Below are 144,179 nucleotides of genomic sequence, written 5' to 3' on the forward strand. Positions count from 1 at the left end.
AGCAAGGGACTCACATCTGAGTATACACTTCCACGCTTAGGGTGGACAAAATATTTAACAACAAGGGGTGGTGATGGACAGAGTTTCTGAATTAAGCAGAATACTCTCACCCAGTCAAGGAATCAGGGCTAGATCCAACACCGTTTTTTAGCTCACTGCACCATCCTAGTTCAGAACCTGGCTATATGCAAATTAGTCTGTTCCTGTCCCAGTGCATGATGGGAACAGGGCAAACCAAACTACCAAGCCAATTCTTACACTGGGAAGGAAACAAGCTTCCGGGGACCGGTTTCTGGCATTTCAGCCGTCGTCGGCCCGGCTTGCTTGAATCCTGATGGTGCAATGAGCAAGGGACTCACATCTGAGTATACCCTTCCACGCTTAGGGTGGACAAAATATTTAACAACAAGGGGTGGGGATGGACAGAGTTTCTGAATTAAGCAGAATACTCTCACCCAGTCAAGGGATCAGGGCTAGATCCAACACCGTATTTTAGCTCACTGCACCATCCCAGTTCAGAACCTGGCTATATGCAAATTAGTCTGTTCCTGTCCCAGTGCATGATGGGAACAGGGCAAACCAAACTACCACGCCAATTCTTACACTGGGAAGGAAACAAGCTTCCGGGGACCGGTTTCTGGCATTTCAGCCGTCGTCGGCCCGGCTTGCTTGAATCCTGATGGTGCAATGAGCAAGGGACTCACATCTGAGTATACCCTTCCACGCTTAGGGTGGACAAAATATTTAACAACAAGGGGTGGTGATGGACAGAGTTTCTGAATTAAGCAGAATACTCTCACCCAGTCAAGGGATCAGGGCTAGATCCAACACCGTTTTTTAGCTCACTGCACCATCCCAGTTCAGAACCTGGCTATATGCAAATTAGTCTGTTCCTGTCCCAGTGCATGATGGGAACAGGGCAAACCAAACTACCACGCCAATTCTTACACTGGGAAGGAAACAAGCTTCCGGGGACCGGTTTCTGGCATTTCAGCCGTCGTCGGCCCGGCTTGCTTGAATCCTGATGGTGCAATGAGCAAGGGACTCACATCTGAGTATACCCTTCCACGCTTAGGGTGGACAAAATATTTAACAACAATGGGTGGTGATGGACAGAGTTTCTGAATTAAGCAGAATACTCTCACCCAGTCAAGGGATCAGGGCTAGATCCAACACCGTTTTTTAGCTCACTGCACCATCCCAGTTCAGAACCTGGCTATATGCAAATTAGTCTGTTCCTGTCCCAGTGCATGATGGGAACAGGGCAAACCAAACTACCAAGCCAATTCTTACACTGGGAAGGAAACAAGCTTACGGGGACCGGTTTCTGGCATTTCAGCCGTCGTCGTCCCGGCTTGCTTGAATCCTGATGGTGCAATGAGCAAGAGACTCACATCTGAGTATACCCTTCCACGCTTAGGGTGGACAAAATATTTAACAACAAGGGGTGGTGATGGACAGAGTTTCTGAATTAAGCAGAATACTCTCACCCAGTCAAGGGATCAGGGCTAGATCCAACACCGTTTTTTAGCTCACTGCACCATCCCAGTTCAGAACCTGGCTATATGCAAATTAGTCTGTTCCTGTCCCAGTGCATGATGGGAACAGGGCAAACCAAACTACCAAGCCAATTCTTACACTGGGAAGGAAACAAGCTTCCGGGGACCGGTTTCTGGCATTTCAGCCGTCGTCGGCCCGGCTTGCTTGAATCCTGATGGTGCAATGAGCAAGGGACTCACATCTGAGTATACCCTTCCACGCTTAGGGTGGACAAAATATTTAACAACAAGGGGTGGTGATGGACAGAGTTTCTGAATTAAGCAGAATACTCTCACCCAGTCAAGGGATCAGGGCTAGATCCAACACCATTTTTTAGCTCACTGCACCATCCCAGTTCAGAACCTGGCTATATGCAAATTAGTCTGTTCCTGTCCCAGTGCATGATGGGAACAGGGCAAACCAAACTACCAAGCCAATTCTTACACTGGGAAGGAAACAAGCTTCCGGGGACCGGTTTCTGGCATTTCAGCCGTCGTCGGCCCGGCTTTCTTGAATCCTGATGGTGCAATGAGCAAGGGACTCACATCTGAGTATACCCTTCCACGCTTAGGGTGGACAAAAAATTCAACAAGAAGGGGTGGTGATGGACAGAGTTTCTGAATTAAGCAGAATACTCTCACCCAGTCAAGGGATCAGGGCTAGATCCAACACCGTTTTTTAGCTCACTGCACCATCCCAGTTCAGAACCTGGCTATATGCAAATTAGTCTGTTCCTGTCACCGTGCATGATGGGAACAGGGCAAACCAAACTACCAAGCCAATTCTTACACTGGGAAGGAAACAAGCTTCCGGGGACCGGTTTCTGGCATTTCAGCCGTCGTCGGCCCGGCTTGCTTGAATCCTGATGGTGCAATGAGCAAGGGACTCACATCTGAGTATACACTTCCACGCTTAGGGTGGACAAAATATTTAACAACAAGGGGTGGTGATGGACAGAGTTTCTGAATTAAGCAGAATACTCTCACCCAGTCAAGGAATCAGGGCTAGATCCAACACCGTTTTTTAGCTCACTGCACCATCCTAGTTCAGAACCTGGCTATATGCAAATTAGTCTGTTCCTGTCCCAGTGCATGATGGGAACAGGGCAAACCAAACTACCAAGCCAATTCTTACACTGGGAAGGAAACAAGCTTCCGGGGACCGGTTTCTGGCATTTCAGCCATCGTCGGCCCGGCTTGCTTGAATCCTGATGGTGCAATGAGCAAGGGACTCACACTTGAGTATACCCTTCCACGCTTAGGGTGGACAAAATATTTAACAACAAGGGGTGGTGATGGACAGAGTTTCTGAATTAAGCAGAATACTCTCACCCAGTCATGGGATCAGGGCTAGATCCAACACCGTTTTTTAGCTCACTGCCCCATCCCAGTTCAGAACCTGGCTATATGCAAATTAGTCTGTTCCGGTCCCAGTGCATGATGAGAACAGGGCAAACCAAACTACCAAGCCAATTCTTACACTGGGAAGGAAGCAAGCTTCCGGGGACCGGTTTCTGGCATTTCAGCCGTCTTCGGCACGGCTTGCTTGAATCCTGATGGTGCAATGAGCAAGGGACTCACATCTGAGTATACCCTTCCACGCTTAGGGTGGACAAAATATTTAACAACAAGGGGTGGTGATGGACAGAGTTTCTGAATTAAGCAGAATACTCTCACCCAGTCAAGGGATCAGGGCTAGATCCAACACCGTTTTTTAGCTCACTGCACCATCCCAGTTCAGAACCTGGCTATATGCAAATTAGTCTGTTCCTGTCCCAGTGCATGATGGGAACAGGGCAAACCAAACTACCAAGCCAATTCTTACACTGGGAAGGAAACAAGCTTCCGGGGACCGGTTTCTGGCATTTCAGCCGTCGTCGGCCCGGCTTGCTTGAATCCTGATGGTGCAATGAGCAAGGGACTCACATCTGAGTATACCCTTCCACGCTTAGGGTGGACAAAATATTTAACAACAAGGGGTGGTGATGGACAGAGTTTCTGAATTAAGCAGAATACTCTCACCCAGTCAAGGGATCAGGGCTAGATCCAACACCGTTTTTTAGCTCACTGCACCATCCCAGTTCAGAACCTGGCTATATGCAAATTAGTCTGTTCCTGTCCCAGTGCATGATGGGAACAGGGCAAACCAAACTACAGAGCCAATTCTTACACTGGGAAGGAAACAAGCTTCCGGGTACCGGTTTCTGGCATTTTAGCCGTCGTCGGCCCGGCTTGCTTGAATCCTGATGGTGCAATGAGCAAGGGACTCACATCTGAGTATACCCTTCCACGCTTAGGGTGGACAAAATATTTAACAACAAGGGGTGGTGATGGACAGAGTTTCTGAATTAAGCAGAATACTCTCACCCAGTCAAGGGATCAGGGCTAGATCCAACACCGTTTTTTAGCTCACTGCACCATCCCAGTTCAGAACCTGGCTATATGCAAATTAGTCTGTTCCTGTCCCAGTGCATGATGGGAACAGGGCAAACCAAACTACCGAGCCAATTCTTACACTGGGAAGGAAACAAGCTTCCGGGGACCGGTTTCTGGCATTTCAGCCGTCGTCGGCCCGGCTTGCTTGAATCCTGATGGTGCAATGAGCAAGGGACTCACATCTGAGTATACCCTTCCACGCTTAGGGTGGACAAAATATTTAACAACAAGGGGTGGTGATGGACAGAGTTTCTGAATTAAGCAGAATACTCTCACCCAGTCAAGGGATCAGGGCTAGATCCAACACCGTTTTTTAGCTCACTGCACCCTCCCAGTTCAGAACCTGGCTATATGCAAATTAGTCTGTTCCTGTCCCAGTGCATGATGGGAACAGGGCAAACCAAACTACCAAGCCAATTCTTACACTGGGAAGGAAACAAGCTTCCGGGGACCGGTTTCTGGCATTTCAGCCGTCGTCGGCCCGGCTTGCTTGAATCCTGATGGTGCAATGAGCAAGGGACTCACATCTGAGTATACCCTTCCACGCTTAGGGTGGACAAAATATTTAACAACAAGGGGTGGTGATGGACAGAGTTTCTGAATTAAGCAGAATACTCTCACCCAGTCAAGGGATCAGGGCTAGATACAACACCGTTTTTTAGCTCACTGCACCATCCCAGTTCAGAACCTGGCTATATGCAAATTAGTCTGTTCCTGTCCCAGTGCATGATGGGAACAGGGCAAACCAAACTCCCAAGCCAATTCTTACACTGGGAAGGAAACAAGCTTCCGGGGACCGGTTTCTGGCATTTCAGCCGTCGTCGGCCCGGCTTGCTTGAATCCTGATGGTGCAGTGAGCAAGGGACTCACATCTGAGTATACCCTTCCACGCTTAGGGTGGACAAAATATTTAACAACAAGGGGTGGTGATGGACAGAGTTTCTGAATTAAGCAGAATACTCTCACCCAGTCAAGGGATCAGGGCTAGATCAACACCGTTTTTTAGCTCACTGCACCATCCCAGTTCAGAACCTGGCTATATGCAAATTAGTCTGTTCCTGTCCCAGTGCATGATGGGAACAGGGCAAACCAAACTACCAAGCCAATTCTTACACTGGGAAGGAAACAAGCTTCCGGGGACCGGTTTCTGGCATTTCAGCCGTCGTCGGCCCGGCTTGCTTGAATCCTGATGGTGCAATGAGCAAGGGACTCACATCTGAGTATACCCTTCCACGCTTAGGGTGGACAAAATATTTAACAACAAGGGGTGGTGATGGACAGAGTTTCTGAATTAAGCAGAATACTCTCACCCAGTCAAGGGATCAGGGCTATATCCAACACCGTTTTTTAGCTCACTGCACCATCCCAGTTCAGAACCTGGCTATATGCAAATTAGTTTGTTCCTGTCCAAGTGCATGATGGGAACAGGGCAAACCAAACTACCGAGCCAATTCTTACACTGGGAAGGAAACAAGCTTCCGGGTACCGGTTTCTGGCATTTCAGCCGTCGTCGGCCCGGCTTGCTTGAATCCTGATGGTGCAATGAGCAAGGGACTCACATCTGAGTATACCCTTCCACGCTTAGGGTGGACAAAATATTTAACAACAAGGGGTGGTGATGGACAGAGTTTCTGAATTAAGCAGAATACTCTCACCCAGTCAAGGGATCAGGGCTAGATCCAACACCGTTTTTTAGCTCACTGCACCCTCCCAGTTCAGAACCTAGCTATATGCAAATTAGTCTGTTCCTGTCCCAGTGCATGATGAGAACAGGGCAAACCAAACTACCGAGCCAATTCTTACACTGGGAAGGAAACAAGCTTCCGGGGACCGGTTTCTGGCATTTCAGCCGTCGTCGGCCCGGCTTGCTTGAATCCTGATGGTGCAATGAGCAAGGGACTCACTTCTGAGTATACCCTTCCACGCTTAGGGTGGACAAAATATTTAACAACAAGGGGTGGTGATGGACAGAGTTTCTGAATTAAGCAGAATACTCTCACCCAGTCAAGGGATCAGGGCTAGATCCAACACCGTTTTTTAGCTCACTGCACCATCCCAGTTCAGAACCTGGCTATATGCAAATTAGTCTGTTCCTGTCCCAGTGCATGATGGGAACAGGACAAACCAAACTACAGAGCCAATTCTTACACTGGGAAGGAAACAAGCTTCCGGTGACCGGTTTCTGGCATTTCAGCCGTCGTCGGCCCGGCTTGCTTGAATCCTGATGGTGCAATGAGCAAGGGACTCACATCTGAGTATACCCTTCCACGCTTAGGGTGGACAAAATATTTAACAACAAGGGGTGGTGATGGACAGAGTTTCTGAATTAAGCAGAATACTCTCATTCAGTCAAGGGATCAGGGCTAGATCCAACACCGTTTTTTAGCTCACTGCACCCTCCCAGTTCAGAACCTGGCTATATGCAAATTAGTCTGTTCCTGTCCCAGTGCATGATGGGAACAGGGCAAATCAAACTACCAAGCCAATTCTTACACTGGGAAGGAAACAAGCTTCCGGGGACCGGTTTCTGGCATTTCAGCCGTCGTCGGCCTGGCTTGCTTGAATCCTGATGGTGCAATGAGCAAGGGACTCACACTTGAGTATACCCTTCCACGCTTAGGGGGGACAAAATATTTAACAACAAGGGGTGGTGATGGACAGAGTTTCTGAATTAAGCAGAATACTCTCACCCAGTCAAGGGATCAGGGCTAGATCCAACACCGTTTTTTAGCTCACTGCACCATCCCAGTTCAGAACCTGGCTATATGCAAATTAGTCTGTTCCTGTCCCAGTGCATGATGGGAACAGGGCAAACCAAACTACCAAGCCAATTCTTACACTGGGAAGGAAACAAGCTTCCGGGGACCGGTTTCTGGCATTTCAGCCGTCGTCGGCCCGGCTTGCTTGAATCCTGATGGTGCAATGAGCAAGGGACTCACATCTGAGTATACCCTTCCACGCTTAGGGTGGACAAAATATTTAACAACAAGGGGTGGTGATGGACAGAGTTTCTGAATTAAGCAGAATACTCTCACCCAGTCAAGGGATCAGGGCTAGATCAACACCGTTTTTTAGCTCACTGCACCATCCCAGTTCAGAACCTGGCTATATGCAAATTAGTCTGTTCCTGTCCCAGTGCATGATGGGAACAGGGCAAACCAAACTACCAAGCCAATTCTTACACTGGGAAGGAAACAAGCTTCCGGGGACCGGTTTCTGGCATTTCAGCCGTCGTCGGCCCGGCTTGCTTGAATCCTGATGGTGCAATGAGCAAGGGACTCACATCTGAGTATACCCTTCCACGCTTAGGGTGGACAAAATATTTAACAACAAGGGGTGGTGATGGACAGAGTTTCTGAATTAAGCAGAATACTCTCACCCAGTCAAGGGATCAGGGCTATATCCAACACCGTTTTTTAGCTCACTGCACCATCCCAGTTCAGAACCTGGCTATATGCAAATTAGTCTGTTCCTGTCCCAGTGCATGATGGGAACAGGGCAAACCAAACTACCGAGCCAATTCTTACACTGGGAAGGAAACAAGCTTCCGGGTACCGGTTTCTGGCATTTCAGCCGTCGTCGGCCCGGCTTGCTTGAATCCTGATGGTGCAATGAGCAAGGGACTCACATCTGAGTATACCCTTCCACGCTTAGGGTGGACAAAATATTTAACAACAAGGGGTGGTGATGGACAGAGTTTCTGAATTAAGCAGAATACTCTCACCCAGTCAAGGGATCAGGGCTAGATCCAACACCGTTTTTTAGCTCACTGCACCATCCCAGTTCAGAACCTGGCTATATGCAAATTAGTCTGTTCCTGTCCCAGTGCATGATGGGAACAGGGCAAACCAAACTACCGAGCCAATTCTTACACTGGGAAGGAAACAAGCTTCCGGGGACCGGTTTCTGGCATTTCAGCCGTCGTCGGCCCGGCTTGCTTGAATCCTGATGGTGCAATGAGCAAGGGACTCACATCTGAGTATACCCTTCCACGCTTAGGGTGGACAAAATATTTAACAACAAGGGGTGGTGATGGACAGAGTTTCTGAATTAAGCAGAATACTCTCACCCAGTCAAGGGATCAGGGCTAGATCCAACACCGTTTTTTAGCTCACTGCACCCTCCCAGTTCAGAACCTGGCTATATGCAAATTAGTCTGTTCCTGTCCCAGTGCATGATGGGAACAGGGCAAACCAAACTACCAAGCCAATTCTTACACTGGGAAGGAAACAAGCTTCCGGGGACCGGTTTCTGGCATTTCAGCCGTCGTCGGCCCGGCTTGCTTGAATCCTGATGGTGCAATGAGCAAGGGACTCACATCTGAGTATACCCTTCCACGCTTAGGGTGGACAAAATATTTAACAACAAGGGGTGGTGATGGACAGAGTTTCTGAATTAAGCAGAATACTCTCACCCAGTCAAGGGATCAGGGCTAGATACAACACCGTTTTTTAGCTCACTGCACCATCCCAGTTCAGAACCTGGCTATATGCAAATTAGTCTGTTCCTGTCCCAGTGCATGATGGGAACAGGGCAAACCAAACTCCCAAGCCAATTCTTACACTGGGAAGGAAACAAGCTTCCGGGGACCGGTTTCTGGCATTTCAGCCGTCGTCGGCCCGGCTTGCTTGAATCCTGATGGTGCAGTGAGCAAGGGACTCACATCTGAGTATACCCTTCCACGCTTAGGGTGGACAAAATATTTAACAACAAGGGGTGGTGATGGACAGAGTTTCTGAATTAAGCAGAATACTCTCACCCAGTCAAGGGATCAGGGCTAGATCCAACACCGTTTTTTAGCTCACTGCACCATCCCAGTTCAGAACCTAGCTATATGCAAATTAGTCTGTTCCTGTCCCAGTGCATGATGAGAACAGGGCAAACCAAACTACCGAGCCAATTCTTACACTGGGAAGGAAACAAGCTTCCGGGGACCGGTTTCTGGCATTTCAGCCGTCGTCGGCCCGGCTTGCTTGAATCCTGATGGTGCAATGAGCAAGGGACTCACTTCTGAGTATACCCTTCCACGCTTAGGGTGGACAAAATATTTAACAACAAGGGGTGGTGATGGACAGAGTTTCTGAATTAAGCAGAATACTCTCACCCAGTCAAGGGATCAGGGCTAGATCCAACACCGTTTTTTAGCTCACTGCACCATCCCAGTTCAGAACCTGGCTATATGCAAATTAGTCTGTTCCTGTCCCAGTGCATGATGGGAACAGGACAAACCAAACTACAGAGCCAATTCTTACACTGGGAAGGAAACAAGCTTCCGGTGACCGGTTTCTGGCATTTCAGCCGTCGTCGGCCCGGCTTGCTTGAATCCTGATGGTGCAATGAGCAAGGGACTCACATCTGAGTATACCCTTCCACGCTTAGGGTGGACAAAATATTTAACAACAAGGGGTGGTGATGGACAGAGTTTCTGAATTAAGCAGAATACTCTCATTCAGTCAAGGGATCAGGGCTAGATCCAACACCGTTTTTTAGCTCACTGCACCCTCCCAGTTCAGAACCTGGCTATATGCAAATTAGTCTGTTCCTGTCCCAGTGCATGATGGGAACAGGGCAAATCAAACTACCAAGCCAATTCTTACACTGGGAAGGAAACAAGCTTCCGGGGACCGGTTTCTGGCATTTCAGCCGTCGTCGGCCTGGCTTGCTTGAATCCTGATGGTGCAATGAGCAAGGGACTCACACTTGAGTATACCCTTCCACGCTTAGGGGGGACAAAATATTTAACAACAAGGGGTGGTGATGGACAGAGTTTCTGAATTAAGCAGAATACTCTCACCCAGTCAAGGGATCAGGGCTAGATCCAACACCGTTTTTTAGCTCACTGCACCATCCCAGTTCAGAACCTGGCTATATGCAAATTAGTCTGTTCCTGTCCCAGTGCATGATGGGAACAGGGCAAACCAAACTACCAAGCCAATTCTTACACTGGGAAGGAAACAAGCTTCCGGGGACCGGTTTCTGGCATTTCAGCCGTCGTCGGCCCGGCTTGCTTGAATCCTGATGGTGCAATGAGCAAGGGACTCACATCTGAGTATACCCTTCCACGCTTAGGGTGGACAAAATATTTAACAACAAGGGGTGGTGATGGACAGAGTTTCTGAATTAAGCAGAATACTCTCACCCAGTCAAGGGATCAGGGCTAGATCAACACCGTTTTTTAGCTCACTGCACCATCCCAGTTCAGAACCTGGCTATATGCAAATTAGTCTGTTCCTGTCCCAGTGCATGATGGGAACAGGGCAAACCAAACTACCAAGCCAATTCTTACACTGGGAAGGAAACAAGCTTCCGGGGACCGGTTTCTGGCATTTCAGCCGTCGTCGGCCCGGCTTGCTTGAATCCTGATGGTGCAATGAGCAAGGGACTCACATCTGAGTATACCCTTCCACGCTTAGGGTGGACAAAATATTTAACAACAAGGGGTGGTGATGGACAGAGTTTCTGAATTAAGCAGAATACTCTCACCCAGTCAAGGGATCAGGGCTATATCCAACACCGTTTTTTAGCTCACTGCACCATCCCAGTTCAGAACCTGGCTATATGCAAATTAGTTTGTTCCTGTCCCAGTGCATGATGGGAACAGGGCAAACCAAACTACCGAGCCAATTCTTACACTGGGAAGGAAACAAGCTTCCGGGTACCGGTTTCTGGCATTTCAGCCGTCGTCGGCCCGGCTTGCTTGAATCCTGATGGTGCAATGAGCAAGGGACTCACATCTGAGTATACCCTTCCACGCTTAGGGTGGACAAAATATTTAACAACAAGGGGTGGTGATGGACAGAGTTTCTGAATTAAGCAGAATACTCTCACCCAGTCAAGGGATCAGGGCTAGATCCAACACCGTTTTTTAGCTCACTGCACCATCCCAGTTCAGAACCTAGCTATATGCAAATTAGTCTGTTCCTGTCCCAGTGCATGATGGGAACAGGGCAAACCAAACTACCGAGCCAATTCTTACACTGGGAAGGAAACAAGCTTCCGGGGACCGGTTTCTGGCATTTCAGCCGTCGTCGGCCCGGCTTGCTTGAATCCTGATGGTGCAATGAGCAAGGGACTCACTTCTGAGTATACCCTTCCACGCTTAGGGTGGACAAAATATTTAACAACAAGGGGTGGTGATGGACAGAGTTTCTGAATTAAGCAGAATACTCTCACCCAGTCAAGGGATCAGGGCTAGATCCAACACCGTTTTTTAGCTCACTGCACCATCCCAGTTCAGAACCTGGCTATATGCAAATTAGTCTGTTCCTGTCCCAGTGCATAATGGGAACAGGGCAAACCAAACTACCAAGCCAATTCTTACACTGGGAAGGAAACAAGCTTCCGGTGACCGGTTTCTGGCATTTCAGCCGTCGTCGGCCCGGCTTGCTTGAATCCTGATGGTGCAATGAGCAAGGGACTCACATCTGAGTATACCCTTCCACGCTTAGGGTGGACAAAATATTTAACAAGAAGGGGTGGTGATGGACAGAGTTTCTGAATTAAGCAGAATACTCTCACCCAGTCAAGGGATCAGGGCTAGATCCAACACCGTTTTTTAGCTCACTGCACCATCCCAGTTCAGAACCTGGCTATATGCAAATTAGTCTGTTCCTGTCCCAGTGCATGATGGGAACAGGGCAAACCAAACTACCAAGCCAATTCTTACACTGGGAAGGAAACAAGCTTCCGGGGACCGGTTTCTGGCATTTCAGCCGTCGTCGGCCCGGCTTGCTTGAATCCTGATGGTGCAATGAGCAAGGGACTCACATCTGAGTATACCCTTCCACGCTTAGGGGGGACAAAATATTTAACAACAAGGGGTGGTGATGGACAGAGTTTCTGAATTAAGCAGAATACTCTCATTCAGTCAAGGGATCAGGGCTAGATCCAACACCGTTTTTTAGCTCACTGCACCATCCCAGTTCAGAACCTGGCTATATGCAAATTAGTCTGTTCCTGTCCCAGTGCATGATGGGAACAGGGCAAACCAAACTACCAAGCCAATTCTTACACTGGGAAGGAAACAAGCTTCCGGGGACCGGTTTCTGGCATTTCAGCCGTCGTCGGCCCGGCTTGCTTGAATCCTGATGGTGCAATGAGCAAGGGACTCACACTTGAGTATACCCTTCCACGCTTAGGGGGGACAAAATATTTAACAACAAGGGGTGGTGATGGACAGAGTTTCTGAATTAAGCAGAATACTCTCACCCAGTCAAGGGATCAGGGCTAGATCCAACACCGTTTTTTAGCTCACTGCACCATCCCAGTTCAGAACCTGGCTATATGCAAATTAGTCTGTTCCTGTCCCAGTGCATGATGGGAACAGGGCAAACCAAACTACCAAGCCAATTCTTACACTGGGAAGGAAACTAGCTTCCGGGGACCTATTTCTGGCATTTCAGCCGTCTTCGGCACGGCTTGCTTGAATCCTGATGGTGCAATGAGCAAGGGACTCACATCTGAGTATACCCTTCCACGCTTAGGGTGGACAAAATATTTAACAACAAGGGGTGGTGATGGACAGAGTTTCTGAATTAAGCAGAATACTCTCACCCAGTCAAGGGATCAGGGCTAGATCCAACACCGTTTTTTAGCTCACTGCACCATCCCAGTTCAGAACCTGGCTATATGAAAATTAGTCTGTTCCTGTCCCAGTGCATGATGGGAACAGGGCAAACCAAACTACCAAGCCAATTCTTACACTGGGAAGGAAACAAGCTTCCGGGGACCGGTTTCTGGCATTTCAGCCGTCGTCGGCCCGGCTTGCTTGAATCCTGATGGTGCAATGAGCAAGGGACTCACATCTGAGTATACCCTTCCACGCTTAGGGTGGACAAAATATTTAACAACAAGGGGTGGTGATGGACAGAGTTTCTGAATTAAGCAGAATACTCTCACCCAGTCAAGGGATCAGGGCTAGATCCAACACCGTTTTTTAGCTCACTGCACCATCCCTGTTCAGAACCTGGCTATATGCAAATTAGTCTGTTCCTGTCCCAGTGCATGATGGGAACAGGGCAAACCAAACTACCAAGCCATCATCACCCCCTTTTCTGAATCGTTTTTGGCCACTATAGGTGTGGCAGGGTATACTCAGACATGAGTCCCTTGCTCACTGCTCCATCAGGATTCAAGCAAGCCGGGCCGACGAGGCTGAAATGCCAGAAACCGGTCCCCGGTAGCTTGTCTCCTTTCTGGTGAAGAATTGGCTTGGTAGTTTGGTCTGCCCTGTTCCCATGATGCACTGGGCCAGGGACAGACTAATTTGCATATAGCTAGGTTCTGAGCTGGGATGGGGCAGTGAGCTAAATAACGGTGATGGATCAAGCCCTGATCTTTGGACTGGGTAAGAGTGGTCTGCTTAATTCAGACACTCTGTTCATCATCACCCCCTTTTATGAATCGTTTTTGGCCACTATAGGTGTGGCAGGGTATACTCAGACATGAGTCCCTTGCTCACTGCTCCATCAGGATTCAAGCAAGCCGGGCCGACGAGGCTGAAATGCCAGAAACCGGTCCCCGGTAGCTTGTCTCCTTTCTGGTGAAGAATTGGCTTGGTAGTTTGGTCTGCCCTGTTCCCATGATGCACTGGGCCAGGGACAGACTAATTTGCATATAGCCAGGTTCTGAGCTGGGATGGGGCAGTGAGCTAAATAACGGTGATGGATCAAGCCCTGATCTTTGGACTGGGTAAGAGTGGTCTGCTTAATTCAGACACTCTGTTCATCACCACCCCCTTTTCTGAATCGTTTTTGGCCACTATAGGTGTGGCAGGGTATACTCAGACATGAGTCCCTTGCTCACTGCTCCATCAGGATTCAAGCAAGCCGGGCCGACGAGGCTGAAATGCCAGAAACCGGTCCCCGGTAGCTTGTTTACTTTCTGGTGAAGAATTGGCTTGGTAGTTTGGTCTGCCCTGTTCCCATGATGCACTGGGCCAGGGACAGACTAATTTGCATATAGCCAGGTTCTGAGCTGGGATGGGGCAGTGAGCTAAATAACGGTGATGGATCAAGCCCTGATCTTTGGACTGGGTAAGAGTGGTCTGCTTAATTCAGACACTCTGTTCATCACCACCCCCTTTTCTGAATCGTTTTTGGCCACTATAGGTGTGGCAGGGTATACTCGGACATGAGTCCCTTGCTCACTGCTCCATCAGGATTCAAGCAAGCCGGGCCGACGAGGCTGAAATGCCAGAAACCGGTCCCCGGTAGCTTGTCTCCTTTCTGGTGAAGAATTGGCTTGGTAGTTTGGTCTGCCCTGTTCCCATGATGCACTGGGCCAGGGACAGACTAATTTGCATATAGCCAGGTTCTGACCTGGGATGGGGCAGTGAGCTAAATAACGGTGATGGATCAAGCCCTGATCTTTGGACTGGGTAAGAGTGGTCTGCTTAATTCAGACACTCTGTTCATCACCACCCCCTTTTCTGAATCGTTTTTGGCCACTATAGGTGTGGCAGGGTATACTCAGACATGAGTCCCTTGCTCACTGCTCCATCAGGATTCAAGCAAGCCGGGCCGACGAGGCTGAAATGCCAGAAACCGGTCCCCGGTAGCTTGTCTCCTTTCTGGTGAAGAATTGGCTTGGTAGTTTGGTCTGCCCTGTTCCCATGATGCACTGGGCCAGGGACAGACTAATTTGCATATAGCCAGGTTCTGAGCTGGGATGGGGCAGTGAGCTAAATAACGGTGATGGATCAAGCCCTGATCTTTGGACTGGGTAAGAGTGGTCTGCTTAATTCAGACACTCTGTTCATCACCACCCCCTTTTCTGAATCGTTCCTTCTGGTAAGGCTGCAGGGCCTGATCAAATTCCAATTGAATTTTTAAAAACTTTCTGGGATGTAATTAAGCAGGATTTGATCACTACAATGCAGCAGGCACCTGCAGGGGCATCGATTCCGATTACTTGGGCAGGGGCGGACATTGTAATAATTTTAAAAAAAGGCAAACCACCTAAAGAACCTGGCTCATATAGGCCAATAACCCTAATGAACGCAGATACAAAAATGTATTCCAAGGCTCTGCCATTTAGGGTGGCGAAGGTAGTTGATACACTATTGAGTATTAATCAGCACGGCTTTATACCAGGGAGAGGTACCACGCACCATACTCGAAAGGTTATAACCCTTTTCGATGCCTCAGAAGTCACAGGAGATCCGATGGCGATGATGCTATTAGATGCTGAGAAAGCTTTCGATCGGGTCTCCTGGGACTTCGTGTGGTTTATTTTAAAGAGGGCTGGTTTCGGGGGGGATTTTGTGAAAGCTCTGCAAGTATTGTATGCAGCCCCGACTGCCCGTATACGGGTAAACGCAGAATACACGCTGACATTTCAGATAAAGACGGGAACACGTCAGGGGTGTCCATGCTCCCCACTTCTGTTCGCTTTGTATATGGACCCTTTTATACGACGTATGGACTTAAATGATAATATCTGTCCATTAGATACCCATAGGGGGCAGTGTAAAATTCTAGCTTACGCTGATGACGTGGCTGTCGTCACCCCAAATCCCACAGAAGCTATAAGACAGGTTGAGGCAGAAGCACGACAGTTTGGACAGGGCCCGGATATGCCCTGCATGCTTCCATAACTCAGATCATCAAAAATAGTAAAGTGGAATGCTCAGATCTTCGGGTGGTTCAAAGTGGAGTAACAATAACGGCTGAATTGGATAGATTAGTGGAGGCAAACATAACACCAGTAATAAGTAAGGCTAATAAGGACTTAGACAGACTTCATAATATAAATTTTTCTATAGTAGGACGTACCAATATAGTTAAGATGATTTTCCTCCCGAAATTTCTTTATTCATTCAGAGCCATCCCTTTACTGTTTGAGGCGAAGTGGTTCAAGGTGGTAGAACATATGATAAACCGATTTGTGTGGGCGCACGGTAAAACTCGAAGAGCGTTGAGATTTATGGCACTCCCTAGGGAGAGAGGTGGGTGGGCCCTACCTGATTTAAGACTGTACTACTGGGCAGCGGCCCTACAATATATGACTGACTTATTAGGGGGAGCAGAGATTCGAAGGACAGGATGAGATAGGAACTTTAACAATATATACATTGGTGTTAGGGGCAGATGCGGAGAACCTCTTTCTGAAGTTTACTGATCACAGCTATTTTAAAAGGACTAAATTTAAAACGGTGATAGCAGAATAAGATCTGGACGGCGTTTGCGAAAAAAAGTTCGGTCTAGGGAGATACAATGTGTACACCAGATTGAGTAATAATGGTACACTCCCTGGTGATATATTTGCCGAAGCTGTGTTTACAGAATGGGAAAGACAAGGGATAATTAAAATGGGAGACATGATGAGCCCTAAGGGGGTGATGCAATTTAATGGTATTCAGACAATATATGGTTTAGATTCAAGTCATTTAAAAAAAAATTGCAAATTAGAAGCTTTAGGTTGACAAAAAAGGGAGGACCGGTGGGATTTGGGAAGAATTCAATCTTGGTTATTATTCAGGATGGTGGAGATTGCACAATTAAAAGATTCTATGCCGAATTTATAGAACATAAAACAGATGACCTTGAGATGTATGAAGACAAATGGGTACAGAAGATAGGTATAGAAAAGGAATCCTTCCGTATGTCATTGGAGCTGGGGCAGAAAGTTTTGTGCTCGGCACCACTCCAAGAGCAACATTACAAAACACTATATTTACTGTATCACACGCCTTCCAGGATAGCGCAATGGGGTGGGGTAGCTGGTATTACCCCAGGTGCGATAGCTCTGAGTGCGATAGCTCTGAGGCAGATTTGGTGCACATGTTTGCTACATGCACTCATTTACAAGCAACACAAGATGAAATTGAGGTATTTCTTAAAAGATCACTAAGAATAGTGATTAACTTAACGCCGGCAGTAGTCCTGCTTGGAGTAGATGATAACGATAGACAGACTCAATACGGATACTTCATATTTGTAGCCATGGCTGTATTAAGGCTGTGCATCGCCTCAACATGGCTGGACCGTCTACCACCGACATTTCATCAATGGTTAGCTAAACTATTAGAAGCTTATAATCTTGAGAAAGCAATATATGCAAGGAGGGGCCTAAAAGGCAAGAAATTAGGAATACAAATATGGGAACCCATACAAAGGTGGAAGGAGAGAGATCTGGGGTAGTATCAAAATGAAATAAATGTGAGAGAAACATTATGTATGTATAGAAACAGAATTCTCTGTCCAGGGTTTGAAACTGTTTTTCCGTTTTTCACTTGATTTTTTATTTTTTATTTTTTTCCATTGTATATTCTATATTTGTGTATTGTATGCTTTGCTATATTCCTGCTTTTCATTAATGAATTTACTTGCCCTGTACAACAAAAAGGGGGGAAAAACTTTAATAAAAATATTTTTTTTAAATAAAATAAAAAGAGAAATGAAACTTTCCAATTTCACTTTTTTAACCGTAGGCAGTGGTCTCTGGGACCACTGCCTGCTCTTAAAAAACATTTTCCAACATACTCAAAGGGGAAGGGGTCCCCGTTCCTTTTTAGAAGTGCTTTACCCCTACTTGAAGTAGGTGCTAAACTGCGAGTGTTTTGCGGCCAAAAATGCGGTCGCAAAACACTAGTACATAGTGTGTTGACTCGCTATTAGGAAGGGACACCCCTTCCTAATAGCGAGAGTCACAAATGCTATTTTGCGGTCAGGGACTCGCAAAATAGCATTTGTACATGCTATTACCCTTTTTTGCGGCCGCAAACGGGAGGTTCTCCCGTTTGCGGCTGCAAAAAATGGTTGTACATCTGGCCCTCACTCTCCTAGCCAAAACCGAGTGCTACGTACACTATCTAAACACTGTTTAAACCCTAAGAGTAGATTACTGCAGTCTCAGAGCACACTCTGCTTAGCCTCTGAGGAGGAATATGTATTTTTGTTGTTTCTTTTTTTTTATTCTTACTCACTTGCTAAGACAAAACGGAGCGGGTGGGATTGCTTCCGTACAGGTCACAGCACAGATTTGATGAAAAACTAGGAGGGAAATTTAAGCAGTCACTGGCAGGTAAAACAGCAGATTTTAAACTACACGGCCCACAATCCAGCAGGTAAATTTAGGCAGTCACGGGCAGGTAAAACAGCAGTTTATAAGCTGCAAAGCCCACAGAAAAACAAGCAAAATTGAGGCAGTCATGGGTAGGTAAAATAGCAGATTTTGGACTACAAGGTCCACAATCCAACAGGTCTTGTGCAGGTAAAACACCATATTTTAAGGTGCAATGTACACAAACAAAGAATATTAAGGCAGTTGCTGTAATGTAAAACTACAAATGAAGGAGACCTCTATTATGACCTATCCATCTTTACATAGTAGCATTTAAGTCTATTCGCAATATCATATAGGATGCATCAAGGTACATAGAATCATTCACTTAGGTATAGTATTTGTTATTTATCATTTATTCATTTTTGATTCAAAGATATTTTTTCATTTTTTGATAGATATATTGTCATGATTGTGATACATTAACATACTAACATTTATACAATTATATAAAATACAAATCTAAGACATTGTTCAACTGAGAGCCCTGAACAATGTATATGCAAAAAAGAAGAATACTGTCACTCGTGCCTTCATTCATACAAACTCACACTCTCATATCTAATGTGCTGACAAAACTCATACAACATACACAGTGAAACAATAATGTCCTGTATTAGACTCCTCACAATGTAAAGCAACTCGTGATATACATTTTAGCTTTATTTACAAGGGTTTAATTCTATTTTGAATGAGGGTCTACGGTGCGTACGGCCTACGTACGTTTCGGTGGTATCATTTCTTTAGTACACCTTCTTCAGGGCCAACATAAAAACTGGACAAAGAACATATACATACATTCCTTTAAAACCAGGGGGTTCTCTTAATCTGAAACGAGAACATATGTACCAACATTAGTTGCTGAGCATCCTAATTGACAGAACATTTCTTAACCATTTGACACATCATACAATAGTCTATAGCACAGAACAAGTGTCAAATGTACTAAAGAAATGATACCACCGAAACGTACGTAGGCCGTACGCACCGTAGACCCTCATTCAAAATAGAATTAAATCCTGAAGTCAGAAAAGAGAGGAGAGGATGACAAAATACTACCAACCCTTGTAAATAAACATAAAATGTATATCACGAGTTGCTTTACATTGTGAGGAGTCTAATACAGGACATTATTGTTTCACTGTGTATGTTGTATGAGTTTTGTCAGCACATTAGATATGAGAGTGTGAGTTTGTATGAATGAAGGCACGAGTGACAGTATTCTTCTTTTTTGCATATAGATTGTTCAGGGGTCTCAGTTGAACAATGTCTTAGATTTGTATTTTATATAATTGTATAAATGTTAGTATGTTAATGTATCACAATCATGACTATATATCTATCAAAAAATGAAAAAATATCTTTGACACAAAAATGAATAAATGATAAATAACAAATACTATGCCTAAGTGAATGATTCTATGCACCTTGATGCATCCTATATGATATTGCGAATAGACTTAAATGCTACTATGTAAAGATGGATAGGTCATAATAGAGGTCTCCTACATTTGTAGTTCTACTGTCACTCCCCCCTCTAGACCTAAAATTATAGTAGGGAGTACCCTTGTTACCTATTTTTAGTTGCTGTAAGGTAAAACAGCAAATTTGAAACTACAAAGCCCACAATGCAATAGGTAAATTTAGGCAGTCATGGGCAGGTAAAACAGCAGATTTTAAGCTACAAAGCCCACAAACAAACAAACAAATTACATTGAGGCAGTCACGGGTAGAAGTAAATCACTTTTAAAGTTTCAGGGATTACACAGCACAAAGTCTGTCTTCTTACTACCTCCTGGTCCTCAGTTCACTGGGATGCTGAGCACAGGGAAGCTGTGGCTAACAAAAAAAACACACCAAAAAAAGTGTGGCTTAGTAAATCTGACTTAAGGAGTCCGTTGCCCTTGTGCCACCCTGCGTTAAGTAAAAGCAATGCAATCCTTTAATAAATCTGGGTCAGAGTTTTGAAATGCTGACACTTTAATAAATATTGAAATTTGAAAAGAAATAACATTCCTCATCAAAAAGTAATTTGAATATCTAATTATTTTTATTTGCATGCTGGGAATTTGGGTGGTCATGTGGATCATCTGTTTGACAGATGGTATGTTATGTTAATTTGGGATTTATACAGCGCTCGGCTACTCCCAGGAGTGTCCCGGCGCTGACAAAAAAAACACATAACAACCGCAGATCAAGAGAGTATAAAAGGCAGAGACCAGCAGAGAAGATTAGAGTTGGAAAAGCCATGTCTTGAGCTTTTTCCTAAAGGTGAGCAGGTCCTGAACCTGTCTGAGGGCCAAAGGAAGGCCGTTCCATAGACGGGAGGCGACCACCAGAAAAGAACGACCTCCGACCCGAGCAGGTGAAACTTTAGGAACAGGGATCAGGAGTTGAGTACAGGACATCAAAGTACGGTGAGGGATATAATGGGGAAATCTTTGTCTAAGGTAAGGGGCTCCAATCTGATTAAAGGCTTTAAAAACCAGAATAAGAGCCTTAAAGTGAATTTTTTTCTGAACAGGAAGCCGATGCAGGGATGACAGAAGAGGGGACATATGGGTCCTGGGGCCTGCCAGAAAGATGGCCCGAGCCGCCGTATTTTGAATCACCTGCAAACGAGCAATTAAGTGGCTGGGGAGTCCCAAGTACAAAGAGTTGGCATAATCCGATTGCGAGGTTACCAGAGCCTGAGCAAGGGTTTTTCTGTGAGGGACAGAAAGCAGGGGCAAAACGTTCCTCGCCATTCTTAAAATCCCGAAGCAAGTCCCAGCTACAGATTGGATCTGGGATTTCATAGAAAGCGTAGCATCCAATCTGACTCTGAGGTTCTTAACCATGGTCACGGATGTTCTGGGGGGACAAATCCTGCGGCCACCAGGTGTGCCATGTCTCACAGGGACAAAGTATGAAAAAGATAATCTCGGACTTATCAGGATTACATTTCATTTGATTAACCATCAGCCATGAAAAAACTTCTGAGAGGCATGTGTTTAGTGCATGGCCCTCAAACTCAGCACCCTTCTCACAAATGAACAACAGCTGAGTATCGTCTGCATACGATACGATCTTTGCCCCATGTTGTTCAGCGAGAAGGGCAATAGGGGCCATATATAGATTAAACAAAGTTGGGCTCAGAATAGAGCCCTGCGGGACCCCAACATTCATGGGAGGAATAGCAGCAGAAAAGGGGGGTGACAATATAGTTTGGAGACAGTTACTGAGAAATGATCTGATCCAGATCAAGGCAGTGCCACCGACACCGCCCTCCACCAGTCTTTGCACCAGTCTATTATGGGCATGGTGTCGAAAGCAGCGGAGAGGTCCAATAGTACCAAGACCGCATTGCCTCCCCTGTCTAGCGTGGCTTTTATAGTTCCAGCCACTTCTAATAGGGCTGATTCAGTACGAAAGTTTGCCCTAAAACCTGACTAACTAGGGTGCAAAAGATGATTAGTCTTGATGTACTCAGTAATAATGGAATTTACATATTTCTCCAAGACCTTGGCGAAGAAAGGGAGCAAGGATATAGGGCGATAGTTACCAGCTACCTCAGGGTCAGCCGAGGTTTTTTTTAGCAATGGAAGAATTCTGGCATGTTTCCAGCAGGGAGGCATATATCCTTACCTCAAGGCGTTGTTTAAGATCCGATTCACAGTAGGATTAATCACTTCTGCAATAAACGACAGCACCTTGGCTGGACAGGGGTCAGCAGGACAGCCTGATTTCAAGGACTTCATGAGAATGAATGATTGGTCCATAGAGATAACAGGGAACTGCATAAGGGAGAATTCTGAGCTTACAGCAATACTAGGGGAATCTAGATCTGCTGTTGGAACCAAGAGCTACATTTTGAAGGAGTCCTGTATTTTTCGAATTTTATCGTGGAAAAAAGAAGCCATCATCTTAGTCCATTCGCTGTTTGGTGCATACAGGCGTCTAATGGCTGCAGGCGATGAAAAGTTTTTGACAATGTTATAAAGTTCTCTACTTTTATTGCCAGCCTGGTCAATTTTCGTGGAGAAAAAGAGTTTCTTGCCCTCGCAAACTTTCCGGTAATGGTCTCTTAGGGCCGCTTTAAAGATAAATTTGTCATGGGCAATGTAGTTTGCTCACCATGTTTTTTCTAAGTGTTTGCATGCACTTTTATTCTTACTTAGAGCTTCCGTATACCAAGGGGCAGAAGCACGATTCACTTTCGCCATTCTCTGCGTAGGAGTGGCAAGTTCAGAGGTTCAAAAGAGCAGCCATTGCTCCAAGGAGTGCACATTGCTTTCAAGAATCCCACAAGTTGGAATCGGGTGGGATTACAAAGCCCTTTACATTGCCTCAGGAGTGATTAGGTTAAAAGACCTAAAACTACTAGCACGGACCGTTTCCTGAGATCGGGACCTATTAATTTTCCTAAGGACAGTGGTCAGACAAGAGGGTGATGGGCCTCAACTTCTATCAGTTTGGAAGAGGAAATCTGGTCTAATGTATGGCCCTTTTCACGCGTAGGTAGGTGGAAAAAGGGATCAGATCAAGTATGTTGAGGGATTCACGCAGTTTGAGGGCCTCAGGTTCTAAAAGATCATCCATATGTATATTAAAGTCACCGAGGACCAGGCAATGACTATATTTAGTGGCTAAAGGGGAGATAATGTGGCTAATCGCCTCCAGAAACTTCCCGGCAGGCCCAGGCTGGTGGTAGATAACCACCCCAGCTATGGACTGATGGGCTGAGATAGTTAGGAGGAAACTCAAAGATTCAGCCCCCTCAATCTCTGTGAGGACTAATGGTACAGTAGGTTATTGCAATGGCCTATATATTAACATCCAATCCACTCTCCTTAAAGAATTGCAAACAGTACAAAATGCCGCTGCAAGAATCGTACTGGATTTACCCAAATATCAGTCAGTTAGAACTGGGATTCAGTACCTTCACTGGCTGCCTGTCGGCCAGAGGGTAAGATGTAAGGCATTGTGTATAGCCCACAAAGCTCTCCATAAAGAAGGTCCAACATTTTTATCGGACCTTTTTAAATGGTATTTCCCCAACAGGCCCCTGAGATCTGCAAACACCCATCTGATGCCTATGGTCAGAATAAAAAAAAGTGAGCTGGGGTGGGAGAAGCTTCAGCTACAATAATTCAAAGGAGTGGAACTCTCTCCCACTATATCGGAGAAAAATTCCTACTCTCCTTGAGTTCAGAAAGCAATTGAAGGATTAGAATTATTGGTCTGAAACACAGTATGGAGAACTGGAAGCGCCAAGACACACAAGGGTATACGCGCGCTATACAAATTACAATAACATAATGTACACAGCTGAAGGGGATTTTATAAATTAGGGCCACTCCCCCGCCCCTCCCTTCGCATCGATCTTTCCTCAGAATCTGGTAACCTCAGGGGATCGCACTGGAAATGGTGGGGCTAGAAGCCACGGTCAACCATGTTCCTGTTAAAACATCATGTCAGGGCTAAAATCCACTAATAGTTCCTGAAGTTGGAGCTCGTGTTTTTTGACTGATCGTGTATTACGCAATAACGCTAGTAAATGCATGCCACACCCTCCCTGTTGGAATTTGTTAGTCACTGGAGTCAGTGTCCCACTATAGACCCCTATGGCATGGGAAACCTGCCACTTACAATCTTTGCAGGGGAGAACCTTCTCACTCAACGGCATAGGAATGTGGGGCCTGCAACTCATGCACCTACTAATACTGAGTAAGTCTTCCCTCTCGTATGTGATATGTGTAGGCCGCTCAGAAGATAAACCGACAGCGTCTCTAGTGCTAGCCGCCTCTGGGACGCTGACGGACGCTAACAGACGCAGACTGGCTTGCCTTAGGCGCGCCTTCGGCACACCAGCGACACGCTCATGAAGCGTTCCATTTAGTAGCCAGGATTAGGAAACAACTAGACCGCGTCCGTCCCAAAGATGGTGGTGTCCGTAAAAATGTTAAAAAGATCAGGGTTCAATTCCCCCACCCACTCCAGCAGCAATGATCAGTTTAAAAAGCACCCCCAAATTCGGCAAAATACACAATACAAAATGACACTGTTTAAAATTTCGAATCAAGATTTAAGATTTCCAAATTAAAAAAGAATAACGGGAGAGCAGTGAAAAGTAGCAGCAGGTGAGTCAGAGGGACAGAGTGTCTGTTCAGTTCGGTAGACATCTACCAAAAAAATGGCAACTAGCATATAACACTGCACTGCAACCTCACATATGCAAAGCCGCTTACTATCTATCAGTAATCCAAAAACGATGGTAAAGAACTGTAGCTAGGTTACTAGCATAATTCACCTAAAAAAACCTGCTGAGACTCTTATATGACATTCAAAGTGTGTTTTTTTTTTGGGGGGGGGGGTTGTAGATATTTCTTTTTTTATGGGTTATTGGCATACGGCTGTTTTTTTATATAACAAAATAAATGTAAATCAAAATGTCATTACTCTTTTGTGTTAGATTATTCTAGTGACGTTTTCACTGATTATCACAATCACTGAGTCATGGGTGAGAATCAAAAGAAGCAATCTCGACAAATCCCATTTTGGACTAGCGGTTTTGGCCTGACCCCCACACCCGGAGTAAGATAAAAGGTGGAGAGGCTGGGGGAGATGCAAAACGTAGGGGGGGTGTGGTTGGGTGCTCATGTGAGGTTTTCCCTTCACAGGAACATCTGCCATAGAGTAGTGAAGGGATTGGCTGTCCTAAAGAGTAGAAAGGAGGGCAGGTGCCCTGCTGTGTCTACAGTAATAACTGGTGGGGCACCCGAGGTTGTCGATAAGGCTGTGGCAGTTTATCAAGTAAGGCTGGTCACCTGTCATACCTGTAGTTTCAGGCTCTCCTGATGCTGAACAAACAACTGCATTATCTAGTCAGTGATGGTGGTGGTGGTGGTCTTGGGCTGCATGGGAGTTTCAAGGCTGTGGTGCACAGGGAAGGTCGGCATTGTGGCGCAGGTGGTCAAGCCCAACCTTGTGCGTCTAAAGGCATCCCAGTGGATGGGGTGGAGAAGCCATAAACACAAAAATAAGAATTGTCTTCAGTGTGAGGCCAGGAAGGCCAGAGGCAGTGCAGCGGATAACAATAGTGAACAAAGTTCACTGCCAGCAGATGACTCGGAATGTCGTGTGATGGAACCTCGCATGCGATGATATCGCATTTAGTAACAACGTGGTGTTTTCTGCGACAGTGCCTTTACCACACATGCCTTTACAATCAATTATCACGCATGCCTTCACAATTAATTTCTTTATAGTGACGTTAATGATAAAGGCATATGCGCGGTAAAGATTACACCCTAGTCCCCCAACATTAGCCCTAAATCCTCTGCCACAGCCCTGCAAATGGCCCAGCCCCCAGCTGTAAAAACTAGCCAGCCCCCCACCCTTACCCCATAAACTGTCACAGCCCTGAAAACTGCCCAACCCCGCTGCCCTGAGCCCTAAAACCCGTCCCCAGCCCTAAAAACTACCCTGACCCCAACCCTAAAAACACCCAGCCTTGAGCCCTATAACTGAGCCCCAGCCCTATAATCTACCCCGACCCCTCCGCCCTGAGTCCTAAAACCTGACCTCCAGCCCTACTTACCAAGCGGTGTCACGATCCTTCTTGTTCCTTCCATTTTCCCCGCGCATTCACTCTGAATCTACAGCACTGACTGCCTTTACTACACATTTGCGTGGTACAAGTATATGTCTGGTAGTGCTGGTCTGGTAACGGTGCATGTGGTTCCGTCCATGTTGTAAATGCTGTTTCCCGACTGGGGAGTTATGGGAAAGGACATGGATACCTTAGTTGAGACCTAAACACAAGAAGTAGAGAGAGGGCTGGGTGGAGAGAAGGCTAACGGTGTGGGAGCACCTGAAAGTGCAGTGAGTATGAACACTAAGCGCAGGTGGGTATGGATTACAGAAGGCAGAGCAGTACATGGAAAGGGTTAAAGACAGGTAGTAGTAGCTAGATGGGTAGGTTGGAGGAGCAAGGAGGGATAGCTTTGCTGCAGAGGACTGGATCAAACTACGCAAACAAATGATGGTTGGAATGCTGAATGAATCATACATTCACCCCCAGTCAAGAGATCTGGGTTAAATCCATCGTTCTTTTGCTCACAATGCCAACCCAGTTTAGACCCAGCCATATGCAAATCAGTCTTGACCCTGTGCCTCATGGGAACAGTCCAGACCAAACTGCCAAGCCAGGTCCTCCCTGGACCGGAAACAAGCATCCTGGGACCGGTTTCTGGGTATTACCCTTCACCAGCCAGGCTAGCTTGAATCCAGTGGAACAGTGAGCAAGGGACCCACGTCTGGGCATACCCATCCCACTTAGGGTGAAAGTGCTACGCAAACAAATGAGGGACGGAATGCTGAATGAATCATACATTAAACCCCAGTCAAGAGATCTGGGTTAAATCCATTGTTCTTTTGCTCACCATGCCACCACAGTTTAGACCCAGCCATATGCAAATCAGTCTTGACCATGTGCCTCATGTAAACAGTGCAGACCGAACTGCCAAGCCAGGTCCTCCCTGGACCGGAAACAAGCACCCTGGGAACGGTTTCTGGGTATTACCCTTCATCAGCCAGGCTAGCTAGAATTCAGTGGCACAGTGAGCAAGGGACCCATGTATTGGCATATCCATCCCACTTAGGGTGAAAAGTGCTACACAAACAAATGATAGACGTAATGCATTGCTGAATGAATCATACATTCACCTCCAGTCAAGAGATCTGGGTTAAATCCATAGTTCTTTTGCTCACCATGCCACCCCAGTTTAGACCCAGCCATATGCAAAGGACTGGAACATGACTCGGAGAAGTAGTTGTGGCTCACTTATTCCGGATAGAAGATGTGGCTGGATTGTAGATGTTGGTGGACAAGGCGGAAGTACAGAAGGAAAGGATTTGTGTGGCTTCCCTGGTCAACACATCTGCCATATGGTAAGCTCAATTTGGTGATGTGGTGTGAGTAACGGCGAAATACTGAGTACTAGAAGAGCTGAGTGTGCGGTTGTTGAGTTAATTGAGGATGAAGTATGCTGAATTATGAGGATGGGAGAATGAGTTGGAAGAGGGTGAGATTGTGGGGGAAAGGGTGCCTAGAGGTGGGTGTGCCACTGAAAGCTCGAGCCAGGGTAAACCTGAAGTCTGGCTCTGACTCAGCTCGAAGTCCTGTTGGAACCTCGAGCCCATAACAAGCAGAACTTTCCTGTGGGTTCTGCATGCCTCCTTTTCTGTATACCGGATGTGGAGCTAGGACAGAGTTGCTACTTTAAAAACTGAGTTAGCAAGTCTGCTTTGGCTCAACATCCTGTGATTCCTTGGCAAATCACTTACACTCACCATGGCTATAACAAAGAATGTGACCGTGTGTAATGTAACTGGTGCTCATGTAAAGTGCTTCAATGCCTTCGGGTTGAGTTTGTGCTATATAAAAATGCACAAAGTGGTTAAAACAAAGCCTTGACTAAAGGAAGGAGAACTAGATACCTATTTGTACAAAGTGAAACCTGAAAACCTGGATAAATCTTGGTTTCCCTGCATAATTTGTATGATTTTAGGCAAATATTTGATTTCACCCAAACGCTTTTTTTTTATTGTTGTAAATACAGGTACTTTCAAATATGAGTTCAGAATACCAGTCGTACAAAACCAATTGTGTGTGATTTAATAGGCTACATTGTTGCTCTATAATAATCTGAGCCACATATATAGTTTACATGGCAATTGTCTTACCTCTTTAAACATAAACCATTAGTGCACTGTATTTTTAGTAAGGACTTCTTGTCACGCTGCTATAACGTGAGGTATTACTGTTAAAGCCTTACATGTTAAACAAATACACTTTTTGAACTTTGAAGCAACTTTATCATATGTTACTTGATGTTTGTAGTGTGTTTTACATAGCAAAAAAATTCAGGACTATGCTCGTGCAAGCGCTCCAAGATCCAACCCAGACCCTCGCCCACCTCTACGGGTACAATGTGTTTCTGTCCCTGAAGGATGGCATTGGTGGTCGGAAGGCTGAAATCCCAAGAAGGGCATACAGGTAATCAGGCGTGGCCCATGCAGGTATGAGCGGTAGGGTGGGGTGTGCTTGGGGGGTATGTCGCCATACGACGACGAGGATAACTTCAATTTAAAAAAAGTGTTATTTAAGTTTTCCTTGTTGTCAATGTCGAATCCCCCCTCCCCGCCCCACCTCGTTTACCTGCAGGGGCCACTCCTGTGCGTAAGAAGGAGGAAGATTGCATTATTCCAGAAAGGATGGTGTATCTGCATCGAAAAGAGGGCAGAGATTGACAATAAAATGTGATAACAAGCCGGGCAACAGACATCAGCTTGAGACACCATTATTCAAGCTTGTAATTCAGATGTTCAATCAGATGTCAGTGGGCTTGGGGGGGAGAAAGTGCTTGATGTCAAAGGAACTTTACTGTTAAAGAGAGGTATGTGATGGACCAGGGCACAGAGATGGCAGAGAAAGTGAAAATTGTGGGGGACGTTATGCCTAGGGGCAGGAGGAGAGGAAAATGGTTATGAAAAAGGCATACCTGTCAACTTGAAGAACAATCTCACTTTGTAAGGCGGGGGAGGGCCTTGAACAAGGCTATACTCATGCCGAGAAGTACCTAGGAGACACTTATGAACCTCACCCCGAGACCAAGCCCCCCCCCCAAAAAAAAGCTGGCTGATGCGATGTCTTGGGGTGTTTTCACACCCCTTAAGAGGCCTTGGCAGTTCAAAACCTCAGAAAAAGAGCATGAAAACCACTACTTACATGGTTTTCAGCTTGTTTCCCATGCCACTGTGTGATATCGGTCCTCATCGGAAGACCGTGTGATGGGAGCCGATATCGTGTGTCACACAGTGGCATTGTGTAAGTTAGTAAGTATGCAAAAGAGGCAGGTATAAGGGATTATTTCAAAGAGAGTAAGGAGATATAATACTAGAAGTTGGCATAACTGGGCATTACCAAGCATTTGGGGAGCTATAAAGGGCTGGATCAAGAAGCAAGGATAAATGGAGGTGTTCAAATTGTTGCATAGGGAGGACGGAGCTAAAGATTAATCGAAAGAAAAGGAATACATATTATCCAGAAGGCTGAGAAATCCGGTAATGATTTAAAATTAGACAGTGGCTTTCTTAATATACCACAGTGTTTATTGCGAAAGATTTCTGGAGTTATATTTTAAATATATTGATGTTTATGTGTGAAGCCCAGGTGACTCTATGGGTACTAACATGAATCAGCTATGATGAGGACTTTTGGGGTTCTTTGGCAGAGAATGTGGAAGGTAAGTGGGAGGTATTAGATTATGATTTGTGGTTGCAGTTGATGGTTCCCTCACAGCCTGGACCCACCACATTTACAGCTATTGGGCTGTCCCTGATCTACAGATCACTGACAGAATATCGGAATCAAAGATATTGTATGGACAGAACATATTGTCAAAACTATCGAGAACCAAAATATCAAGAAGGTAAGTGCAAATAGGTAAATATGGATTTACTATTTTTCATTCCACATTTAGGTACCTTGAAGATATATATATCATCAAGGTATAGATATATATATATGGAGTTATCTATATCTATACTACTATTATAAAGATAGAACTGTGTCCTTTGAGGCAGGTAAACTCGAAAAGTACTCCACCAATCCAAACACCCAATACATCTTTGAAAACGTCAGGGAAAGCAGATGGACATAGGCTATATAAGAAAAAAATATATATGTTAGAAGGGAAAAGTAATTTTTAAGGAAAAGTAGTCTCTTCGTAGTAGCGCCAGCTAGCGACGTGCGTGCTGACATCACGGGTCGGCGGCCAGGAGCGCGCAAGCCGGAAGCAACACCCTGCGAGGGCCGGAGCGCGGAAGTGACACCCTGCGAGGAGCGGACAGGAGCGCCGAAGCAATACCCTGCAAGGTTCGGAGCGCGGAAGACACACCCTGCGAGGAGCGCCCAGGAGAAAGAAAGCGACACCCTGCAAGGTCCGGAGCGCGTAGGAGCGGCCAGGAGCGCGGGGAGCACCGTCGACATCGACATGCCCAGGGGAGCGCGAGTAAAAGCGGACAGGAGCGTGGGCAGAAGCGGCCAGGAGCAAGAAAACGGGAGCAAGGAAACAACACCCTGCGCATGTGATGCTGGTGAGTACGCTGTGCTGTGAGTACGCTCTGCTGTGACTACGCTATGCTGCTCCCGCTGCTGCGCGTCTCCTGCTGCGGTGCTGCCCCCAGCCCCCTTCTGCCCCGGACAAAGTCAGGACGGGCTGCTAGTAATATAATAAAGAGAGAGCCCAAACCTTTGAGGCGGGTAATCTCAGGAAGCACAGCACTAATCACAACACCCAATACAGCGTTGGAAAGGGCAGTTTCAGCAGAAGGACATAGGCTATGCAGACGCGCACCATATACATTTAAAAGGTACAAGAACTTTGCCAGCAAAGTAGTCCCTTGTGGGCGTGTCTGCCTTGTACTGTGGGCGTGTTCTGGGGGCGTGACAAACGCTGTGGGCGTGTGGTACGTTCCGCCCTTCATGCCATGTCTCATATCGTGTGCTGTGGGGGTGTACTGGGGTCGTGTGCGGGGCGCAGGATTACAGAAAAAAAAGCGAGCTTTGTGCCCAATATTTCATTGTTTTTCTTCCCAGGTTCTGTACATTCCAGCTCCGGGTGTCCACCCTGCTCCCTTAAAAAAAAAACTGCACCCCATAATCATAACCCACCCTTACTCCTTAAAATACCCCAACACCCTTAAACACTAACCCATCTTAACCCTATAAATATACCCTGTACCCCAAAACCCAAACCTATCCCTAAACCCTATAAATACCCCTGTACCCCAAAACCCAAACCTACCTCTGAACCCTAAAAATACCCCTGTACCCCAAAACCCAAACCTAGCCATGAACCCTAAAAATACCCCTGTACCCCAAAACCCAAACCTACCCCTGAACCCTTAAAATACCCCTGTACCCCAAAACCCAAACCTAGCCCTGAACCCTAAAAATACCCCTGTACCCCAAAACCCAAACCTACCCCTGAACCCTAAAATACCCCTGTACCCCAAAACCCAAACCTAGCCCTGAACCCTTAAAATACCCCTGTACCCCAAAACCCAAACCTAGCCCTAAACCATAAAAATGACACTGTACCCCAAAACCCAAACCTACCCCTGAACCCTAAATTACCCCTGTACCCCAAAACCCAAACCTAGCCCTGAACCCTAAAAATACCCCTCTACCCCAAACCCATACCTAGCCCTAAACCTACCCCTGTACCCCATAACCCAAAACTATATCTGAACCCTTAAAATACCCAAACACCCCAAAACATATACCCCTATACCCATACTTATCCAAACATTACAAAAAAAACATGCTTATACCATTCATGCATCAACGAATTTCGTTGTAAATGTATGCGTGGTAAAAGCATATAAAATATAATGCCATGCGTTATAATGGCATTGCGGAGTCATGGTACTTTCCTGATGAAAGTATGCAGAGTGATGGTATGCAGAAAGAAAGTTGCGGAATAATGGGTGTTTACCCTCCCCCGGTAAGTACATTGGTGGCACGGCGGCCCACATCTCCAGCAACATACTCATATTTTTTCACCACCGATTTGAAAAATGCACAGGTCTCTCTCATTGATGGCCAGCACCGACATACACTTTTAGACACACCTCCCGCCACAAGTTCTAGAATTGCGAACTTTAGAGCTGGGGAGCTACGTTCAAATCTCGGCATCAGCTCAACATCCTGTGATTCCAGGCAAATCGCTTTGTCTCCCCGTACCTACCACAAATGAATGTGTTCTTCTGTAATGTAAATTGTGCTCATGCCATGTTGTCGAGTTCGCGCTATATAATATTGCAAGGAAAAAGTAGGGAAACTCAAGTTCACACACTACTAAACGCGCACTCCTAAGTGCATCAGCAGTGCACTGTGAATCGGAGCGTTTCACAGGCCTGTCACAGATAAGAAATGCTATCAAAACGAAATCCTACAAAACAATATACTACTGACCGGCAGCAATTCATACCCGGACAGCGTCGGGACGGGCTGCTAGTATATAGTAAAACTTTACTTCCCTATAAAAACTAACCTTCACAATATTTTTGCCCTCGATATTCTTGACACAATATTTTGATCCACGATATGTTAGTTTCCGTTATTATGTATAAAACCTGATTTACAGCCCCTTTCCCGGAAGGGTTACTGAGAGAGGGGTGGGTGCTGCCAGAAGATGACAAGCAGGTCAAGTTGGAGCATGTCAGGCATTTAACAAAGGCTTCTGCAACTGAAAGTATTACCATTTTAGTCATGACTGCTCCAATGCAGAGCAAAACATTCCCTCATGCAGTGTACCCAACAGTTTGGGAGCAGACTAGGAGGTCAGAGTGGCATGTCGCAGGTTAAGCCCGGGAAAATAAGGACATTTGGGAAAAGGGTCTTACACCAACTTAGATTGACAAACTAGAATATTGGCTTCAATTTTTAAATAAACAGGAAGACGCACAGTTAGTCTCAGATGCTTTTCGGCTAAGTTTTATGCTGAAGTATAATGGCAAGCATGAGAATAGATGTGCTAAAAATGTATATACAGCTAATTAGCATAAAGAGGTGGTGGAAAGCAAACTGTTGAAGTGGAGAACGGCAGTCCATTTACGCAATGGCATTTCAGTTCATTAATCATTTCTCCAATTGAAGGCGTTCCCAAAAAAGAACTGGGTGTGTTTCGACAGATTCACCACCTGTCCTGGCCAGAGGGTGCTCCGGTGAATGATTTCCAAAATGGGAGAGACTTCTGATAAATACACTGCAGAGGATGAAGCAGTGCAGCTTGTGAGGATGAAGAGTATAGGGGTGCTATTGGCTAAGAGAGATATCAAGTCTGTATTTCGTTATTTCATGCACACTTGGATGATTTTGTATAACTAAGCGTGCAGTTTCATATGTAGGTTTTTGTTGACTAAGGGTTGCCTGTGGACTGCTCTGTTCCATGTGCTTTAGTTGAAGTTTTTAGCTCCATCTTGCTTTGCAGTGGTTGTTTACCTCTTTTCTGGAGACGATTCTGTGCTTCACTATTTGGGTGACTTTTTTGCTGAGCTGGCAGATTCTAACAATCGTCTGGTGCAATTTGACATTTTCTGTCAGCTGATGGGGGGCATTGTTTGGACATTTCAAGAAATTGAGATTGATTCTATTACTATGCAGGCACAGATGCAAGATGAGAAGGAGGAAAATGCTGCAGCTACTTCGAGAGATGCTGGATAGGAAGATGGTGAAGGTGGTGAGAGCTCTGCAGACATTTTGTAGACGCCAAGTCTATCTTTTACTGGATTATCATTGATACATCACAGGGTTCGCATGTCTATTGGGGTTAATTAGGATTTGAGGACAACATTCGTAGATGGGCTCAATGGCATCTTCCTAGAAGGCTTGGGGGAGGAAGCAAAAGGGTACATACAGACTTTTTCAGATGCTGCCACAGTTGTGGTTTTGGCTTGTACTGGCAAGGAAGGTTAGTGTGCAGTAACCTAGCATTCTTGGAGCTGGAGTTTAAGCTGGTGTTTTGGGGTAACTTCTTCAAAAACAAAAAGGTAGTGTTCTATGTAGACAATAAGACAGTTATTAACATTGTGAAAAGGCAATCTGCCCGGGATGTACGAGTACTGAGACTATTGAGGGTGTTTGTGTTGGGTTTAAACTACAACAGTTTTCAGGCCAGGCATGTTCCAGGTGAAGTTTGACCCTTCTTTTGAAATCTAAATGACTCTGGTCATTAATTGGACTACAGTTTCAACGCTATAGGAAACCCCTTCCTTTTGCCATTTTTTGTGATGTGATGGATGTTTAGGAGTATGCATGTGGTGCATGTGTGGCTCTTTACCTGGTTCTGCACATTTAAATGATTTTATGTTCTACATGAATTTGAAGAATTAAGGACATATATTCACAACTTTATTGTGTTGTAAAATGTTTTCTTTGTAGCCTTTTGTCAGAATGTATATATATTTTTATAAATTGATGAATCTGAAAAATGTTATAAAAAAGGAGAGAGAAAAAAAAAGAAAAAAAAGACTTTTTTAAACTGCAAAAATGAAATAAAATGAGAAAAAATGTACATTTTGTGTAGATCTTGTTGGTGTATGCCCTATGCTTGAGAGGTAACTCCCATGGTATAAGCAATTATAGGTCAAGAGGGAGCTTTCTCTTTGTTGTTTCCGATTTTCTCCCCTCTACTCCCTGACCTGAAAGTAATCTCCAGAGGGGGTCCCCCTTCCTTACTACCAGGTGTAGTTAATAACATTGCAGGTGTTTCTCGTTCGCAGTGGCAGGGGTTCTGTGGGCTTGCACCAGTAGCATAGTGGAAGACGAGGATCAGTAAAATTGTGGCAGCTAGGTAGTTGAAGATGCTTCAGTTACTAGAAGGCACACCTGCACTATCCACCAGCGGAGCATTTATGCAAGCATGGGCAGAATTCATAGCAGCAGGACCAAGGAACAGGCAGGTTAGCAAAGTGAGTAGTATCAGATGAAAAGAGGATGTGCTTAATTTCTTTATAATGCAAATTGAAAAACTTTTAACTCTGTACACGATTGTGGGGAAGCTGTAAGGGTGGCATATCTGGCTAGTTTGCTGAGGCTATGAGCCTTCAACAGAAGAGTTAGATTGTAGGGTTTTGAAAGACTGGGAAAGGGAGAGAGGAGAGACAAGCTGTAAGGCAGCCAATCACGATGGCTCTGCTGCGGAGGGCTACTCCTGGGGAACACATGTTGTGTGTTAAAGTGAAGGAGGTAGTGTTGTTTTAATTATTTGTTTGGCTGTTTTTTGGAGCATTTTGGATATTGAAATTAGTGGGGATTGCCAGGACTGAAAGTGAAGGCATGATGTTAAGTAGTAAGTTTCAGGTATTGGGGTATATTTGAGAAAATCTAAGACAGACGAGAGGGGAAAGTGTAAGAATGTTCTGTTTTGGGAACACCCTAAAGAAGGTTTGTGTCCAGTTCGGTTGTGAAGACATTTTGTGAGGTTAGGATTAGGGGGAGGAGAGTGGGTTTTCATTCACCAAGGAGAGCAGAAGATGTCAAGTCCTCGGTTATTGTTTGTGCTAGACAAAGTGTTGCGCTGATTACATTTACCAGTTCGTAATTGTGGAACTCATTTCTTTAGGATGGGGTCGTGTATGGAGGCAAGTGGGAGAGGGATTTCTGGAGCGAAATCAAAGCACTAGCGAGTTGGAGGTCTTAACTTTAAGGAGGTATGTGCGCCCTTAGCTGGTATCGATGTGCAGTAGTGTTTAACATGTAGTTGTTTTGTTACAGGTGTATTCGTGGCCAGGCATGCCACAATGTTATGATTTAGATCTGCGGCCACTATTTTATTAAGTTGGCAGATCACCAAGTGAAACAGAGAACTTTTAGCAGACCGCTGCAATTTGACGATATTAAAATTCAAATTAGAAGGTGGGGAAAGGGGGAGATGATATGGGGAAAATTGGTACTGTACTTGGCAAAGTTGTTTAAAAGTAAGAGTTGTCCAGATCCCTTGTTCATTGGCTTGGTGAAAATGATTTTGATGATTAAATTGGAACATACTGACTTACAGTTTGAGGGTCGTCACCTGTTTCGAGTGTCCATATTTCCTTCATGTGGATGAAACTGTACTTGTTGCAGATAAGATACGTTTGCTGTTACTTGGTCTGAGAATATAGTGGGGGCAGTAGATAAACACCTTTAGAAAGGGTTTTTCTAAGTGGCAGGTAGGGTCATTGTTTACAGGCCACAATAAGGTTGGTTACACTGCTGGGCGGGTAAATCAACTCGGGAGTGGGGGACAAGGGTGAGGGGATATTCATTTGTTATGAATTGAGGTGTACAAAATGGAGATTGTTTGAAGCGATTGTGAGATTTGACAAAAAGGTCTGAGCAAGATTTGTTGGAGTTGTCTGACAAATGTTGATGGGAGATCTTTAGGTGCGGTTGATTTATTGCTTAGGATGAAACTGCTTAGTGAGGGAGAGTGGTAGACTTTAAGAGGCATTGACCAAGGGTGGTCTATATTTGCTGTGACGCCTATCTACCTCATTAAGGGGGCCCTTTTCACATATTCCAGTGTAGTGCCGTTTCTGGAGGTGCGTTAACCCGCCTGAATATCTGCTGGCAAAGCATACACACCAAAAAGTCCTGTTCACCTTTCTTTACTGTGATCTAGAGTGCCTCAATGCATGTTGAGGCTAATGACCTGATTTAGAATTTAGTGGACAGGTTACTCCATCACAACGTGGCCGACTTCCCGTCTACCTTAATAGAAGTGCCGTAAAATATATTTTACTTGCATTAAACATACGGCATAGTTGCTATTTTCTGACAGAGTAGCCCGTCTTTCAAACTCTAAATTTGGCTCGATTCCAAGCAGGTGCCACTCCGGTACTGCAGCAATACCTCGTCATATGAAGAAAAAAAAAATTCGCAGGTGAGCTGTGCAAGGTCATATTTAACCCTGGTTGTGAAACATGAAAACATTTTTAAAAAAAGGTTTTATATATTATCGTTCTCAAAAGCTTTTTGTTGCAGCTGAAAGATTATAAAATATGCCCTACTACAGACTATTTTTTCAAAACTGGCTTCCATATTTAACATTTCTTTATTCTGTCACGGTGTGAGTATTTTAACAGACAACAGCATACAATTAAACACATGGTCCAATGCAGTCAACCAAAACAAAAAGTACAAAAAAGACACGCTTTATTTATTTACAAGGCAGTACATCTTATCAAAAGTTAAGTGCAGTTAACGCTGCACTAAATGTTCTCAAGGCAGCGGATTCAGTATAAAATGTTGTATTACAAAGTACAAAATCAGTCTCTTTGCTGTGCCATTAAAGGTTTGGTGAGGCAGTAATATGCAAAAAGAAGTATAAAACAAAGGCACCGAAAGAGTAAGCATACATTAAATTCACGTAGAGAAACCTTTTGAAAACATAACCGGACAACAATAAAACATGGCGCTCTCCCAAACATCTGAAGGTGCAAGACATGCTGTTTGCATTATAAAAATAATTAGAAAAAAGCTCTCCCAAAGAACAGTGTTTAAAAAAACATGTTGCATACAAAAGTTAAAAAAATACAAAGTTATGAAAGGCTAGTGCATAGTCGATTAGCTACCACCACGACTGTTTTTCTTTCTTAAAGCTGTACTGCACCCTGTACACTAAACTGCATGTCTACATGCTAAGTAGTTTCTAGCAGCAACAAAATAAAAAATTGAACATAAAAAATACTCAATATCCATTTGGCATTTTACAAAAATTAAATTACTGAATAAAAATATAATTTGTTCTCATAAAAACTATGTCTTGTACAGTAATCACTTCCAAGCAAGCATGTAAATATTAATTACAAAAAAACAAACACGCACGCATGTATAAAGGTTTCGATTGATATCAAAGTCAAAGAGTACTTCTAATATTGCTGGTATTGATCTCAAGTAGGCCTCTTCTACCCTCTCCCTTTCCACGTAGAAATAGCCTCTCTATAATGCTTTGACTGTATGATAATCTTTGTCTATGGAAAAAACTGGCCAAACATCTGTGCTTCCAAATGCAATACACACCGACTTAGGAAAAAAAATGTACAATACTGGTGAAAAAGTCTGCTTGTTCTCTTATAAAAAAGGAAACATGCCTTCTTTAACTTTTATTTTTTTGTCATAAAAGAAAGTGTGTCAACACTTGTTTGTAATGCATTACCTATCCATTTAGGTAAGTCTGGCATTTGTCCATCCAACCCCATTTTAGTTGGCTGAATTCCAACAAAGAATATACTCAGTAGCCGGGTGTGCTCTGAGGTGCTCCCAAACTGTTGTACCACAACAAAATAAGCTCTTCTCCCAATCATGAAAGCAGTGTTCACGCGAAGGAAGTTTGAATTCCTAGTCCATGTGAAGTGTTCTGAGAATCCTAATGCTTGTCTAGCAGCCCTGGTTCTGCTCACATGACCATTGTCCGCTTCGAGAACACGTTCATGTACTTGAGGAGTTGCTCCGTCGACATCTTCTGGTCTTCCGTCTTCCCACAAGACATGGCTTCCCAAGTGTTGCTGAGCTGCTATGAAAAATAATAACAAACTCAGGGTTACTTTAATTTATTTTATTTTTCTATAGCGCAGGCATTTTGAAAGAAGGGACATCTGTTCAATTCAACAGGTTGCATGTATACGTACAAAGCATTTACAGTACTGAGAGGTGAACTGAAATTGATATGTAATTTTTAAATATGGTATTTAGTGGTGATAAAGGTGCCCAAACACGATCAGCACAGAAGCGAGATAATCAGGTGAAAGGGTCATTGTTGATAATTAAAGTACATATGACTTAAGCTGGTGATAATTATCATTGACCGAAAGATTTATCATCATGAGTAGACTAAACACAAGAGGAAGAGGGAAGGTGAGGAGAATATTAGGGCATCCTGAAAAGAAGGGTTAAGGGTAGGCATGGGCGGAGTACGCAGAACTCCGCGAAGTGACAAAAAAACTCAGCGGAGTTCCGCAAGTGGCGGAGTGCAGATCGAACTGACGTTCGCGCTGATCTTCCTGCCACTCGAGTAGAAAGTCTACCCAAGCGGCACCTTGTGCTCGCCAACTTACTGTTGGCGAGCGCAAGCAAAGATAAAATTCTGCTGCACTATGCGGAGTGGAGTTTTCTGCATTCTGCGAGATACGCGGAGCACACAGTATAGAAAACTCTGCAAACTCAGCAAACGGAGCAGAGTTCACCATCTAGGCCTAGTTAAGGGGTGAGCAGGATTCTTCTTACCTACGTGGACAGCAAGACTCCTGAATCCAGATACTATGTGGAGTGGTGTAGATGGATTTCAGGAATTGTTAAACTCATTTGGGAGGGTGTGGTTTCTCAAAATACATTAAAAAAAATGTGAAAAAGGGCTCCTGCCTTTTCTCAATGTATTTATTATTCCTAGTTTTGTGCAAGTTCTGAGTAGGAGCTGGATAATGTAGAGACTAGAGTGAGGTTTCCTTTGTGAAATTATCGTAATATGAGAGTAGGAAAAGTAACAGTTAATATTTAACATCTCCTATCATCTGACACTGTTGTAAAATGACTTTCTTCATTAATTAGAAGCCTTTTTAAGTTGGCAGGGTAAAGTGGTATTGGGTTGATGTGCCATTTAAATCAATGTAAGGATGGTGGCATCTGGCGCTATTAGGAACAGAAAAAAAACAGTTTTCCTAAGGCGTCTTCTGGGCACATCATTACCAGCTCTCTTTAATGACTCAACAGGCAAGTAACTGAAGTGATCAGAATGACGGGCCTATAATTTACTTCTAGTACGTTCATGATGTTGAAGGGCGCTTGTTGGAAAGGCTTGTTCAAGCTATTATCTTCATTGGATAAAGAGGCATGGAAAAGTGATCTGCTGGTATAATGTAGGTGTCTTTTGTTGGCCTAAAATCAGATTGGCACAATTTTCCACTTGGACAAATTTAGAGGATACTAATGAGCATCTCACGTTTTAGTATACAAGAACAATGTTTGTGGGACACTCTACCACAGAGAAGGTAGCTGTTTTTCAATCATTTAAGGTCACACCTTGATGCATGGTGATTTAAAGGAAGGGATGTTACATATGCATGTTACACAACAATTTTCACTCTGCTTTTAATTCATCCATGGTGATGTCATTATGAGCGATACATAGGCTTGCACAGGGACGCTGCAGTGCTGCACAACTGTGTGCTTCGCCTCCAGCCCTTTTTAATGGTAAGTAAATCGTCTGGGTTACTTTGTAGCACACAGGTGCCTGCATCATTTTTTTTTAATCCCCATGGTGCATAACCTTGATGCTTTCTGTTCACTAACAGCTCTGCTTGTTTGTAACTGAAATTAATACTCCATTCTGCTTATGGTCGTTCATATTTTTTGTCAGAATGAACTAGAATAGTGGGCTTTTAGTGTGTTATACTATTGTAGACATTGTAAACTTTTAGGACGGTTGAGGAGAGTCTGTCTTTGTCTCTTTCCTTAACACTCTCACTTTGCTTTTTTCAGCCTCTCCTGCTTTCTCTCTGAGTAAGCTCACTACTCATGATATGTCCAGACAAAGAGCAGGACAAATGGAGTGAGCGAGCAGGCTACAAACATCTTGTGGCTTGCACGCTCCCTTCTATTAAAATGAGATTCCCACACTGATCTCATAGGGCCACGTGTCAAGTATAGAGAATCTATGGGATTCCACCACAGCACCTCACCTACAAAGAAATTAGAAGCCCCAACCTGCCCCCTAGGATCCTCCCCACCCTGAATGTCATCCCCGACTACCATACTGCCTGTAATGCTGTCTGCTTCGAGCTTTTCCAGTTAAGTCACCTAATCACTTTTCACAGCAGCTGAACTTGGTCCTCAAATGCCCACTGCATCAGTTCCCGGAGCATGTTTCACGCAATCCTGGCACCTGAACAAAATTAGATGCAAACATATCTAGTTGCTTTCCACTAGATCACACTAGACACGCACGTATCCTTCATTTCACCTTGGATTCACAGTGCCCAACAGTCCGCATTGAAAGTGGACCTCTCAGGAAGTGTGCAACAATCCTGATTCTGACTTGGAATACAGATATACAATTTTGCAGGATGGCAATGAAGACAGAGGTGTATTTCTGTAACCACAAATTCTCATCCCATGTCCACGGTGCACCAAAAGGCTTGGGTGGGAAGGGAGGCAAGGATGTAAGAAGACTGCAGACAAATGGAACTGTAGAGTTGTGTCTGAGGTGATTCCTCACTCAGGGCCCGATTCACAGAATGAATTTAAGACTAAATCCTAAACTTACAACTATTTTGGTATTCACAGAATGCACTTTCTACTTTTGGCATTCACAGAATGAACCTAAGACTCAATCCTAAACTTACCACTATTTTGGTATTCACAGAAGTTAGAGGATTTTGTCTTAAGTTTTTCTTAAGACAAATTTAAGACAGACTTAAGTTAGGATTTTGTCTTAAGTCTGTCTTAAGACAAACTTAAGACAAAATCCTATCTTCTGTGAATACCAAAAGTAGTAAATTCATTCTGTGAATGCCAAAAGTAGAAAGTGCATTCTGTGAATACCGAAATAGTAGTACGTTTAGGATTGAGTCTTAAGTTCATTCTGTGAATCGGGCCCTCAATTACTGATGGTATGGCACCTACACAATTCCAACTCATGATATACACTCCTGAAAGCAATTGTAGCCGTGCTCAGCTGCACTGTACATATGAATTTAACCTCATGTGGATAAAATGGAAATTCTGTAGTTTTGCCACCTCTATCAATGCAGTGCAGAAGTGTCTGCGTGCTTGGCGCGTCCCTGCTGTTTCTCGTGCCAAGACTTTGGGCAAAAGACAAGGAAACAAAGAAGTAAAATCATTAAAATGTAATTGCATGTTCAGAAGTTTCCCCATTCCATTCAGTCTGGAGTTTCCTGTTCTTACATTTCTTGTTCTGCATCCTCGCTTGCAGCCTTCGCGTACCTGCCTGATCAAGCGCCCCCAACAGCCGAGCCCTGCACTTTATGCCAAGCTGGGCTATTTGTTTAGCTGGATTGCTATATTGGCGTGTGCATGGGCTTGAATCGTCAACAATGCATGCTTCCAAGAAGGTCGGTCATAATTAGAGCGAGCGTTGTAAATCCAGTTCTGCAGACCTCGGCCCCTCCTCTCGCCAGCCGCCCTCCCCCCTGCCGCCCCCTCTCCCCTCCTCCAGACAGGGCCCTGGTTCCTCTTTGTCTCGGCAGCACCCCAGGCAAATCCTTCTCCTGGCACCGGGGAGCTTTTATTTATCCTGTAACGTGTGCTCCGCTGCCCCGGGGGTCAGGAAGAACTGTAAACAAACAGTCAAGTTCAGACTGGGCTATCCTGTCAAAGCGCTCTTGCTGAATAAATGTCCCCTTTATAGAGGAATATTAAATAATAACAGGTGCGTCGGGGAGATGTCCCCGAGCATGGCCACTGCCAGGAACACCTTATTGCTAGACCTTTTCTGGCCTCGCTGGTATGAAATTCTCATTTAATCAAACAAATGTAGCAGCAGATGTCGGTGTATACCCTAGGTTCCTGTGGGTAGCTGGCCACACCACCGTGCAGTGGAACACTCACTTTTGTACCCCTCCCACCGAAGGTCTCACAGTGAACACAAACCTCCAGGCCTCGTTACACAATCTTGCATCACCAGCAGTGAGCAACAATAGGTATTCCAAGATGGGTCATTGTTAGATGATGTCTGGTTGGGTTTTGAGACCTTTTGACATCTTTCACGGACTGGACCTTTTGAGATCCAAGCAATGGGGAACTACACTTTCAAGTGGTTCGCCCACATTTTGGTGGTGTCCCCACCACTTATGAAGCATAGAAAAGGAAAAAGTGCCACTGGCAACATGGCAGGTTGAGCCCCGAAAAGAGGTTATCAATCCAACTGGAAACAATGGCAAAATGGCCTCGGGCACACATGTGAGAACAGAGAAGGCAACAACACGGTGTGGGTTTAAGATCTGAAAATCGCTTGCTCAAGAGCCAACACACAACTCTGAGTTTTTGAACTCAATGATCGTGTTACATAAACTGAAATTGGAGAAACCAACAGGAAAATCCAATGCGATACTTGTGTCATACGGCGAGAAGCACAAACCTGTCGCCTGTGTCTAAATTACAGAAAAGAGTTTGCATTACAGCTAAAGCGAAAAACATTAAGGCAGAACTGCTGCCAAAACACATGCAACATGCTGTTTTGCTTATAAATCATATTACATGTGTTATAAAGAATTCAACTAACAAATTATAGTCCATAATAAACCTTGTAAAAATACAGCAAACTGATTTGCACTCTTTGGGGAATTTTCGTAAAAAAATGAAACTACTAATTTCACCTCGTATGTAATCTCATAACTCACTTCCGAAAAGGTAATAACATTTTATTCCTTTTCTTAATATAAAAAACAGCAAAAGTAATATTAGATCCGAGTAGTCAATGTTTTGCTCAGTTTTTGCATCAGTGCAAAGTTTTGGTAACATGAGACTTGCTGTAGGAAGACTTGTGGTGTTGTCCTACTCAAACACCTAACTAATGCCTCCAGTGATGGTTCTGTCAGCAAGGAAGAAAAGTCAATAATACACCACCTTTGTGAATTCAAATCCTTTCTATTGGCCAGCCACTGCTACTGAAATATAGGTGCACTCAACTACTAAGTCAGTAAAATGCACCGATTGCAAATGCCCAATTTGTCTTTTTTTACAGATGTCCAGAATCGTATCTACTCCAACTCAGACATTTTGTTTCTGTGATAAGACTGCTGAGACGAAGCCTTGGAATTCCATGGCCTGAATCCAGGACCGTACATACAAGCAAAAATGACTGTCTATTTAATAAATGCAGCCTATTCCGGAGGGTACATTTAAAAAAAAAAAAAACATGAGCTTTTCATCCAATCTCTATAAAGTGTATTTTCCCAGCGATAAAAGTATGGATGATAAAGAAAAAAAAACGTTCCTGTGTTAGCTAAATAATGGTCTAATATCCCATGGGACCTGCCACCCTGCATCAGAGGTTTGAGTAAAAAATAAGCAGTTTCGATTGGACATGCTGCTCTCGCCTTCTTCCTCCATTTGGCGTGCTCTTGAAGGACACATGTGACCACTGCATGCCTTCAAACATTCATGAGAAAGAGCATGCAGTCAGCAAATCCAGTCACATGTCATGGAACAGTAAGGTCTAGCCTACATGGTGAAATATCCTTCTGTGAAGGCACGCTAGTCAAGTTGTTTCAAAGAAAGACTCACTCCCAGGAACTCTTCAGTTTCTATGTGCTTGCTAGTACACCAAATACCCTAAGTCACCTTATACCATAGATGTTAGTATGTAGTCCAGGTTTCTTGAATCGTCTCTCTCCAGATCTTATAAGTCACATCCTTCCAAACTGTAGAAGCTCTAATGTTGGAGGAGGGAGATTTAGAACTAAAACTGTATGCAGTTCTCAGAGTACTTAGCCAGGACTCTGAGGCTGCATATCAGGGGGAATTCCATCAGAGTGGCACTGTGTATTAAGTGAATTCCGCCTCGACACTGCTATGCAAGCCCACGCTAGTCCGACATTTTATGATCGGTCACATAAATCAGCTACTTATGACCATAATATGCCAAGTCCGTGCCAACAAGGCACAGCTGATTTTATGCAGTCAGCCTCTTGGACTCCTAATGATACCTACTTCATGATGGAAGCTGAGCCAGTGGTGAAAAAACTAACCATCTGCCTCTTTGCATCTAAAATCATGGTATCAGTCAGTGGGTCTTAGAAGGAGAATGCTTCCTCCTTCTGCAACCAAAACCCAAAGAGGGAGTGTGAGCTGTTTCCACTTCCCAAGTCTGATGGCTGTTTACACAAAAGAAACAAGCCTTACCAGAGCCAGTGAGATAATGTCAGCTGGGCAAGGCTCTTGTGCTAGGACAGCAACACGCCGCTAAGCGACTTCTCAGCCCACACCAGTGTGATAGGACATCCTGTCCCAGTGAGAAGTCGAAGCACAGGCAGCAAGCAGGTGGGAGGATGACTCAAAAAAGACATATCTCTCAAAACTGCAGGATTGTGCTTCTGGGGTTCCCCTTCGCAGGAATGCAGCTGTGGGGTGCTAAAGAGGGCAGTGCTGCCAAGGCAGCCAGCAGCCGTGTGGCAAGGAATGAAAGTGATACAAAATGTGCAGCAATAATGAAGTGCTGTTTTTCAGTAGGAACAGCAACTGGACCAATAGGTTTACCAGGGGCAGGTCCCTCTTATTTGTGGTCTGCTTCCATCCCTGCCTTGAGCTATGGTCCTGTTACAACCACAACACAGCCTGAAAAAACACACATATAGCAAATCAACTGCATACTGTCATGGTATGAATGCAAGGGGCACTCACAAAAGAAAGGAAAATGACCCCCAACTGCAAGTTGAGTAGTAAAGCACAACAATAATGAGGGTGCAGTCACCCCCTCTTTCTCTGGAAGTAAAATAACTTTTCTTTACCTTTGTATATGGTAAAGTGAAATCAGTAAGAGGTAACCAGCATCAAAAAAATAACACTGAGGGCATTATTAGAACATGCACATAGGGACTTCAAAGTAGTGTGCGGTAAACAACTTTCCTCCATCACAGGTCCTCTTGGAAAGAATTTTAGAAGGATCTCACTGTAGAGAAGGTCTGAGGCGTACGTGGGCGATTCTTAACAGTTTTCAAACTTTGGAGATTTTGATTGGGTGGAATATTTTAGAGGTGTATGCCACAATATTGAACATGAAAACGTAGCGTTTTGCTTAAAAGGAGCAACTATTGTAGAGAAAAAACTGATGTCTGCGTCCTGTCCTGCACTTATAGTAATCAATCAATCAATCAATCAAGGCATTTATATAGCGCACTACTCACCCAGAGGGTCTCAAGGCGCTAGGGGGGGGTGGGGGGCCGCTACTGCTCGAACAGCCAGGTCTTTAGCTTCTTCCTGAAGGAGAGGTGATCTTGGGTCATGCGGAGGTCGGTAGGGAGGGTGTTCCAGGTCTTGGCGGCCAGGTAGGAGAAGGACCTTCCTCCTGTTGTCGCTCTTCGGATGCGGGGGACGGCGGCGAGGGCGTGGTTGGTCGATCGGAGGTGGCGTTTGGGAGCGTAGAAGTTGAGGCGGTTGTTGAGGTAGCTCGGGCCTTGGTCGTGTAGGGCTTTTGATTCTTTTGTTGACGGGAAGCCAGTGCAGGTCTCTCAGGTGTCCGGAGATGTGGCTGCGTCGGGGGATGTTGAGGATGAGTCTGGCTGATGCGTTCTGGATCCGCTGGAGTCTTTTCTGGAGCTTGGCGGTGGTTCCGGCGTAAAGGGCGTTGCCGTAGTCCAGTCGGCTGGTGACGAGGGCCTGGGTGACCGTCTTCCTGGTCTCGGTGGGGATCCACCGGAAAATCTTTCGTAGCATGCGCAGGATGTTGAAACAGGATGTGGAGACGGCGTTGACTTGTCTGGTCATGGAGAGGGAGGAGTCCAGGATGAAGCCCAGGTTGCGTGCGTGGTCTGTCGGTTTGGGTGCGGTGCCCAAGGCGGGGGGCCACCAGGAGTCGTCCCAGGCGGAGGGCGAGGAGCCCAGGATGAGGACTTCCGTCTTGTCTGAGTTCAGTTTCAGGCGGCTGGTCGACATCCACTCGGCTACCTCTTTCATCCCTTCGTGGAGGTTGGTTCTGGCGGCGGCGGGGTCGTTGGTCAGGGAGAGGATCAGCTGGGTGTCGTCGGCGTAGGAGATGATGTTGAGGTTGTGCTGGCGTGCGATGGCCGCCAGGGGGCTCATGTAGACGTTGAAGAGGGTGGGGCTGAGCGAGGAGCCTTGAGGAACGCCGCAGATGACTTCCGTGGCTGCCGATCTGAACGGTGGTAGGCGGACTCTCTGTGTCCTTCCTGCGAGGAAGGAGATGATCCAATCCAGTGCCTTCTCCTGGATTCCGATGTCGCTGAGGCGCTGCACTAGGGTGCGGTGGCAAACAGTGTTGAACGCCGCGGAGAGGTCTAGGAGGATGAGGGCCGCTGTTTCACCGTTGTCCAGCAGGGTTCGGATGTCATCTGTGGCAGCGATGAGGGCGGTCTCGGTGCTGTGGTTGGCTCGGAAGCCTGACTGAGGGGTCGAGGGATCCATTCGTCTCGAGGAAGGCGGCCAGCTGCTTGTGGACGGTCTTCTCGATGACTTTGGCTGGGAACGGGAGGAGCGAGATGGGGCGGTAATTCTTGAGTTCGGTGGGGTCCGCTGTTGATTTCTTTAGTAGTGCGCTGAGTTCGGCGTGCTTCCAGCTCTCAGGGAAGGTGGCTGTGTCATTGTCAGTGTCATTATCACCAACAATAGGCATTTGTGAACCTTCCTTTGTTGGAGGATATCTGCTTTGGTTTTTAGACCTTTTGTGACATAATTTCACGGATGCCCTCTTTAAGAACTTGCTAAAAAGTAATCTGGAGGGGTAGATGGAAATTATAACACCTGATGAGGTAGAATAAACTTGATTTTGGATTTTAGGCGTTGTAATAAATTACACCTATTCCATCTTGATGGCGAATAGCATTTGGATTTGGTGTTTAGTGCACCAAATCTGTAAGTTCTTGTAAAAAACTTAGCCTTTTCCCCCCGTTAAATTCCGACGTTTAACCTGTCAAAATGTATCGAGAAAGCTGGCTTATCACACACGCCAATTATCTAACGAGCTAAACTACGCGCAATTCGGATTTCATACTCTTGTGTAAAGATGGTTTACTTAGGGGTGGAATTATTCAACACGTGTGCTATTAGACCCTGGAGAAGGGGCCTTCAAACTGGGGAGCAAGCCCCACTGGGTGGGGGCTCAAGTGATCATGGGGGGGATGGTTGTATGATGTTACCCCGCATACATTTACTCTGCATGCTTTTACCTCACAGTTTTTACTCCTTTACTCAGTTTTTGCGTTGTAACAGTTTGCGGTGTAAAGCCCTGCATTGATAAAGTTTTTGCGGGGTAAAAAATGTGGGGTAAAGACATGCAGAGTAAAAATACGGGGTAAAGGAGGTTTCCCTGAGGGGACCCCAATCTGTCCAAAAGAAACATATGCCGATAACAGTGCTTTGTTTTAAGCAGAAAAAAATGAGCAGCAGTAAGTTGCTCTGGAATGGGCCACCACTAACATATTTTCACGTTTATATTCTAGCTGGGACTGTGTCAAAAGGGAAGGGACTCCAAATGTTCTTCAAATCCCCCACCCCTATTGCGAATGATCACAAGGTTGATATTTTCACACTTTAGTCAGGCCTGCCCGCAGGGGCGGCTCTAAGCTAATGGCGGCCCTGGAGGGCCGGGCGGGGGGGTCAGGGTGTTTGGAAGTGGATCAGAGCCGGAGGCCGCCAAATCGCTGCCAGGGGTCACCACGGAAATATGTATCCATCCTCAGAGGAATATTATATTAAGGATATTGGCGTGGCGGCCCCTGGGGTTTGGCGGCCCTGTGCAGGTGCACAGCTTGCACATGCCTAAGGCCTCCCCTGCTGCCTGGCAAGAATAGCATGTTGGCATTATGTATTTGAATCCATTTTTAAAACAGTAGCAGAACTTAACTGTAATGTTTAAATAAGTTTAGACATTTAAACATTGCCAATTTTATAGAGTAATTGTGAAAAATTCTGAAGGGGGCCCAATGATGACTTTTTTGTGTTTCACAGGGGGGGTGGTGAGGGGGCGGCATTAAAACATTTGAAGACTACCGCCCTAGAGTCTTCAGATGCGCACACAACCTCAGGTGTTCAAACGTCATGACGTCCGAAGGAGGCTGTGATTGGCCAGTGAATGTGGGCACTCCACCCAGTGTCCAATCAAAGCCGCTCGAGCCCCTGCCCGTTCATGTGGACAACCCCACCTGCATCTCAATGCCTACCTGCAGAGGGCTTGCCAAAGGCCTGTTCCTCGGCGCTGCGAACGCTCGACGGATGTGTTCCTCTTTCTCAGACATCATGAGAACGGAGCTGGTGAGAAGATTCTGCCCAAAAAAAAAAAAATGTATCATGAAACGTGAGCTCAAGCCTTCTTTGCCAGGCAGTCTGCAAGGACACGGTCTGCTGGGGGGTGATTAGTATCCGACTGACCACAAGCTGCGCCAACCCCACCCTTATCAGCACATGTGTGCGAGACACGCGGCGCTGTTTTCAAACACACCTAGAGAATTGTAATTTATGTCTTCAAAGAATGTTATCACACTAGTCTAGAGGGCCTCGGTTTAGAAAAGCTAGCGGTGTGTGGAAATGGAGGCAGACTCCCTAAAGTAAAGTTTAAAAGGCATAAAATCATGATCATATGGATATCCTGAATATACTATGAACAATGCAAGTGGATTTTTAATGACTCCACGTTTGTGCATTCTACATAACTCTACATGAGGATGCGGTTTTCTCCAAACATCTGACTTCACTGATAGACAACGTACAGGTTTCAGTGAATTACCCCAAAAGAGAACATGCATTGGCAAATTCAATTGGTTTGGCCTTGAGGAACAATGTGAAAATCACAGTCTACGACAGCCAATGGATGAAGTGGGCTGAACCATTTCCCCATGTTGCATGCTGCCGAGGGTGGAGGCAAAACGTAAATGACACTAACAGACCAATGCATGAGCTTATGAATCTATGTTAACATATATGTACATATTTTTATTATGGGTTTTTGGGGAAATAGGCTGGAGAGACAGCTAAGGCCATCTCTAGGCCAGACCGAAAAAGTAGCCAAACTAAAATGCTTAACCTGTGCACAAAGTCATAAATTACTGGACAGGGTTGAATGAGGCTTTTTGATAAGTATTGTCAGCCCTCAGATGAACTGCAGCAACAGTCTCTATACTAAACTGATGGCAGCTTTATCCGGATTGTCTGTACACAAATAATGCCAGAACTGTCACAACCTCCTGCGGCTGCTGAACCACAGAATATGGTCCATTGTCACTGTTTACTTACTATGCGACTTACAGGTAGATGCATCAAGCATTTTTGCGAGCGCAAACGGTGCGAATCGCAAAATTCGGCCGTTTGCGCCTGCAAAAATGGCATTTGAGATGCATCAAGGGTTCATGCACTCGCAATTTAAGAATTCGCAAATAATTGCGAGTTCTCAAATTGCGATTGCATTTAAGGAATCTCAATTTGCGATTCCTTAAATGCAATGCATGAACCATTCCAAGATTGCGAATTCGCAATCTGGGGCCGCTATTTACCGCGAAGTCAAACTACGTGGTAAATAGCAAAAACTTAGAAATATGCACTTTAGTGCATTTTTCCAAGTTGTATGTTACACACACATGTCCTTGGGACATGTGTGTGCGCAACACCAGTGAACATTACCATTTCAGGGGTGCAACAGGGTGTCCTTTGGACACCCTGGCACCCTTGAAATTGCGGCACATTTGCAATTCGCGAATTGCTAATCGCAAATAAGGAATGACTCCCCATTCATTCCTATGGGCCATTAGGCCCATAGGAATGAATGTGGAAGCCATTCCTTATTTGCTATTAGCAATTAGCGAATCGCAAATAATGAATCAGTAGGAATTGCAAATAACATTGCGATTCCTACATGCATCCCGTTTTGCGAGTCTTTAATAGCGAATCCTTAAAATTTGCTATTAAGGACTCGCAAAACATGACTTTGATGCATCTGGGGGCTAGCCTCTACAATCAGAAAAACAACATTCAAATGTCATATAAGACTTAAAAAATACTCAACATGTGGATATCACTGCTTTATCAAATTTAGTACTTCTCTATACTGATGCCTTCTGATAGCTCCTCTTACAACAGCGGCTGCCCTAGTAGGGATTCACCTAAACGTTAGCTGGAAATGCGCACTTCACTGCGTGGTTCACGAATCGCAGACAGCGGTGTATCTCAGAGTAAAAAGAGGACATCGGTAAATGTGGTGGTGGAAAGTAGCAGCACATACCGGCACGTCATCCATGGCACACGACTGTGTGAAAAGCTGTGTGTTCAGATTTTCTCCCTGCCATTGACTGGAACAGAAGAAACTTCTTGATTTCTCAGTTGGCGACTCCACCTATAAAAAGAGCCACCATGATAAAATTCATCACTATGCTGGAGGCAAATGTACACCAACGCTCTCTTTGAAGACATTATCTGAATCTCACGTTCTGTGCTAAAGACAAACAGAGACTTTTGAGTCCTGGCATCGGAGGCCACCAGCCTTGTTGGGCACAGGTTTGCATTATAAATGTAAAATGGCAGATATTCACAGTAAAGGGTCCTGTGTTATGCCTACACGACAGGCCACGTCTGAAAGCCCTTGAAAATAATTGTGATCTATCACATTAACTGGCATATATTTCAGTAGTGTTCCAAGTTTTTGTTTTGGTTGGCGAGTCAGGTGGAGAATAGGCCTATTTCATGTTACTTTTTATACAAGTATCCTCTGACAGAAAACAAAATGAAACTAGCCAAATGCCAGCCACTCAAGCTAAGCACTTCTGCAGCACCCTACTTTTAGCTGCCAGTTCAGCAAATTTAAAGGTCACAGTTCAGCAACAATGATTTCATTTCCGCCTCAACCACCACCTCAAAGATTCGCCAGCTCTAGTTTTTGCAAGACACTGTCCGATTTTCACACCAAACTGAAAGGTATTCATAAAAAATATCGAAACATTTCTTTAACTCTGTCAAATTTCTAATTTCCCCAAAGGTGTTACACGTGGGTGAAACACACTGGATCTGCGGTGAACCTGGGGATGTTGTAAAGGGGATGAAGCAGGTAACTCCTACTACCAACCCCATCGGATTGTGCATGGAGACAGCTATTTTACCAGCTCACCTCCTGTTTGATTTTCTTCAGCAGGGGCAGGTCGTGTGCATGGATGTCGGCCACGATGCCGGATTCATCGGACTCCTGTTTGATTACTTCCTGTAGGTCCTCTGCCAGGTGGGTCGGGGTCTGAGGCTGTAGAAAAGCAAAAGGTGTGTGGTTAGAGGCAGTGTGCATCCTCCTAAACCTTGCGATGCCAGCCTCGGCCGCTTCTGTGCCCCCGCACCCGAGCGCCCACTCACTCACCAGCATCTTTAAGGGGCCGTATTTGAGCTCCTGTGCTGCTAGTGCATTTTTAAATGGAGTCGGCGTTCTGGGAGAGCTTTCCAACAGTGATCGCTTCATAGCTGGAGTCCGGAATCTGTGACCGGAAGTAAAAAAAAAAAAAAAGTGAAGCTGCATGGTGCATACTTTAGAGTACGAAAGCATGCTTTTACTTTAACGCAACCCCTACACTGGGCCTAGCAGGAAGATATATCACGTGTGCAATGGTTGGAGGAAATATTGGTTTCAACCAGTCCATTAGACTGGCAGAGTCTTGGAGTGCAAGCAGCACCCTTATCACTCAGCTGATACTGTAGCTTGTAAACACTGCATTCAAACAGAACAGCGTGGAGGGTCCAACACTCATGCAAAACAATTGATGGACAGAATGCAGATCAAGGTCATACATTCACCCCAGTACAGAGATCTGGGCCCAAATCCATCGTTTTTTTGCACTCCACACCACCCCAATTCAGACATGGCCATTTGCAAATCAGCCTTGACCCTGTGCCTCATGGGAACAGTCCAGCCCGAACTGCCAAGCCATTTCTTCCCTGGACCGGAATCAAGCATCCAAGGACCGGTTTCTGACTATCAGCCGTCTTCAGCCAGGATAGCTTGACTCCAGTGGTGTGGAGAGCATGGGACTCACGTCTGAGCATACCCAGCCCACTCGGGGTGACAAATGCAAAACAACAATTGATGGACAGAATGCAGATCAATGTCATACATTCACCCCAGTACAGAGATCTGGGCCTAAATCCATCGTTTTTTTGCACTCCACACCACCCCAGTTCAGACATGGCCATATGCATGTCCAACACTCAACCACCAGCATGAATTATGAAAAATACCAATATAATACAGTGAAACAACAGCTTCTGCACACAGCCGCAGCTTGGGGGAGACATGAAGGAGACAAATCAGAAGTAAGGTACTGTGTGAAAAGGCCAATGTGGTCCCTGGTTCTGTTCTCTAGTACACACTCACTGTCAAGGCAAAATGACACACTTCACAGCTTTCCCCTTCTACGGTCATGTGTCTGCCACGGTTTGTACAACATCCCCTCCCTCTGTGTGGATCTATTCTGGGGGGTGGTATAACAGAAAGTACTGTCGTAAAGGACCTACATGTTATTTTCCTTCTGTAGCCTGGAAAGATGGTGCAGCGTGGATGCCCCAGCAGCCTTGTGCGCACACAGCGGCGTGGACGTTAGTGTCGGTTGGTCCATGTCCAGGCTGTCGTGCGGCGTTGAGGTGTTCAGGAACTGTAATCATAGCAAGAGCAAAGAATTTACATGTGTCTTTGTCGACCTATCATGATCAATGTGATAGAAACCAAACAGATTGCAATGTTTAGCATAATCATCTTTCAAGCCAACCAAACAGCTCATTTTTCCATCAGTGAAAGGGCAAACTAGAAAGTGTTAGATGGCAAGCATGTTAAAAAGTCTGAGTGAATGACAGGATGGAAGCAAAGCACAATCACCATCACCCGAAAACCACAAGTGATTAAATGCAGAGACCAAGATGGTTAGAAAATTGATTTTCTAAACTCAACTGCCAGGTCCCACAGCAGACGTGAGGTCTTAATGAAATCAAGTTGTGCATCAAAGATTAGTAATTTCTCATGAAGCATTAGTTTCTAAACTGTTAGCACTCGAGTGGCTGCAGAGCGTTAGTATCAACTGTGCAAAAGTCTTAAATCTACCTGAGAGGGAGAGAAGAGTAGGCTTTTGATAGGGGAACGCTTGGGAGTTGAACGGCTGATGTCTGCCTGAGCCCAGAAGTTGCCCTCGCTGGTGGCCAGCTGGCCGGCTGGCTCGCTCTTTTTGTGTACGGAGGCCGCGCGGGGCGAGCCAGGTGGAGAGGCGGAGAGGGAGCCGACAGGTGAAGCGGGAGGGCCCTGGCACAGTACACTCTGACTCAAGCTGGTGCCAGCAGGTCCATCCGGGCTGCACGCACTGCCCTCCAGCTGTAGAGGCTCCGTAGCTTGGCCCAGCAGACTTGTGCTGGGCGAAGCTTCTGCTTCTTCCACGAGGTCAACACTGCTGACTTCACCCCATGTTGAAGGATCCTGAAACAACCGGGGAGGTACGCAACTATCAGACAGTGCGATGGAGCCACCTCAAAAAACAGTCCTGGCAACATGTTGAAAGACGAAAATAAGCTACATGTGTGCAATGATAAGCCTCAATCTACCCTAACTTCCTCTCCTAATACTGTCTCAATGATTTAAGTTAACATCTAACGTTTCTATTGGGCAAATGAGGAACACAACTATCCATCTCTTGGAATGGACAATCAGTACATTCAGCACTGATCCTGGGCAACCGATTGACATCATGCTTAGTATGTGCCCAACTACAAAGCTATGCATGCAAAAGCAAGCAGGCATGATGAGCACGCTTGAAGAACCTGGTGGGAGTTGCGTGGAAGAAAGACTAACTTCCAATAATGACCATAATGTTAATCCATTAAAATGTTCGAATTCATTTGCTTTGGTCTAACACAGGTTTTACTCCTCTTTAACCAGAAGCCCCGTCGCTTACAACCCAAGTAAAACACACATTAATCAAAAGTTGACTACTGAGAAACCAGAAGCAACCAGGATGTGTTCATGAACATAAAAAAATGGGGTAATGACCTCTGGCAAGGTCTTTTCACCATCCAAGTTAGCTGGCAAGCACAAGCAAAGTCCAGTATGAGAGATATACAAGCTCTGTTAAGTTGAGAAAAGAGCCACTTTTGCCACAACAAGTCCCCAGCGCAAGACAGAACGAGACAAGCACATACCATAGTGCAAAGGTAAACAGGTGCACGAAAACACAGACATACACACATGCATGTGTGAGCTAACACACACACACACATACACTCACGAAACTATTGTGTTTCATACATGCTAAATGTTTTGTTTTGTTTTTACACTGCACTAGGGTATTTAGTTCCGCATCGGAGTTCCCTCACAGTTGAACACTGACTACCGTGGCATCATCGAAATGCTCACGTACAACCACACAGTGCAATGCATGGTTACCTCACTGGCGCAGTGCTATCTTCATGGCTCGTGGCCTGCTGGCTATCCAAAAAGAGCTTGATTTCATAACTTCGGGCAAGATAACAAGGCCTTTCTATGATTCATATTTTTACATTCATATTACGGTTCATGGTTCTCAATGCGTTTTGTGGGTACTCTGTCTCCCCAACAAACACATCCCAGACAGACATGGGGCGGTATGGGCCACAAATATGTCTGCCTTCTGCTAGAATCCCCCTTTCACGCCGCAATTAGTATGTTCCAGTCACCGGCCTAAGAGAGCGCCTGTGCTCCACCGTCACCTGAGAAAGCCCGGCTGTCCCTCGGTGCCCACTGGTGAGGCAACCCCGGGCACTACTTACTGAGTCAATCAGCTGCAGTGTTTCGGCAAACTCTGCCAGGCTCTTGACGTGCGACAGGAGGTGGCTTTGGTTCAGCACCATGCACCTGGCCGGGGAGGCGCTCTCCTCAGGTAAGGCGCTGTGGTCCATCGGCGGGGAGGGCATGGGCTGGAGGTGCTCCCCCCGACAGGAAGTGGGCGCGCTGTCGCCACGAGGTCTGGAGCTGTCAGCAATCGCCGTGCTCTGCCAGCCAGAGAAGCCTGAAGCATGAGTCTGCGTTTAAGGAAGAGGAAAAGAGAAAGGGAGAAGGAACTTAGCAATGCAATTGCACAAGGTGGTATATACTGATGGAGGAAAGATAAAAAGCCGTTGCATCACCCGAGCACATACTCGACTGAAACAGTTGTCAAGATGTTTCCTCTCTGCGATGCTTCAATATGTCCTAAGAGGTGATATGTTGTCATCCTACGAATAACCTTTTAACAGAGTGTGAAATAGAAATATGCACAAGTGTGTGGTGGATTACGACATTGAGTCACACCAACATGTGAGGGTAAGGCCACGCTACCCACCCACCCACCCCTCCTTAACCCCCCCCCCCCAAGCAAATGTCCAGACTTTTTGCACCGTGCTGAAGGTCGAGTTCTCTTTGCACAAGGGATATGATGATAGGCATTTCAAGGCAGGGGCTTTCTTTTGTAATTTCTGTGTCCCACAAAAGAAGGGTCACAAGAGGAAAGGTCAAAGGGTGTTGAATTAGTGCTGGTGGCTGTGGGTGGTGGGTGCTCGGCAATTCATTTTCAGATTCTGTCCCAAAGCACGACCGAGAAAGGCAGAAAAGGGAGAAAGAAAGAGGAAGAAAAAGATAAGAGAAGGGGACAACAGTGTAAACAAGGGATGCCAAAGAACCTGCAAGGAGGAGATAAAGAGGCAGAAGTCTAGGGTGTGGAATAAAGAGGCATTAGGTGAAATCCATACTATGGAGCCCTTCCTTGTATTCCTCACCCTGGCATTTGACAGCACCGTCGCAGGCTCCTGACAAAACGTTTAAGACCCTTCGTGTATTTATTTATTTTACAAATTAAGCAGTGTTAACTCAACTTCTTGTAAAATACATATTCTTAAATAATCTGTGCGAGGTGCATGGATGAAGTGAAACGAATAAAAGGTCTATTAGAATAATTCACTGAAACATTCCTTTTGCAAGTGGTCCTCATTCATGTTTTGTACATTTTTGCTGCTTGGCTTCTCCCTGTTTCATTTAAAACTTTAAAATCTAAAATAATGCAGACCTGGCACTGACTCCCATGGCAGAGGCTCAGGATCTCTGGAAAGTTCTGCCTTCTCTTGCACCAATTAAGAGCATATTGATCACGAGGGGGGGAAAAGTGTCTCTCAGAATTCATCATTTTTTCACTAAACTGATCAATCCATTTGGACATTTTGATGCAATAATGCTAACACTGCTTTGCTATTTGAGTGTTTACGGCCAGGGGTCTCCAACCTTTTCTGTAGTGAGAGCTACTTCTGCTCAAGGAAACACTTCCTGAGCTATTAGAAAATGTTACAACTGTAAAATAGTGACTACACTATGACCACCCTAAGCAGGATTATCAGTAGTTACCACCCAAGTATTCCTGGTGCGGTTACCATCAGAAATGCCAGGAAAACATTCATCAATTTAAAATGCCTCCACCTGACTTATGAAGTATTATTCAAATCCAGACATGCCCGATGGCACAAAGTATATATCGGTCCTAACTGAGATGAAGACAGATCCCAGAAAATCAGACTTTGGAGACCTATCAGTAAAGGACCTCTGGAAGGTGGTGGTACATTAATAGTACCCTAGTGATTGTGGACCATACTGCAGCTGGTACCCTATGATTGATGCCATCATAATTCAGTATGGTATTTCTTTTTTTTTTATATGATTTTTACACTTGAATAGAAGAGTGACAAGAAGTGGGTCCTGATGAATGCCATGAACCGACAGGCCATCTAAGGTAGAAACATGTTGACCGTACTCTAATAGGGAACATCCATACCCCTATTCACTAAGCTTTAGTCCTAACCATTGGAGAAACCAATTAAAGTAGATTTTGTCTCCCGTGAGCTCGTTTTAATACACTTTTCACTTTATTTGCACTCTGCCCCTCACTCCATGCTTCCATTGGATGATTTACGATCAAAACCCCTCACACTTCTCTTCTTATAGGAGAGTTGTAGCTCATGTTGTGACACTTGCGGTCACAGTGTGGAAGAGGGAACCCAGTGATGAAGCATGTCACTTTTGGGTGAGTGAGGGTTCTCGTCTTTAAAAGACACATGCCTTATCACTTCCAGGCACCAACACCATAGTCAGTAATAGATAACATCCCAATATATTTATTGTGAGATTACAAAGTATACAAGCACAGCAGAAGGTCTCCCCAGCTCAGCTTGAATTATTATTCATCAGTTTCTGAAAGTGCACATTTTTCTATCAAATACCACTTTCCACTGTGGGGAAACAAACTCCATTTTCCATAAGAAAACCCATTTTTGAAAACAAAAACTTCAGTTAAAATATCAGTTATCATATTTTAGAAAATGCACTGTCCCAAAACATCAGCTTGTTATTTTTATCCAGTACTCCCATGTACAAATGCCTCATATGGACAGACTACTTTGACTACCCAGGTATTACAGTCTTGCACCATAGATGCTCACTCAAGCACCATGGATGCCTGTATTGTGCCAATAATGCCCACCATTATACTAGGGCCGCAGTTGGGCCAAGGCTTGAAATCATAGGAGTCAAAGCAGAGCCCATATATCCGTCATGACCATTATTACGCCAGGAATAGGTAAATGTAGGCCAGTCATTCTCCCAGTATGTAAATGATGGCTGCCAGTATACCACAACTATACCAAAAATACCCCAAATAGTCATGGATAACCATTATTATGTCATTGGCACTATTATGCCAGGAATGGGCACAATTATGTCAGAGATAACACCCTTATGATGGGGACTAACAGACATCTGGTGGTCCCAGACACCTGGTGTAGCTTTCAAGAAGCAATAGGGTTTATTAGGGACGCACATACATGCTGATGAGTCTCTTTATTTTCTCTGGTCTGAATCATGCCCTTTTCTCCTCAGGTCTTGAGCTGGTTATACACTCAACTGACAATTTCACTCTGACTCCTGGAGTCCCACAGTTTGGTGGGTCAGCACTCATTCCTGCTTAGGCTACCACTGTCGTACTTTTATGGTCCACTGGTCACACACATGTTGTGATTGATAAAACAGGGATACAAGATGGTCATTCTCCTTGTGGCTCAGTTATATTGAGATTAGATACAGGCTGTCAAGTGGCAGGCCCTATAGGCCGATGCTTTGTGTGTTTGAGTGTTTAGTAGAAGTTACTGCCATAGGTTTGGCTGGCTGCCACTCTTAGGATCTTGAGATCAGCAGTGTTGCATTTTTTAATAGGTACCTACTCTCCGAATTTGATACTGGGCTTGGCATCATCTCTGAGAGCTACTTTGAAGGTACTGGCGGGCTACCAGTAGCTCCCGAGCTACTCGTTTGAGACCCTTTATTTATGCTAACTGCTTTAAAGAAGAGATTATACAACCCCAGTCGCTTCCAGTCCTGACCCGATGCTGTGGGGGTAGGTGTCGACGGCTGAGACCGCGCACCAAACAGGTACCTATTCTAAAGGTGCCGTTTCCACGGGAGCAGACTGCTGGGGCACCCTAGGAAATTTCTTAGGGTCGTAACATTAAGGGCAGGACCATTTGGCCTGCACATATACTGACTTCAAGACATAAGGTTGTATATCATTATTCACTGTGTGTAGTACAGTTTCACTTAGGTCCTGACGAATTGCTTAGAATGCAAGAAACATGTTGACCTGATCAGAGGGTAGTAGATACTTCACTGTAGCGTTGCACCCGTATGTATCTCCCCTCCTACTTTTTAACCAAGGTAGCCAACCACATTAATAAAGTCCACAGTGGATTGCCTAACCTTTTTTAACTCACATTCACTTCACGACTACACAATCGCTTGCAACCACTTTTACCCCCTTACCCTCTTACCCGCATGCAAAATATGGCAGGAACAAAAGATCTCCGATAAAGAGCCCCTTCGCGGGTGCCCGTCAGACATTGCAGCGCCAATCTGACGAGGAGCAGAACCCATATGATGAAGCATGACACCTAGCTTGCTGGGTGTGTGAGGATTTTAGTTCCAAAAAAGGGAATCCCCCCCCCCCCTTTTTCCTCTCCTCGCTTTGACGCTAGTCTCACACTCCTTCCTTTTCCATAACTACATTGGGGAACTTTGTACCCTTCTTGTGCTACAATTATACAACCCCCGCCATGATAAAAAGGTACAACATTAAAGCTATGTACGTACACCCAGAGGGTAAACGGGTGCATCTACATATGTAGGTAAGAGAGGAGGTGCTGCAACGCTCACATTAAAGCATCAATCCCTTTTCTATTACAGACTACCTGGGACATCAAACGTTAACTGCAATTTAAAGGTCACCCTATTTGTACCAGTGCCAATACACTGATTCATCTACACAGAAATCAGAACTCACCATTAGAACAGTTTACATGAGTGTTAATGTGAGATGTAATGGAACAGAAAATCACCAGCACGTTTTGTAAGAAATAAAATATCCCCAGTCGTATATATATCAAAAGGTGGGAAATCAACTAAGATCTTGAGGTCATTACATAAGGCACTCAATGGGGCTTCACATCTCTACATCACAATTCACAGTCAGGCTCTTCTTTGTAAGGTCAGGGGTATTTATAAAACACAGTGTCAGCCGCCAATGTGTAGTTTTATAGCTAGATCAGCTTCCAGTGGAAAGACGTTTGTTTCTTTAGTAACTATTACCATTTATTGAATCTGCACAAAGATTTACAAAAACAAAGTTCATCCACGTTCACTCCTTCATGGCAAACTTTGTACCAAGCCGTGAAGTGGGGCCAAGAAAAAAAAGGGGAAGGGATCCCAAAAGGGCAATTTTACATCTTAATTGGTTCTCCTATACCAAAATAATGGCTGAACGAAATTACACAAAATTTGGCAAAAAGTTAGAACTTTACTAAGAAATCATGGCTTTTGTTTTTTGGTGTATGTGCAATTGTTTAGTTGTCTTTGAAAACATAGTATATCAAAAAGTGCTTGTGGTTCGTATGACAGGGTTAACGCTGTGAAAAAGTTATAGATATCTGGAACGCCTGTGTCCAGATCTGCCCTGACAAAACCTGGAGAATATGTTGTGTACGCCATTAGAGGACTCTGGTACAATGTTCCTAAGTACTGAAAAAATCAAAGGCACCATAAGGAGGCAGGATGTGAGAACCTGGTCCCCAATGCCATTTGAGGGCTCCTAAAAAGGTAACCCTTGTTAAGTTAAAATGTAAAAAAAACTACAAAAATGTGGTTAGTGGGCTACCCAGTGGTACCAATTCCTAGTGCCGTTGTACTCAACGAGGTACCTCCATAGGTACTGAGATGCCTCTGCTGGTACCAGGGAAAACAAGCAGCGGCAAAGCCAATAGGTCTTGCCTATGGGTGATCCATTGACTTTGCCAATCGGGTAGAGGAGGAAGAAGTAGTAACATCGAAGAGGGTGAAAGAAGCCAAATGCACACGGGGTTGGAAGGGTCAGAAGCCAAATGGACAGTTGGTCGGAGGGGAAGAAGCGGAATGTATGTGGTTGGGAGGGGCAGAAGCAGCACGAACAGAGGAGTGGGAGGGTCAAAAATATAATTCGCACCAATTAAAAATTTACACCAATGTACACAAATGCAATCACAAGTGCAATAAAATTGGGACTAACTAGCACAGACACTGAGGTACCTGTAGAGTCTGATAGGCAATAACGGAGGAGCAGAGCGTCCTCTAGGAACTGCAGACTACGTGCCCTAAAAACTGACCATTAAAGCTCTTTGTTTAGCGCTACGGGAACAGAGAAGCTGGAAACCAATAACCAGCTGGCGCAGGAGCTGTTCCGTGTCTGGATGAGACAGACGTAGCAGGAGTATGAACGTCTTGAGACATTAATCACCACTCAATAATTCAGTTTTGAATAAGGATAATTGTAGCGCTGAGTACTGTGAGCTGTTGCGTGCTCAAAAAGCAATTGAGGAGGGAGCGAAAAAGTATTACAGTTAAAGAAAACTATGGTCCATACTAAAAGGATCTGTATAGCAGTGGCAGTCACCAGGGCGGGAACAAAACACCCATAAGGCGGGCCAAATGCACACTTTTCACCAACGAAAACTATAGAATCAGTAAAGGCACAGCAAGCAACCAATGAAAAGTGGTGGGCGTGTGGCGGGTGTGTTCAAAAGCCACAGACAGAATACAGCATGCCTCTCAGAGCAGAACATACGTGCTGGGTCTAGGCTCGACCTAAAAAGGGTCTGTCAGAGGCCAGATGCAGCGGCAAGTCACTCTGAGCGGACCATAGGCCTGTGGGTTGGATGCCTGGAGTGGGCTGGGTTCAGGGTGAACCGAATGCTGCGCACAGCGGAAGGCTGTTTGCAGCAAGAGGAAAGTGGGTTGGGTACAAGTTTGGCTACTGGAATTATGCAGCATGGGAGGGTCAAATCATGAGGTAGGGTTGCGTAAATTATGCAGCAAGAAAAGGTACATTATCCAACATAATGTGGATCTTTTTGTGATAAAATGGCTTCATTCATTTGTCATTTTTACACTTATTAACACTGTCTGGACAGTGGCTGCACCTCGTTAGTTCAGTTTAACAACCAAATATAGCAATATGCAATGGAAAGGTGGCCAGTCAACCTTTGCAAATGACCTTCCGCTGCACTGCAACACGTGTCACTGCGTTTTTCTAAACTTTAGAACCGTTTGAGCCAGAACATTTTTTTTTGTTAAATTGTGCTGATTATTAAGCAGTTGATGGATTAATTGGACAAATCTACAATAATGGAACGAAATGCTGCAGCCACACAATTGCACTATTTCAGTGGCCCGGAGAACAAGGCCTGGACCTTTAAGAAGACAATTGTTAGTAAAGGGCTTATAGTCATACCGCATAGTTACTGTGTGCACACGTTTGTGTGCACAGAATGGAAACGGTGTAAGCCCTGAAGACAAGTATGGTTGTGCATATGAAAGTTAATTGGTGCACTATTTACAAAGCAGTAACTTTTTGGATTCAACTACTACTCCATGTTGAACAAGGTAAAGTCTGGGTGCACCTGATGTGGGTTGCAATAGCAGGTTTCAAAGTGGGCTGTGGCTTAAAACCAAAGATTGTCTCAAAAAATCTGTAAGACAAGCCAAAGCTTATGTTGTCAATAGATTATCCAGCAATGGATGCCTGGACATGTGCCCAGGTTAAATAGTTGTAATACCGTGCTTTAAACAAATTCTATCAAACAGGGACATTTATAAAGTGTGACTGTTTATTTCTAGACTTTCCCTCATTATTTTGAGGCATTAGACATCGTTGAATAATGTAGAATATAGGGATGGGCAACAGAGGTCGTTTAAATCACACTGGGGCTGTAAGCATGGCTCTAAGTTGTATGCCATTAGGCTCATTTTAGTAATGTATATAACGTATTTGTCTATTGGGGCTTGGCACATGGTGTCCCATTACTGGCAAAAGAAGGTGATTCAGTTAAAGGTGAGTAGAATATAAACTCTTTTTTGAAGGGTGTTCAAGGCTTACGTCATTTAAGTCTATGGAGGCATTTTGTTTGTTTGATGGGTTAATATCAGTAAAAAGAGGGTACCATCCACAAAATGCGCTTGACTTACAGATATGTTATATGTTCAGCATGTGGTCAAAGGTTATGCACATTACCACTTAATTGATGAAAGAAAATTGGGCGCTTGTGTAGCTTGTTGAATTACTGCAAGTCCACAAACCTGATGGGTCGCTGTCACAATGATTGCATTGTGTCATCAGTGATGTCATCATTAACGTCAATTCAGAAATCAGCGATGGCAGTGACATCATATAACATGTCATGAGTGTCGTAATATGTGAGGTCATAAGTAGTGTATGATGGAGGCAAAAGTTATAGTTAGTTGACTAAACTTCAGTGGGTTTATTTCAGCTTTTAACTTTAGCTCTTATATCAGTTCAGCACCTAGCACTAATCTCACTTTAACCCTGTTTTTTCCAGTGAAAATAAAATATATATATATATATATATATATATATATATATATATATATATATATATATATATATATATATATATATATATATATTATACATACACACACACACACACACATTTGCAACATTATTTTTTGGGAACAATTAATCCACCTGAAATGTACCCTAATGCAATATCAAAAAACTTTGAACTTGGATTTAGTTTTAATGATCTGTGGATCTAGAATACTCGCTGCCACTTGTATATCCTGCCTTTTAAGTCCTCTCTGTTCCCTATCTATAAATACAGTTTGCTTCAGTTCCATGAAGGGCCACATAAACAGAATCCCATCATTTCAGCCAGGTCATGCAATAGGAGACACTTCAAAATGCTAGCAAAAAATAGTAGTGGCAATGAGTGGTTTCAAGTACACGTTTGTGTGAATGTTTGACTAATGCTCGGGCTACCACTTGTTTCCGATATTAGTTTTGTATGAAGATCAAATGGAGTCAACATGGCCGGGATCCTTTAACAACCAGCAGTATTGAGGGGCATTCAGCCAGGCCAACCTCACATTTATCTTTCATCAACAAACGTTTCACGTCATACGGCGTCCTTCTATATGCAAAATAATGCATCATCTATATAAACAGCTGAGAAGCTATCTTATTATATCACATGCACCACATAGCAGGTGAAAGGTGGGTTCGGCATCATAATTAAAATCTCTTTTGAGCGGGTGTTTTGGCATTTAGGAATTCCGAACAATTCACCCCAATTGTGTGACATATATGCTTTTAAGCAAATTCATGTCAATTTCCTTTTTTCCTTAGCAAGTGTGCAGTATGCAGTGTACACAATTTTAGTACTGTAGATATATGGGCACACATAATATCATCATTAATAGCAGTTATCTTTACACCCAAGCAAATTGATTCCTTACTGGTAGCGTTTGCTGTCCTTTCAGCTCATTTTCTGTAGACATGAGAAGCATCTCCAACTCCTTTATTCGTTTTTCTTTTTCTGGGTCTTCGTCATGATAGTGTCTCTGAACGCAAAATATGACAGAAAAAAAAACATATGGGTTAATTTGCCACATCGGCGCTACACTGTGCCTGGAGGCTGAAGGCAAGCATCAGCCAGGTTTCCTTAGTATAACTAAATAATGCCAGTGTCACTAATCTCAGATTACAAATTATTCTTGCCAGATGTTAGATTACTGCTGCTATGGTGGGGGTTATTTGCTCATTTACATTTTCTAAATTCCCTTGTAGGCTTTTAGTTCACTCAGTGCTTAAACCTCCTCCCCCTCTGGACATGTTTGGGTTCTAAGGGTCTGAGAAATACTGCATAATATACAACTTGTGCATGACTCCCTCCAGCCCCATTAATGATCCCGCCCAAGCAACCATTTTGTATTTATTTACCTGGACAGCCGCAGTGGCGGACTGGGGAACGCTCACGATATTTACATGCAGCGCTACTGGATATGGAGCCTGCGTGTAGAAAGAATTGGAAAAAGAAACACAATGGTCAAGACAAGCCACCATCATCAGGTTCTATAACAACTCCCTCTCGTCCCTGTGTGTGGTACTTGATGTCTACTTCTACATGAAGCAATTTAGTAATCAAGACTAAAAAAAAGCAGTTTTTTTTCTGTAAGTGAAGAAAGGTGTTGTGGACAAAGTCTTTTCATGCGAGGCTCGAAAGTAAATTACATAATAGCAAAAAAACAGTTAGTAGTTCTAGTTGTCTATCAGTATGGCTGTGGGCTCGGGGATGGTACATCGTGAGTGGTACGGTCCACCTGACATGTCAATTGGCGTGGATTCGGAAAAGGTGAAGGGGAACAGGCTGCATATGCTGGGAGCATTCCTGGTTGAGCAAACAGAAAAAGCTGGCTAGGTTTTACAGAGCCTGCAGTCTATGCTGTAATAGATATGACTAGCTGTGGGTAGTAGGGGTCTAAAGAAAGTGTTGAGTATTGGGGGTCGGAATAACAAACATCTGTGTTACATGCGAAACCTGGCGACAAGCGTCAGAAAACATTCCAGAAAAAGTCCGAACCTTAAAAACAACTCTCAGAAACAATATGCACAAAACAGGAAGTGTATCAATGGACTCCAGCTAAAGTCCCCTAAATTGTGGCCTTTTGAAAATGTGATATAAGTGCAAAGAATTGACATTTGCATACCTTTTCAGACTCATCTGAAATTAAAAATGTGTGGTGTTTTCAGTCAAAAAAAAAAGTGTAGGTGAAAATAACCGAATGGAAATGGCTGAGAGGGTCGATCCCTGTTAAACCAATGGTCATTCTGCTTCTCTTGATCATACGGCAGAGACCTGGAACTATGACTGTGTCGTCAACCCCACTAAGTGAATGGGGAAAGTGGTGCTGAACGCAGCAGAGAACTCATCTGCAACCGCATAAACAAGGCGTGCAATGCAGTCAAACAATTCGGTGCTAATCCACAAGCCAACTAATGTAAAAAAAACTGCAAACTTACGTTTTGTTGTTCTGAAACATGGTAGTAGGAGTAGCTGCTGCAGCTGTTGTTGACTCGGGGGTGGGCGGCTACAGGGTGCGGTGCAGACACTGGAGTGTGGGCATAGCCCATCAAGTGATTGCTCTTTTGATAGTTTGCGGCTGCTGGGGCCTGGCCTGCTTTGGTGGACTCTTGCAGATAACCTTCTTGCTCCACTTTTCGACGCATGGTAGAATTCCAGTGGTTTTTGATAGCATTATCTGTCCTGTGCAGGATCATTAAACAGAAAAACAAACATTAGTTTGCAGTCTTATAAGCCAAAACCTCTGATGGACTTGAATGTATATCTATAGACATTCAAACAAAGATCTCCCACAGCCTTGTTTACGGGATTGTAACATGCTCGGCGCGTCCAACCCGGCTCCCAAGCCAACAAACACAAGAGGATGCACAATCCACCACCAATATGCTTTCACCTCTCTTCTCTAGAAACTACCCAAGAGGGGTGGAAGGGAGGATAGTTTAGTTCCCACAATTACTTGTCTTGCCTGCTGACTGGCAACAAGGGCAACTAGTACATATTTTCTTGTCCCTTGTACACCTGCCCATTAGGCGCTTCGCTGTCATGCTACCTCATTTTACAAAGGTGGAAGAAATTCCACGTCATGAACAAAACGCCCTACCTCTTAAAACTTTTTGATAGAGTTTTACTATCCAAAGACTCTTCAAAGCTGTGTTCACTGCATCATCAACTGAAATGTGAGCAAATTATGGTGATCTTTTTTGCTCTACGCAATCTAGTCCATTAGGCTCTAAATGCAGAATTAATGTTTGGCATGCTAATGCATGTATTTTTGTCGATTCTCCTTTCCAGCGTGGAACTAATTCAACAAACAATAGTTGAGAGAAATATACAACATGCCTGTATGTCCACTACAATCAACGGGGTATCTAATGAGAAAGCAGGCATTGGCAGTGTGAGTAGAAATTGGGAAACAATCAAGAGACTTGTAGTAAGTGGTGACTCTCAGGCACATAAGAGACTTCCAATTTAAGACGTCAGGCAGTACATAGCATCACGGGCAGAGTATTTTGAAAGGGATTACACTGTCACCTTTAAGCTCAATATAAAAGATCATATGGCATTAAAGGATACACATTGAAAATATATCCTAAGCTATACCAACTACAGATCTTCTACGGACAAATTCACTTATACATGAAGGGAGTGATTCAAAATCGCTTAAAAAGTGAGAATTAAAAAAACCCTTGTGATTTCCAATGGTAGTCAAAACTCATAAAAACAGAAGAAAGCACATAAACTAACAGGTACACTAAAAGCTCCTTTCGGTGACTTGTATTGTGTTAAAAAGGGGAAACTCAATCTAAAGACACTTTAGGTATGCTACTTTTACATACAATACAATGGGATACTTGTATCTAAGCAGGCTTCAAAATGGATTTCATCCCCAGATATTAGAATTTAAGAATTTCTGTCTGTTTTGCACTGGTGTATACTTTACCTGCCAGGTAGCAACTTTGCAATTTCAGCCCATCGGTTTCCGAGTCGCTTGTGTGCCTGGTAAATAATGCGATCTTCCTCTTCGGTCCAGGAGGTCTTCTTCACCTCGGGGTTAAGATGGTTGTGCCATCGCTCCCTACACTGTTTCCCGATCCTTCCTTTCAGGTGCTTGGCAATGACAGACCACCGCTTCGGCCCATACTTCTGCACCAGTTCGATCACCTTCAAACAAAGACAGGAAAGCGTGTCAAGAAGAACAATTGCCCCCCAGGGTAAACATCCTTCACAACGTGGTCAAAACACCGCGGTGCTATTGTAACATCATACAACCCCAACCAGCACCCTCCCATGGGTGCAAACGCTGTGCAGGGAGCATAGCATACAGCAGTGTTTTTGGGAACCTACTGATTGTTTTGAGTGTTTTTTCACACCTTATCTCTGCAACACCTTGTAGGGTCAAGACCCTCTTTCACCAATTAATAATCCAAACACTACCATAACACATCCAAGTAGTTCCAGACCTAGTGTTAGCCCTTCCTTGAGTACAATTTAATATTTCTATTTTCCACCCCTGCTTTGGGGCCTGAACTATTTGATAGACCCTTACCCGCTGATCTTCTTCTTTGGTCCATGGCCCTTTGATCAACTCCGGGTTCAGTACCTTCTGCCATCGGTGTTGGCACTGGACATCGGTCCGGTTCTAATTGTACAAGGGGAGAAAAGCATGCATGAATTCATTGCCTTATACTGAAGATGTGCGAAGTGTTGTGTCTTTGCGATAACAATCTACAACGTCATAACCTGTGCTGGTCTAAACACAAAAACAGGGAGGCTGCTCTGTTACCGCTCAACAGAAACCCCAAAAGCAAAACCCTTACAATAAGAAGTTGCAGACTCAGCTAAAGTTGGCAGACATGGTACCCAGGGAGACATGGGATTGTGTGCACCAACCGTGCCCATGCGAAATTTTATTTTCTTACAAATGTTAGTGAAATGAGCTGCCATTTTGTGGCTGGAAACCTTTATTCTGCCAACCGATGGGCTACCCGAATAGCAAAAAATACCAAAGGTCTGCCAACCCTCTTATGACAACTTCCTTTATCCACTCCCCTTCGGTTCATCCACCGACTCAAATATGCAGTTTTTTACACAACACAGAGAGCACAAACCATATACATAATAAACAAGTCGGAGACATTCAACACAAAAAAGCAGGCTTCTAACAATGTTTCTCAAGTTACATAAAAGCAGAGGCTGTTTGTCCAGTAGAAGCAAAGAAAACTGATGCAGCCCATGAATCACCGCATCTCCCAACCCTTAACTCCTCAGCAAAGATGGTGGGGGAATAGGGTCAGTGCCATGCACCGCCAATCCTACCAATGCGGCAAAAAAGTAGCGCAAGCATGTCATAACTACCATGAGACGCAACACACAGAAATACACAATCATCTCCACTTACAGTAAGGAAACTGGCAATAACTTTCCAGTCTTCGGGGCCATTCTGCTCCACTAGTTTCTTTAGCTTCTCATCCTGAGACGTGGAAAGAAAACCCTATTACTCTGCCAGTCATTCTTTACTTTTGATGCATCTTTCACTGTCCGGGAAGGCTTTGCAGCCAATCCCATCCCACCATCTCAGCTGACTCGTTAGGAGCGGTTTGGTGAGGCTGCCACTTAAGCCTGCACATTAATTAACTTTTTTATTTAAAAATAAATGCACACTTGGAAGGCTTTGGGGATCTTAATGCAGAAATGTGTGGTTTAAGTGATGAAACAAAAAAATCCATAGATTGTTAGGGTTTGCTTTTAATTATAGCAATATACACCGTGGCGACCTATTTCATTAGCTTTATTCTTAAATATAGATTCCACTTCTGATTTATTTGATCTTCCCTATTACATTTTGCAATGCGCTTTTTGTTGTTTTGGTTTGAACTTATATATAGTTTCAGAAACAAAATTTGCAAACGCTGGTAGCACTCACAAGTGACCCCCTAGATCCAACCCCCACCCCCAGAATAACCGTGGCTTCGTAATTTCCATACAAAATCTTGGCCTCTTGGTAAAATTGCCGTTATTTCTTTACAAATGTGGGTCTTGTGTACAGCCAACGCCAAACAATTGTATTATGTTTTAACTAATATGGTTTTACAAGAAAATAAATCCTCTGAAAGGAAGTGCTCATGCCTAAAAGAGCCCCAAATATGCATATTAAGCTGCTCTGACATGTCTGATACACTTGTATATGCATTATTTGGCATGGGAGCATGAAGACCCGAGACCACTTTGTTGGTTCTAGCTTTAAAATATATGGACCAAAACATCTCAAAGGATGGGAACCGATTATCTCCCTGGAAAAGAACAGGTCACCTTACAAAGTTACCCTGTGCCTTATGCATTACTGGATGTTTGACTTGTCAAACCCAAAAAGTGGATTACTTTGGTGTCAGTGCATCAAGAATATATTAAAAAACAAACATGATGGCTCATTTAAGCACATTTTTGGGGAATGCTGCAGAAATGATTGAGGTTTCAATGCAACAAATGTATGCCCCACACCCATATACCCAATCCATTCATCCAGGATATCAGCAACCTCAGACTCACATATAGTAGCCCTGCCAACAGGGCACCACCAAGCCAACTCAGTCACCCAGGACACCACCCACCCAGCAAGACACCAAGAGCACCCTCCACCAATGAAGACGAGAGCACCACCCACCACTGAAGACACAGAGGAGTCCATCCGCCAAACCCGTCACCCATAAGGCCACCCATCAAGCAAAGAGACATAGGAAGCTACTCAACTCGTCCAACCAAGTCACCATGGATAGCAAGTGATCCACAACACACCCAGTCTTCAGTCCCAAGAGGCTGTAAGAATGGTGAACACTACACTCTCCAAAACATTGTTACATGTGATGCCAGCTTAAAATGTTCAAGTGTTCATAACCAATGCAGAAAGCACTGATTTCACCCATGAGCTAGATGGGGTTTTATAGCTAGATCTTCAAGAATATTTTCTCATTCAGTGTTCTCTCAAAGATAGCCTGAAACTGGCATGTAAAGGATGTGGATGAATAGGTTATTGTAAGCCTGAGGGCAATAGATATCCCTGTACTGATAGTGATCTGCATATCAAAAGGCGAAAGAAAGTGTAAATGCTTTTCAGAGGTGACAAAACAAGACAATGCCCCACAGAAGACAAATGAAGACTTTTGGAGATTCAAGCTCCTATCAAGGTATTTGTCAGTGAAAAACGAAGAAATGTTGACTGGCTAAGTCTGTCGCAACTACAACATTTTTAAGCATGTAGCCGGATCCACAAAAATGTCCATGAAGTAACAATAATAATAAAACTTAAAGGACACGTGCAGCTAACCCTTCCTTTTTGACTGAATAGAGCCACACCGGAAGCCAGTGCAAACAGCAGGGCACAGATTTATCAGCGAGTTAATGCATCTGCTGCAAGACATACATGAGTAAATTGCAGGTGATAGGCGTGTTTCTCAAAGCAATAAATCTACCTTTCGTCCACCGACTCTCATGAAACAGAATGACGGATTTGGGAAATTTTTAGAGCATCAGATTGCCACCTATACGAAGACATGAACTACAGGTAGTCAGTGCAGGTGCCTCAAATAAGCAGCGACATGGACTAAAGTCAGCCACCACAAAGACTTCAAAAAAGTAGTGACATGGACTACAGGCAGCCAAGTCAATGGCCATAAAAAGCAGTGATATGGACTACAGGCAGCCAAGTCAAGGGCCTAAAGGAAGCGGTGAAATGAATTGCGGGTAGTTAGCAATAGGGTCTCAAAGAAGCAGTGGCTGGCTCTTTCCATATGGCTTGAGGAAATGCTACATTCAGCTCTGTAGGCCGAGAGTGTCTAGACTACTACTGTACTGTGGGTGTGTGAAGAGAAGAGTGCTGGCAACTGTAACTCAAGGTAGGGGGACAGAAAAAGGAAGAACCTTCCTAGAAGACTTCAGATGCAAAATGTAGAAGCTAACTTCTGGAAGAAAGGGAGACATGCTTTCATCAAAAACACCAAGGTTTCAAACTAATAGCTCAAGTTTAGAGCTAGGATCCATGGACAAGGGGAAAAAGTGTGACTGAGCGGCATTTACTTCTTGTAAACCAAATGTTTACTGAAAAACTTCCCAAAGGCTAAACATCGCATATGCCAAGGTGATCAAAAGTATTACTGACAACCATGACCCCATCCTGCCCAAAACATGACAAAGAAAGATACGCAATACCACCAAAACTACTACATTCGGAACAAATCAGCAAAGCAGAGATTTAAACAACTCTTCCAAAATCTAAAATCAGGATTAGGGTGGGTAAGTCCTTTTATGGTGGAAGAACAGCAGGGTCAAGGACTGACAGACAGGATGTGGCTGCGGTCAACCTCAAAAGAGGTAGCCTGACCTATCAAAGTTTGGAGGAGAATGTCCACAGCCACCTCTGGGTAACCCACCGACTTCTTACCGAAGCCACTTTTATGGGCCTGTGTCCCCCCCAAAGGAGTGCCCTTCCTCCCCCATGGCTACCGTAGCTGTATGGGCCCACGCTTATCTGTGGAGCTCCACAGAAGAGGAGTGCCTTGATGCCCAAGTACAATGTTAAGGGGCCAACCAGGACTCTGGCCCCCCTACCTATGGTGGTTGTGCCGGTCTCCGAAGCCAATGGATGGGCAGGGGTTGTGCGCATTGTGACGCAGCCGACACCCACCCCGGCTCTCGCCCTGATTGGGCAGCACGGTTTGGCCCCGGAAGCACTCAAGTGCTTCCGGGGCACGAGGGAGCAAGTCTGATACGGCCAATTTCGTCCAGGGGGATTAAAAGTGGCTGTGGAGCAGCGGGCGGTCTTTTCATTGGCCGCTTCACAGCTGTTCCTGCACACAAGATAGTCTATGCAACGGAGTTTCCCCCTTTTTCTTCCTTTTCTTACAGGTACAGGACTGGAACATCAGCGGTGATTTGAAAGGAAAAACGATTGGCTGAGTAGTGCGGTCTCATGGCACACTGGGAGCCAGGCTGGCTGAGTGAATACTAGCCGGCCCCGCATTATAGGTGTTGCGGTGGTGGCTCCGGCTGCAGACTGAGGCACACGCTGAGCTGCATACAGATTTACGGTGAGGGAGGAGGAGGTGTGTTTCCTGTTCTCCCCCCTAGGGGCGCTTATTGTGCTAGGATGCTTATTGCTGGTAGAGCAGGGGAGCTGTTTTTAAAACCATAGGACAGCATTGAATGGTTTATGGAGTCCCAAGGAGTGGGGGGCGGATTTGTTTTCATTGAGGCTGTGTAGGGCTTACTGGCAAATAGAACTTTAACTAGTTGTGCTAGGGGCGTTAGAAGTTTTGCCGCTAAGTATTGCGGCCTGTGGTTTTGCATGTCAGTGGCAGCACGATTGGTACATTATGGAACCAATGGCACGGAAGGGCGAAAAGCGTGTGAGTTCATGGAGGCCATGATGCAGAGGATGGATGATATGGGGCAGGCCTTAGTGGATTTACAGAGCCGAGTGGAAGTGCAGGAAGGGACTGAGGAGAGGCCCAGACGGGCTGGGGTACCACCTTGAGCGGCATTCCCTCCGGTGCCAACAAGGTCTAAAGCCAAGCAAGTGGGGGTTGGGCCCCACGACCCTGAGGTCACTGGATACTAAGCCTCCGGGGCCATCCGCTCCAGTGGTGGAGGTCCCAGCTACTGGGGGAGTGGGGCAGTACCAGCAGTTGCTTCACCAGGAGGTACGGGGCAGTCAACCAGTTCCGGTGGTGCCAGCAACCACCCCAGTCCCGAGTCAGGTGATACCGGTTGTATGTGAGGGCCCATCTGGTGGTGTGCCTGGGCACTCAGATTTGGTAGCCAGTTTGCTAGAAGTACTTCCCTGGTTAGCTAAGGCAGGAACCCGGACCCCAGCAGTTGGCTGTGGGGCTTTGTTGGACGATGTGTTAAAAAAGGCCAGGAAGCTGGTGGCACAGGTTGAAGGGTCTAAACCAGGGGGAGTGCAGAATGTGTCAGTAGGTGCAGCAGCAGCTAGTGGTACACTGACCAACAAGAACCTCCCAAAATAAGTACAACGTCAGACGATGACAAGGCCAAGAAGAAGGAGGCTACAGAAACAGTTATGGCGCAAGAGTTATCAAGTTTAGGTTTGGGCAAATTGCGATCCTCCAGGGATCGGCTGGGTAGGCATATTTCACAGGAGGTGAGAACAAAAATTTGGAATGGGGAGTATGTAAATAGGTTTCCTTTGTTACTTGGTAACGCGGATAAGGAAGAGGTGAAAAAGAATAAAGAGTGGTGCATCCCAGGGAATGGGCCAGTTGGTCTCAAGAAAAAGATTGAGGAAACTCTGGTTAACTGGATAAAAGGTTTCTCTAATTACCAGGCGATAATGGCTGAACGTTTCACTGGTTTAGGCGGACAGATGGCATACTACCAAAATAGGATATCTTGTGCGCATGATGAATACGGGGGAGTGGGATGGAAAGAGTATGATAAGGAATTCAGGAGGTCAAACAACTGCACTGCATTTCACTCTGCTAAACCAAATGTTTACTGGAAAAAAATCACAAAGGATAATCTGTGAGACTGAAGTGGAATATCAGGATATTCGAAAGAGTGGTTCTGAAATCATATACCATGAGACTGAAATGATAGGGTGGTACCCTAGTCAGAAAAATTTCGGATCAGCAATGTATATGTGCATTTCCTTAGCCAGATCATACAGTATTGTTTTACTAGATAGGAGAAAACATTCTGTTTGTCGAGGATTATCCACTAATCGGCTAAATGTTGACTATTGGAAGAGAGTTTCACCGCTACAATAAAGTACATTATTTGTATTGGCTTTCAATTAAAAAACCCTCTTTTCCTTAATTTACTGCTCGCGTGGAGGTTGCTCTCAGGCAAGGACCCACAAACCCCATTATAGAAATGTATTTTATATGCAACCATAGGGCCAATGGGAGCCAGCATCAGTGCCACTTGCCTTCTACATTTCTTCGGACAACCTTAGATGGGACAAGCGGTGACCAGAGCCTGGCAGATGCCCCGTGCATGAGAAAGCAAGCAGAGGCCATGAGTGTTGACTCCTGTAGGAAACAGGACTCCTCCCTTCTCACTTAGCAACCACTCTCAAACAACAAAGGGCCAGAATTGGATAACCAAACAGTGGAGTGCCTCCAAGTCCTCCCGCGGACACCCTCGCAGCACACTACTGTGTGAAGTGTCCGGAGGGGTTGTCAAGGCTCAGATGCGCTGTCTGAGGCATATAGTAGATCAAGGGCTTAGACAAGCCCTTCAAATGGCGGATCCTGGGGTAAACACACACGCTGTTTGTTTGCAATTCTCCAGTTCCTCGGCAGCGTTTACCTCTTCGCGAGTCCATCGCGTCTTCCCCAAGTGGCGTTTCCCGCCTTTACAGAGCACGCCGTCGTAGTCGTGGTCATGGTCGTACATGTCAATTTCCTCTTCGTCTTCATCGCTGCTGTAAATACTGAGGGAAAACAAAACAGAGACTGGAGTGAGCAGTGGGAGTTCACGCCACCCCATATACCCCCCAGGAGGAGTACCAGTAAATCATACACAGAGATCTTTACAAAAGGCAGAATCTGTAAAACTGGCACAGCAAGATTTAGCTCTGCATTCTGGTGTCCTAAGATTTCGAACAGGTTCTACTGTTTTCGGTATCCACAGATACAAGTGAAGGGCTGGCCGGTTTACCGGCGCGGTGCAAGTTCAGGCCTGCTCTGGCTGTGAAAGCAGTGACAGATTACACTTGGCAGCCACCGAACAGGTGAGGCTTTAAAGCATGGTGCTCCCAGAGAGGTGAAATCATGCTGGGTTTCAATTCACGTGCATATGCTAGTGTATTTGACCCCCAAATTAATGCAGTCACATTTTCTACACGAACCTTAAACGGGAGCCTTGTCACTGCCCAATTGTTTTTTTAGAGAATAAGAATGCCTTCACTCTTAAAAAAAAAAAGTTGGAGAAGTATTTACTTTTTTTCTGAACTTTTTTCGACAAACATAAAAGGCAGGACATTGTTACATCATGAAAATCGAGCATCGAGGTGGCTTTTCCCATTAGTATACATTAACATTTTTCTTGATGAAAGTTACAACGGATTTACCTACACAAACAGAACTATTAATGCTGTATGTAATACTGCCTACCAAAATACAGCGTATAGGGCCAGCGTTGTTGAAAACTTGTGGACAACACAAACTTGAACAGAACGAATCTAAATCCAGGCCACTGAGCAGATCACGTTGTTTTGGAAATAGACCGAACACCAAACACACCCACGCGCACTTCACGCTCAGGTAAAGACAAAGGCGGGCCTGCAGTGTACGGTTTCCACAGTAACCCGCTGAAAGAGAAAGCCTATCTCAGTGGCTGGACTGTTCTTAAAATCAGACTTCGCGCTGCGCTGACCCACCGCGCCCTGTGCAGGAAAACCTCCCACGCGTGTCCTGTATGACACAAGGGGAATTCACCAAGGTTCGCGTAGTTCACAATTTCTTCATATAGTTAATCTTGGCACTTTAGCACCTAGCACTTAAACATGGCACTTTTGCAACTAATCAGAGGCCAATTCACAAAGGCATTTCTGAGTATCTAATGTAGTACTACACAGTCATGTGATAAAAAAAAAAAAAGACGGGGCACATCCTGTGAAGGCACAGAGGGGCTCCTCAGCCCCCAATAGCTCAAAAGTATTCAGCGGACCGCTGAAGGGTGGAGACCGTCCTTTACTGTAGGGGCTTGTGTTAACATCCTGGTACTGAATACAGGTGTACTACTTCAGGTATCCATAAATACCTTTGTGAATCTGCCCCACATCTCTGTTTAAGTACCCTACCAAAAGGCAGTAGGCAGCCCTAGGCTCACCCAGGGTGCGTTCTGACACCAAATGCAAATATAATCAACTGGGCACTTGCTCGCAAGTACCCCCAAGTGAACATAGCATGGCTATGTTACAGATCAATAATAACATTATAACTCGCCTTCATGTGTGGTGGCTCACTGGGGACAGCACATCACTGGCAGAGGAATGCAGGGGAAGTCCTGGAGAGCAATGGTTATTTCTGTTTTAGGCCCAGACCAAAAACTCTTAAGCTTGTGAGGGTTGACCCGGGGACCCACGGCTCATGCTTTCAGAAACCTGCCAGGGAACAGGATGACTACCACAGCGGTGAGGTGCAGATGTGTCACTCGGCAGGGCGCTGATGAAAAGTGAAACTTCAAACTGATCAATGCATTTAAAAAAATTTAAAAAACGTTGCTGATTTGGCAACTTTTTTCCCCCCACATGTTCTTCATTTAGCCTAGGCTGCTAGGAAATGGCGAGGGCCGTGTTTGGTTTGCTGGTGTTATAAATATGTAACTAGGCACGTTAGAGCTCACTTTTCATCGCTCAACATCGGAGATTTGGTGAAAGGGTCTCAAACACATTGGCAGCCTCATCTATACAACACAATACCTTCGCGTGCTCTAGAGCTCTCAACAGCAATACATTTCCAAGTGTTAACGTTAGCAGAAGCAACGTTTGTTATGCAACAGTATGCAGAGTGGTGCAGAGTGGCTTATGGTTGGTGGGACATTGCCACACCATCTCAGACACAGCAGGCACGACTGCCCGGGCTCTCTCTCGCGCCCCTCTTCTCCAGGACTGCATGTGGGGGTCTTCCCCTTTGCACCCTGTCCATTTTTTTTCCCTGATGGGCATTGGCTGACTGCTACCTGGTTACTGAGGCCCTAGGGAGGTTGAGATTATGCTATGCTCGCCCAAGCCTAAATAGCAATGAAGCGCAGTTGGTAATGCTGACAGTGTGTTCTTTCACTGTGCTACTTTCAATTGACGGGACTGCCCCCGTTTAGTCTGGTGAAAGCCAAAAACGGAATTCAAGAGGATCTTCTCATCACACAGACTTTTCAGGCGAAACAAATGTCAATGTTTGCTGAGGCCCTTCAAAATACTTACCCAACTACAACAAATTAGTGTCAATAAACATTTTCGATACAAAATAATCATGTTTAATGATCGATGCAGACAGCAAAAAAATGTAATCCCGTGAAAGCACGCTTGAGACCCTACCAGCACCAAACAATCTTTCTATCTCATCACCTCACCAGGGGTTTAAATGGGTCCTGTGCTCCCTGTTGTGGGTCGGGGATCCGCCTCTCTGTATCTTTGAGGTGCCAAAATCTACCTGCACTACGCCACTGCACCTCAACTCTACACTTCCAAAAGACCACGAGTTGGAAGATGCTCACTTGAAGAGGGAAATGCTCTTCGAGACAGGAAAAGAAAAGGTCATTGACGGTCACTTGGTACCTGTACCACGGGAAATAAATAGTGTTATCAGCTTGCCTGGGTGTAACAATCTGACCATGTGCAAAGGAAAGGTGCCTGCCCCCCCCCCCCTGCCATGGATGGGGTCAAGGGATCCCTATCACGTGTCACTTAGGAAGACAGCATGCACCAGGTGTGAACACGGGATTTGGGTCAGGGGTTATTGGGTACACGCTTCAGACCACGCCCTGTTTTCTCTCACGTGAGCAGGTATATTGGAACCGATGGGAGCACCTCTCGGGGAAATTATGCAAAAAAGGCCAAAAAAACCTCATTATTAGTAAAAAAAAGTTTATATTTACTGCAGTGGCTTTTTTTATGCATGAAACATTTAAAGGAATGACAGTGCTTAACTGGATAGGAGGCGTCTTCATCTTTTTCAGTGTCTGCAAAAATCTTCAATAACGAGCAATTTAAAAGGACAGACAATATTGGCTATGAACTATCCTTTTCTGATGAACTGTCGACTCCTGTGACGACTTTGACAGCTTGAGAGACGTGTGAGGGTCGGTCGTTCCCACGCCTAGATTTTCGAAGGGCAGTACCTACTTTTAGGCAGAATGTTCACATTTCTACCACCTCTATAAAGTCTGTCTGGCATTCGCCAGAGAAAGTGTTCATTTCTACCAGCGCGGCATTAAAATAGCATCTAAACAGTGAAAAGCCTGCCCAGGGGCATGTGAACTCCGTCTCTACAAACAATTCAACTCTGCCGCTGCGCACCCCCGTGCCAGGGCGGGACGCGGTGCCCGCTGCAAATGACGGCAGGTGCAAGCAAAGCCCCAGAGTGGCTCCCGGGCACGGGGGAGGGGGTCAGGTGCCGGCGCGTGCACCTGTCCGGGCTGAGGCGGCAGGTGCCATGTGCACCTTGGACGCCCGGAGCCATGCGGCAGGGGCGCAGGCGCACAGCTTCCAACCAACCCCCTTTGAGGGAGCCCAGTGCCGAATGCACGGGTCCCAGTAGCTCTTTTGCTGTACAGGTAACCCGACCGGCAATAATTCTATTTTTAACGTCTCCTAAAGTGCCTCTTCTTTTTTATGCATTTCAAAGAGAAGTTGGCACATGGTCCCTTCCCATGTTTCCTTCTACGCACACTGACAGCTCTCCGAGAGTGGCAGAGTGGCCTCAGCACCCAAGGCAGCTCCCGCGCACGCCCCCGCCACCTGCAGCACCTGCTGACAGACGCGAGACGCTTAATGAACTGGGGTCCCGGGCCGCGCGCCGCTTGGCGCCCTGAGCGCACGCCGAGCCTGACCGCGCGCGCCTGCCATATGCCGGTGTAATCCCCTGCAAACACGCGCTCGCGATGCACGCTTCCAGCAGGTATGCATGCAGCCTCAGGTACTCCCCGGGCTTGCCCGCGCCGGCACTGTTGCTGAGACACGCAGGGGAGGAGATGGCGTGTGCACGGGGGTGCCCTGCCCTCCTTCAGGGTCAACGAGTGCACACCGCGTGCACCGGGGCTGCCATGCCAGGGCACTGTGGCAACAGCTCCACAACAAGCTGCTTGTTACTTTAGCTGCCTCCGCTCCGTGCAAAGGAGGCACGTTTTCCGGAGCATCGCAGCAAACGCGCAAAAAAGCAAATGCACCTGTTCCGCTGTCATTCCTTTCCAATTAAGTGCAACGAGCAATTTACATAAGAGTCCCACACTAAATAGCACAAACCAAAAATTTAACAAATTTTAAAAGCACAACACAGACAGCACTTTAAAGTGCAACGGACATGAGAGCTGCCGCATATAAGAGCACAATTGTGGAAGTACAGAAATGTGAAACAACACAATAAAGGTACACTGGATATACAGCCTAATGCTAAACTTACAGTACTAAATGTACAAACTTAAAATAACACGTAAAAACGCATGCACGTAAAATAAGACGCACCTAAGTGGCACAGGTGTTTAGTTTAAATTCAATTGACTAGACCAAGAAAACAAATCCAAAAAACTTTAAAGTGAACCACACTAAGAGTTCACAGGCGTCAAGTGCAGAGACTGAAAAAATAAATGCGTAAAGAAAACTGACAGTTTTCACGTTTAAACAGCACGCAATCTTTAAAAGTGTTGGAGACCGAAAAGTTGCCAAGAGCAAGCCCGAGGCACGTGCTGCGTGGAGCAGGTCTGTGCGCGTGTACCTGTTCCTGGGTCGCCTTGCCATCCTGAGAGCGGTGCAGGGGGTGGAAGAAGGTGCTGCCTGCCTGCCTTCAGAGAAGCTGCTCCGCCACCAGAATTAAAGTTTCTCATGAGGAGATGCAGCGGGGCAGAGGACCTTTGGGAGGAGGGGGCTGGAGGAGGGAGGGGCGGAGGGAACAGGTTGAGATGAAAGATTGAAAAAAAGTCTGTAAACAGAGATTCCATCAAACAAAGAGCCCCTTGGACACACCCCCTCCCGCCAAATCTGGCGCCGCGGCAGGCTGCGCCTGCGCCGGGCCCTGCCCCGGGAGGAGGCCGGCGGGGGAGAGGCGCCCTTTCCAGCCAGATCCCCGCTCTGCTGCGCCGGGCGCGCCGGGGGGTGTGCGGGAGGGGCGCCGCGGGGCCAAAGCGAGAGAGGAAAAGAGCGTGAGGGGAGGATAGGGGCAGGGCCCGAGATCATAGCAGCACAGCCGCTAGCGTGCACAGGAGGGCGGGTGGAAGGAAGGGCGCTGTGTCCGGGGCTGCCCCTACCATGTGCTGCTAGAGAGGCACATGGGTGCCGGTCACTGCGGGGCTCTAATGCAAGCTGAGCGCCGTCTTCTTTCTAAAACCCGGATGTTTTAGCAAGATACAAATACAAAAATAAAAATTAGAAAAACTAAATACAAAAATAAAAATTAAAAATATACAAAAATTTAAATAAAAAAAACTATCATTCGTTGCCGGATAAAACGTCTTTGTAAAATAGCTCAGTGAGTCGAGTGGCCCATGGGTTACTGAAGGATGCTTGGATAGAAATAGAATGCAATGCTGCGCACCTGCCAGTGCCACACAACCTACCCGAGGGAACGTTTCCAACTTCTACGCAATAGATCTAGGAAACATTTTAAGAGTGTCAATGCAGGAAGTCGAGTCGACAATTGATTACTAGAAATGAGGTGTCCTTCCGAGCCGAGTAAGTTCCCTTTTGAGATTTGTTCTTTGACACATCAGTCTGCCCTTTTTAGCTTACGCTTTGCTATTTAGAACCCTGAAAAATACAGGAAGCACATTTTTACCTGAAAAAATGTACTTCTTTAATGAGTCGCACAACATCGCTGTGCATTTTTCATGCCCCCCTTGCACTCGTGTCTTGCCTTTTTGGGATGGTACAGTTTGGGACTCCCTTGCTTCACTTGTCTACCACATGCGTGACTCTTAAGCTGTATCCGTGACTCCAGGGGATCCATTTCCGATGCTGTCGTGCCCTGCACACAGCGGCAAATCCCCGCTACCTGAAAAAGCCGATGAGGTTGTATTTGCCTGGATGGATGCTGTCGAGTATGTTTTAGACAGCAACTCACTGCTCCAGCATTTCAGAAGTGGGGACACCCGAGATGCACATGGGAGGGTTTGTGGCAACAGCTCCACAATCGCCTGCATTGCAAAATATACATAACGTTTAACGTTTACATTAGCGTCTAGCTTAAAAGTTAAACTATATATATATATATATATATATATATATATATATATATATATACATATATATTAGACTCTCAAAATAAACACAGACAGGTTGCATTTTAAATGCAATGTTGTTTCCATTGTGTGTGACTCACTATTCAGTAACCCGTTTCTTTTTGGATATTTTCGTCACATCAAATTCTCAGGAACATGGTCCAGCAATCTAGGGGCCAAAGTGAGGTACTTACAAAAACAACTTAATGGGTTTAATGCACTTGCTGCATAGAATAGGGCTTACATGCAATGTAGAACTTTGCACATCGAGTTGGGAGGCACATCCAGGCTTTTATCCTTTTGTGGAAGGGGAAAAAGGACAAGTGCCCTCTCTTTGATGCTCTACATTGGGGATCCATCCAGATTCCTCCTGGATAGGTGAGGACTCTCCTGTTCAGATTTTGGCTGGGAGATGGTACCTGGGCAGCAACACCTATTACTGAAAGCCTACTGCCAACTGATGTACCAAGACCTGTGTTTTGAAGGGCAGGAAGCACAAGGATACACTCCTGTGCCCATTATTTCTGTTTTATTACTGAATCAGGATAAAATTCCCATTTATATTTGCTCCGCCTAATTTGAAGCACAATCTACTACGTCCCTTAGAATGAACACGTACATATTTTCATCTGAAATTTCTCACATCCACTATACAAATGATCCTTCCCTTATCAGCTTTCCTCAACTTTTACCATATATGCCTGTTCTCAATTTCTGGGCCTACTGATTTTTCTTCCATAGTTAAACCTACTTGTCTCTCCTCAGTCCGGCGCCCAGGGTGTTCTTGTGCCCGAGTAATCCTACCCACACTTGGACCTGTTGTATCTCTAGCTATACCTCTATTTTCTCGACCAACCATACGCGTTTCCTGCACCAACCATTCTTGTGTCCTGCAACAACATATACTGTATATTAATCAATCCCCATGCTTAATCCTCTCTTTAATTATTGCTTCGACCTTCCGTCATTGGCTTGTGTGCATGGAAAACACTACAGCAGCTTTTTACCAGCCCCCCCCCCCCAAAAAAAACTCCCGCCACCCTGACAGCCCACCAGGGAAACGCCTGGTGCCCGCCAAGGCCAGTCCGGCCCTGTGTACAGTATGAATTTTTAAGTGCTTCCAAACTGGTGATGCTATACTCCTCTGAGGAGCTCTAACAGTGCAACGTTTTTATAAGAAGTTGCACTGAAGCAAATCTGAGGAAATGTTAACCAGGCGATTAATAGCAATGACTATAACACATTTAAACACTTTGAAGTACTGTATTGTTCCTTTGCCGGCAGCTTTATTCTTTATTTTTAACGCAGTTGAATTCTTAAGCATAAGGGTTTTTAATCGAATAGTAGTATGTCCTCTGTTATATGCACTTGGCCCTTTGAAGTTATCTGTATGTTTTTCTCCGAGTTAGAATAAATGTAATCTTATGTTCAACTGTTATGAATTTCTATGGATATAGGTTTTATTTGAATAGCAGAATACCCTATGTTATAAGCACTTAACTTAAAAATAAAACCTTTAAGTATAAAGGTTTTAACTGAATAGCAGTATGTCCTCTGTTGTAATCACCTGGGGCCAGATGTACGACCCACCAATTTGCGACTCACATATTGTCGCATTAGCAAATTGCAATTTGCGTTGCATTTGCGACTCGCAAATTGGGGTGTGTAACAGTGTCTCAGACACTGTTAGCGAGTCCTAATGGGGTCGCAAATTGCATGCCTCATGAATATTAATGAGGCTGTCGCAATTTGCGACCCCCTTAGGAATAGCTAGCACTCCCAGGGATGGTGGCCTGCTGGGGTCAGCAGACCACCATGTCTGGGACTGCTTTTAAGTAAAGCAGTTTAAAAAAAAATGCAGCCCGTTTTTCTTAAAGAAGAACGGGATGCATTTAAAAAAGAAAAATGAAACTTTTCAGTTTCATTTTTTTAAGGGCAGGCAGTGGTCCCTGGGACCACTGCCTGCTCTTAAAAATATTTTCTCACACACTCACAAAGGGGAAGGGGACGCCTTCCCGTTTGCAAGTGGTTTCCCACCTACTTGAAGTAGGTGATAAACTGCGAGCAGTTTGCAAACACAAATGTGGTCGCAAAACACTTGTATATGGCGTGGTGACTCGCTATTTGGAAGGGACGCCCCTTCCTAATAGCAGGAGTCGCAAATGCTATTTTGCAAGTCACTGACTCACAAAATAGCATTTGTTTATGCCAGAACCCTTTTTTGTGGTCGCAAACTGGAGGATCTCACATTTGCGGCAGCAAATAAGGGTCGTACATCTGGCCCATGGATCTTTGAAGCAACCTGTATGGTTTTTATGCATATAGGTTTTTTATGAATAGCAGTATGTCCTCTGCTTTAAGCTCTGGCACTTTGAAGCAACCTATATGGTTTTCTCTTAACTAGGATAAATGTAATTTTAACTTCAACTGTGATGGATTTCTATACATATTTGTTTTATTTGAATAGCAGTATGCCCTTTGTTTTAAGCACTTGGCTTTTTGGAATACCCGGTATGGTTCACTATATTGCAATGTATCATTTTGTGATGATTTTTATCAATCAGACAATACATCTTACCTAAAATTATGCATTAGGATACAATAATTCGGGCTATTGATACCTGCAATTGCGACATAATCTATGCTCGGTGAAATACACTACTCAGAATGCAATGTGTGATCAGAAAGGAAGGACTACTAAATACAAGGTATATTTAAAAGTCAATAGCTTCACCTATGAACAGTTTATCGTGCAGAGCAATTAAGAGAGTACACAAGAACATCATTGGGGGAAACTGCATACAGGAAGCAGGTGGATATTGATGGTCATTATTGGTATATGAATATGGATGTTAAAACATATGCACTTATATGATCAAGGCTTCCAGCTTTACATTATTTATGATTTTTTGACAGATAAATACAGAGAGAAACAATGTTTTTCATGTCTATTTTCTAAAATCGAAAAATACAGAAAATTGGTCTTCCTTCCCATGACTTACCATTCTGTCGTTCAGGACTTCCAAGCCAATACCTGCACAGACGGACATCCTGGGGCCATATTACATAAAGTGCCCCTGGAGCGCAATAGGCATTTGCGCCTGCTTTGTGCGCCCCAGGGGCACTTTGGTATTATAGAAGGTGGCGCAGACGCTTGTGTATCCCCTTCTATAATACCAATAGCGCTGGTGCACTTAAAGCGCCAGCACTATCAACAGAGGGTGTCCCCACATTTGTACGGGGCGTGCCCTATGCAAATGAGGGAATTTTTTGACTCTGCGCCTGCACCATATTACAGACGCGTGCGCAGAGTCAAAGAAACCCTCGGAAGGCGCACTGATAGTGCACCATTTAAAAGGTGGTGCACTGTCAGTGCGCCCCATGAGAGCAGCCCTCTGCAGGAGGTAATGGGGTCCCATGGCTCCCCCCACACATCCCCTTGAAGGCGGGTACAGTCAAGGACTGCACCCGCCTGTAAGGGGATCTCTAATCCCCTTTGAAAGTGCAGGCGTGTGCCGCCTGCATTGCAAAAACACAGAGCGTGTGCTGCTCCGTGTTTTCACATGAATGCACTGCCGCCAGGGCAGCACATTCACCATTATGGGGCACATTGGCATTGTTTGTGCCCAGCGCACCTTTTCAAAGGTGCACTGGGCACAAACAATGCCAATACGTAATACGGCCCCTGGGGAGTTAAAAAAATGTTTTGTAATGTTCTTAAATAATATATGTGCACCTGCATGCCCTATAGTAAGGACCACTAGAATTATGAGATTCTGCGGCTGCCTTTTTTGCATAGTCATGGATTTACAGCATTTGTTACATAATAAATCCTCTTGCACAGTCTGAAGATAAAAAAAATATTCCTTGCTCAAACGGACCAAAAGTAAAAGTTACTAAAACATGTAGGCATTTGTTTAATGTGCGGTGGAAGGCCCTTCACAAAGGTTAACTCATCATCTTTTAGTTGCTTATTTCTGTATTTGGTTGTTAAACTAGTACTAAGAAAATGAAATCATTTACCCAGACAGTATTAACATGTAAAAATGGCAACATAATGCAGTAATACTATCAAAAATGTGTGGTTTTATGCCACATAATTTGGCTTTTCTTGCCACATAAATTTGTCCACCCAGCCACACACTTTGGTGCTCCCTTGCTGCATAATTCCATTGGCCTGGACTTTAATATTCGGATTTTCTCATGAGTGTAATGTTATATTTGTCTGCATAGAATGATACAATTCGACAGGCATGAAAGTATGAGCACACCCTTACCAGTTAAAGATGTTCATTTCTTCTTGAAACCCCCAAAAATATGGATAAATACTAACCATATGGACAAAAAATAAATATGACATACATGTTCAAAACTAAATACCATAAATGTGCTAGTCCTGTATATGTTATACATCCTTGAACCGTTTGTGCGGTACATGGTGGGAGTGCATAAGGATGTCAGGTATTTGGATTTTCCACATTTGAAGAGGCTGATTTTGAGTGCCTGCTGGAATTATGAGCAGTTGAAGGTGACTTGAAGTTGAATTGAGAAAGCAGTCATAACATGGTTGTGAAGCACTTTATTAAGACCTGAACCTTTAGATGGTACAGATGTATCAAAATGATTGGTTAAGACATTTTGATTGGCTAACTAGTATAGGAAAAGTGTTGGGTGAGTAGTCTAGGAAGGAAAGAATGTGATTTGCCATGCACACTTTGTACATAAAATCGTTCCATTGTCCTTAGCTCTTTGCCTCTCTGAAAACCACCCTGCGAGCTGTCAGTGAAATGTATGTGATAGTTTGTGGGTATGTGGTGTAGAGTTATTGTTGAAGTGTTTATCATTTTAATTACTGGAAAGAAAAAAATACATCTATACGCCCACAAAATATCTGAAACGTAAAAAAATGCCAATTTAACACCATAAAGGCAGCAGACTTATGTAGCACACATGGCCTAGCCATGCAAAAGCTGGTAACAAAACCCATGCCATTTTCAAAGTAACGCAAAAAAGCATAGTGTAGTATTCACACCTGCCAAGGCTGTAATGTGGTCCGATATTGAAATGTTTGAACTTACCTGCATTAGACTGGGTTGATGTCTTGGAGCATCAAAGGAGGAAGTCTGTTATTAGATTGAGTCTCGGCAGCACGTGCACTGCTCTGCAAGGCATGCTGCATTCAGGTAGGGACTTGAAGCTCCTCCCAACACCCGCCCATATTTTTTATTGACTTGTGTCCCTGTCCACTGCAAACTGTGGCTGTTTATTGGTCAATAGGCTTAGTAGTCCCTCCTTAGTACCGCTTCGTCTCATTTTGTAACCTCCCATGGTGACACCCCCTGTTACGTGTGTTGTTACACAGTAGGCCTTATTTTCTCAAATAGACACGCTCTCTCCTAACGCTTTTTAACACTTTTATAGCACGGGCGCTGGCATTTTCAATGCAATAGGTCTCGCATTTGCGAGAGTTTAAGCTTTTGACATTGTAAATGACGATGCCTTTTATTTATCTGTTTTAAAAACAACACATTAATAAAATCCATTGTCATTTACAATGCCAATAGCTCAAACTCTCGTAAATGCGAATCTATTGCATTGCAAATGCTTGTTTTTTACTTAACTATAGGGCTGCCAAGTGATTGCTTGAGGCTCTGACCCAAAAGCATGAGTTATAAAGATTAAATTGCCTAGGATGGGATACAGTGAGATCTCACTTCCTATGGGTTTGCAAGAAGCAGTAATGAGCAGGGCACGAGTCGGGGGTACACGCAGGTACACTGCGTCCCCCCACTCTTTTCACAGGGTGGACGCCGTCCCCCTTGCCAAGAATCTGGCCTCACAGAAATATGCTGAACGTGTCACGGTGTAATTTTCAGACACCGGTACACGTTCAGCACGTGACGTCATGAGGTCATTTGCATATTGTCAGTCCCCACACTTCTTTTTATAGGACTTGAGCCCTGGTAATAAGGATCATGCTAGTTGTTTTGCAGCGTTATTGAGCTGCCACTTTTAAATGAATGTGCCTCTCCAGCTGACCATGAATGACACTCATGCACATCTCGCTGGGTAAAGAGCATGCACCAATCACATTCATCCGGAGGGTGTCAACTTCAATGAACTCCTCTCATCTTCCAGAAAATCAAAATACCTGACCCTGTTCCATAGACTCTACTACGCTGAAAATATCCATCACCATTAATAAATATCGTATCTTCATTGTTGATTCATTTTGACCACCTTCCAAAACCAGTCAGTCTCACTCTCCTTGGAGACTCAAAGGTTGAGAGGGCGGGTACAGAAAACTTAGATACAATCCGCCCAATCCTCGCCGTGCAGAGTTTTGAAATCTTATCAGGCATTGCCGCTTCCGATAAACCTTTTATTTTATTGTCCCTGCCCTTTCCGCCTCCTTCTTCCAGGCCTCGTGAATGAGCTATCCGGTGTTGTCACTGTGCATATACGTAGCACAAGGCCACAGCGCCTTTACTTTCAGTTCAGCCCTGCCACACCTTTTCCCAAAAGCGGACCCCCCCTGGTTTCATTGTTTTATGGGCTGGGGCAGGGCTCTCTGCCAAGGTCACACCCGAACAGGGCAGCCTGCGACACGCCTACATCCCGGCACTCTTTTTCCTCCGCGTTTTTTTTTGTTATATGGAGTGAATCCGATCCAAGTGCGTTGGTGCCCTTTTACATGAACACCAAATTACATTACACAAAAACAAGGCCAGATTATTTTTTTCCTTTGAGGCACTGGGAGATTAAAGTGATTTGCCGAGAATCTACTCCTTCAATGGGCCCCGTGCAGCCCCAGGTCAATGAATATCTGTGAGACACCGGCTCCTCCATGCATTCTACGGGGCCCCTTTATTAACCATCCAGGTGTGCCCTCGAGGAATGGGATGGCCCTGTATTAATTTCTAATAGCATTTTTTTTATTTAGCGCTTAATTCAGTGGAGTCTGCCTTAAACCGATGTAAATCAAAGGTGTTATTACCCGGTTTACAGGTTGTAAGTATTTCGACCTGGAAAGATGATCTGAATTTGCGGTTGTTAAATTAATCACATTTAATGGCACACTTCGCACCCTCTGAAGGGATTTTTTTCCCTCACACAGGACCGTCGTCCTCTTGTTGTGCTTGTGTCACATAGAGCATTCAAGTCTCACGTCCAACTGCTACAACACAGTTAGCCACTAGGTTGTGCTGCAACGCGGCATGTGATTCCAATGAGGTTACCTTAACCCCTATCATATTTTCAATCACACCGAAATGGTGCAGGAGTCACTGCCTGCCTACAGCACCCTGTAGCAGTCCCAAGGCTGCATTGCCAAGTCGGAATGATTTAACTTTTTAAAAGTGATTAACAGCCTTGTAACCTAGATTGTGTATAAGTGAAAAATGTTGTCCATTTGTTGTTGTTTTAAGAGTCTGCAAAAGTCTGGACATGATACTAACGAGGACTTTAAACAAAATCATATGTATTAATTTGTAACATGACTTATCTGCCTTTGTTTACTTTAATAATTATTAGAACATTTTAATACTGCTTCTAATGGCTGGTAGAAGCCAGGAGCATCAACATTCCAATATTTGTCTTTCACAGCAACAGCTATGAACAAAGGCCTCATGAAGCCGAGGGGATTTCAACCCCCTCAGGCTCCATGAGGCCTTTGTTTTACAATTTACAGCATTCTGCAATCTAGGGGTTGAATGTTCTAATAACCTTAGAGCATGGGTACTCACAAAATTTTCCCCGGGGGCTGCAAAGTTTGGTCTTTGGCGTGACCGAGGGCCGCACTCATGCCAGTGTGGAAGGCTGGCTTGTATAGTGGGTGTAGGGGAAGCGGAGCATGTATATCTACTGGATAAATCCCGGCTTCTCCACTTGACCAAATTGTGTGACCTTGGGCAATTGCTTTATTTCAGTTTTCCTCCTTTTTCTTCATTATCACATATAAAAGTGCCTTGAAATATATGACTTCAGGATGCATGCTGTACAAAACCATCTCCTGAGCTTGGTTGTAATCACTAATGGCATTGTTATCGGGGTGAGGGCAGGGGGTTTGAAAGCATGAACGTTTCTAAATTCATGTTTGAAAACCATCCCTTTAAAAAAAAGAATGCTGAATGCACTGCTATAATTTGATTTACTAAGGTGAAATGGTTCTACAGGTCAATGAAATACACTTTTAAAAAGACGATCGTATTTTTACATGTTTGCTGTCATAAAAATGAAGGCATTTCAAAAGTTAAGGAACTAGTTACTTCCTTTTGTTTAATTGCAAAGAACCTTTAAATAAGTGCTTGCTGTGTATATATATTTATATATATATATTTTTTATGTTGGTGCTGAGTCGAGTAAACAGCAGCCCAGTGCTACTGCTGCTCAGGGGGCCGCATGTAAACTTTTGGAGGGCTGCATGCAGCCCTGGGGCCGTACTTTGAGTATCACTGCCTTAGTGCCTTCCGTAGTGGGCTCTACTGGCCATTAAAAGCCCACTTTTATTTTTAAAGGGTGCTGAACTGGTCATTAAAGGCCCGCTTCCTTGTTAAAGGCCAGAGCGGAATGCTGGAATGGGCCTTTAATGGCTGGTAGAGCCCGCTGCGGTGGGCTGTAAGGCTATATTAGAACATTGGAATGTGGAGCGCTCCATTGAAGACAATGGAGTTGTCCGGGCTTCTAATGGCTGGTAGAAGCCCAAAGCATCAACATTGCTTGTTTTTATCATTGCTGTTTGAAGTCTGTATAGATTAATTCTAAAAACACCAACTTTAGGTGATTTTGACATCAAAATACCGGTTAGGTGGCAACCCTAGTGTAAATACATATCCAGTCCTTGAAATGGAAATAAAAAGTGCAGATGCTCACAATTCCAGAGTCCCTCTTTGCTGCTGAGAAGTACTAATACTACCCCATTAAACCTGTTTTACCCATGCAGAGAAGTGCAGGTACTCTCCGGTTAAAATGAAAAAAAAAATGCAGATACTCAGTACCTATGAGCTCTTGTCCATTTAAAGCGCTGTAGATAACGAGAATTGATAACATCTGTAAATATAATTTGCTGCCACTTTGAAACTACCCAGTGTTTTTAACAGGCAGGTGCTGTCAGGTACTGAGTACCAGCAGTTTTTTTAGGTCGAGCCTATAGTGACAGCGCACATGCGCGGCTCGCTTTGCGAGGCATGCTGTAATGGAGAATGCAGTGGAAGCTCCGCCCACTCTTCCCCCATGTTTTTAATTGGCTTGTGTCATTGTCTTTTGTAAATGCTGCCTTCTGATTGATTATGAGGCTTGTTAGTCCCTCCTTATTATGGCCATGTCGTAATTTGTACTCTCCCATGGCCACTGGCCCCTTTACTTAGAGTGTTACATGGTACGGTATGTGTTATTTAGACTGTGAGCACTACTTTGTCCGTGCCTTCTCGTCCCCTTCTCCCCCCTCCGTCCGTCCGTCCGCACTCCCGTTGTCGAGCTTCCCCCCTCCTGTTGTCCATGATGCAGTGCAATAGGTCTCGCGTAAATGTGAGTCATATTGCATTGCAAATGCTTGTTTTTGATTCAGGGGAGCATCCTAAGCAGGTACCAAAGACCTGCAAACTACACCCCCTCCTCTTCGTCTTCCTCATCCTCATCCTTCCCGGACACCAAACCCAGCACCCCTCCCATCCCCTGAGACTGTTACCAAGGAGACGGCCATCCGAGAACAGGAGACAGAGGGACCATCAGACATAGGGTACCCGGTAGAGACAGACAAACATCCCTCATTTGCCCAGGACACAGACAGACATCCAAAATACGCTACTCCGGGAGCCAGACATCCAGAGAAAGGCAACCAGGAGACAGACGAAAATCTCGGAGCCAGTACCACCGGAGACAGGCAGACATCACGGATGAGGTAACCAGGGAGATAGACATCCAGGGTACCTTAACCAGGAGACAGACAGGCACCCCAGATACGGTATCCAAGGAGATAGTCAGTCAGTCTAAGAGACCGATTTGGGAGAGGCCGCCAAGTGCTCGGGGACTGGCCCGGTGACAGACGCGGCCCTCCCTCACTCTTGCACTGAGCGCCTACGGAACCAGAAGCAACCATGTTGACCCCTGAGTCCTGCACCCCCTGCACTGCACCTCTCGTCATGTTCCTGCTCTTTGCCCTACTCCACGGGGGCTCTGCAACAAAGGTGGGTCCCTGGAGTGTGCGGTACGTGTACCTCGACGTGGGTGTGTCTGTGTGTGCAGCTATATATAACATATATCGTATGAGCCCTCAGTATATGATGCCTGTTAGACCTGGCATCATTGGCATGAGTCTCTCCTCCATTTTTTCTGTTTGCCTCCTCGGTTTACGATGTTTTTGCTGGTATATGCTTTGGGCACTGTGCCACTGCTGATCAGTGCCACAGTGCAAGTGCTCCCTATGTGAAATTGCTGTATTGATTGACTTCCATGTTTGGCTTATTTGGTTTACTGTCAGTCCCTAGTAGAGTGCGCCAGGGGTGCCAGGGCTTGTAAATACAAATGCTGCTAGTGGGCTTGCAGCACATGTTGTGCCACCCACAAGAGCGGCCTAGTAAAAGTATGTCTGAAGGTCTGCCATTGCCAGACCACGTGCAGTCTGACTGTCACGAGGACTGCGCAAGTACACCTACTTGCCAGTCCCTAAACCTTCCCTTAACTTCATGTTAGTCACCCCTATGGTAGGCCCACGGGCAGGGTGCATTGTAAGCATAAGGTAGGACAAGCCTGACAAGGTTGGCATGTCCTAATAGTGAATTACATCCATAGTCGTTTTTCACTATTGTAAGGTAGCCTGCTCTCCATCAGTTAGAATGGGCTGCCAGGATTATTAATGTTATAATCCTAGCGGGCTCGGGGAGCATGGTGCAATGTCGAGTTTGGTATCCCTGAACTCAGGGTTTAATAATGCATCCGTTTGTGTGGATGGTTGTTGGACTCTGTGTTTGAAAATAGCACTTTTAGAAAGTAGCTATTTTCTTGTCTAACTGTCTACCGGTCTCTGCTGGTTCTGGTGTGTGTGTGACAGGAGCTGGGTGGCTCCAGAGAGTCTGAATGAGTCAGTGTGGGATGAGTGGGGCATTTGCATTGAGAGTAGGGGAGAGTAGCTCTTGATAGCCTGCCCTGCCTGATACAATGTTGGCTCCGCCCCCCTGCCAGGCGACTGATGACTCTGTGCTTGCCTGGGACTTTCCTGGCCCGCCTCCTGCCGGGCAGCTGATGGCCCTGCCCCTGCCAGTAACAATGCTGGCTCCGCTCCTGCTGAGCGGCTGAGGACTCTGCCCTGCCCAGTGAATAGGCCAGGTGCTCTGGCCTGGCAACACCCACAACAAACCCAGGATGGGGGGAATTTCCCCTGCATGGACAAAGGGATCAAAGCCAAAAAGGGGTATAAGAGAAGGACCCCTGAACCAAGAATTTAGATCACTTCTGACAAGGAAACCTGAACCAAGGACAAGAAGCCTGCTGATCTAAGGACTGCCTACCCCTTCTGCCAAGAGTGCTGTTTGTTGGGGGAATCCTGCATTGCTTCTTTATTTTTGCCAAGGAACCAGGAGAGAGGAACTTTGTGTGTACTCTCACTCTTTGCTAAAGAAAATCTCCAAGGGCTGGAAGAGTGCCAGTCTCCTGTTGAAGTCACAGGGCTAAAGGACTTCATCTGCTTAAAGTGCTATTTGCTGGAGTTTGTGAATCCAGCACCTCTGAAAGAATCCAGCAATCTCGACGCCGACGGACGCCGCCGAATCCAGCTCGACATCGTGAGTAACGGCTCCAGTGTCCCGCTTCCTCGACGCCGGCCGCCGGGCCCGATCGACGCCAGCAGCAACGCCAGTGAGTAGTGAGTTCGGCTCCAGCTCCAAGTGACCTCGTGTCTGCACCGCCGCTGATCGCATCGACTTCGAGCCCTCTCGACGCCGTGAGCGCTGCTCACTCTTGCAACATCGACATCGACGACGCCGTATCCTGCTTCATCCCGTGAGCGCTGCTCCCGCCTGACTTCGGTCGACGCCGCTGCAGATCGCCCCGACTCCGAGGCCCGATCGACGCCGAAGACGCGACGCCGGACATCTCGACGCCGCTGATCATCGAGTGCTTCACTTTTCCAAGGTACTGTGTTGTTGGGGTCTGTGCGACTCCGGGCTCGACGTAGCGCTCCTCGCGGTCGACGCCGAACCTTTGGATTAACTTTGCCTCGACGTCGTGTGACTCCCGTGTGGGTTACATTGTTGCCAAGAACTGTGTTTTAGAGAAGAAGAGTTGCTTTTGATACTAAAGACTTTTGTGCTAAGAAGAAACCGTGCTTGAACTATTATTTTTCCTTCCAACAGTATTTATTAAGATTGTGGTATATTTTTGTCGTTATTTGGTCTTGTGCTAAGCCTTATATAAAAATACTTATTTTTATAATACTACTGTGTCGTGTCCATTTGTAGTGTATTCACTTTATTACTGTATGTGGTCATAAATGCTTAACGCACTGCCTCTGAGATAAGCCTGTCTGCTTTGCCAAGCTACCAAGGGGGTGAGCAGGGGTTATCTAAGTGTGTGATCTCCTTGCCCTGACTAGAAAAGGTGTGTCCCTATTTGTCAGAAGTGTGTACCTCTGCCAACTAGAGACAGCCGCTTCTAACATTGGTGGCAGCGGTGGGATTTTGAACTTTGCATTTGTGACCCATGTGCAGTGATTAGTGTGCGCTACATAGTGAAAGCAGACCATAGCGCAGCCACAATCTGTTTTGGTTGGATATTCTATTTTTGTTCTCCGCTTTTCCTGAAGCTTGATTTTTGAAACTGCCAGTTTTGACCATGAGTGACGCCGGAGTCACTGCCCCTGTTGTTGCTGTTGTGGAGGAATTTGATAGGAGTAAGATAAATGATTATTCCTTAAAGGAGCTGAAACACTTTTGCAAACAATTGAAAGTCCCTACTCCAGGCCTCTCCAAGAAAGCAGAATATTTCAAAGCATTGGAAGCCTGGTTAGAGGCCAGAGACCCCTCTGCCCCGGTGGTGGTACCGACAGAGGAAGGGGAGGAGGAAGTGCCCGTGACTGGGCCTGTATCCCCTCCTGGCAGCAGTGTTTCCTCCAAAGGTCTTTCCCCTGAAGAAAGAGAAGAAAGGGCGAAGGAGCGAGCCTACAACGTGGAAATGGCAAAACTTAAGATAAATGGGCAGTTGGAGATAGAGAATGCAAGAGGCAGGAGAGAAGCTGATTTGGAGATCAAAAGATTAGAGTTTGAAAGAGGGAAGTTAGCTTTTGAGCGTGAGAGAATGGTGAGGGACATGGAGCTCAAAGCTAAGGAGTTAGAATTGAATCCCTCTGGTGGCAGCGTCCCATCTGTGCCTGCAGAAAGTAGGTTTTATTTTCCCAAAGATGTGATCAAAGATTTTCAGAAGAATGAGGATATTGGTCAGTGGTTTAAAGCATATGAGTTAGCATTGTTGGCCCACCGGGTCCCTGAGAAGGATTGGGGAGCGGGGTTGTGGGGTCGCTTTGTGAATGAGGGAAGAGATACCCTGTTAGACATGCCTGTTGAGAATAGGACGTCTTATGCTCATATGAAAGATGCTTTAATGTTAAGGTATGGCCTAACCCCAGAAAAGTACAGACAGGCCTTTAGAGAATGTAAGAAGTTGCCTGGTACCACGTGGGTGGAGTATGTGTCATATTTTTGCAGAGCCATGGATGGTTGGGTAAAGGGCAGCAAAGTGGAAAGTTATGATGCTCTTTATGATTTGTTTGCTTGGGAGCACTTGTCTAATAACTGTTTTCCAGAGCTGCGCCAGCACCTTATTGATAGCAAGATATCTAACCCTAGAAAACTTGCTGAAGAGGCGGACCGCTGGGTCAGTACCAGGGTCCACAAGGGTCCAGTGGGAGACTCAGCCAAAGGTGGGCAGGGTCCCCAGCAGAAGAGTGGGGGGGACAAGGGTAAACAGAAGGAGTCCCAGAAAGGGCCCCAAAGTAATCCCCAAGGGAACCAAGGGAAGGGTTCCCAGCCTCCCCCTGTGAAGAAATCAGAGGCCCCGCCAGGTAAACCTGGTCATAGGGGCCCACTGACCTGCTTCGTTTGTAAGCAGGTAGGACACCGTTTTTATGACCCTCAGTGTCCCTTGAAGAAGTCTGGTGCACTACCCAGTGCACCACCCCGTCAGTTGGCTAGTGTAGCTCTGGGAGGGGAGGAGATGGTTGCCCATGGTGGGGAGGGTCCCGCAGAGATGTCCCTGGTCTCTCTAGGAGACATGGAATTGGTCCCGCCACCCCCTCTGCCTAGTAACACTAAAAAATATAGGCAGTGGGTGACCATTAATGGCCATAGAGTGGAAGCTCTCAGAGACACCGGAGCGAGTGTGACAGCTGTCAAGTGTCACTTGGTGTCCAGAGAGCAGGTTGTTCCCCACGCATTCTACCCTGTGATAGCTGCTGACAACTCCCAGAAAGAGTGTGAGGTAGCTCAAGTTTCCTTTGAATGGGGTGGAGTTTCGGGTACTCTTCAGGTTGCTGTGAGGCCCGCCATGCCTGTTGATTGTCTCCTGGGCAACGATTTAGAAGACTCCCCTTGGGCTAAGGTGGAGAGGGAGACACATTTGAAAATGTTGGGTGTGCCAGAGTGGGTGTGTGCAACCACTCGATCCATGACAGCAAGTAAGGGTGTTGATGGGGTTCTGGAGCCTGAAAGTATGGCCCAGGACCCAGCTGTGAAGAGAAGAGGCAGGGGGCGCGGGAAACCGTCCCCCGTAGTTCCCGTGGTCCAGGAGGAGGCAGACCTCGAGGGGGATGCCCTGGAACCCACAGGTGAACAAGTTGCCGAACTGGGAGATCTGCCCGAGCTGACCCATTGGCAGCAGGATGGTGGTCCCTCCAGGGAGGAATTCTGTGCAGAACAGAAAGTGTGCCCTTCTCTTGTGGGTATGAGGCAGCAGGCCTCAGCCCAAACCTCAGGTGATCAGTCAGGGTCACATTTTGTGTACTGGGAGAACGACCTCCTGTATAGCGAGCCTAAGGCTGCTGAGCCTGGGTCAGCCCGTGTGCTGGTGGTACCCCAGCGCTTCAGAGCCTTCCTACTGGGTTTGGCTCATGACGTTCCTTTAGCTGGACATCTGGGGCAGGACAAGACCTATGACAGGCTTGTCACCCATTTCTATTGGCCTCAGATGAGAAGGGATGTAGACATCCAGTGCAAGACCTGTCAGACTTGCCAGGCAAGTGGGAAAAGCGGGCGGAAGCAGAAGGCTCCCCTCCAACCTTTTCCCGTGGTCAGTACCCCCTTTGACCGGGTGGGGATTGACATTGTTGGGCCACTGGACCCCAAGACAGCCCTGGGCAACAGGTTCATCCTGGTCTTGGTGGACCATGCCACACGGTACCCGGAAGCCATCCCTCTCAGAACATTGACTGCCCCCGTGGTGGGACGGGCACTGATGGGTGTTTTCTCCCGAATGGGGTTCCCCAGAGAGGTGGTGTCAGACCGGGGCACCAACTTCATTTCCAACTACATGAAGTCTCTGTGGAAGGAGTGTGGGGTAACTTATAAGTTCACCACTCCTTACCACCCTCAAGGTAATGGGTTGGTTGAAAGATTCAACCGTACCCTTAAAGGCATGATCATGGGTCTTGAAGAACCAATGAGGCGTAAATGGGACGTCCTCTTGCCATGCCTGTTGTTTGCTTACCGTGAGGTGCCACAGAAGTCTCTAGGGTTCAGCCCCTTTGAGCTTTTGTATGGTCACCCGGTAAGAGGACCTTTAAGTCTGGTCAAAGAAGGCTGGGAGCAATCTCCCAGGAAACCTCCCCAGGATGTATACAGTTACATGCTGGCCTTTAGGAACCAGACTAGGCGCTTCAGGGATCTTGCTCAGGCAAATCTGGAGGCCAGCCAGGAGGAGATGAAGCGGTGGTACGACCAGAGGGCCACTCTGGTAGAGCTTCAGCCTGGACAGAAAGTTTGGGTCATGTCCCCTGTGGAACCTTGTGCGCTCAAGGACAGGTGGACTGGACCATTCGAGGTTGTGGAGAAGAAGAGCGATGTCACCTACCTGGTGGATTTAAAGTCTCCCAGGAACCCCTTGCGGGTCCTGCATGTCAACCGATTGAAGCCCCACTTAGAAAGGTCCGAAGTGGGCATGCTCCTAGCTACAGATGCTGGAATGGAGGAGGAGAGTGAGCCTCTTCCTGACCTCCTGTATGCGAAAGCGCAAGATGGGTCAGTGGATGGTGTTGTCCTCTCTGACACACTGACCCCTGAACAGCAGCAGGATTGTCGCCATTTGTTGGGGCAATTCCCTGATCTGTTCTCCTTGATTCCTGGTGTTACTCAGTGGTGTGTCCATGATGTAGACACCGGGGACAGCACTCCTGTCAAGCACAAGGCTTACAGAGTGACTGACAAGGTCAGAGCATACATCAAGGAGGAGGTCTCCAAGATGTTTGCCCTAGGGGTGGTTGAGTCCTCTAGCAGTCCTTGGGCCAGCCCCGTGGTCTTGGTTCCAAAGGCTGCAGCGCCTGGTGCTTCGCCGGAACTTCGGTTCTGTGTGGATTACCGAGGACTCAATTCAGTCACCAAGACTGACGCGCACCCCATCCCCAGAGCTGATGAGCTCATCGATCGGTTAGGGGCTGCCCAGTACCTTAGTACGTTTGATCTAACGTCTGGGTACTGGCAGATCGCCTTGACCGGTGGGGCAAAAGAGAGGTCAGCATTCTCCACACCAGATGGGCACTACCAGTTCCGGGTTATGCCCTTTGGGATGAAGAATGCCCCTGCCACCTTCCAGAGGTTGGTCAACCAGGTCTTGGCTGGACTGGAGGATTTCAGTGCCGCCTACCTGGACGACATCGCAGTGTTCAGCGCCAGCTGGGAAGAACACTTGTGCCACCTCCAGGAAGTGTTGTTGGCCCTGCGCAGAGCAGGCCTCACAATCAAGGCCAGTAAGTGCCAGATTGGGCAGGGTTCAGTGGTGTACTTGGGGCACCAAGTAGGGAGCGGCAAGGTGGCCCCCCTGCAACCCAAGATTGATACCATCCTGGCATGGGCACCGCCCAAAACCCAGACTCAGGTGAGAGCCTTCCTGGGTCTCACGGGTTACTACAGGAGGTTTGTCAAGGATTATGGTAACATTGTGCACCCCTTGACTTCGCTGACTTCCAGGAAGCAGCCACGACTTGTGAACTGGACTGACGCCTGTCAGACGGCCTTTGACACCCTGAAAACTGCAATGTGCACCGCACCCATACTCCAGGCACCCGACTTTTCTAAAGAATTTGTTGTCCAGACGGACGCTTCAGAGCATGGCGTGGGGGCTGTTCTAGCTCAGGTGAATGAAGAGGGCCGAGACTTACCTGTAGCCTTCATCAGCAGGAGGTTACTTCCCAGGGAACAGAGGTGGAGTGCGATAGAAAGAGAAGCATTTGCTGTGGTCTGGGCACTGAAAAAGCTGAGACCCTACCTGTTTGGGACTCACTTCCGGGTGCAGACAGACCACAGGCCCCTCAGATGGTTGATGCAGATGAGGGGTGAGAATCCAAAGCTGTTGAGGTGGTCCATTTCCCTACAGGGGATGGACTTCACGGTGGAACACCGCCCTGGCACAGATCACGCCAATGCTGATGGTCTGTCCAGATTTTTCCGCCTTAGTGATGAGGACTCCCTAGGGTAAGGGTAGTTCTCCCCACATTTCAGCTGGAGGGGACACGTGTTAGACCTGGCATCATTGGCATGAGTCTCTCCTCCATTTTTTCTGTTTGCCTCCTCGGTTTACGATGTTTTTGCTGGTATATGCTTTGGGCACTGTGCCACTGCTGATCAGTGCCACAGTGCAAGTGCTCCCTATGTGAAATTGCTGTATTGATTGACTTCCATGTTTGGCTTATTTGGTTTACTGTCAGTCCCTAGTAGAGTGCACCAGGGGTGCCAGGGCTTGTAAATACAAATGCTGCTAGTGGGCTTGCAGCACATGTTGTGCCACCCACAAGAGCGGCCTAGTAAAAGTATGTCTGAAGGTCTGCCATTGCCAGACCACGTGCAGTCTGACTGTCACGAGGACTGCGCAAGTACACCTACTTGCCAGTCCCTAAACCTTCCCTTAACTTCATGTTAGTCACCCCTATGGTAGGCCCACGGGCAGGGTGCATTGTAAGCATAAGGTAGGACAAGCCTGACAAGGTTGGCATGTCCTAATAGTGAATTACATCCATAGTCGTTTTTCACTATTGTAAGGTAGCCTGCTCTCCATCAGTTAGAATGGGCTGCCAGGATTATTAATGTTATAATCCTAGCGGGCTCGGGGAGCATGGTGCAATGTCGAGTTTGGTATCCCTGAACTCAGGGTTTAATAATGCATCCGTTTGTGTGGATGGTTGTTGGACTCTGTGTTTGAAAATAGCACTTTTAGAAAGTAGCTATTTTCTTGTCTAACTGTCTACCGGTCTCTGCTGGTTCTGGTGTGTGTGTGACAGGAGCTGGGTGGCTCCAGAGAGTCTGAATGAGTCAGTGTGGGATGAGTGGGGCATTTGCATTGAGAGTAGGGGAGAGTAGCTCTTGATAGCCTGCCCTGCCTGATACAATGTTGGCTCCGCCCCCCTGCCAGGCGACTGATGACTCTGTGCTTGCCTGGGACTTTCCTGGCCCGCCTCCTGCCGGGCAGCTGATGGCCCTGCCCCTGCCAGTAACAATGCTGGCTCCGCTCCTGCTGAGCGGCTGAGGACTCTGCCCTGCCCAGTGAATAGGCCAGGTGCTCTGGCCTGGCAACACCCACAACAAACCCAGGATGGGGGGAATTTCCCCTGCATGGACAAAGGGATCAAAGCCAAAAAGGGGTATAAGAGAAGGACCCCTGAACCAAGAATTTAGATCACTTCTGACAAGGAAACCTGAACCAAGGACAAGAAGCCTGCTGATCTAAGGACTGCCTACCCCTTCTGCCAAGAGTGCTGTTTGTTGGGGGAATCCTGCATTGCTTCTTTATTTTTGCCAAGGAACCAGGAGAGAGGAACTTTGTGTGTACTCTCACTCTTTGCTAAAGAAAATCTCCAAGGGCTGGAAGAGTGCCAGTCTCCTGTTGAAGTCACAGGGCTAAAGGACTTCATCTGCTTAAAGTGCTATTTGCTGGAGTTTGTGAATCCAGCACCTCTGAAAGAATCCAGCAATCTCGACGCCGACGGACGCCGCCGAATCCAGCTCGACATCGTGAGTAACGGCTCCAGTGTCCCGCTTCCTCGACGCCGGCCGCCGGGCCCGATCGACGCCAGCAGCAACGCCAGTGAGTAGTGAGTTCGGCTCCAGCTCCAAGTGACCTCGTGTCTGCACCGCCGCTGATCGCATCGACTTCGAGCCCTCTCGACGCCGTGAGCGCTGCTCACTCTTGCAACATCGACATCGACGACGCCGTATCCTGCTTCATCCCGTGAGCGCTGCTCCCGCCTGACTTCGGTCGACGCCGCTGCAGATCGCCCCGACTCCGAGGCCCGATCGACGCCGAAGACGCGACGCCGGACATCTCGACGCCGCTGATCATCGAGTGCTTCACTTTTCCAAGGTACTGTGTTGTTGGGGTCTGTGCGACTCCGGGCTCGACGTAGCGCTCCTCGCGGTCGACGCCGAACCTTTGGATTAACTTTGCCTCGACGTCGTGTGACTCCCGTGTGGGTTACATTGTTGCCAAGAACTGTGTTTTAGAGAAGAAGAGTTGCTTTTGATACTAAAGACTTTTGTGCTAAGAAGAAACCGTGCTTGAACTATTATTTTTCCTTCCAACAGTATTTATTAAGATTGTGGTATATTTTTGTCGTTATTTGGTCTTGTGCTAAGCCTTATATAAAAATACTTATTTTTATAATACTACTGTGTCGTGTCCATTTGTAGTGTATTCACTTTATTACTGTATGTGGTCATAAATGCTTAACGCACTGCCTCTGAGATAAGCCTGTCTGCTTTGCCAAGCTACCAAGGGGGTGAGCAGGGGTTATCTAAGTGTGTGATCTCCTTGCCCTGACTAGAAAAGGTGTGTCCCTATTTGTCAGAAGTGTGTACCTCTGCCAACTAGAGACAGCCGCTTCTAACAATGCCATTCACGCTCGCGCATGCCCTTTTATTTCTAATGCACATGTTTATTTAGATGCAGGCTTCATTCGGTAAAAGCAATGTGACGTCCCTCTTACTACAAGGGAGTTATTTGCTGCTTGCGAGCTTTGGAATATTTGAAGTATGGCCAAAATTGGTTTAGAGGGGACAGAGTTATAGGCCTCCCAATATGGCCTTGAAGCATGGGGCTGTCACGTGACCTTTAGCATGGAGACGCTATCTCTGAATCGTGCGTGCATACATCTACTGACACACAAAACAAGAGATAATCATTACCTAATCTCATGTACATATATTGATATATCTATATACACACACATACACATCAATTACATTATATATATGTGTGTGTGAGTGTGTGTATAGGGCAGTGCAGAGAATTATGTGCTGTATACGTATTGTGTAGTAAACCAAAATATTTTTCTAGGAAATATTTGCTGCAATTTAGCTATGTTCACGCCTGATTACGTACATGTACATCAATGTTCGTTGTCGTTTTTCACCAAGCGCCCACACTGAGAATAAAGAGGCGCTTTAGTAGTGCAGTCAAAGGCGTTAGGGCGAGAAGGGAAGGAGAGGGTCAAAGGGCCCTGCGCGTGCCTGTATGGTTGTGGAGGAGGGAAGGGGTGGGAGGTGATTGGGGTGTGTGCATGCGCCCACGCGCGTATATGTGCGTGTTTGAGCTAGAGTGTTTGTTGGCATGCGCAGGCATGCGTATTCCTATGTGTTTGTGTATGGATGCGAGTGTGGATTTGTGTGTTCATACCATGCATCATATGTCTGTATGCGCATTTATAATCATGTTTTGGATTACATACTTTGAAAGCCATTAGAGTGTTTGGCATGTGTTTGTGCACATGTGTACATAAAGATTTATAGTAGTCTATGTAATTATTCGTCCTGCCAGTCGTGCAATTCCTCCCCCCAACATTCGCAGTAAAAAAAAGCAAGTATTTGCAATGCAATAGGTCTCACATTTACGCAAGTTTGAGCTATTGGCATTGTAAGTGACAATGTATTTTATTTATGTTTTGGTTTTTAAAACATAAATAAAAGACATTGGGCCATATGTAGGTGGCCAAATACCGGTCGGTAACGGCCGATTTCGGCCGTTACCGACCGGTATTTGGAGTTTCAGATGTAGGGGGGCAAAATATTACCGAATCTGTAAATTTACCGATTCTGTAAATTACCGAATCGGTAAATTTACAGATTCGGTAATATGGGATGTAGGTGGCACTGAAAACAGTGCCACAGGCCCTTAATAATTCGTTATTTACCATCAAATTTTATTTGATGGTAAATACCGAATTCCTGTGTACATGCACATCTGTGCATGTACACCTGTGCCATGTGACACACATACATGCCCTAAGGGCATGTATGTGTGTCTCATGGCACACAAGCCTGAATTCGGGGTGCAACAGGGTGTCAAAGTGACACCCTTTCCCCCTTGTAAAATCGGTAATTTTACCGAATCGGTAAATACCGATTCGGTAATTGCCATTGGTTCCTATGGGCCTCAACGCCCATAGGAATCAATGGCAATTACCGAATCGGTATTTACCGATTCGGTAATTACCGAATGTTACCGATTCGGTAAGTATTTTGGTAAAAATACTTACATAGCATATTCCGATTTGTAAATACCGAATCGGTAAAATTCGGTATTAACAAATCGGTAAATGCCATTTACCTACATATGGCCCATAGTCATTAACAATGCCAATAGCTTAAACTCTCGTAAATGCAAGACCTATTGCATTGCAAATGCTTGTTTTTATTTATTTGAAAGGGAGAATACCAGCAGTTTTTCAGCACCCTTGCAATACAATTTTAACTGGAGTGCCCCAGCATTTCTCAAGAGCACAGAGATACTCTGGAAAATGAGAATCAGCACCTCTATATTTTCATTTAAAGTTCAAAAGCTACCTCTTCTAACTTGTATGTAGAAACTTATCTTTTTTACATGTAATTGCAGACTCATTGGCGCCCCCCTGGGAACACATTCAAGTCCCCCCTGGGGGGCGTGCCCCACAATTTGAAGACCTCTGCCCTATGAACATCTCCAACTCGGGGATCTCTCCAGACCCAAGACCACCACCATAGAGTGCAACACCACCTGAACACCTGGCTGAATGATGGCAATAATTTCCTGCTCTGTAAATATGTAATTGTATTTGTCCAAGCCTAATCGCTGTTAAAAGTAATCCCCAGTGAATTAGCAATTTGTATATATATAACTCAAACCACTAGTATATGTAGTAGACCTTTGTCCTTACTACCATTCCCATGTGATTTTAGAGTTTATCTGTTTGTATCGCTTCCTTGAGTGACTTTACAACTTGTACATTTGCAAATTGTGTCTGTTTGTATCTCTTATGTAACTCATGTAATCCAAAGTCTTTATGTATGTAACGCAACTGGTTCTTTTGTAAAGCGCTGTGAAACCTTTGGGTAATGTTTGCGCTATATAAAATCAAATTTAATAAAAATAAATAAATAAAAAACAACTTTCCAGAGCCTAAAGCACCTGGCTGGACAATCTTTTATTGTGTCGGCTAAGTTCAGAGTTTCCTTCCCCCCACACTATCACATTTAGAAGCCTGTGGTTGATTTCCCATACTACTCTGAGTCAAATGCTGTAAGGGTTGTACTTGGCCGAGTTTGCATACTCATAACAGGATGAGCCATAGGACACCAGTGGCAAACCACCGGAATTACCAGAGTTGAAACCCAACAGCCCCTGTCTGCCCTGTGCAACCCTCCACTCCCCCCCCCCCCCCCCGCCCACCCACTGGGGTCTGACAGATTGCAAATATAATTACAACTGAATTACTGCCAATTTTTACCCAAGCAACAGTATCTGGTGCTTAGAGTCTCAAAACAATAGCAACCAACAAGTTATTATTTTTCGTTACAAGTTTGAAAAGGCGTCTCAATATTTAAGCTGTAGAAAAGATATCCAAATATTAGGTAATCCAAAGTTACATTTTAAAATTGATTAGGTTTTAAAACTGATTCAAAGGAGGAACAGGCTCCTAACTACCCCACACCGAGCATTTCAGTTTTTGGGAGAGAAGCAAGTGAGACTTCCAGGGACTCTTTTGACAGTAAGATCCAGGGGTATAATGCATACAGCGAGACCAGAATAAGAATCACTTCAACAAGCCTCAGAAACAAATAAAATGTGTCACCCACAATTACGTAACCTTTTTGGAAGAGACATGGATTCAATGAAAAGAGCAACACAACACTTATCACTGCCAATTGTTTACACAGCAATATAGTTCATCTTAGCTTATTGGGAGCACAAAGGACATCCTCTTCCTGTTTTGCAAGAGCTTCTGTGGAAAGAAGGCCCACCCACACACCTGGATGCATGCCAGGCTTCAGCTCTATTCCCTACTTTGGAAGAGTATTCCAATTTGGGATGTAGACTTCAATCTTTAGAAATAAAACATTTTGTTTTCTAGTAAGTCAGTTTCTGATTTTCCCACTTTCTCCATCGAAAAATGAGGTTCTAGTGCCAACAAGATTCAATGAAAGGGTATGAAATCTCATTTTCAGTTTCAATATATTTTATTCAAGTTTGCAATTTATATAGTAACATAATCTTGTGTAAATGAAACGTTTGAGTAGCATTTCATTCGCTCCACCTGCCTCTCACCTTGTTTAACTTTCCATAAAAGCCTCAACCAGGCCAGAACTGTCATAATCAAGCTTATGGTAAGTGATAAAAATTGTCCCTTCATATGGGTATTTATTAGCAGCTGTGTCTCTTATCTTTAGGGTTCGACTAAGTAACATCATCCATGTACTTTTCTTCATATAATTTAGAACGTTCTAGAATATTCAATACCATCAACCGTTTTGGGCATGGGAGATCTCTATGTTCCCTAGACAGCTATGCTCCATTGGTTCTGAAAGTTTCATTCTATATCTAGGGCAGCTTGATAATCTTCTCTATCCTCAAAAGTCACTAGATTTTTGGGAACTAGGCCTCCTCAGAGGGTAGAATCGCACCCCCCAGCTAAAATCACCTGCTTCGCAGCAATGCATATGTGGTGAAAACGCACACACTGTTTTTAGTACAAAGGATATTTTGCTTCTCAGGAACACACTAATGGGCTTTGGGTGGCAGCCGACCACTGGTAGGTGTACCCCGGGGGGTTAGTTTGGAGCATTAGTGCAGCTCGGGCCACTTTGGGCTTTGATTGGGCTGTGCCTCCTTGGGCTTCATGCTCGATATATTATCAGCCATTTCAGGTTGGCGGACACCATTTTAGTATTGGACACGCTGGCCAACAGTTTTAGTCAGGAGAATTTTTTTTTTTTTAAAGTATAGTGCGCAGTGTACGGTCGGGCGATGAAAGATACTAGGTTTCAAGAAGCCATCATCCTGCTTGCTGAAGCAGATCAAATGGCTCTACATCCCTGGGTGCGCATGCCATGGCACACCAGGTGAAGCGGGTGTTATGGCAGCTATGATCCTTGCATGCTCTTCTCCACGTCTCGGTCGTTCAGGGAGCAGCGGTCCACAGGTAAGCTCCAGGGGCTGCTCGGTCACCAGGAAAGTGGCCGGAGAGGATTGTGTGATGCGCGTGTTGGGAGAGACCCAGCGCGTTGTCCTGCGTTGGTTTTTATGGGTGGATTCTACAAGGGGATTGTCAGAAGTAGGCAGGGAAACAGACATGGTGCCGCTAAGCGATGCGGCCCCCTTATTCAGAATTTCAGAGACAGAAACCATGACAGGGGGATAGGGGGTAATGGAGGGAAGCCTCTAGAGCACGAGGGAGGGGAGAGGGACAGGGATGAGCTGTCTGCCACCAGGCAGCAGACTGGGAGGAGGGAGTTGAGATGCGACAGGCATGCTCCCCATGTATTGCAGGGGATAGAGAAAGGCGAGCGGGATGGGATGAAGGGGAGAGAGGGCTGAGGAGACAGTGCCAAAGTTTCCCCCAGTTTCTTTAGCAGCAGAGGGGTGGCTGGAGGGGGCCCCTAGAGCCTTACAGGGTTTTTGGAGTGAGAAGGGAGGGTGAGAGCAGTGGTAGCAACAAGGGGGCTGTGCGAAGTAGGGAGAAGGCAGGGGATTTGCCACGGGCAGTGCCCAGCAGTATGTGGCTTGGCCTGCATCCGCGTTAATCGGGCTGCTTTGGGTTGGAGTGATGAGGAAGGCACCGGGGAAAGAGGAGGAAACAGGGGGCCTGATGCGGGGGGGGGGAGAGGGCCTGATGCGGGGGGGGGGGAGAGGGCCTGATGCGGCTTAGGGTGGAGCCCCACCAGCGGACTTATGAACAGTGACGTTTGAGTGAGCAGGCAATTCCGGAAAGGAGGGGGGACACCCAGCAGGAGGGCAGAGAGGGGAGCATGGAAAAGATAGTGGGTCAGATGGAGAGGGTAGTTGGGGGGGATGCCTGGGGGCGTTGTTGGCTGTGGGTGCCAGACTAGAGTGAAGAGCAGGGAGAGAAGGACATTAATGGGGGTACACCAGTTCTGCCTTTTGTTTTTCAGGGCCAGCATCAAGGAGGACAGCAGACTTGGGAGAGTCTTATGCGGCTCACAGATGCAGAGGGTAAGAGATGGTAGGGTTAGGGCGGCCTGCCAGATAGCAATGTAGGACAGTGACAACACTGCCACCTGAAGGTGTCAGGGCCTTGTATCCTCAGGATCGGAATGATGCTAATTTTGGCCCACCTCCTGATAGCCCCAAAGTCTGACTGAAAGAGTACAGACTATTGAAGTGATCAAGCGGGGGAAGGAAAGGTAGGGAACAGTAGGGAAGGAGACCTGTAAAACAACAATGACAAGACAATAAAATACTTGTTCGAGGGAAATCACTTGTTCTAAAGATTGTCATTGTCATGAATATAATGATACCTGAAACAGAATGAAACCGGGTTCTGTCTTCAATACCAGGTATCACTGATCAATGATACCCACTCAACATGTTCTAATGTGTAGAAAGAAAGAAATAGAAAACACCATTTCAAATACAACACTTCTGTCTTCGTCTAACCTTCAAGTAATAATGACATATGTAAATGGGGACTCTGTATCTTACACACTTACCCTCAGTATGTAGCTGATACAGCTGAAAAGGGCGGAGAGACACTGAAATTTGGGTGCTCTCGAACAACCCTGTTAATGGGCACAAAACAGATAACAACTAAAGTTTAGTTGGTGCCTATTATTCACATTGCACCAAATTCCTGATCTATACAATGATTCAAAAAGGTCCCATTCTCCATAGAATGTTTTTTTTTTTTTTTCAAACTAAATCCAGAGTCGAATTGCTGCCCACACCAAATGAAAAAAGTTCCTCTCAAACACAACAATGACTCCAAGTTCTCATAAAACGATAAGAACCAAGTCAGATGGTCCAGATAATAAAGGAATGAGTCTCCAAAACTGCCGGTTCACCTTGCATGAGCTGCAAACCCGCAGTTTGCCAACAAAAGTGAATGACACTCCGAAACCCCTCCTCACGTTCCTCGTTGAGGAAGAACAAATGTGCTAACTGCCCACGAATAAGGAAACAAAAGTAGTTCCAGCAAAAGCTGAAATCAAGGATTTGGCGCACTATGCAACCATACCAGACTGCGTATCCAGAACGTAGTCTTCACTAAGATCCAAACTAATCAGCAGTGTCAAAGAGCCCGGAAGCTCTTTTGTGTTCTTTGCCCCTACGCACTCATATGTCCGCACATCGGGAACTCACATTAATTCAAGGGATGAGTAGTTCTCATGGTTGCAACACTATACAATGGTGACATTAGTTTTAACGTTTAAATGTATTTTCTGACAGTGCTCATTAAGGTTTTGGCGCTACACGCTGATGCGCCGTGATGTGCCATGATAGTACATCCCTTCCTCGGAGAACCCTTCCAGAGACAAGGCTTTCTGGGATACCTTTTATGAAATGGTGCCACTGACCTAGAGGCATGTACTCCTGAAGCTGGTTCACATGAGTTCTCCTGAGGCCTACTTCCCTTCCAGGCCACCAGATACCATTGCTTCCTTCAACATATTTTGGAGTCCAAAATCCCCCTTACTTCATGTTCTGGTTCTTCATTCACCCATATAAGTGTTGGCACCTGTTTCACTGGAGTGTATGAGGGTTTGAGCAGTGACACGTGGAAAGTAGGATGTATACGTAGACTAGAAGGCAAAGCGAGTTTCACTACCACAGCGTTGATATGTTTGATCACTTTATAGGGACAAGTACATTTGGGATTGAATACACTGTATTTTTAAATCTGATGTTCTTTGTGGATAACCATACTGGGTCTCCTTTCTGATACGTTGGCCCAGGAGGTGTATGTTTGTCTGCATATAACTTTTAGCTGCATTTATCTACTTTTAATTGTTTCTGTGCTTCTTTCAGTATTCTTTGAATATGGCCTACTCTGTCTTTTACCTCTGGTATTTGGTTGGTGTTTTTTGGATTCAAGAATTGATAAAACAAGGATGAAACCCATATGTACAATAGTAAGGTGAATGATGTGTAGAACTATGTATAGCGCTATTGTATGCAATTTCTGCCAACCATAATCTGTCCACCGATGCTTCTGTGTTTACGGCAACATAACCCCTTAAATATTGTTTTAAGGTTTGATTCACACGTTCTGCCTGACCATCTGTCTGAGGATGAAAACTAGTGAATATGTTGGACCAGAGTTGTACAGAGAAACACCAGACCCTCCAGATATGTACTGTGAATTGTGGTCCACAATCAGACACGATAACTCTCAGCCGACCATGTAACCTTACAATGTTGACCAAAAGTAGTTGGGCTAACTGGCCTGCCTTGGGAATCTGTTTACAAGCAATAAAGTGTCTCATTTTTGTAATTGAATCTTCAACCACCAATATGGTCGTACATCCCTGATCTCTTGGCAAATCCACAATAAAATCCAAGGATGCGTTTTCCCACGTTTTTTTCTGGAGTGGGGAGGGGTTGTAATAGCCCCTGTTGTTTTGTTTTATCACTCTTCATCTGGGTACATGTCTCACATTCTTTCACCCACATACTAACGTCATGCCAAGACTGGAGTCTATGTTTGACAGACTTTTACCGCATATACCGCAAAAGTTGGAGGGTCTCGAGGCGAGGTTTAATGCTATTCTCCTGATAATATCCTGCTATTCCATCACTAGGGAGTCCGTGGAGGGCTGGTCTATCAGTCTTGCTAGGCCCATATCTTCGCAATCGCTTATTAGTGGGACAGCAGACTCAGCAGGTTTGCCAGCAGTGAATGGTAGCCTAATTCAGGCATCTCCTGAAACTCAAAATGCTGGGCAATTGTGTCAAGTGGTAACTGAAGTGTCAAGGGGCAACTGTGAGAACAGCAATCTGCCTCATGTGGTGCAGGTGGCACAGGTGGTCCAGGCACAAGGGGCATTACTACCAAAGGGGTAACCAGCTGATACATTTGCTTTGAATAATTTTACCATGATCCAAGCTGGCAGCCACGATAACATAGATCTGCGCCCAGAATCGGCATCTTTGGCTCCTATTTTATTGGGAGTTCCATCGACCACACAGGGCACTAAGGAGTCAACATTGGACCTTATTCATAAGGTCACTCATTGGTGTAATGGTAACATTGTCAATGGTCACTGTTATCCCCAGACATTATTATGGCTAGAAGAGTGGGATGGGTGGGACGCAGGCTGGGGGAAAATATTGAGGAGTACTATGTTATAGTTAATATGAGACATCCTGCCCATGCTAAAGCGCTTATTGATTGTGAGCTTAGGAGTAGTTCTAAAACAATGATTAGGATCGCCCCCCTTCAGTATTTTTACCCCTGCTAATTTTTCTTTAAATAATGCCTGGCACCTGGCCAGCTCAGATTAGCAATCTCGGACACGTCCTACCTCTAGCTAATAATTTTGAACCTTTGCAAAGCTTGCAGGGGCCGGATGGCATCAACTGACAATCACCAGCCCAGGTGGAGTCGCAGGGAATAAGAACTCAAAACCCTGCTGCTAACACTATTCCCTCACTCTGGAAACTAGGGTCTGCCCTTCCATCTAGACCGGTACCTATTAGAGCCCTTCCCTCAAGACCAACATCTAGCAGAACCTATAATACTCCCTCATCTCTGAAGTTAGAGTCTGCCTTTTCTGGATCAGTACCTATAAGAGCAGGCCCTGCTTGTCTGAAGAGACTTTCGCGGAACATTGCAGGTCTGGGGTCAAAAAGAGATGATGCCCTTTGGCAGAGGACCTTCATGGCCTGCCACTTAATCGCATTACGAGAAACATGGGATAACAGTGAGAGCTTTTTTTTTGGATGGGCTCACCTCGTTTTTTAAGCATGATTCTCTCTACATCGGGTCGAGCTGGGGGGGTTCTTCTTTTCTTGGTTTCACTTGATTTAGGATGTAAGCTGAGTCGATTAGAGTGTCAGTCTCCCCATATGTTAGTAGTTGAATTGGTTTTTAAGAATCATGTACTGTTGCTAGTAGTTCATTTTTACACCTCCTTTACTAGATGTTCTGAGTTAGAACACTTAGCGGCCCTAGAGGGTTTTCTTTAACATTATAGGAAGAGGAAACACTCCTATTTTCAAATCATAATTTTAGGCGATTTTAATATCCACCAGTAACATCTTAACTGTACTTCCACTAAGGTTTACGGGGACTTCTCACAATCAACTATACACTTTGAACATACAGAATCAGGTATTTTTACAGAAGGGTTTCTCTCAGCAAACAACTTGTACTGTCTAGAACAAATGGGAGAGAATACCCCTATTCCTACCGTTATAGGCAGGGGTTGCTCTAGCATAATCGATTTTATAATGATCTCTGCATCACTAGCTCCTGCAGTTTATAAACTGAGCAATCTTTTCAGCAGTTACAGTGATAACACCCCCTCATCCTTGAACTATTGTATTCATCTGCTTTAGTTGAAGAAGAAAATAGGAGTATCCCCACCTCCGACATCTGTACCAAGGATCAATCACGTAGGCTGAGGTGGGAGAAGGTGGTACCGGAAAGGTTCATGGATAACCTGTGCGTGGAGTGTGCAGCTGAGGTCTTACCATGCATGGATATCAATGAACAGGACCAAGATGTTCTAGATGCCTTTGGAATGTTAATTAAATAGATAGCTATTAACTTAACTGTTCCATACAGGACCAAGGGCTCCAAGGTCAAGAGATGGGTTGACGGTACGTGCTCCACTGCTCATTGGAAGTTACTGTTGGCACCTAAATACATTCTGAGAGATGAGGTGAGTAATTGTAGCACAGCTTATAAGCATGCAATTCAAGAGAGGAAGAAATCTATCAGGGAAAGGGCATGGGAGGATCTTGGACAAGCAAGTACACTCTCAGATATTAATAGGTTTTGGGCGGTGGTTAACAGCCCTTTTTTTTGTGACATAGCAAATGCCAGTACAGATTGCACCATAGCCACAGAACTATGCATTCAGCATTTTGGGAGCATGTACAGTGACGATGATTTGGAGGGGACGGAGATTCAATGGGACTCCAGCTTAGTCTTTTCACCACTTCATTTTATTGTAAAAGAGGGGGCAGATTTACAAGCCCCATGCATCGCCGGTGCATCACATTGAGTGACGCACTGGTGGCACAGCCTGCTGAGTGATATTTACAAGCACAGGTAAAGTCACTCTGCGTGACTTAACCTGTGCCTGTAAATATCGCCCCCGTTCACGCAACACTGGGTGACATGGGTGTTGCTGTGGGTGTTCCCACGCAACGCCCATGTCCACTGATGCATTTCCAGATTTACAAGAAATTGTAAATCTGGAAATACGTCAGAATGCTACGCCACCCTAGGGGTGGCGTAGCGAGCTGCAACGAGGAGAAATGTTTAAATTTCTCCTAGTTTTTTTCCTCTTTCAATTCGTGCTGCATTCTACAGCACACATTGGTAAAGGAAATCACCTCAATTGATTGTTTTTGTGCAGGAAGGTGCCCCTTCCTGCATAAAAACAATCTCCCCATGACGCAGGCATCCTTGCACCATGGAGCAAGGGTGCCTGCACCGGCGCATGGCTGTAGTTTGTGCGCCAGCGCAGGGGGAAGCACAGAGATGCAACATATTGTTGTAAATATGTTGCATCCCTGTGCTTCGAAACGGAAGCAGCGTGGAGCAGCAAAATGACTTGCTGCATCGTGCTGCGTTAGTTTCTTGTAGATCTGCCCGAGGTTTTTAGAGCTATTCTGGCTACATCTGGGGGAAAGGCACCAGGCCCGGATGGGGTACCAGCTGACCTGTACAAGGCAGACCCTTTGGTCTGGGCTAGAATATTGGCACAGGTTTTTAATATGGTTGGCACATGCGGCCCTCCTCTCTCATGTGCCTGGGCTATTATTATTCCTATTTTAAAAAAAGGTTCAAGGGACGATCCTGCTTGTTATTGACCCATTTGGTTCTTGGACTCAGCTGCCAAAATCATGGGAAAGGTGATTTTGAATCATTTATCATCGTGGCTAGATCATTTTAATGTTATTAGCGATCTACAGTATGGTTTTAGGCAAGGCAGAGGGACGCTCGACCAATGTATTAATTTGAACTTGCTGGTTGGGAAATATTCAATAGCCAAGAGCAGCACCCTGCACGTGGCCTTTATGGATTTAACTTTGGCATTTGACTGTATAAATAGATCCAAACTGTGAAAGATCCTGGGAGAGTTGGGTATGGAGCCGGATCTGGTGACCTTTTTTACATTCCTCCCACAATAACACCACCAGGGCGGTAAGGTTCAAGGAGGATGGCGGCATAACAGACCCCTGGGAGGTCAGGATAGGGGTACAGCAGGGGTATATTTTGGCCCATCTGCTGTTCACACTCTATATCAATAACCTAAGGGACCTCCTCTCAGCTAGCAGTAAAGATATCCCAAAAGCATGGTTGAAACTGATAACTTCACTTCTGTATGCAGACAATGTGGTGCTGTTTGCCAGGTCCGCTGTAGGCCTTAAAAAACATTTAAATGTTTTTATTGATTTTATGGATTCACTTGATCCAGCCACATATTTTTCAAAATCCCACACCATGATGATAGGCAGTAAAAAGGCTGCTGAATGCAAGTTTTTTTGTAGGAGGGTAGAACAAAAGTGTCCACCTTCCCTTATCTGGGGGTGCTGTTTGACGATCGAGGGACCAGGGTGGTGCAAAGACAGCTCAAAAAGAATGTTCTGACAAGAGCAGTAGGGGCTACGTGGGTCTTTGCCAAAAGGCTAGGGTCAAAACCCGTACCTGCCTTGCTTAAGGTGTACCAAGAAAAATGTATTCCTATGGGCACATACAGATGTGATGTCTGGGAATGTAAGGATGTGAGTGACATTCAGGGGGTTGAAAAAAAATTCTTGCGTGGCCTTCTTACCGTCCCCTCTAGCACCCCGCCTTTATGTTTCATGAAGAGCTTGGTCTGGGGTACATTTCTGACTTTATTGCTGTTGCGCCCCAGATACGTTGGCTGAGAATCTGGTTGAGTACAACTACCACCTTGAACCAGCTTGTTATAGTGGACTGTATTGCCCACGAGGGGGACCTACGCATTCCCTGGTTAAAATACATCATGCACCAAATGAAATGGCTTAGGCTGCCCGACATGTATACTAAACCTAGACCCATATTTCCGGCAGCCATTAGGGATATTAAACAGAAGTTTCTGGCTAAGCAGCAAGCGGTCAGGGAGGGTATGGAGTTAGCCAAGCCCTCGTGAGAAGGTACTTCATCTTGAGTGTGTGCTCTCAGATACAGCCTTATTTGTCACTGGTCTCCAATGCTCATCATCGCTTTGTTTGAACCAGATTGCAGCTGAACTTGGTACCCTGGTTATTAGCCATCCCCAAGGGCTACTCAATGCCTTCTGCCCTAAAGCCATGTCCTTGTGATGATTTTTCTCAGCAGGATACCTTGCATTTTATCTTTTTGTGAATTCTACGATCCCCTGCATAAAAAGTTCATACTGCTGTTACTTAGAAATGCTTATTTTGTTCAGGTAAGGCCTGCATTGTTATATTTACAAATGCTTCCCTCCCCTATGGTGTGCTTTGGGGTTGCGAGTTTCATCTCAGGGGACTTAAGACTCAGGAAGAAGATGCCCAGCAATAGTTATCCGGCATTCATTTAGATATGGCCAGGGCATTATATGTATCATCTAGCACTTCTCATGGTGTAATTAAGTTTTCCACTCATTAAGCACTTGTCACTTTTGTATCTTATTCACTGTATTCTATGTTCAGATCGGTATATGCCGCCGTATTCCTCGTAATGAGTTTTAATTCTTTCTGCTAAGTGACTAATTCTAGTATACCTAATATTTGAATGATGGGACCGGTCTTAATGGAAATGTGTAATTTCTCTCTTTTAATGTACTGAATTTTAAAAAGTGTCTCAACATGTTTTTTAACTGTCTGCTTCTATTGGCCAAATAAAGTAATTTGACTTGATCTACTAACGTCTTTCCATAAATTCGGCCATCAGAACTGCCGTACGATCTTCTCTAGCGTTTCTTTTGTTCCGTTATGTCCAGCACTAGGTATATCATGACACCAGTGATACACCTGTTTTTGCAAAGGAATGGTAAGTATCAATAACTAGTTCCCCTTAACTGGTAGACCTTGTTTCATTTGCAATTCACTATGTTTTTTCAACCACACTTTATACATGACTGGATGCCAGGAGCTACTCTCTTCAAGAAGGTATCAGAATGTGTTACACAGATTACCATCTGTGAATCTATTATTACATGTTCGGCAATAACCTCTGGCCGCTAGGTGTGATTCTTGATGTGTTAGGGCATCTGCTTTTTTGTTCTCGCTACCAGATCGATATGTCACCAAGAAGTTATATTCAGCAAAAAACAGCATCCATCGCAATTGCCTAGGTGTCAAATGCTGAGCTGCCTTAATTAATTGGAGATTCCGATGGTCGGTAAATACTGTAACCACATATTTGGCTCCCATCAGTAAATGTCACTATTCCATGAAAGCGTCTTTAATCGCCAACAGCTCTTTTTTAGCTATGGTGTAGTTTCTTTCATCTGGGTTTAGTTTTCTAGACATGTAGGCTATAGGATGCAATTGGCATGTCATTCCATGACGTTGAGATAGCACTGCCCCCAAGGCTAGTTTTGAAGCATCAGCCTCTAAAATGCATGGCTTTTCTGGGTCTGAATGAGCCAAAACAGGTAGGGAATACAAATGCTAGTTTCAGTGCTTCAAACCCCTTTTGTGCCTCCTCTGTCCATTGAAATGATACCTTTTCCACAGTCATTTTGTGATATGCGCTACCGGATTCAAGAACTGATTAATAAACCTACAGTAGAAATTAGAAAAGCCTAAAAAGCATTGCATGTCTCATGTTTTGTGGTCTAGGCCATTCTTTTACAGTTGTTATCTTTCATTATGCCATCTCTTGTCCGGAAGGAGTAAGCATAACTCCTAAAAACTCAACAGCAGTGACAATGAATTCACATTTGCTGATCTTGCAATACAGATGATTTTTTCATAGAGGTTGTAGAACAGAACTTACATGACAGCTATGTATTTGTTCATCGACGAATATATCAATATATCATCGATATATACCACCACGTATTGATCCAAAAACTCCCTCAAGACGTCACTGAGAAAGTACTGGAATTCCGCAGAAGCATTACATAATCCAAAGGGCATCCTAAATATTTGTCCAAGCCAGAGCGAGTTTTGAAAGCAGTTTTCCATTCGTCTCCCTCTCACAATCATACTAAGCAGTAGGCTCCTTTAAGATCAAACTTGGTGTTTATTACTGCTTTTTTCACTTTTTCCAATAGTACTGAGATTAAAGGTAGCGAGTATTGTTTTTTAATTGCAACGGCATTCAACACTCTATAGTCAATACAAGAGCGTAGCTCCTCATTTTCTTTGGGTATGAAGAATAACAGAGAGGCTGCAGGTAATGTATAATTACGAATGAAGCCCAATGAAAGTATATATCTATGTATTGATGTAGATGTTCGTTCACTAGCTCAGTTAAAGCATATATCCTTCCACAAGGTATAATGTCTCCAGGCACCTAAGCAATCTGACAATCATATTGTCTATGGGGGGGGGGGGGTATTTCTGCCCTCTTTTTGCTGAATACGTCCGCATACTCCATGTATTCATCGGGTAAAACCACCTCCTTCTTTGCAGCGGTGGCAATATAATGGCAAAGAGCCAATCCTTAAGCAGTGCGTCTGACAATATTCAGAATTCAACTTAAGAGATTTCTCCATCCAGCTGATTTCTGGGTTATGTAACTGCAACCATGGTAATCTGAGGATTATGCCATACTGAGGAGCTTGGATGATGTGGAAAGTCAATTTTTCCAGATGATGAGAATCATACAGGACTTCACGTTCTTCAGTTATGAAATATATAGGTCCTGAATCTAATTGTTTTCTATCTACAGCAAAAACAGCTTCCAGTGTCTTCTTTCTATGTAAGGAAACTGCCAGCTTTTCAGCTTTGTCTTTATCCATGAATCCACCATGACCAGAACTCTCTGCCACTCCTCTGGTATTAGAATGCAAATATTGAAAAAAAAAAGTTCTTTAATCAATGTCTTGATTCTCTCCAAAGAAGGGATGAATACACTGCTCAAAGGAGTTCCTTCTTCACTCTTCAAGCTTCTGAGTTTCCCGCCATTTTATTGGCTGCTACATGAAATACTTTTTTGTTTTCTGTATGAGGAATTTTGGGTTTCAACAAGCAATCCTTTAAGAAATGTCCTCTCTTTCCACACTATAAACGAAGACCTTTTTTACGTCTTAGTTCTCTTTCCCCTGGGGTCAAAGAAGCATGCACAGTTCCTATCTCCATAGATTTATGTCTAGATACATAGCTATTTTCGAATTGTTGAGGGCAATCAAAGAGTAGTATGGGTATTTCCTTTCTTCTATTCTCTCCTTTTCATTCACTGATGCGATGATCCAATCGTAATGTGAGATTGATTAATTCCTCACAGAATAATGGTTGTGAGTCAATTGAACTATCACATCTGTCAGTTCATCCTTAAGACCCTGATGAAGTATAGCAGCTTGTTTGGACTCTGGCCAGGCAGTTTCTGTTATAAATCCACAAAAATCATTCAGGTAAACAATCAGGTCTTGGTTTCCTTGCTTGAGCTCCAACAACTCTTGGCCAGCGGAGAACGTAGCGGCTCTTCTGTTAAATATCTTTTCAAATTCTATTCTAAATGAATCCTAATCTTATTGTAAAGGATCAGCCCTCCTTACTAGTGGTACCGCCCCTGGCTGGGGAAGGAACGGTAGGGAACAGGGGGGAAAGAGACCAGTAAGAAAAACAATGAAATGACAATAAAAATACTTGTTCGAGGGAATTCACTTGTTCTAAAGATTGTAATTGTCATGAATAGAATAATACTTGAAACAGAATGAAACCGGGTTCTTCCTTCAATACCAGGAATCACTGATCAATGAGATCGACTCATCATCTTCTAAAGTATAGAAAGAAAGAAATAGAAAACACTGTACTCAAATACAGCACTTCAGTCGGGGTCTAACCTTCCGTAATAATGATATATGGAAATAGGGACTCTGTATCTTACGTGAAAAACAAAAGAGAGAGCGAGGAAGGCAACGAAGTACGCCCCTATCCCCTAATTAATACTCAAAAACAACGTGGACGGACCTACTAGTGAATCCTTAAGCAAGGAAGACTCTGTTGGAAGTATTGGTGTGCCAGGAACCTCATTGGTTTTCAAGAGGAACCCTCACCCACCAACCTAGTTGGTGGCATGCTCATCATCGGGTTCCCAGCTGGGCAGCCAAATGCAACCCAGCTGTGCTTTGACGCCTGAATTACAGCAGAGTGGGCCTGTTTCAGTGTGATATGTGCTCAAAAAAGTGGTGAAGTTAAAAAGGCCTCTGGGACTCCTTGCGGACAATTTTCTGTGAACTCCCAGCAGCCCAGGACATAGTTAAAAGAGAAAAGGGGGATAGAGTCAAGACGGACAATTAGTCTTCGTAATCCCTCAAAAACTGGTCAACATGTTTCAGCCTCGTCAACAATAGTGAGGCTTTCTTCAGGACCATACAGTGAGCACAAATTTCCTGTGGCAAAAAAAAGCCATGTGTATATAGTTCAGCACACGCCCCAACGTGTGCTGTGCATGCAGTGGTGTAATCGTACTTACGGACTCACCGTCTGGTTAAAAAACTAGCTACGTGTTTGCAGTAGCTGAATTAGATCCCAGAAGGGGCGGACTCCTGTAGTCAAACTTTCATCAAGGATGACCGCCTGCCTATCTCACCTACTCCGGTCTTCTCGGGATCTAGCCGAATTGTTGACGAGGCTGAAAAGGCTCACTATTTTCTTACCATGTATACTTTTATGTGGGAAAAGGCCCTCTCAACATTGGCGCTTGAGACAGGCAACACCAAAATAGCTAGTATGCAATTTGCTAACTCTGGACACTGACATAGCTTTCCATGCCAATACTGGTGCACCTGAAGATTGTGATTCTCTATGACAGATTCTGCAACATATGCGTTGAACTGAGCGCATATGCCATCAGAGTTATTGAAGCAGTCACAAATGGGGCAGCACTTTGAAACTCCTGAGAAAATTTCCCTTTACGGACGGGATCTATAACTTGTGCAGAGTACCACAGTGAGGCTTCATTGACTTCAAATGCCATGGTTGGTGAAGGGCTATTTCTCATACATTCTAAAATAAAAGCTCCTGAATTGCTCCTCAAAATTTCTTTGCTTACCAAGTGGCAAGCACTCTAATATGGAATATGTTGCAGTGCCAAATTCACTAAAAGTGTCACCCAGCCTACTTTCAAGGAGTTGTTTCACATCTACACCAATTATGCTGAACACTTGGTAGACAAGGGTATTTTCAGACTATAGTTTTTTTATTATATCCACTATAGCAGTTATGCTTTCCCGTAAAAATGTAAGAATGCAGTAGAGTGGAATTTTTCCAAATCACCATCAATATATGACCAAAGATCATCACATTTCTTGCCTTTGGCAACATCACTCAGCAAAAGTTCTGTATATGGTTGCCACATCGATAATATAGCATTCATGGCCTCAAGGACTGAGAACCACCAGCTAAGTGACACAGTTGGGATGAGTCTTTCGTTGATGCCACACAAAGCACAAAATGAGAAATATTTGTGTTTTAATTTTTGTGCATAACAAAACCGTGCATCAGAATGGACTAAAAAGTCAATAGCATTCTTCATTAACTCTGAAGATTGTAAAGATGCTTTCAGCATGCCATCTAACAAGTCCCAAGGATCTCTTACAAGGAAGCACTTTAGCTTAGGTATCGATTTTGACAGGTCATCACCCAACTTTTTCATATACGTAGCTGAATCACAGCAAATACAAACAAAATCACTCCAATCTTTGTTGAACTTGGTAGGAACTTTTTGCATCAGCATTCCAAGTGACACTGCGTTCCATGTTTTCCAAAGGTCTGGTGTCATGTTTTCACCAGTATGCCAGATGTTTTGTGATTGCACTCTTTTCACATATACCTGTCACTATACCTTGCATTGAATGTTTAAAACCTGGGGTGTTTGGCAATTCACTTACTATCAATTCTAACTCACTAGAAAAAGGCGCTAATGTATCAAGCGTGTTTACCCATTCTCTGTGAGTAAATGCAATGGTACATATTGGAAAAGATACGTATGAAATCTACAAATTTCCTATCAGTGAAAGACTCAAGCATACCCAAAAAATCAAATATGATTTTGATATTTCCTGATTTTATGGCCTGACACGGAGGCCAATATTATGCAATCGCTTTTTATTGCCAGCTCACACAGAAGCAACAATAAAAAAGAATTTAGAACATTTAAAACATTCTGATCAAGTATAAGACACAGCAACAAGCAGCCTTCTTCCCTCTTTTGTTGCTGCTGCTCAGAAGATAAGTAACCTTCATTTACTTTCTAAAATTACTTGATGAACTCTTTGTTACTGGGACCTACGTTTTATCTATACTTCTGTTGTATTGTAAATTGTTGACTTCCCATCTGTAACCCTTTATGGCTTCTAGATATATAAATTGATATGTTGTTTTTTATCGTCTTTTCAAGACTTTTGTAATGAGGCTCACGCAACCGCCAGCAATGCTGCCAGCGCGAACGTGGGCCTCACCAGTCTAACTAAATTCCCTACCTTAACAGGACTCTGGGCTGTTCTGCATGGCTCCCCTTTGCTGCAAATTCGGGGGGGGGCGGGCACGGTACACCATACTCCCGATCCTTATCCCAGTGCGGCCGCAACGCTAAACGTGACCCCATTGGGAATACTCTTACTAAACGAGGAAGTGAGACCTCGTTTTCGGCCATTAGAGGAAAGTACCTCACGCAAATATTAGATATTCCTCAAAAACTTATTTTTCTTTCTGAAAATGACAGTTGACAAGCTTTTCTTCATGAAGAAACACCGAGGCTGCCCCCTATTGCCCTGATTTTGTCAAACTAACAATTTTTCACTCGCCCACCTGTATTTTAACCCTTTAGCTACAGGGAACTATCCATCTACTTTATAACTATAGCTAATAATAAAAAAAAGAGAATGTCTGAAGACCAACTAGACTCTGCAGTTGAGGGAAAATTAGACAAAATAGTTAATAGGGCTTTAGGGAAATTGAGGGGGGCGTTGGATGAAATCATCAATAGGAAATTAGAAACTCTTTCACAAAAAACCAACTAAATGATCAACCTGGGTGCTCTTCTTGGGCAAACAAGCCCCAGAGAAAAAGATCTTCAGGGGACGACCCTCACAAAAAAACTAAAAAATCAAAAGGAATAAATGAGGGTTTACCGGAGGATGCCGGTGATGGAGTCAGTGTGTACGACACTGTGGATGGGCATGGAAGAGGCACGGTTGTTTCAATATCTAGCGAGTCTGATAATGATGAGAGATATGAGCCAGAGCTGGAATTGTCCTGCTCTTCATAGTTTGACTCTGACTATGAAGAAAATGTAAAATGTAAATGTGTTTGTATTTATATAGCGCACTTCTACCTAGAGGTCTCGTAGCGCTGTATTCATACCGCTGTGGAACACTTCCTGGCTTTCCTGTGAGATGTCCACTCCTGGGCACCCCCAAGGTGAAGCCAGGCATCCAAGCCCTGCTGGGGCCATTGTGGAGATTAAGCAAGCTATTGCCCAGAGTCACAGAGTGGGACCCATGATTAGACTATGCACCGAGGCGAGAATTATCAGGTCCGGGGAGATTGAGTCCAAGAGCCGCCGAGGCGGGAATTGAACCCTGGTCCCGGGCCAGACCTCTGCATCAGGGTCTGCCGCTCTAACCATTGAGCCACGCTTCTCCACAACAAAGACTCCCCCACGACAAAAAAAAGGAACGTCTGATGAGGCATCAAAGGCCTCTGGGTTTAAGATGGGGATTCTTGACAAAATATTTGATCCCCTCCTTGTAAAACATACCCTCTCACCTGACTGGACACCTTCTAAGCAGGTTGCTGAATATATTACCTTCTTGTTAAGAAGGGAAATCCCTAAAGAAGTGAGGTCTCGCCTATGCTCTGAATGCCCTCGACCATTCCTCCAAGGTAAAATAACTGTTACACCTGAACTTGACCCAAAGGTTCTAACCTTCATTAACAAAGGGGGAAAAGACCCTAGAAGAGGCCTAGATAGAGGTCTAAAATCCTGCCAGGACCGACTATTAAACACCATTGGCCCTCTTACCAAGATCTTTGAGATGGCCGAGACTGCTTACCTGAGAGATACACAGGTAGACCCACAAGGAATTGCACTAGTGGGCGCAGAGAGCAGTTTGCCTTCTAGGAAACGCAAACACAGCTCTCTCAAATGAAAGAAGGAAAAGTATCCTCCTCAAGCTCGACCCCAAACTAATGGAGCTTGCCAATAAAGAAGGGGGACCTTCCTCCCAGGGCCAACTTTTGGCAACGATTTTATAAAAGAGATGGTAAAGTATATGGGTATTTTTAGTTCAATCCAAAAATCTCAAAAAGAGATAAAGAAGGTTTTCCACGACAGTGTTTTTTGGAAGGGCCGGACGAACAAGGGGTCAGTTCCCCGTCCGAGGTATACCTTCCTCAAGGCCCCTCATGGCATGAGGGAACAAATGTTTTCAACCCTCCTATGGCTTTTACTTAAACTTCTACCCCAAAAGAGTTTCAGGAACGCCAGAGGTGACATAAGACAAAAGAGCTTTTCATCAGTTAGGTCATATGGAAGACCTTTTAGATTCCCCAGAAAGGTGGGAGGGAGACTGGCCCTTGGGTGTTACAAACGGTCAAAGGATCAAAAATAGAATTCATAGACACTCCTATCCACAACAAAACTCCAATGTAAATCTAATTTTCCCAAGAGCACTCAAAGTTGGTTACAAAGGAAGTAGGGTACCTACTAGCCAAGGGCACCATCATGGAGGCTCTCAATCCAGGGGATGGCTTTATCAGCAACATCTTCCTGGTAGAAAAAAAGGAGAAAGGGATGAGACCAGTTATAAACCTCAAAGAGTTAAATGAATGGGTGGTCTACCGACATTTCAAAATGGAGGGAATATATCAGGTAAGGGACATCCTAAGAAAAGGGGACTGGTTAACAAGATTGGATCTCAAGGATGCTTACCTTACTATTCAGATCTGGCCCCCCTCATCAAAAACACCTCCGCTTCACATGGCAAAACAAACTTTGGGAGTTTCTCCAATCTCCCCCTTGGACTTTCCTCAGCACCTTGTTGCTTCACAAAGGTACTCCGCCCAGTAGCAGTTTGGCTCAGAGCAAAGGGGGTAAGGTTAATAATTTAGCTAGACGACATCCTGATAATGGGTCAGTCCAAGAAACTTGTATCCCTCCATACTCAGTGGACAATACATATCTTAGAGAAACTAGGTTTTGTAATAAATCTAAAAAAATCATACTTAAGATACTCAGTTCCTGGGTTTCATTGTAGGCACTCTTCACACAGAACTACGCTTACCCAAAGAAAAAGCTAAAAAAATCACAAAAAGAATTAAAAAAGGTCTTAGAAAAGAGTATTACTTTAAACACTCTAGAAGGAATCCTGTGTCTGCCATCCTCAACCATCCAAGCTATATTCCCAGGCCCCCTCTACTACCGAACCCTCTAAAGACTAAAAAGGAAATGTCGGGGAGGAGCCTAGCACGGGACCAAGATGGCCGCCTGATCGTGTAGCTCCGTAAGACCCGTTCCTCCGTTCGTCTATCCTGCCATATATCCTGTGACCCGAGGACCGCGTTCGACGGGGGAATAGTATTGCTGTGCCCTGGTGAAATTGCGGCTCGAAAGGCGCAATTCTACCCCCCCAAATCGTCGTCCGAAGTTACGGGCCTTTCCGTCGCCTGGGCCGCGGACTCTGGTGTCGGATGTGGCTGGGACCTAATGCGACAACTGCGGCTGTGTCTACCGGAAGTGGTGCCCCCTCCTGGAACCATCCCTAGGGCCCACCTCTAACTGCTGGGTGCTTCTAAGGGGCCTTCCCTGCACGAATCAGCCACTCTTGGTTCGGCTCTTGGAGCGTTGAGGAGGTGTGAAGCGTTGTCGGAGGTGTGAACTTGTGTGACAATAGACTGGTTGCCTGAGCCCTCTTTGGTCACCATCCATGGCGGCGAGATCGGACTCCGAGAGACTCCCCACCAGGGGTGGCAGAGTCCAGAAATCGGTCCAGTCCAATAAACTGGACAGATATACGCTCCCTAAGGGATCTCCGAGCGACCAGAGACAACTTCCCGTAACCGGGACTACATCCCCGAGTTGCGGCTCCGAGCCTTCTTTGCAAGATATAATAGAGGTCGTCACCAGAATTGAGACATCTATGGTGACTAGGATGGATGCGCTTGACACCAAATTGGACTCGGTTAAGATTGATGTTAACCTTCTGCGCACAGACCACGCTAAGACTAGCGAAAAAGTGAAATCCCTCGACATCAAAACATCGAGCCTGGTAAATGACACCGCTGAGCTCCAGAGAGAGGTCCGGGCCTTACAAGCGGCACGGGAGGAAACCCGACGGCTGCTTGATGATTATGAGGGTCGTAATTGGCGCAACAACGTTCTCATTTTGGGTGTACCGGAAAATGCGGAAGTGCGCACGCCTGATCTCTTTGTTGAAGACCTGATCCTTAACCACCTGAAGCCTAAGGGACGTAGCAAGTTTTTTATGGTGGAAAGGGCACATAGGGTGCCGGGCGGGCCGCCGAAAGTGGGGGCGCCAGCTAGGCCCATGATTGGGAGGGTTCTGAATTTTCGGGACCGTGATGCCATTCTACAGACCTCGCGAACGGATAGCCTGCTACGGTATGAGAATGTTACCGTGTCCTTCTTTCCGGACTTTACGCAAGCTGTACAGAGGATGCGTCAGAGTTTCCTCCAAGTCAAGCGGAGGTTGAGAGACAAAGTGATTAAGTACTCTTTGCTATATCCTGCTAAGCTACGAGTCGAAGCGAATGAGCGGACTTGTTTTTTTGATAATGCGGAGGTGGCATCGGACTGGTTAGACACTTTGAGACCTGATGACACTGAAGAACAGCGACAGGATACTGAGGATGGTCGGCAGGGCCTGGAATGAGAGACTCCTGTCTTGAGCGCTTGCTTGGTTTTTGATCACGGGGGGGGGATATGGCCTCTTATTATTGTGTAACTGTACTGATTTGGACTAAAATGTTTGTTCCTTGGGAATGATTCTTTTGGGGGGATGGGTTTGGGGCTGCGCGGCAGGCGCCTCCTCTTCCTACTTTTAGTTACCATTGTTGGGCAGGGCGACAGGCACACTGTGAGTTGGGGTTGGGGTGTTGTCCTGATGCAGGGGTGCAGGGAGGGGGGAAGACTTCTGAGTGAGGGAGGGGGGTTGTTTGTTGTTTCTTGGTTTTGGTTTCGTTTTGAATTGCATTGGGTGTTGACAGATGTGAATGTGCGTGGGGGAGTGGGGTGAATGTCTTGCTCCAATCAGGGATCAGGGATTCGGGTGCTGAGTTGGAACGTGAATGGTCTAGGGACAAAATTAAAAGGGGCATGGTCAGTCAGTTTATCAGGCGTCATTCGCCAGATGTGGTACTTCTGCAGGAGACTCATCTTGTGGGCAACCGCTGTATGGCCCTTCATAGAGCGGGTTATAAATTAATCGCATATGCAGGGTTTACAACAGGCTCTAGGGGAGTTGGGATCTTGGTGAAGAGGGCTTTTCCGTTTGAGGTGCAGGTTACATGGTCGGACCAGCGGGGCAGATATGTGGGAGTGTCCGGGAGGATCGGGGGTAAAGCTGTTACTTTTCTTTCTGTTTATGTTCCCCCAGTCCTCCAATCTGACACTTTTAAGGATCTTGCTAATGTTTTCCTCTCGCTCCCACTTGGTCTCCTGGTCCTGGGTGGTGACTTTAATACTGTTTTGGATGGCAGCTTAGACCGTGTCCCGCCTAAGATCGCTTCGTCCGGCGCATCAGTGGCTCTCTGAGTTCTTGGACTCTTTGGGTCTGGTTGATGTTTGGCGCTTTTTGAATCCTGGACTGAGGAGTTATACACATCTTTGGCGGCACATGGCTCCATGTCGCGGCTCGATTACATCCTGTTGCCCGCTGTTATGGCTGACACTATTAGGGAGGCGCGTCATCCGGGTAGGGGTATCTCCGATCATTCCCCAGTTTGGGTTTGAGTGGAGATGGGACAGCCTATAGCAGGTAGAATTGCACCCATCAACGCCTGGCATCTTAGAGACCCAGTTATTAAGAAAGAATTGTGTGGGGCTTCCGAATGTTATTTTCAGCATAATCAGGGAACTGTGGATTCGGCCCAGACGTTGTGGGAGGCCTATAAAGTGGTCTTGCGAGGAGAGGCGTTGTCTCTCATCGCGGGTAAGAAAAGGAGACGCTTGGCGGAAATCAATGCGGCTGAGGCTGATATTGTCCACTTGGAAGAACGAGTCGCCGGTGATGCGACTGCTGAGAATCAGCATCAGCTACGCCTCAAACAAGATGAATATCACGGGCTGTCTAGGGAGTCGGCTGTGACGCAACACAATGAAGTCCAGAGTAGGATCTATGAACATGGTGTAGCGATTGCAGTTGCTACGAGTGCTAGAAGGTTGAAAAGCCAAGTATGGCGTTTTCCATCCAGAAACTACAGGTCCCAGAAGGCTTTGAGGCGCTGGAGGTCGGGCAGGAAGGAGACACATTCATAAGCACCTCCCATGCAGAGGAAAGGTGCTTGACAATTGTTTTGAGTGGTTGTGATGGCGGATGGTGTGTCCTCGCCGCATTTCTATGTTTCCTGAAGACGACGACGAAGAGCCTGCGTGGTCAGAGAACTCGAGTACCCTGCACGACGACGAAGCGCCTGCGTGGTCAGTTTCCTTGTTTTTGATCTCTCAAAGAAGAAGTGCCTGCGTGGTCAGTTTGCAGCTTTGCTCCCGACGACGAAGTGCCTGCGGAATCAGTTGCAGTTCTTTACTACTTCAAGCCTGTTTAAAGAAGCCTGCTGCTTTTTTCAAAGACGTGCAAGTATTGTTTATTTCTTATGTTTTCCTTAAGCGACTTGCGTAACCCCTGTTCCTGCCGAGCCTGGAAGGGGGGCATTTCTGACAAACACTGAGCATTCTGTGCGAGACCTGCCGCTGGATGCAAACGTGCAGGTTTCGTTTCTGTTCCAGGGAATATTGCGCATTGCACCAACTTTGTTCTTAACGTGCAAGTGGCATTTCGGGTTAAGGAGCCCATGAAAATTGTGAGGACGAGTTGGTTTCTCTTTCTCTCAGAACTAGACGACCAAAGGAATCCTGATTCCGGTTTCAGAGGCTAGTTACCACACAAGATGTATTGTGGGTATTGAAGTCCGTGATATTAACGGAGTATCAGATGTTATAGCCTAATTCATTTAAGCGAGGAAGGCAGTTGAGGGAACAAGTTGCTTATAAAGACTCCTCGCAAGGCCAATTCCAAAAGGAAGAAGTGAAGCAACTTCTCTGTTCTTTTGTTAAGTAGGAGTAAACCGAAAACTGAAAGTACCGAGAATAGTATGTTGGTGTCCCATGTATCGGGAACAACCCATGACCAGATCTGAAAAGGAGGTTGAGAGGACATTGCATCTCATCGTCTCTGCTGGCCGCCTGAATCAGGTTAGTGGCGCTGGCGTGTTCTTGCGCTGCTTGTAATCGCGACAGATTGTCAAGCCCAAGAAGACAGTCCGGCCCAGACGATGGATACGAATACTGTCCTTACTACGTTGTGGACAGATTTACAGATTTACAACAAGAGGTTCAAAGTTCTAGGGCTGAGACCCAGGCTTTATATCTAGAGGTCTCTACCCTGCGAAAAGAAGTGTCGGATTTGGCAATGAAGGATCAGGTTGTGAAGCCTTTGCTCAAACCTGCCACCTTACATCCGCCTTCTACAGGGGGATTTTTTGTGCCCCCTCTTGCTACCTCTGCTGCCGGGGATACTAACCCCACCGTGCACATTATCCAGAATCAAGGGATACCCCTGGCCCCTCCTGAAAGGTTTTATGGAGACCCTAAAAGGTTTGAGACCTTTTTGAATCAATGTAGGCTCCATTTTTTGTGGAAACCCAGGGTATTCCAGGACGAGGCGGCAAAAACAGCCTTCATGATGTCCTATATGGGGGGGAATGCATCCAGCTGGACCATCCCTCTTCTGGAGCGAAACGATCCTGTGCTACATCACTTTCCTAATTTCTGTCTGGAACTAAGAAAACTGTTCGACAGGAAGTCACACATAATGACTTTGGATCGAGAATTGTTAACCCTAAAACAAGGCTCGCAAGACTTGTTATCATATATAACTACCTTTAATCGCCTCATCGTGGAGACTGATTGGCCTGGTGAGAAAAGGATTTCCTTGTTTTATCAGGGCCTGAGGGGCGAGTTAAAAGATTATTAGCACAAGTGGTGCAACTACCGTCTACCTGTGAGGAACTTATAGACCTCACCGTTCAATTGGACCATCGGTTATTGGAACGGAAGGGTGATAGGTACAAGGGAGAGAATAAATACTTCTATCCCATCGTTAAAACAAGATTTGGAAATGAAGAGAAAACCAAGGCAATTGAAGGACCTGAACCCATGCTGATAGGGGGAATCCGGGGTCCTCTTACCTTGGAAGAAAAGGAAAAGAGGAGAAGACTCAAGCTCTGTTTATATTGTGGTAAAGGGGGGCATTTTATTAAGGATTGCAGAGCTCGGAATTACCTTCCGGGCAGGACTTCATTACCAAGAGCAACTGCATCCCTCAAAGTCGAAGAACCGTCGGAAAACTAATCGTCTCGGATCCAATGGAGATCTCCGATTCGAGACGTCCGCCTACAATGATCTCCTCTGTTCTCGCAAACACCCTTCATCCAGCTGTTGCGCATATGAACCTGAGTATATCTCTTTGGCTCACGGAGCACAAATGTTTACAAGTGGATGCCCTATTGGACTCAGGGGCGACAGGAAATTACATTGCCCAGGACTTCACACTAAGAATGAGTATTCCATGTGAAAAGAAACTCACGCCCAAAACCGTTAAAGCGGTGGATGGAACAGTCCTTTCTTCTGGCCCGGTAGTGTACCATACCCATTCATTGATGATGGAGTTCGGGTCGGACCATCAGGAAAACATCCAATTTGATCTTATTGATGCCCCACAATTCCGGCTTATTCTTGGAATGCCCTGGCTTACATTGCATGATCCTACGGTTAGTTGGTCATCCCGTACTGTCCGAATGACGTCCGCATACTGTAAGGAGCACTGTACCAACTCAGGACCTTGCACCTTAGCTCCTGAACCTTCTCCTGCTACCTATCTAGCGAATGCTTGTAGTATTGAAATGTTTTGTTGCGCCACAATTTTGCCTCCTGAATATCGTGAATACCAGGCCCAGTTTGATAAGGAAAAGGCCACCACATTGCCTCCACATAGGGCATATGATTGCCGGGTCGACCTGGTCCCCGGAGCTGACATCCCCTGTAGCAGGGTATATGCACTAACGGAGAAAGAAACCCTGTATTTGAAGACATACATTGAGGATAATCTAGCAACAGGGTTCATAAGACATTCCACCTCTCCTGCCTCGTCACCCATGTTTTTTATCGCTAAGAAGGATTGTGATGAGTTACGACCATGTATCGACTACAGGGCAATAAACAGAGTTACCATTAAAAACCGGTACCCATTACCCCTCATTCCTGTTTTGATGGATCAATTGAAGGGAGCAAAATATTTCACCAAGTTGGACCTTCGTGGAGCATACCATCTGGTTCGCGTAAAGTTGAGTGATGAATGGAAGACGGCGTTCCGGACCAAGTTTGGCCTTTACGAATATCGTGTGATGCCTTTCGGCCTCTGTAACGCCCCGCAGCTTTTCAGTTCTTCATGGACGAGGTGTTGCGGGGATGTTTGGAAACATTCTGTGTGGTCTATATAGACGATATTCTTATCTATTCAGAGTCTCTTCCAGACCACATCACTCATGTAAAGACAGTATTGAGACGGCTACAAGAAAACTCACTCTACGCTAAATTGGAAAAATGTCTCTTCCATGTCCAGGAGGTTGCCTTTCTTGGTTATATGATCAATGCACAGGGTTTCCGAATGGACATGAGCAAAGTAGAGGCGATCCTTACCTGGAAAACCCCTCAGAATGTTAAAGCAGTGCAAAGCTTTCTTGGCTTTGCCAATTACTATCGCCGTTTTATCCAGGACTTTTCCAAGACCATACATCCCATCACCGCCCTCTTCCGAAAAAATGTTCCCTTTGAATGGGGAGAAGCCGCTGATGGAGCCTTTCAACATTTGAAGGAAAGGTTTACTCAGGCTCCTATCCTCAGACATCCAGACACTCAGATACCATTCATACTGGAGACTGATGCCTCTCAGTATGCCATTGGTGGGGTATTGTCACAACGTCACCCCTCTTCAGGTCAACTCCATCCTGTGGCATTTTATTCCAGAAAACTCACGCCTTGTGAAATCAACTACACTATCACAGACAAGGAACTTCTGGCCATCAAGAGAGCCTGTGAGGAATGGAGACATTATCTCCTTGGGGCCGCCCATACGGTAGAGATCATTACAGACCATCGTAATTTGTTGTTTTTGAAAACAGCAAAGGCATTGACTCCCCGACAATTGAGGTGGACTCTTTTCTTTTCCAATTTTGATTTTGTGATTAAGTACAGGCCTGGTTCTCGTAATGGGAAAGCTGATGTCTTGTCAAGATTGGGTGGAGAGGAACAGACCACCGACACTGAACCCCCTTTTATTCTGAAAGAAGTCGGGAGTTCAGGAACATCCATTGCTCTTGTCACCTCTGATGATTTCCTAGAGGACGTTCGAGTGGCATTGGCGGATATTGATTTACCATCCTGGATCCAGAAAGATCCCGAACATCGGAGCGAAAAGAGCAATCTAGCTTACCATTATCATGCTTTGTACATTTCTCATCCTAGATTACAAAAACAAGTATTGGAGTGGGCCCATGATTCGGTTCTTGGGGGTCATATGGGCATTTACAAAACCTCAGCTACTGTGGAAAGGTCCTTTTGGTGGCACAGTTTACGTGCCGATGTGAAGGAAAACGTAACCAATTGTTATATTTGTGCCCAGGGTAAGACAAGCCATACCAAACCGTCGGGATTGCTGAAGCCGTTACCGATACCCCCGAAACCCTGGCATACCCTGTCTATGGACTTTATAGCGGAGATGCCCCCGTGTGAACACCAAACGGTTGTCTTAGTGGTAGTGGACCACCTTACAAAAATGGGTCATTTTATATCTTTGCCTGGATTGCCGACCTCTCTGGAGTTGGCTAAGGTGTTCCTTCAACACCTAGTCCGATCTCATGGACTACCGAGTGTGATTATCACTGATCGCGGAACACAATTTACCTCTCATTTCTGGAAAGCGCTTTGTGCGATTCTTCAGATCGACGCAAGACTGTCCTCTAGTTTTCATCCACAAACAGACGGTAAAACCGAACGTCTGAACCAGACCCTAGAACAGTATCTCCGCTGTTTCACGTTACAGAACACCACGGAATGGACTACCCTTTTGTGGTTGGCTGAATTCGCCTATAATAATGCAGTGCATACCACCCTGGGGTGTTCTCCTTTTTTTTTGTTTGTATGGGTTCCATCCTTGTATGCTGCCGTTTGAATGGCCTGCTGATTCCCTGGTTCCTACGATACATGAACATCATGCTCACCTTAGGGCTATATTGATCGAAGCTCGACATTGTCTGGAAAGAGCCCAATTGTCTCAGAAACGCTTTGCTGACCTTCATTGTTCTCCGGAGCCTGTGTACAAGGTGGGAGATAAAGTATGGCTTTCCACGCGCAACATACATTTGAAAGGGGTCAACAAACTAAAGCCTAAATATGTGGGACCCTATGGGATCTGTGAAGTAGTGAATCCTGTGGCCATGAAGTTGTCACTGCCTGTGTCCTGGTCCATACATCCGGTGTTCCACGTGTCTCTTCTCCGGCCTTGTCTCCCAAGTGTGCGGTTGCCGGTTCGTCCAACATCGGTGGAGGTTGAAGGACAGGAGGAATACGAGGTCCAGGCTATTTTGGATTCACGCATGCTTCGTGGCAGGATACAGTACCTGGTTGATTGGAAAGGGTACGGTCCCGAGGATCGGACATGGGAACCAGTGGACAATCTCCATTGCCCTGATTTGGTTTCTCATTTCCATGCGTTGCATCCTGGGGAGCCGGGTCGACCGCCGGGACGGCTGTCCTCGAGAGGGGGTTCTGTAGCGATTGCAGTTGCTACGAGTGCTAGAAGGTTGAAAAGCCAAGTATGGCGTTTTCCATCCAGAAACTACAGGTCCCAGAAGGCTTTGAGGCGCTGGAGGTTGGGCAGGAAGGAGACACATTCATAAGCACCTCCCATGCAGAGGAAAGTTGCTTGACAATTGTTTTGAGTGGTTGTGATGGCGGATGGTGTGTCCTCGCCGGATTTCTATGTTTCCTGAAGACGACGACGAAGAGCCTGCGTGGTCAGAGAACTTGAGTACCCTGCACGACGACGAAGCGCCTGCGTGGTCAGTTTCCTTGTTTTTGCTCTCTCAAAGAAGAAGTGCCTGCGTGGTAAGTTTGCTGCTTTGCTCCCGACGACGAAGTGCCTGCGGAATCAGTTGCAGTTCTTTACTACTTCAAGCCTGTTTAAAGAAGCCTGCTGCTTTTTTCAAAGACGTGCAAGTATTGTTTATTTCTTATGTTTTCCTTAAGCGACTTGCGTAACCCTTGTTCTTGCCGAGCCTGGAAGGGGGGCATTTCTGACAAACACTGAGCATTCTGTGCGAGACCTGCCGCTGGATGCAAACATGCAGGTTTCGTTTCTGTTCCAGGGAATATTGCGCATTGCACCAACTTTGTTCTTAACGTGCAAGTGGCATTTCGGGTTAAGGAGCCCATGAAAATTGTGAGGACGAGTTGGTTTCTCTTTCTCTCAGAACTAGACGACCAAAGGAATCCTGATTCTGGTTTCAGAGGCTAGTTACCACACAAGATGTATTGTGGGTATTGAAGTCCGTGATATTAACGGAGTATCAGATGTTATAGCCTAATTCATTTAAGCGAGGAAGGCAGTTGAGGGAACAAGTTGCTTATAAAGACTCCTCGCAAGGCCAATTCCAAAAGGAAGAAGTGAAGCAACTTCTTTGTTCTTTTGTTAAGTAGGAGTAAACCGAAGACTGAAAGTACCGAGAATAGTATGTTGGTGTCCCATGTATCGGGAACAACCCATGACCAGATCTGAAAAGGAGGTTGAGAGGACATTGCATCTCATCGTCTCTGCTGGCCGCCTGAATCAGGTTAGTGGCGCTGGCGTCTTCTTGCGCTGCTTGTAATCGCGACACATGGTGATAGGGCGGGTAAGCTTATAGCGTGGCTGGAGCGAGGAGATCGTGCTTCTCGGTTAGTCCCTGAGCTTGAAAGTGGTGGTCCTGAGACTCTAACAGATCCTCAGTAGATTGCGGACTCCTTTGGTTGTTACTATAAGAATGTCTATGCTTCATCGGATACACATAACGGTTCTGAACATGCTGAGATTATTAGAGATATTATTATGCCTAAATTGTCCGATGATGACCGGAAATATATGGAATCCATTATTACGGATGACGAAATTGGGGGAGCTATTAGGATTATCAACTCAGTGAAGGCGACAGGCCCCAATGGTATTCCTATTGAGCTCTATAAATTGAATGCTCATAAAATTGCGCCGCATCTTAGAGCCATGTTTGTTAAAAGTAAAGAGGTTGGCATCCTCCCCTATGATCAGCGTATTGCTAATATTGTTGTGATTCACAAGCCTGGTAAGCCCCGAACCTCCCCCTCTTCCTATAGACCTATCTCTTTGCTCAATGCGGAACCCAAGATTTTGGCCAAAATACTGGCGATTAGGTTGGCCAAAGTGATTTCCGCCTTGGTGCACCCGGATCAATCGGGCTTTATGCCACGCCGTAACACTGCACTTAATCTTCGATGTTTGCATGTCGTTTTGGGTAGGGCCCGTGATTTGTTACAACCCGCCGTGTTGGTGTCTCTTGATGCCACCATGGCCTTTGACCGGATTGAATGGTCTTATCTATTCGCTGTGTTGGAGAAGCTGGGCTTCGGGCCCGAGTTTATCGGATGGGTGCGTTTGCCTTATACTTGCCCTTTGGCTCGCGTAGTTGTGAATAATTGTCAATCCGGTGATTTTGAATTGGAGAGAGGGACGCGACAGGGATGTCCACTGTCGCCCCTTCTGTTTGCTTTGGCGCTGGAGCCTTTGGCGGCTTGGATTAGATGGGACAGGACGGTGCGTGGACTACGGTGGTCCCCTGATTGGGAAGATAAGATCTCTCTCTATGCTGATGATGTGCTTCTCTATCTCACCTCACCTAGGTCCTCGCTAAATGTTTTTCTTGATATTCTCAGAGTGTTTGGTGAGTTCTCAGGCTTTGCTATTAATTGGGCTAAGTCCGTATTGTTGGTACTGTCGGGAGATCCGCCGGTAGTCCCGCAGAACTGCCCTCTCCAAATTGCTACTAAAGGTTTTGTATATCTGGGAATCTACATTGCTATGGACGCCAAGACAAGATAGGTTGAGAACTTGCTGCCGCTGTTGGTTAGACTGCGTGCTGATTTTGAGCGTAGGAGGGCGTTGCCTTTATCACTTCTGGGCAGAGCGGTACTCTTTAAAATGTTGGCTCTTCCGCGATTCTTATACGTTCTTCAAAATGCTATGGACCCTGTACCTGCCAAATACTTCAGGGAGGTTGAGGCGCTTCAGAGACTGCTTCCCTGGGATTGTAGACCCCGCATTGCCTACACTAAACTCACCTTGGCCTGGTATGATGGGGGTATTGGGCTTCCCGATCTGAGGAAATATTATTGGGCCTCCCAGTTGGCAGCTGTTAATCAGATAGTCTACGGCCTGCCGGGAGACCCTGGATATGCTATGGATCGTAGTCAGTCCCCCGGGGCAGATTTCCTTCGGGCCCTGTATAATCGGCCGGCGGTTTTCTCTGGCGGGTCCCACCTCACATGCAGTAAGGGTTTGGCATGCAGCTAATAGGAATCTGGGATGGGAAGGGAGATTGACTCTCGCGACCCCTCTCTTTGGCTCCGCCAAATTGGGCAATCTGTGGACCACCAAAGGCTTTGACAAGTGGGAGTTGATTGGAATCGGTCAGATAAAGGATGTCTGGGGGAGAGGGGAAGTACAGACCTTCGAGGCGCTTCAGCAGAATCACCACCTTCATAACAATGAGCACTTTCGCTACCTGCAGGTCAGACATGCCCTCCTCTCTCATGTGTTACCGGGAGACACCCTCCCCGAGGCCTCCCCCCTTGAAGATCGTGTATTGGATGGACATCTACCAGAGAAGACCATCTCATTGATTTACCGAAAGTTGATCAATCACATGGAAGACCCGCTGAGGTCTATCAGGGAGGCGTGGGTAGCCGATGGATAAGAGTTGGGTGATGAGGACTGGGTTGAGGCTGTGTCTTCCCCCAAGGTTGTGGCGATATAGATGAGGTTGCATCTGGTGCAATTGAAGATTCTACATAGGTCTTATGTTACTGGTCCGGGTTGGTGAGGATGGGATGGAGTACAAATGGGGAATGCAAGAGAGGCTGTGGAGAGATTGCGACGTTTCTACACATACTGTGGCAACGCGATAGAGTTCAGACTTATTGGCGCGCCACACATGAGACTTTGCGAGATGTCCTGGGCTGTGAGGTGAGATTGGAGGCGCTCAGGTGTCTTTTAAATGTTTGGGAACCCACGGATCTTAATCAATATCTAAAGCAATGGGTTACACTGGCCTGTATGATTGCCAAGCGCAATATAATACAACTATGGGGAGCTACTCAATCGCCGCATCTCGCCAAGTGGGCCCAAGACTTGGACTGGTGTATGTTTAGAGAGCGTGCTGTGTATGTTGCGAGAGGCTGCCCTGAAAAGTGGATAAAGATTTGGGGGCCGTGGTATGTGTACCGGGGAGATATTTGTGTTCCCCCCAGCCAGGCGAACTGATTTAGACACTCTGGATTCCCCTTGATCTAAGCTTTTACTATTCTGTTTTATATCCTGTTTGCGAGACGTCCTCTGCTCCGAGCACTGCAGTGATAATGCCGATGTATTCCCAATGCAATTGTTATGTTTGTTTAATTGTTTAATGGTTAATAAAAAGATATATATAAAAAAAAGGAAATGTCTTTGCAAAAATCATTCATACTCACAAATTCTGTTCCTAGATCAGGAAGTAAGAGAGGAATTAGAATGGTGGCTCAAGAATGCACAAGCTGGGAACGGGAGGGCAATCTTCGGGGAGGAACCCGAACTAGTGATAGTCTCAGATGCAAGCCTAGAGGGATGGGGAGCGAAATGCGGAAGTGCTTCCACAGGGGGACGTTGGTCAAACCTAGAAAAGAGAATTCACATCAATTGCATAGAACTCTTAGCGGGCTCCTTTTCAGACCGCAGTTTCACACAAGAGCGGAAAAATGTTGTGTAATGCTTCGCATGGACAATGTTTCAGCAGTGCAATATGTCAGCAAGATGGGGGGACCACACTCTAAAGACCTAGCGGACTTAGCGAAAGACGTTTGTGGTTATTGTTTGAGCAAAGGAATTTCAGTTGTAGCTCAACACATTCCTGGTTTGAGCAATGCAGTAGCAGATTGGTTCTCGAGGAACTTCAGAGACTCCAGCAATTGGAGACTAAACAGGGAAATATTCCTAAACATCAAACATATTTGGGGTCCTTTCAACATAGATCTTTTTGCAGAGAGATTGAATACTCAACTGACACTGTTTTTCAGCTGGAAACCAGCCCCACAAACTACTGGGGTAAATGCCTTCCTACAGAACTGGAGAGGTCTAAGGCCATATGCCTTCCCGCCTTTTGCCATGTTACCCAGATTCCTTCTGCAAACACGCAGATTCAGGGAAACAGTAGTAGTGATAGCCTCACTTTGGAAATCCCAAGAATGGTTCCCAATAATTCTGGAAATGTCAATAGACTTCCCCTTACTAATACCGAATTTCGAGACCCTAATTCTAGGCCCTGAAGGGGAAATTAATCCTCTAATAGAAGGCTCCCTCACACCAATTGTACAAAAAATGTCCAGAGACAATGGTAAATCCATGGCCTTTCACCAGATGCTTTCAGACTCATATCTGAGCCGTGGGCATCTGGCACGAGAAAAGTATACAGGCAGGCATGGAATAAATGAATTTGTTGGTGTGTTCAATGGGGTATCAATCCCATTTCAACTGATCTAGTCCATATAACTAATTATTTAACAGAACTGCTTGATAGATGGACTACCTGTTGGCCAGAATACATTAACAAGGAAGATAATGAGAAACATAAGGGTCCTGAAGCCACCTATACCAAAGGACACCTCCCTGTGGGATGTTAAACTGATCCTTCGTGTATTAGAGAACTGTGGTGATAACCGGCTTTTCTCCCTAAAACAACTGTCTTACAAACTCACAACCCTCTTATGTCTGGTTTCATTTAGATGTACATCTGACGTTAGAGCTTTAGATGTCACCAGTGTAGCATATCAACCTGAAGTAGTTTGTTTCTATATTAAAAGAAGAACTAAGGGACCGATTACAATGGCGGGCGGACAAAGTTACCCCTCTGCTAAAAAAAACAGGTTTAGACATCAATAACCCAGCCAATTATAGACCTATATCTCAGCTACCCTATTTATCTAAAGTATTAGAAAAATTGGTTAATAGGCAGCTGACCAGCTTTCTTGAAACAAACAACTTATTAGATATTTCACAAACGGGTTTCAGGGCCAACAACAGCACGGAAACCACGCTCCTGTCCGTGCTGGATAATATCAGAATGCATGTGGATCAGGGGAAAACAGTTGCCTTGATATTACTGAACCTCTCGGCGGTGTTTGATACCGTACCACACAACCTGCTATTAAGAACTTTGGCAGCTAAAGGTATCAGGGACAGAGCACTGGGGTGGCTGCAATCCTTCCTATCGGACAGAACGCAATCAGTGCACATGGGCAATTTTTCATCCCCGCGCCGGAACATCAAATATGGGGTCCCACAGGGGGCCTCACTAAGCCCAACGTTGTTTAACATTTTTGTGTCTTAACTGGCAGCAATAGGCAGAAAGTGGGGTGTCGAAATCTGTTCTTACGCAGACGACACCCAACTAACTGTAATCCTGGATGAGAGGAACGACTCACGGAATGCCATTTGGCATTCAGGAAGCATCTGAAAACCTTCCTCTTCCCTAAGCCAGACTAATCTAACATGACCATGTCAACCCATCACACACAATTAGGTATTACAGCGCCGTGATATCCTACTCTGGATGATTGTTAGCGCTTTATAAATAAATAAATAAAATAACATCGTGGTGCAAAAGGGATCGCCCGCCATAGGTGCGGCCGTCCCACAAAACGAATTAGTATGCGCCCATCACACTGGCGCATCCTGTAGGTTTACATTGTGGTGGGTGGCAGCACCCGCCACAATGTAAAAATACATGTTTCACATTTGCATGTACAACGTGGCAGGCACTGTGCGGTGCCTGCCTCCTTGTACATGCAAATGTAGAAGGGTACCATAGGTACCCCCCACGTGCAGCACGCCACCCCCATGGGGGCCTGCAACGGACCCCCGAAGGCATTTCCCGCCCGTCTTTTTTGCGGCAGAAACTCTGCCGCAAAAGACAGGCATCCTAATACCCACGGCGTTGCCTGCACCGCCTCCATAGACCCCTTGTACCTGGTCCCACAAGGTGGGAGGAAAAGGCCCGCCTTGCGGGACCACCTTTCCCCTTCCCACCGACATCCTAATTTGGCGGTGGGAATTTTAAGGGTGATGGCGGTAAATCCGCCCGGCGGTGGCGGATTTACCGCTATCGTAATCGGCCCCTAAGACTCTTTCCTCAACAATTTTATACCCTTATTTCTTAGAAAACCCAAGACTGTGTGTGGTTCAATGCTTGAAAGAATATGAAAGAACTCAATCTGAGAAACAGTGTTTCTCAACTATTATTCTCTCACAAAAGACCTTGTAAAGACCTTGTAAAGCTGTTGCTCCCCTTCTTTAGCTAGATGGGTGAAAGATGTGAGGAATGAAGGGGGTGTGGACATCTCTATCTTTGGAGCACATTCTTTTAGAGGTGCATCAGCCTCTAAAGCTTTCATCTTAGGAGGAGGTTTAAAAGACATTTAAGAGCGGCAGATTGGTCCAATGAGAGCATGTTAAAAATGTTGTCTAACCAATGTCTAATGTTATTAATAATGTATTGAATGCACTTTGATCTTGCATAATTTTGGCCTCCCTGTCATGCCATAAAACGTAGATACTCCACAACCTGATTAGCAGAAAATCTGGATTTTATTAAGGACACAGAGGCTAAGATGATCCCACCTCTGATACCCGCCCGGGTAAATTAATTTATTTTTATACTTTCTTTCAGAGTAACACGATTTGGATTTGGATTTCTACCTGCGCTTATTCTTCTGGATACATTCAACTGTAATTTTATTGGCCTTAAAGTTTATCTTGTGTGCGAGAAGGAAGATGGCTGCTTGTTGCTGTGTCTTATACTTGATCAGAATGTTTTAAATGTTCTAAATGCTTTTTCATTGTTGCTGCTATATGAGCTGGCAATAAAAGGAGATTGCATAATTTTAGCCTCTGTGCCCTTAATAAACTCCAGATTTCCTGCTCATCAGGTTGTGGAAAATCTACATTCTCTACAGTTTATAAATAAACAACACCTAAAATAGGCTCCTAACCCTTGTATCTTTAGACCAAAGACCACAAAACTGAAAAAAGGAAGAAGGAACAATATTTTAGTGATATCCCTAAACGACAAAACTCAAACAGAATAATGTTAGCCCACTCTTTCTTACTGCTACCTTATATAACAAACTTACATTGTATTGGCCCCTTCAGGAAGAAATACAAATGACTCTTTCACTCTCCTTTTCCTTTCTTTGAATGACATTTAGTTTGTGGTTGTGCAGGTTTTTTTCCAGTTTTTATATGTGTACACTGGTGAGGGCTATTTCTCTTCCGGTGGGGTTTTATCAGTCATTATAGGTTTAAACCTAAAACCGGACAGCCTAGCTATACTGGACAGCAGGGCATTCAGCCTGATTCATGAAACGAAAACCGGCTCGCAAAGGGCCAGATTCTGAGAATCTGGCCCTTTGCGAGCGCAATTATTGCATTTGGGATTCATCATCCCAAATGCAATAATCGCTATTACAGAATTCGCTATTGTGCGAGGAATTGCATTTAAGGAATCTCTATTAGAGATTCCTTAAATGCAATTCATCAACCAATTTTAAATTGCTAATTCGCAATTTCGGGCCGCTATTTACCGAGAGGTCAGACCTCTCGGTAAATAGCAAAAACTTAGACATGTGTGTGCGCAACACCTGTTCAAATGTGCATTTAAGGGGTGCTACAGGGTGTCCTTTGGACACCCCTGGCACCCTTAAAATCGCTATCTTATTTGCGAGTAGCAAATTGCTACTCGCAAATAAGGGATACTCCCCATTCATTCCTATGGGCCTTTTGGCCCATAGGAATGAATGGGGAGTTATTCCTTATTTGCGAGTAGCAAATTGTTACTCGCAAATAAGGAATGTGTAGGAATCGCTATTTATTTAGCAATTCCTACATGAATACCGTTTTGCGAGTCCTCAATAGCGATTCGCTATGAATCGCTATTAGGGGCTCGCAAAACGGCCCGTTGATGAATCAGGCTGTAAGAAACAAACATCGGTGGACAGGAGAAACATGGCAATATGGGAAAAAGCCTTATATGCCAGCTAAGGGCGACCGCCTTGACGATTGGATGTGCATTATCAGGACAGACGCAAAGTTGTTGAGCGATGGTGTCTGGGAGAGTTTTTGTTTGTGATATACGGCCCCAAGGTCACAAGATGGACAGACAATTTGAAATCAGTGATGACACATAAGCAAGTCTTGAGAGAGAAATTGGCAAAAGAAGTGCAAGAGGGCTGGATGGCTGGAAAATTAAAGCAATGGCCTAAGTCTAACTTGATTGTGGAGTGGTGCCAAAGGACGAGCAGGGTCAATGCCGGCTAATACAGCACTTGTCATAGCCGAAAGGGAACTTGGTTAATGATTTTATCTCAAGTGAGGATACATCTTTGTCATATTCCTCAGTGGATGTGGCTATGAGGTTGGTGGAACAGTCGGGAGGGGTGCATTCATGGCAAAGTATGACATTATTCAGCCTTCTGGCTATTACCAGTTTATTCAGAGGAGTTTCAGTTGCTTGCCATACAGTTTGAGGTAAAATGGCACATTGATAAGGCTTTATCTATGGACTGTGCAATATCTTGTGCCCTGTTTGAGTGGTTTAGCCCCTTCCTACAGTGGGGTTTTACATCACACACGCTGGGAAGAGGACCTTTACACACTATCTCAATAATTTCTTTTTGTTGGTATGCCTAGTTCTGCGGACTGTCATCAGCAGTTGACAAGTTTTCAAGAGCTATTGGGCGACATAGAGGTACCGCTGGCTCCGGAGAAAACGGTGCTGCAAGCAATGGCGCTTTCGTTCTTAGGTATTGAGCTCAATTCATTGAGGTGCACCTCCTGGTTTAAAAGAAGGTGCAAATGCAACTGTTATTGGCCGCTATGCTGAACACATAAAAGGTGACCGTGCTGGAGGTTCAGGTCTTTCTGGGACATTTGAACTTTGCGTGTAGAGTAGTGAGGACAGGGAGGACTTTCTGCAGTTGTTTGGGCATTTCATTAGCAGATTTTTCACTGCCGCATCATCACATGCGTCTGTCACTTGGTATAAGGAAAGACCTGCACAAGTGGCGCAGGTTCTTGGACAAGTTCAATAGAATTCTAATGATCACCCCAAAAGAATGCAAGTGGGATGTTCAGATATATTCATACGTGTCAGGGGGTATAGGCTTTGGCCTTTACTGGCAAGGCAGATGGTGCAGGGTACAATGGGCACGGAAGCACGGGGGCAGGAATATTGCCTTTCTGGAATTCTTCCCGGTAGTCGTAGTGTAGGAGCTTACTCATAGGAATGTTTTATTCAGAGTAGATAATATGTCAGTGGTACATGTAATGAACAGGCAGCCAGAGAGATGAACAGGTGTGGACAATGACATTGCAGACGCTTTGTCAAGTTCACAGTGGGAGAGGTTCCATGGGCTGGCCACGGAGGCAAAGTCAAGATGATGGTGCCAGTACACATGTGGAGCATAGGAGGAAGCGAATGCTGCAGCTAGTGGTAGGGTCGCTAGCTGTATCCACCAGGAAAGCATATGCTTTAGACTGAAAAGAATTTAAGGCACGAGGTGCCAAGCAGAGGATAGAACAGCTGGGCAGGGAAGAATATGTAGTTCAGCACATCCTCACGCTGATTGGTAGCGGTCTCAGGGGTCGCCATTGTGGTAAACTGGCTGGAATTGCCTTTTTGGGTAAGCTGTTGTGGGGATACCCACCTTCGGCTGTGGAACTGAGTAGGAGAATGTTAGAAGGATGGTCTAGGGAGAGGGGTCAGTGGACTCGACTGAGAAAGCCTTTATCATGGAAGTTGCTCTTGGAAATGATAGAGGTGTTGCCCGAGATATGTAAAGGGAGGGGTGAAGGGGTGCTTTTTTAAACTTTAATGTCATTGATGTTTTTCAGGGCTTTCCGGGGGCTTGTGGAGCTGATGGGTAGGAAAGGTTGTCGTGTATTTCTATAGGTTCTGAATCGATCCCCCTATTCCTGACCCTAATCTGGTTAAACTACCTAGCTAGTTAACTAACAGTCAGCCCATGAGGCAAGAAAACCCCCATGATGCAGATACCGTTATCTGACGCAGTCACACTACGGCACAGGAACGTGTTATCTGATTAGGTCATAACGCTTGAGATCTAATTAGACAAGCGACATTCCTCCAGCCCCTGATAAGGCATACGACGTTCTCATAACAAATCAAACCTATGACAACCTGGAAAATCCGTGCGGCCATTGTTTTGATTTCACAGAGAACTTTTGCAAAAGAATGTGCTAACGAGCAAGTAGTATGACATCTTTATTGACGTACCTATGTCCATCCTTACGTCAATCTCGGCACCTTTAAGGTATAAATATTGCCGACCTTGCCCTATGCAAACGCACGCGTGGTGACAAGACGGAGCAGCCATACTTGCCGAAGCCGAGAGCAGAAGCAGACCCCGCTGGCAGCAGCCCCGCCTTCCTGACGCGCTGAGAGACGCGCTGCTATCTCAAGCCGAGAGACCCAGCACCGGCGCTTCTGGGCAGCCCTCGCAGGCAGCCTGGAATATCGAGAGCAGAGAAAGAGATACCATTCCTCATTCATCCTAACTTCCAGGTACAGAACTGAATAACCCCTCACAGAGAATTCTTTAGTTATTCACTTGGCAAAAACAAACTTAACTTAAACTGTAACTTTCTATTCCCGCCCACGCATTAGACTTAGGTCAGGTACACGGGGTAGGCGTATTTAGAAACACCAGTTGAGTACGTTTAGTCAAATGTATATGTGTATGTAAATATATTTTAATCATTTTAAACATCATATGGCTCAGAAACCATATCAATGTTTTTACAGTATTATTTTATACTATTGCTTCTAATGTATGCACTTTACTTAACTATAAGTATTGCAATAATATCGATCCATTTCTCTTGTACGAGAAAAGAGACTGATCAATAAATAACACCTTTTATTGAACACGCCCGTCTCTTCCTTTTCTCTACATTCTGATGAGACTAAGAATGCACGTACTGACTGAGTAAAATAATTGCCTTGTGCTCACACGACTCTTGAGATTGACTCTTGATTAGGGGAGAGCAAAGTTGTCATGTTCTATGGTTGTCAGAAACTAAATCCCTTCTTGTCTAATCAGGGGAGTTAATCCTTCCTTGAACATTCGAGAAAGTTTCTAGCGAACTCTGAGCTTAGCTGGCAAACCCAAAAATTAAGTCTAGTATCGACAGTAGTAGACCTAGTTAACGTCTGGCCTAGGCCTTTACTGCTGTAGGTACTATTCCAATGCGCAGAGCCTATTGGGAAAATAGGAGCTACACTACATGGCGCCCAACGCGTTTGGAAAGGGCGATAAAACTAACGTAAGACATTTAGAGTAACTCAGTCGTGCTTTCTCACTCAGACCCCTTTTCCCAAATACTCCAAAGACGTCTGGAGTGGGTGAAAGGTTATAATATCCTCCAAAACCTCGCAGGAGGGAACTCCTATGTATGGTTTTTGGTCTAGTCAACGTTGAAGGATAAAACAGTTCCAGAATATTGTGCATCTAATCTCTGTTTCCATAAGAA

At 45.5% G+C, this 144,179-nt stretch overlaps 1 protein-coding gene across 10 annotated transcripts; it reads right to left on the reverse strand.

Annotated features, from left to right (window-relative positions):
* Positions 1-36,772: 36,772 nt before the first annotated feature.
* MYB (MYB proto-oncogene, transcription factor) lies at positions 36,773-80,529 on the reverse strand. Of its 10 annotated transcripts, none has more exons than XM_078649232.1 (16): positions 79,728-80,529; positions 74,602-74,725; positions 68,678-68,749; positions 67,826-67,918; positions 67,220-67,440; positions 65,718-65,961; positions 64,638-64,706; positions 64,154-64,258; positions 55,072-55,323; positions 53,381-53,746; positions 52,801-52,937; positions 51,653-51,767; positions 51,416-51,541; positions 50,537-50,647; positions 48,486-48,587; positions 36,773-38,149 (listed from the first exon to the last, which is right to left on the reverse strand). In XM_078649232.1, exons 1-16 carry the CDS (start codon positions 79,748-79,750, stop codon positions 38,033-38,035), a joined length of 2,277 nt encoding a protein of 758 aa, XP_078505358.1. In that variant the 5' UTR covers positions 79,751-80,529; the 3' UTR covers positions 36,773-38,032. The 10 variants fall into 10 exon arrangements, with proteins under 10 accessions (XP_078505358.1, XP_078505360.1, XP_078505359.1 ...); XM_078649234.1 differs by having other exon boundaries at positions 36,773-38,146; positions 79,728-79,894; XM_078649233.1 differs by lacking the exon at positions 79,728-80,529 and adding an exon at positions 77,945-78,005.
* Positions 80,530-144,179: the final 63,650 nt, after the last annotated feature.

Source organism: Lissotriton helveticus, chromosome 6, assembly GCF_964261635.1.
Source record: "Lissotriton helveticus chromosome 6, aLisHel1.1, whole genome shotgun sequence".
NCBI classification, from domain to species: domain Eukaryota; kingdom Metazoa; phylum Chordata; class Amphibia; order Caudata; family Salamandridae; genus Lissotriton; species Lissotriton helveticus.

Coding starts and splice junctions, on each gene's coding strand:
- MYB (XM_078649232.1), bottom strand. CDS start 79,750: ATGGCAAGGCGACCCAGGAACAG. Junction 64,259..64,637: donor CCGCCACTGCGGCTGTCCAG/GTAAATAAATAC, acceptor TTTTGCGTTCAG/AGACACTATCATGACGAAGA. Junction 51,542..51,652: donor ACGGCCCCTTAAAGATGCTG/GTGAGTGAGTGG, acceptor GCTTTTCTACAG/CCTCAGACCCCGACCCACCT.